The sequence below is a fragment of the Chiloscyllium plagiosum genome, unplaced genomic scaffold, assembly GCF_037043375.1.
Source record: "Chiloscyllium plagiosum isolate Xiang-an unplaced genomic scaffold, Cpla_swu_hap1 HiC_scaffold_35, whole genome shotgun sequence".
NCBI classification, from domain to species: Eukaryota; Metazoa; Chordata; class Chondrichthyes; order Orectolobiformes; family Hemiscylliidae; genus Chiloscyllium; species Chiloscyllium plagiosum.
In genome coordinates, this window is record NW_028270173.1 from 60959473 (window position 1) to 61079821 (window position 120349).

The 120349-nt window shown below is 43.2% G+C and overlaps 4 protein-coding genes across 4 annotated transcripts; 2 read left to right on the top strand and 2 right to left on the bottom strand.

Moving 5' to 3' along the window:
- Positions 1–30516: 30516 nt before the first annotated feature.
- LOC122541643 (uncharacterized) lies at positions 30517–35274 on the bottom strand. The gene is made up of 3 exons (XM_087978774.1): positions 35031–35274; positions 34600–34937; positions 30517–32014 (listed from the first exon to the last, which is right to left on the bottom strand). The coding sequence occupies exon 3, from the start codon at positions 31562–31564 to the stop codon at positions 30719–30721; it is 846 nt and encodes a 281-aa protein (XP_087834900.1). The 5' UTR covers positions 31565–32014; positions 34600–34937; positions 35031–35274; the 3' UTR covers positions 30517–30718.
- An 18546-nt stretch (positions 35275–53820) lies between these two features.
- LOC122541613 (uncharacterized) lies at positions 53821–71687 on the bottom strand. The gene is made up of 3 exons (XM_087978749.1): positions 71602–71687; positions 70865–70914; positions 53821–58312 (listed from the first exon to the last, which is right to left on the bottom strand). The coding sequence occupies exon 3, from the start codon at positions 57834–57836 to the stop codon at positions 56781–56783; it is 1056 nt and encodes a 351-aa protein (XP_087834875.1). The 5' UTR covers positions 57837–58312; positions 70865–70914; positions 71602–71687; the 3' UTR covers positions 53821–56780.
- On the top strand, positions 65900–89768 carry LOC122541615 (uncharacterized). The gene is made up of 2 exons (XM_087978752.1): positions 65900–66002; positions 87011–89768. Exon 2 carries the CDS (start codon positions 87460–87462, stop codon positions 88477–88479), a length of 1020 nt encoding a protein of 339 aa, XP_087834878.1. The 5' UTR covers positions 65900–66002; positions 87011–87459; the 3' UTR covers positions 88480–89768.
- Positions 89769–97954: 8186 nt separating this feature from the next.
- On the top strand, positions 97955–102827 carry LOC148141036 (uncharacterized). The gene is made up of 2 exons (XM_087978758.1): positions 97955–97985; positions 99553–102827. Exon 2 carries the CDS (start codon positions 99985–99987, stop codon positions 100939–100941), a length of 957 nt encoding a protein of 318 aa, XP_087834884.1. The 5' UTR covers positions 97955–97985; positions 99553–99984; the 3' UTR covers positions 100942–102827.
- Positions 102828–120349: the final 17522 nt, after the last annotated feature.

A 120349-nucleotide genomic window follows, 5' to 3' on the forward strand; every position in this document is an offset into this window, starting at 1 on the left:
GCGGCAGAAGGGTGAGCAGCAACGTCTCCTCGAAGCATGGTTGAAGGCAGCCGAGAAGACCCTCATTGGCCAAGCTACAGAGATTAACGGCGCTGCGGTCTGCATTCAACTCCGTGCTCACACAGACAGCAAAGAAGGAGCTTACTTTTGCAAAGCAAAGGTTTTATGAGGATGGTGACAAGCCAGGCGTATCTTGCCAGGAAAAGGAATGCCCCTCAAACCATCATGGTGATTAGGGAAGGGTTTTGTAGGCTAACATGTGACTCCAAAAAAAAGTTAATGTGGCATTCCAAAGATTTTACTCTGAGTTATACCAATCTGAGGGTTGTGAGGACGGGCAGGCCAAAATGGAGACCTTTTTCAAGGATCTGGAGCTCTTGGGCGTGACCCCCAAACACGAATCTTTTCTCAATGCCCCCGGATCAGAGCAAGAGGTGCAGGAGGCTGCGAAACAGTTTCAGAGTGGAAAGGTGCCTGGTCCTGATGGACTTCTAGAAGGAATTTATCTACATATTGTCAGGCCCAATGCTCAACATATTCAATGACTCGTACAGCCATGACTGTCTCCCACCATCTCTGAGAGAGGCCAATATTTTGCTTATTCTTAAAGAAGGGAAGATCCCTGAGGACTGTGTTTCATACAGGACCATTTCACGCTTAAAAGTGGGCTTTAAAATCCTCTCTAAAACTTTTGTGTTAAGGCTGGAGACTGTGTTACCTTCTATTGTTAAAGACAACCAGACGGGCTTCATAAAAGTCTGCAGATCCTCCAATAATGCTAGGAAGCTGCCTAATGTAATTTAAGTGTGTCAACAACAGTCTATACAGGGATTGGTGATTTCTCTAGATACAGAGAAGGTATTTGACTGAGTTGAGTGGCCGTACCATTTTTTTATACTCTGGAGCGGTTTGGCTTGGGCGAAGTATTTATAAAATGGGTTCTCTACAGTGACCCTCTTGCTGTGGTCATCACCAATGGGATGCGATCAAGCAATTTTAATATTTTTAGGGGCAGCTGGTCAGGCTGTCCGTTTTTGCCACTGCTTTTTACATTGGTGGTTGAACCATTGGCGGAGGCTATTTGTGGGGATCCCAAAATATCAGCTCCAGAAGTGGGGTCAAAATTACATAAGATTTCGTTGTACGTGGACGATGTCCTTTTTTTTGTCAAATCCAGCAGCTTCAGTGCCTTGCCTGATACAATGCATCAGTGCATTTGGCGTCTTTTCAGGGTACAAGATTAATCTTGCAAAATCAGAGGCTATGCCTGTGGGTGGTCTTACAAAGGTGTTAGGTCTTGAGGGCGAATATCGATTCCTATTTAAGTGGTCACAGGGGTGTTTTATGTATTTGAGCATAATCATTACTCCAGTTCTGGATCGGTTGTTCAAAGCCAATTTTGTTCAATTATTTGACAAAATCAAACAAAATCTTCAAAGATGAGAGGCGCTTCTGGTCTTGTGGTTGGGTTGGATAGCGCTTATTAAGATAAATATTCTCCCCTGTTTGTTGTACTTAATACGGATGCACCCTCTGATTTTCGATAAGCAAACATTCAGGAGACTGAACAGCTGATTCAGCTCTTTTATTTGGCATCGTAAGTGGTTCCTTATTAAATTAGCTAAACTGCAATTGCCTTACAGATTGTGGGAAGTGGATCTCCCAGAGATTAATCACTATCAGCTAAGCTCGCTTTTATCTTACATGAGTGATTGGGCTTGTGGGGAGCCTCTTTCAATATAGTTAGATATTGAAACCTCTCAGGCAGGACGCCCCCTTACTAGCTTGCTGTTTTTGGACAAAATGAGTTCAGTTAGGGAATATTGCCACAACCCAATAGTTATCAATACTGTTAAAGCATGGAGGGCAATTCGGCAGAGGAAAGACAATCTTAGACCTATAGTGGGTATGCTACATTTTCAACCGGAGATGTGAATTCAGGATTCAAACATTGGGCAGCTATGGATGTGTTTTGAATGGGCAATTTATTTCAGGGAGACACAATGATGTCCTTTGATCAGTTAGTGTAGAAATATGAGCTATCTAACAGGGACCTCTTTCGTTTTTTTTCAAGTTAGGGATTTTATTCAAAAAAAGACTGCACTTTTGACTGATCCCTATAAACCTGACAGAGACAGGAGGGTGCTCAGTGCTAAGGGTACACTTTCTGTCAGCACTTTATATCATCAATTGGGGTGTGCCCCCTCAGATGCGTTTGATCGACGCTGCAAGGTGTGGGAGAGAGAGCTAGGCGTTGAGGTCTCCTCAAAAGCATGGGAAGATATTTGGGAAAACGCAAGAAAGATGTCATTTTGCAATAGGACCCATGCTTTACAGTTGAAGGTTCTCCACAGGGTTCACTTGGCTCCAGATTGTTTGTCAAAATTTAGACTCGGGGTATCTTCAACATCCTGAAGAAGGGCTTATGCCCGAAACATCGATTCTCCTGTTCCCTGGATGCTGCCTGACCTGCTGCGCTTTTCCAGCAACACATTTTCAGCTCAGTATCTTCAACATGTCCCTAGTGCAAGGTTTGTACGAGCACTCTTACTCATTCTCTCTGGTCCTGTGGTAGACTTCAAACATACTGGAGCGCGGTGACGGGTGCAATGGAGATGATTTTGGATGTAAGGGTGGAGAAGGACCTGAGCGCTCTTCTTCTTGGCCTGCCCAGTGTGTTCCCTGCAGATGCGCATAAGAAAAAAATTTGTCAACTTCCTCACTTTCTGAGCAAGAAAGAATATCTTATTATGTTGCGTATCTGAAAATCCCCCGGCCCTGTCTGGTTGGTGAAAGATTATGATGGAGCATACCCCTTTGCACTTTCTCATAAGTATGTTCACCACAAAACTGAGAATTGCTAAAAGACATGGTGGCCCTTTTTGGAGTACCTGGACACAGATTTATCTGCCAGACTAACAAGGGTTTTTTTATAAACGTAATGATTGTGCTTTACGAGTCCAGTATTCAGGGAGGAGGAACTGCGAACGTATGAGTCTTTTGTTTGACATTGAAAAGTTAAAAGATCCTCCATAAATAACTGACAGACCAGTCATGGCTAGGATCTTCGGCATACTTGTCTGTTAACCATCATGTACATTCATATTTTCACTTAAATCGCATGACCCCTCACTCTGTGTCACAATCTCTGTGACTCCTCACTGATTGTTTTTGAAAATGCAAACAGCCGACATCCATGATCACATCACAACTAACAGCCACCGCCTTTACAATGAGAATCATGACAACACGATCATTGCAAGGTCAGAGACAACACGACAAAATGACGCAATCTGTGCACTTCTGCAGGAGACACGTCCAGAGAGGACAGAAAGTCAAGTGCTCTGGGAAACTCAATCCATATCTTCCCACCGCAGGGAGAGATAGTGGACAGAGTTGAATCATTCAGCAGAGTTAGAACGTATTCAAGAGCAGAGTGACCAATGAAGTATATTATTCATTTCTTTTCTCTTTCAGTAGAGAAGATCTTTGCTGAGACGGAAGATAAGTCTTAAACCATTCAGATAAATGAAGAGGCGATCTTGACATTGGAAGACAGTGAGTGAGAGGCAGCAATACACACAATCTTTGAGTTGCAAGAGACTTATTAAAGGAAGTTTGATGTCAGCAGGAAAGTGCTGTGGAATTTTGTGGAGACTCTACTTGGAGGACTGATTCCATGCTGTGTTGATCATTCCTTTGCAGTTCACCAGATATTCCTCAATGCAGTCTATACCATCCTTTCCATCCAGTTAGTGAGTGAAGTGGCCAGCCTGGAACAGTATCAAGAGCGCTTAGGGATTGTGAAGAACTGATGGATCCTGATGAACAAGGCCAGTTCCAGAAGTGTTATCAGATGATGGAGCTGATTTGCCAGAGCCTGCCGCATGGTCAACTGGACGACCTGCTGCTCGTGGTCTGTGACAGCTTATCTGACCAACCTCTCAGCTATGCCTGGCTCACTTGCTCATAGAAAACTTCTTCATATGATAGAGACGGCAACTTCAGAGTCGGGATTCAGACATCCTTCATGTGCTGGGGTTCATTTGGAGTTAATCTCTCACCAGGAGGTGAAACGGTGGGTTCTATGGGGGGATAACCACTTTGACCCCACAGATCTTGACAGCAGCTGTCCCAGCTACTGCTGGGACCGTTCACCCCCCAACCTCCCGAAACAAACGTGTGGAGAGCAGTAACTGAGGATACAGCCTGTGTGGTGAGTACTATCAAACATCTTGTGCACTCACTCCAGAGAATAACCTGCCCCATCAGTGGGGGCATGTACGCGGCCAATGTCTCATGGCCTGTATTAAATTCTCACTCAGGAATGGCAGATATGGCGACAACATTGTTCCCACAGATTTTCAGTGGCCTACTTGTACCTCTCACCAGTGGAGTGAGTTTCTCCCTGCCCAAAGGTTTGGGTATTGAATCACAGCGGAGAGGTTTCACAGCTACGTTGGCCGTTCACTGAAGGAAAAGTGTGTGAGGTCACTTGAGGCCCTGTTTGATCAGGTTGGTCAAAGTGACATCTGTGACAAAACAGTGATGGTATGAGGTTGGCAACAACTTGTAGGAATTGTATTTGATCAGGGGGTTTTGCTGACCAGAACAATGATCGCATCTGTCAGCAATGATGTGTGTGACACTGATCATCGACAAGCTTGCCAAATCGTTTGGCTCAGCGACTGTCAGACAGTTCCTGGGATCGTCTTCTTTGGAAACTCCTGAAAGCTGTGTGTGTTTCACAGTTGGGTCTCAGAGACACTGTGATTAACAGCTTGATTTGTGCTGGTACAACTCTTCGCCTGTTAACCTTTAGGAAACAATAATTTTGGAGTAAGACGATGCTGGTGAAGTAAGACAGATGTACAGGGAAATAAAGAGAACACCGATGCATTCACACTGTAGTGTTGTCTTACCTGCGAAAAATATTCTTCAGCAGAAACAATCAAGCCCTTTTTAAACTCAATCTTCACTAGGATTCAGCCAATCTTTGAGGCAGGTTTAAGCAAGTCTCAGTGGAAGCTTTCCAAATGTTGGGAATATTGGCCAAATCTGGGGAGTGGGGTGACTTCCAGAAACAAATGTAAGCTTACATCATATGCTTGCTGTTGCATTTGGGCACTAAGAGTGAGAAAATCATCCAATGTTGCAGAACAACACTGCAGATGATCTTCTCATTCACTGGATCTACAAAGGCGAGCTCCTTAAATGAAAGGCTTCTAGAGGAGCCAAGCTGGAGAACGTGCAAACTCCACACAGACAGTCGCCCGAGGCTGGAATTGAACCCAGGTCCCTGGCGCTGTGAGGCAGCAGTGCTAACCAGTGAGTCACCGTGCCACCCTGTGAGCTACCATGCCACCCTGACACCAACTGATCTGCTCCAGAACCTCACCTTCAAACCACAACAGATCTCCTGAATATCAACGTTCATGTAACACCAACAGATCTTCTCACCTTCATCTCATGTCTATTAGATCCTTAACTTTGTAACAGTATCTGATCTCTGTCAGATCATTGTCTTTCTAACGTCAAGTGATCTCCCTAGATCCTTAATTTTGGATTTGCATAGATCTTGTCTAGATCGTGAACATTCTATCAACAATTGATCTCCTCCAGATCCTCACTTTTGTAACAGAAAATGATCCAAAAAGATACATCTTTTCACTGGGTGATCTCATTCAAAGCCTCCAGTTCATAAAGGCAATGGCCACTTCTCCCAGTTATATTTGTACATATTGTAAATAAATAATTTTATTTGTAAATAAATATTCTGCCTCACTATAAAAGATACTGTGGCAATATTGTTGGACCTGCAAATGTCACAAAATTGCACTGGGAGTGGAGAATGCTGAACCATCAGAGATCACCTCTTCCCAAACAGCAGATGGAGAAGGTAAGGCTCAGGATCTTCACTCACCTTCTGGGAGTGATTTCATAAAGGCTGACAAAAGTGACATTAGCACAAAGCAAGGATTGGCAGATAGTCATTACGTTGTTTTTTCCTACTACAAAGAGATAGTAAGAAAAAGTAAAAGTTGTGTTTTATTTTAAATATATTCTTAAAATCTACATTTTTTTTACTTGACATATGAAGAATATTTTAACCGATGGTACACTGGGGAGCTCAGTTTCATTGGTTGTGTGGCTTGCAGGACGGGAGGAACCATAGATGCTTCTGCCAGTCTGGATGACCACATGTACAGGAAACAGCACAGGTTTGATCAGCTTAAGAACAGGGTTTCAGAGGTTAAGCATCGACACAAAAGGATCCACTAAGCTGAGAGTTATGTAGACAGTATGTTTTTGGACCTGGTCATCTGGCAGTTTAAGGACATGTTTCTGACCGACAGGGACCACCGGTCAGAAAAAGGGAGGTAGTCAGAGATCCAGAAAAGCCTCAGAGTGCATCTTGCTCAAGAACAGATTTTCTGTGTTGGAAAACAGTGAGAGCGACGGGTCCTCTAGCAAGTGCTGCTGTACAAAGTGGAGAGCAGAAAGAGAGGGAGAATAATAGTGGTGGGAAACCCAGGCATGAGGGGGACTCACAGGTATGCCTGCAGACTGGACTTCCAGAGGTCAGGTTCAATGATACCGCTGCAGAGCACTCTGAAGGGGGAGGGTGAACAGTCAGAGGTGGTTCACATTGGCACCAACAACATCGGTAGGAAGAGGGAAAAGATGCTGCAACAAGAATTTACAGAGCTATGAAGCAGATTATAAAAGCAGAACCCCAAAGGCTGTAACCGCTGGATTTCGTCAGTATCATCTGCTCGTGATTCCAGGAACAGGCAGACAGAAGATGAATTTGCTGATGTAGAGGGAGACCTTTAGATTTCTAGATCACTGGGTCTATTCCTTGGGAAAATAGGTCCTATACAAGTCTGATGGTTTGCACCTGAACTACAATGGTGCCGTCATCTTTCTGAGGTGATTTGCTCGTGCAATTTTGGTGACTAATTTGTAAGCAGAATGGGATAGCAGAGGCACAAGTAGGGTATGATATGCAGAGCACAAGTCTTTTCAAAACTCCAAAGGACTCGGTCAGTCGTGAAACAATATGAATATAGTTAGGTTAAGGCACAAGGGATCATGGCAAGTCTGGACGGGATTTATTTTAATGCAAGGAGTCTTGCAAGGAAGTGGATGGGTTGATAGTTTTGATTAGCACATGGGATGTGACATGGTTGGAAGGAGTGGCAGACTGGCAACAGTATTCCATGGTATAGAAGCTTCAAGCTAGAAGGCAGTGTGTAAAAGAGGTAGTGTTCAAGGGTTCAATTATTGCTATCGAGAGGATGACACCTAAAAGAAGGCCCCTCAGATTAGCTCATGTAGATAGAATTTAAAAACAAAAATGGGGCATTCATATTGCTGGGTGGGATGCTCTTTGGAGGATCAGTGTAGAGGGCCGAATGGCCTGCTTCCACACTGTAGGGATTCTATGACTTCACAACAACCTCGCTACCTGGCCAGCCGCAAGCCACCTACCATTTTAGCCATCTCACCCAACTGGCACCTGCTTTAGTTACCACCCTACACTCCTGCAACCGTGCTGACCTGTCCCCTCATCCACTTACCACTCCACCAGATTATCATCCACAACTTTTCCTCATTGACACTGCCAACACTCCAACTTAGCTTAGTTATCTATTCAGTTTACCATCTGACTCATTCATTAACTTATGCATTTGCCAGCTTTCACACTGGGCTTTTACCTCACAGCAGCTAGTTTTGTAAACTGAGGGTGAGTTGTCTGCACTGGTTCTCTTCACTGTGTTGATTCGTTTCTTGAGGGAGTTCTTCTGGATGCTGCACCACAAGGTACTCTAGTGGGGTGGTTGTAGTTCTTTTTTACTTTCAGGGCCTACATTTTCATTCATCCTTGTGCCAACTCCTTTACAGTCACATGGTAATATTATATCTATATTTGTGTTGAAGTATAAGTTCCTTGGATTCATGTAAGCACAGAAGAATTAATTAATGTCCTCAGGAAACACAACATTCATGGACAGCATTAAAATCCTAATACCTCAATATTTGAATTTTCACAAAACAAAAGATGCCACTCAACAACAAAATTCTTTTTCAAAATAACTGGCACACACAAAACGTCATCACCCAAAGCATGCCTTATACAGACAGATGTGTTTCCACTGCATTTGCACGAATGTAGAATGGTTTAACCAAGCAGTTACTATCCTTTCTACGACATCACAAACCTCAACCCGGATTTAATACCACGTTTGACACAACATTCATTACAAGAGTGTCCTCTACATTTTTCCCACAGCTCCTGAACACATGTGGCCTTTAGCTTGAGTTCTACATTTATTTACATGTAATTCATTATCTCAGCCATTTTAAATTTTCACACTTCCTAGTGTTCGTTTACTGACATGTTTGAAACTGTTCTCTCTTTGCAGCCTTCCTGACTCTCTTCCCTGCCCATGCAGCCTCTCTTTTTCCAAACATGCTTTGCATCCTCCAACTTTGCCATTCCTCTTGCAGCCTTCCTTTCTCTCCTTCTTATCCCAATATCAGTCTTCTTCATTCCCTCTTGCTCCCAGCACTCTTTGCAGCCTCCTCTCTGTCACCTTCCAATCACTTCCCCTCCCTCCCTCAACACAATTGCAATCTCATTCACCCTCCCGACACAATTGCATTCTCATTCTCCCCTCTTCACATCTCTTCAGCTTCCATGTCACTACACCCCAACACCCTTGCAGCTCTCCAATCTCACTCCTCACACCCTTGCAATTTCCCTGTCTCATCCTTGGTCCCTTTGAGCCTTCCTGGATCTCCACAACATACTGATCAGTCAAGACACTGTGGGATATCCCTCTTAATACTGAGAAAAACAGCAGCCAACTCTCATTTTTGGCCTTCACCACACAGCATCCCAAGTCCTCAGCTGGCCCTTCAAGCTGTCTTGCCGCACCTCCCTTCCCCAACTAACACTACCACTCTTCCAGCTTGTGGCTTGCTTCTCTCAGGCCTAAATGCTCTCCCAGCCCCCCAACTCTTCTGGTCCCTGGTCATGTCTCCACCTTGTTCCTGCTTCCAACTGTTTTTGTACCACTGGCTCCTGGCTTCCCAACTGCAAAGGCTCTTAAATGGAAACAGCTTTTGAGATTCCTCGGGAACAAAGTCTGCAGCATATCTGCTCAATCAATCGATATATTACAGTTTCAAGACATTATCTGACAAAGCTGCACGGCACAAATTAATTCCCAGATTTACAGGAGCAAAGACCCTTATGCATGGAACATCAACGGATGCTTTATAATGTCTTATGAGGGCTATTGCAATCAATGCTGAGGTATATTCAAACTATATTCCAGTCTATCAAAACATATGGGATGACTTCTTTCTCCCAAAGTGTTGTTTCTATCAATTATTGGTTTTGTAATTAATACTGATCACATTTCATTCTCCAAATCACTTTGACATTAGACATCATTTCATTGCCCTGATTGGTTACTTGGTCAAATCACTCTGATTGGATAATTGGATTCCAGGGAAGTGCTCATGTAACGTCAGTTTGAAGATCTTTTTGTGCACACAGCGGATTAATGAGGGTCAAAAGAAATCACTGACCTGACCAAAGTGAATCAGTTCATAAAATCAGTTCAGAGAAAACAATCACTGTGAAGAGGAAGAGGAAATATTTGTGAGAGAATTAGGGGAAATGGGATGGCAGTGATTTTTGTACATACAAAAACTCCTGGCTACCTTCTGCCAGCATCAATGTGCGTAGCATCAAATCGGCTGCGCGATGTGTTTCTACGATGGCCTTCCTGGCCAACGTCAAAGCCGACGTCCTGTTCCTGCAGGAGTGTGGGATACCGCACCTCAGCAGCTACAGGAGATGGTCGAGCTTATGGGCCCATGGGCCGTCAGTTTGGTCGGGGGGCAACGATAGCCGCGCCTCCGGCCTGGGTATCCTGTTGAGAGGAGGCAACTTCACCATCTCCGAGGTTAAGGAGGTGGTGGGCGGGCGCCTCCTCGTCGCCGACATCACGTACAGGAATGCTCCCCTGAGTCTGATTAATGTGTAAGCCCCAGTGGGTAAGAGTGAACGGTTGGCCGTCCTGCAGCAGCTTCCACTGTTGCTGGCTACGTCCAGGCCGGTCATTCTGGCCGGCGACTTCAACTGTATCATTGATGCAGATGGACGATCCGGCGGGGGGGACAGTAAACTGGACACCACGTCCAGAGCCCTGATGGACGCGGTAAAAGATGCCAAGCTGCATGACGTCTTCAGCGCCCCTGCTGACGGAGCGCAGCGTAGATACACCTGGTCACGGGCAGACGGGTCTATCCGCTCAAGGATAGATTACCTGTTTGTGCCCCGAACGCTCTCGGTCAGATCCACCGACGTCATGCCGACCACTGCCTCCTGCTGGCTGACTGTCACCTACAGGACGAGCAGCGGGCTGGTAAGGGAACGTGGAAGCTGAACACCAAGCTGTTGACCCCGGGAAACATTGAGGAGCTCAAGAGGGACTACGCAGGTTGGAGAGCCGTGAAGCCACTCTTTGAGTCCCCAGCGGACTGGTGGGAAACAGTAAAAGGGAACATCAAGAGGTTCTTCATCCTCAAAGGTGTTCAGGAGGCGAGAGAGAGGCGGGGAAAACTGTCCCAGCTCCAGGAAAGTATGCAGAACCTGCTCCTGCTGTAGACGATGGGGGTGGATGTCACGGAGGACCTCAAGGAGGTGAAGGGCCAGCAAGCCTCGCTCTTTGCTTCGGAGGCCTCCAAGATAATCTTCCGGTCCAGGGTCCGCTCGGTGGAGCAGGACGAGAGGTGCTCACGTTTCTTCTTCCAGAAGGTGCACAAAGAGAGCTCTGTGCTCAGCAGCCTGAAGGAAGAAGATGGCTCGCTAACGTCATCTCAGGCTGACGTCAGGAGGATCAGTAAATCCTTCTACGCCAGTCTGTATGACGCGAAGCCGACCGACAGCACGGCCTCCCAGTCGTTTCTGTCCTCTATCACGGAGGTCTTAGACGACAGAACACGGGAGAGGCTGGACCAGCCGCTATCTCTGGACGAGCTGACCAAGGCCCTCGAGTCCTTCGAAAAGAATAAAACTCCCAGAAGCGACGGCTTACCGGTCGAGCTCTATTCCGCTCTGTGGGAGTTGATTGGCCAGGACCTGCTGGAGGTGTATGTCAGTATGCTTCGGGCAGCTACCATGAGTGAATCCATGAGGAAAGGCATCATCACCCTAGTCTACAAGCGGAAGGGGGAGAGGGAGGAACTCAAAAATTGGAGACCAATCTCACTGTTGAATGCAGATTACAAAATTCTGTCAAAGGTAATCGCCAACCGGGTCAGGTCTGCTCTAGGGTCGGTGATTCACCCTGACCAAACCTGTGCTGTGCCGGGCAGGAAGATCGCTGAGAGTCTCGCACTCCTCAGGGATACGATCGCCTACGTGCAGGACAGGGGGTTGGACACCTGCCTTATCAGCCTGGACCAGGAGAAAGCCTTTGACAGGATATCACACACGTATATGAGAGATGTTCTCTCCAAAATGGGCTTTGGGGAGAGAATCTGCAATTGGATCAGACTGCTCTACACCAACATTGTCAGTGCAGTCTCAATCAACGGGTGGGAATCAGATAGCTTCCCAGTCAGATCTGGAGTCAGGCAGGGCTGCCCCCTCTCTCCTGCCTTGTTTGTGTGCTGCATAGAGCCATTTGCAGAGTCCATCAGGAAGGATGCGAGCCTGAGAGGGGTGACTCTTCCTGGCAGCGGGGGCCTGCTGGTTAAGGCCTACCCGTACATGGATGACGTCGCCGTTTTCTGCTCTGATCCGCTGTCCGTGTGCAGACTCATGTGCATTTATGACCAGTTCGAACGGGCCTTGGGGGCCAAGGTAAACCGAGGCAAGAGCGAGGCCATGCTCTTCGGGAACTGGGCCGACCAATCCTCCATCCCCTTCACAGTCAGGACAGACCACTTGAAGGTGCTGGGTATTTGGTTCGGAGTGGCTGGGGCGTGCGCCAAGTCTTGGGAGGAGCGTATCAGCAAAGTAAGGCAGAAACTGGGCAGATGGAAGCTACGGTCTCTCTCCATCATGGGAAAAAACCTGGTCATCAGGTGTGAGGCACTGTCATTGCTATTATACGTGGCACATGTCTGGCCTATTCCCAGAACCTGTGCCGCTGCAGTCACCCGGGCCATCTTCCAGTTTATATGGAGGTCAAAGATGGACCGGGTCCGAAGGGACTCACTGTATAAAGATCTGGGCAACGGAGGAAAAAATACACCCAATGCCACCCTCACCCTGATGGCCACCTTTGTGTGTGGCTGCATCAAGCTGTGCGTGGATCCCCGGTATGCAAACACCAAGTGTCACTACGTACTGAGGTTCTACCTGTCCCCGGTATTGCGAAGGATGGGCCTGGCCTCGCTGCCGCGGAACGCTCCGAGTAGTTGGACCGTTCCGTATCACCTGTCTTTCGTGGAGAAATTTATGAAGAAAAACACCTTTGACCACAAGTCCATTAGAAAGTGGTCAGCACGTAGTGTCCTTGAGACCCTTCGGGAAAAGGAGAGGGCGGATCCTATCGAGCTGTTCCCTGAGCAGACTGTCAAAGCCATTTGGCAGAATGCCTCATCGCCAGAACTTTCCAACAAGCACCAAGACATGGCTTGGCTGATGGCGAGAAGGGCTCTGCCCGTGAGATCCTTTATGCACGGCCGGACTCTCAGCCGCACCGCACGCTGCCCTCGAAGCGGCTTCAGGGGGGACGAGACTGTCACACACCTCCTTCTGGAATGTGCCTATGCAGAGGAAGTCTGGAGAGGAATGCAGTGGTGTTTGTCGAGGTTCGTCCCGAGCAGCGTCGTGACGCGGGACTCCGTGCTCTACGGTCTGTTCCCCGGGACGCACACCGAGACGAACATCAACTGTGCCTGGAGGATCATCAACTCGGCGAAGGACGCTCTCTGGGCGGTCCGAAACCTGCTGATCTTCCAGCTGAAGGAGTTGACCCCGACTGAGTGTTGCAGACTGGCACATTCCATGGTCCAGGACTACGTGTTGAGGGACGCGCTGAAGCTTGGGGCAGTTGCCACCAAGGCGCGGTGGGGAAAGACCACTGTGTAAAGTCTGCCTGCCTAACGAAGAACAGGGGGCCCATGCAGTCATTTGGGCTCTGCTGACGCCTCAGCTAATCATATGGGCATATGATTGAAAAATGTACAGACCTGTATAAAAATGATAAATTCTGATCTCTGTATGTACATGTTTACATATGTACGGCATGACCAACTGTACAGACCATCAAATTATTTTATGAATAAAGTATATTTTTGAAATAAAAAAAAACCTTCTCCCCAGCCCCACCCCTCCTCCCATTTATCTCTCCACCCTGGAGGCTCCCTGTCTTCATTTCTGATGAAGAGCTTTTGCCTGAAACGTCAATTTTCCTTCTCCTCGGATGCTGCCTGACCTGCTGTGCTTTTCCAGCACCACTCTGATCTCTAGGCCTCACTTTTGCTATACAATTTTGTGGCCTGTCTTCAGGATGGGACTTACGACAGGGTGATCTGTAGGTGTCTTGAGAGTTAATTGGGAACCAAGATCACAGCCTCTTAGCCCTCGAGTCCATCCCAAATTTTCTCCCAATTGGTTGCCTGGAGGGTCTGCACTAAAATCGTCCTTGGGATCTGGAGATTCCAGCTCTATCCCCACAGAATTGTTTCCGATTGTGATGTCAGGGCGCGGGGCGGGGCTTCTCCTTTCAGGCTGCGTCCATTCTTGGAGTTAAAAATCACACAACACCAGGTTATAGTCCAACAGGTTTAATTGGAAGCATTAGCTTTCAGAGCGCCGCTCCTTCATCAGGTGGTTGTGGAGTACACAATTGTAAGACAGAATTTATAGCAAAAGTTTACAGTGTGATGTAACTGAAATAATACATTGAAAAATACCTTGATTGTTTGTTAAGTTTCTCATCTGTTGGAATGACCATGATAGTTTCAGTCAGACACACACAAACACACACACACACTCTCTCACAGACACTCACAAACTGCCACCAAACACAAAAATCCACATGCACACATACATACGTTTGCAGGGTGAATTTATACTTGCAGAGTTACATTGTACTTTGCTCAAAAACTGCATGAATCCACGTAAGACTCCGTCAACTCACCTTTTAGATTAGAATCAGTCTAAACATTATGACACAGACAGGGAACACAGGGGGCTAACACCGTCAACATCTCAAAATCTTATCTGCGCTGACACCAATTCTTATAGTTAAGCTGAGACTGTAACTTTTAAAAAAGTTTTGTGATTTACATATGAAAGAAGTGAAACTATCATGGTCATTCTAACAGATGAGAGAGTTAACAAACAATCAAGGTATTTTTCAATGTATAATTTCAGTTACATCACACTGTTAACTTTTGCTATAAATTCTGTCTTACAATTGTGTACTCCATAACGACCTGATGAAGGAGCGGCACTCCAAAAGCTAGTGCTTCCAATTAAACCTGTTGGACTATAACCTGGTGTTGTGTGATTTTTAACTTTGTACACCCCAGTCCAACACCGGCCTCTCCAATCCATTCTCGGAGGATCCTCAGGACTGGAGAAGAGAGGGAAGTGGGAAGGGGAAAACAAAGAGAAACGTTTCAAATACACGCCAGTCTTGACTGAGAGGGAGGGAGCCCAATGTAGGTCAGTAAATATCAGGGGCATTTATAATTTCTAGTTCATGGGAAGCATGATGTTTCCCTGAGAAACAAAGATTTGCATTATGTATAAAGTTTTACAATCTCAGGGCATCAAAAAACAGTTCACAATGAATGGAGGCAGTGGGGATTAGAGTTTGCTGCATGTTAAGATATGGGAGACAGAGTTTGGCTGATTTTATCTAAAAAGATCTGTGGGTTCTCAAAGGACTAATCCTAGCAGCTTTAGACCTTTACCTCAAATGGACAAAGCCTACGGTTTGGGGTTTAGAAAATCCCAGGAATGGAAACAGCTTCTGATTTTTCTCCCATGTAAATCTGCTAGTCAAATCAATCCCACAATCCACTTCTTGCAAATGGATCATTGGTCATGATCACGTTGCAGTTTGTGGGAGCTTGCTGTACACAGATTGGCTGTTGTTGTTATAACAGGGACCAAATTTCAAAAAGGGCTCCATTCATTGTGAACTGTTTTTTGATGCCCTGAGATTGTAAAACTTTATACATAATGCAAATCTTTGTTTCTCGGGGAAACATCATGCTTCCCATGAATTAGAAATTATAAACCCATTGATAAGTAAAATAGAAAGTCCAGAGGCACAATGGGTATTGTCTCTGCCTGTGAGTCAGAAGGTCTGGGTTCAAGTCCCAATCCTGGTTAAACAAGTTATAGCTACCTGTAAATCCTTCCAATAGGCCTGCTTTAAGTAATAAGAATAGGGAAATCTCCTGATTGGTCATGCTTGATGCAGAGTAGTGTTCCTCAAGCTCTATCCTCTAATGACAGGCTGATTCCCTGTTCCATGAATCTTAGCCATGGAGTGGACATCAGCAAATGCCTTGACTCATACACTACTAGAAGTGAGGAGGGAACAGGGTATCCCAGCTCAGTGACATTGACCAATATATTGTGTACAGGACTCTTACTGTAGGATCCAGAATGTTTCTGTGAATAGGAACATACTGGGCTGACAAGTAATAGAATTTTGGTCAAGTTGATAAACATATTACCCTTTGTAAATCTATTTTTACAACATGGACACAGTTGGCTGAACCAAAGTAGCCTTTCTATCTCATATTCGCAAAACAGTAAAGTTAAAACCTTCAAAGACCCTCAAAATTGACACCAATGATTCCTACAAAGATGTTTGAATAACCAATCTCAGATTCTGCAAATAATAAATTCAAGACACTGGATTGTGTCTTTAACAAAAGACTTAGCAATTTATTAATAACATAGTAACTTCAGAAGAGTAAAGGTAAACAACAAAGTAATCTAATTGCTTTGTGCTATAAACCCCAAAAAACTTTGTTTTCCAGGCCAATTCACACAAAAGACAGACATAAGAAACACAGTTAAGGGATAAATAAAAGAAAATAACAAAGCTGGCCAGATTACTTAAGTGGGTTTCAAGACGCGTTGTTCCACAGGCATAGATGATGGTTTCTTGACTGGCATCTTCAGAAAACCAATCAGGGTTACATTTATAGTTCATCCAGATAAAGAAAGCAATTCCTAGTATTTGGTTTTCTATTCTCTGAGCTTCCAAGAGCTGCTCATGGTGGGTCGGGCAGGGATCTTTTAAATCTTCATGTTGTAGTATCAACAATTACTAGGCTGTTTTCCTTTTCACAGAATTCACAGTTCAAAGACCAGGTGCAACTCTGGCCTGTCCCTGACAGATTGACCGTCTCCTCCATGAGATCTCACTTACCATTTTACATTACCATTGGGATGACATGGTGGCTCGGTGTTTAGCACTGCTGCCTCACAGTGCCATGGACCTGCGTTCGATTCCAGCCTCGGTGACTGTCTGTGTGGAGTTTGCACATTCTCCATGTTTGTGTGGGTTTTCTCCCACAATCCAAAGATGTGCAGATTAGGTGAATTGGCAATGCTAAATAGCCCATAGTGTTAGGTGCATTAGTCAGGGGTAAGTATGGGGAATGGGTCTGGGTGGGTTACTTTTTGGAGGGTCGGTGTGGACTTGTTGGGCCGAAGGGCCTATTTCCTTAATGCAGGGAATCTAATCTTCTATCTGCTTGAGCGTAAGGTTTTTTCCAAACCTGCTAGAACTAATTCCCAGGAACTGATGTCCTTAATAGCCTACTACTTCTAATGTTTTAACATAATGTTCTTCCTCAGTGATGAATCATCTGCAGAGCCTTTTGATTAGGAGCATCCAGGTCTGGCCTCATGAGTAAACAAAAGCTTGTTTGGTCTGTTTATATTTTAACACAAGCAGTTATCCACATTTCAAAAGTCATCTTTAGCTCACATTCCCAGCTCCAAACCAAAATTGATAAAAGAATAACATCTAACAAAATGAAAAATAAGTGACAGCTCTAATGCTATACAGAATGTCATTGAAATAGACATAAATAACTCAATATCCAGCTGACACCAAACATTGAAATTAATCTTGGATGAGGGTAAGATGAACATATGACACAGTTATTACATCGAGGTGTGATGTGCTGAGGGACCTCAGGTCTCTAGAAACTTAAGGCCCACTCACCATTCTGTAATGAACCACATTTTTTTCATTTTGGAATGTAATCTGAAATGGAATTTGGGACTAGTTTACACATGAATACCTGGAGAGCTTTGCAACTTGGAAAATTAATGTAAAACTTTAGCTGTGAAGGGCAAGTTTTGAAGTATAAAGGGGCTTACTTCAAGACAGAATAGCACGAAGAGTACACAAAAACCTTCATAACAATACAAATCTCTTTTGTTTTGCAGAAAGTTATAGTTAAGATGGTGGAAGGTCCTAGGGTGATTTGAAAAAAATGGTAAGTATCCAGATCCCAGCACACAGACATAACTCGCCGTTCACAGTCCACAGGATAATCAGTTCCCAATGCACACACACCTGAACAACAGCAAATCAGTAATAATCTTCAGACACTCTGCACCTCCCAGATGATTACTCCTCACCTTATATTCAGAAATGAGCCATCAACAAATCTTAGCCTGTAAATTGGAAGGGAAAGTGAGATCTTGACAAAGATATTTGTATCCTCTTTAGCCATAGATGGGTTCCCAGAAGACTGGAGAATAGCCAGTACTTGCATCTACCTGACAATGTGGAAAATTTCTCAGGTATGACCTGCATAGGTGGACTGTAGCAGTTCAAGAACGCAGCTCACCACAATCTTCTCGAGGGCAACTAGGGACAGGCAATAAATGCCATATCCCATAACTAGCTAGTGACAGCCATATCCCATAACTGAATAATAATTTAAAAATGGCCGTGAGCCTTACATCACTGGTTGGGAAATTATTAGAGAAGATTCTTAGGGAAAGGATTTACTTGCATTTGGAGAAGATGGCCTTATTAGAGACAATCAGCAATGGTTTTAGGAAGGAGAGGTATTGTCTCCTCTTTGTGAGTAAGTGATGAAGGTGATTGATGAGATTAATGCAGTGGATGTTGGCTACATGGATCTTAGCATGGACTTAACAAGGTAGGCTGGTCCAGAAGATTAAATCACATGGAATCCATGGTGAATTGGCAAGTTGTTTACAGCACTGGCTTAGCCATAGGAATAAAGGATAGCTATAGTAGAATGTTTTTCTGACTGGAGGTCTATGACCAGTGGTGTTCTGCAGGGATCAGTGCTGGAATCTCTGTTGTTTGTAATATATAAAAACGATTTGGATGAAAATGTTGGCTGTCTGATTAATTAGTTTGCAGATGACACAAAATGGTGGACAGTGGGGAAGGATATCAAAAGATGCAAAAGTCATAGAGATATACAGCACAGAAACAGACCCTTCGGTCCAACCGATCCATGCTGATCAGATATCCCAACACAATCTAGTCCCATCTGGGAACAGATTAGCTGGATTGTTGGGGAGGGAAATGACAGATGGAGTTTAATCCAGACACGTGTGAGGTGATGCATTTTGGGAGGTCAAATGCAAGAAGAAAGTATACTGTAAATGGCTGGATCCTGTGCAGGATTGAAATGCAGAGGAATCTTAGGTCCAAATCCAGAACTCCCCAAAAGTGGCAGCACAAGTAGATAATCCGTTAAAAAAAAAGCTTGCCTTCATTAGTTGGGGCATTAAATATAAAATTGGCAAGTCATGTTGCAAGTGTATAAGATTTTGGTCAGGCCAGTTTGGAGTATTGTGCACTGTTGTGGTTGCCGCATGATAAGGCTTTGGAAAGGGTGCAGGAGAGATTTTCCAGAGTGTTGCCTGGACTGGAGTGTATTACCCATGAGGAGAGATTGGACAAACTTGGATTATTTTCACTAGAGTGACAGAGGTGGAGAAGTGACCTGATAGAAGTAAATACAATTATGAGGGCATGGATAGGATGGATAGTCAGAGTCTTTTTTTCAGGGTCGAGATGTCAAATACTATGTTTGGCATAGGTTTAAGATGAAAGGAGGAAAGTTCAAAGGTATGCGAGATAACGGTGGTAGGTGCCTTCAACTGCTGCTGGGAAGGGGTGGGGGGAGCAGTGGGAAGTTGCCAGAAGCAGATAGGATAGCAAAGTTTCAGAAGCATTTCAACAGGATGATGAATATATGGCTGACGTACAGGCAGATGGGATTAGTTTAGATTTGTATCATGGTTGGCACAGACATGGTGGGTCAAATGGTCTGATAAGACCATAAGACATAGGAGTGGAAGTAAGGCCATTTGGCCCATCGAGTCCACTCCGCCATTCAATCATGGCTGATGGGCATTTCAACTCCACTTACCCGCATTCTCCCCGTAGTTCCTGTGCTGTACTATGTAAATGCTTTCAAACATACTAAATATCCTGGGGACTGACCCGGTCTAGACCTTGTTTCAGTGCTATTGTTCAGTATGCAGTACACCAGGATGATTGTAGCCATTCTCTCCTGCAGAACACTGTGATCCACCTCCAGGTGTAGGTAATAACTGAGACAGTTCTTTAACATCCCACTTAAAAGAGTGGGACATTAAAGAGACATGAGCATCAACAAACAAGATCTCCTCCTCAGTGTGTGCTGCATGAAATGGTGACATCAGTCATGGCAAGAAAGAATGGATCTGGTCCCTAAACAGCTTCCTCACCTTCTCTGAATATGAGTGTGGTGTCTGAGTTCCTGACAGTGAAATTATTATGGGATGATCCGGCATGACAGTGTTCAGTGTGTGAGTGTTCACATGGAGTATTCTCAGACCGTTATCACACACATGAAGGAAGGCAATTTATTTCTGTTCAAGGAGCCCTGTGAGTCTCCCTGGATAACCTTCAATACTATCACTCACTCCCAGCACTTTGGGGAAGAAACTCTTCCATAAAACTTAAGCAAGCTCTGCTATTGCTCATTTATTGTTGCCTTAAATTTAAGAAAGTTGTTGATGCTAGCTGTTGGAAACTGGGATCCCTGAAAAAATGATTTTTCCTCGTATTTACTGTGCAACATGAGATTTCATTTAACAGCTATTACAGCAGAAATTAACCTTCCAAAATTTAAGCATGAAAAAACAAAAGGGCAGTATTAAGTGAAACACTGACGTCACTGAACTATGGCTAACCATTTATCTGAGAGCAATAATACCCTGTTATCAGTGCCCACAATTTTGGGGGGAGCAGTGATTCCATAAAGCTCCAGCATGATCTGTAACAGCTTTCAGCATTGTCTTAAATTTTACGAAATCATTTATGCGACAGAGCAATTAACTGTCCTCCTGCCTTCAGTATAATAAAGATAAAAAGTGCAGCATTTTAAACCATATTATAAATTTAAAAACAAAGCAGAAACTCTTTGCAATATTATCGAGATAATGCCACTTAGGATGATCTGAAACTACTTTATGTAACATGGACAGGAGAAATAGTCAAATGAAATAAACTATTACTTTGTGATTTGCTAAAATAATTGCTGTCCACACCATGTAGACTGGAGTTATGAATACAACTTGAAGAGCAGCCTCAAAAAGTGCAATTGGCAGAAACTCATTATTCCCATCTGGGTTCTGGTAATTTCTGTGGCTAGGACCAGCTTCATGGCTGATGTTTAATAAACCAGCATTAAAGATCACAAAAGTTCAATTTTCAATTGACATAACTGACATTTAAAAAAATCCTGATATCATCAATTACACTGATAAAATTATATTAATTGGTATAAACTGTTTGCTTGTGGCAGTTGCTTATTTGTCAAAGGTGTTTTACTCTAAAAACAGCCACTCATGCAAAATTTTGAAAATTTTAAGAAACACTATTAAAATTGTGTGAAATGGACAAAAGCAGTTTTGTTTAAGGGTGACACATTATGATCTGATTGGCTTCATGATCAATGCAGTGTGTACACATTTACTGGATCATTTCATCATTAATATTTCAGCATCTTTGTGTTTCAAGAAAATGGTGGTATAGCTCAGTGGGAAAATGAAGAATCTTCTTGCTGATTAGAATTAGGTTATTAATTGTCTAGGATATTTACAGCATTCCTTTGTCTGAAAATTAGACTAAATTCAGGTAAAGACCCAAATCCTTTCACACTTAGCATTAATTCCTCTCTGTAATGATAAGGCCAAGGATAGTCTACAGGTCATTTAATTAGTCTTCAAATGCACTGACTCTATAGATACAACTAAATGATCAATCATTTGAGACTCTTCTTTGCTCATCCTTTCTGTGTCACTGAGAGAAACACCGCTTCCCACCTGATGCTAATGTCTATCTGAACGTGAGTAGCCGGTTCCAATGTGTGTGTGAAAACAACTTGACGAGGCCAAATGGCCAGATAATTGTGATAAGGAAGCATCATGATTCATGGGAACGAAATTTGTTTATTTTTCAGGCAACATCTGTAGACAGCATTGAGAATAAGGAGTGAACATCTGGCAACTTACTTTTAAATAACTAATGGGTTATGATAAGTCCTATCGCTTGAGATCCAAGCCCATATTGTGTTCTCTAGTTCCCATTTCTGTGTTTACCCATGCTGATATCCCCAGTTTGTCAAAGCTTTCACCCCTACATTTGCTTTTGAAATTCTTGGTCTGTACAGCTCCCTCCTCCCCACCACCAATTAAGTATTACACTAGGTTTTGCCCTGAAATACTCTCTGCACTCTGGAATTTCCAACTATCTAGCCATTGATTTTGATTCATCCAGCTGCTAATATACTAAATGGTTCCTCCCTGCACCATCATTGGTGTCCTTCTCCTCACTGAAATTGTTACCATCTTTTAACGTTGTTGCTTCCCTTGATAAAGCTCACTGCCTTCAGCCTCTTAAATGTAAGACAGCTTCAGGTTTGACTGTCTCTAACAGACAACTGAGTTTTTGGTCCGTTGCTAAAATATGACTGGATTGTGTCAAGCAGTGATCACTAAAACTGTTCAAATTGTTCCATGATTATTCAGGCATGTGAAAATGCCATCCAGCTTTACCTCTTTCAAAAAAAATCTGAACAGGAATAGGTGAGTCAGCCCTTCAAACCTGCTCCCCCATTCAGTATGATTAGGGCTGACCATCCAACTCAGTACTCTGTTCCCACTTTCTCGCCCATACCCTTTTATCCCTTTAGCCCTAATAACTATATACCTAATTCTTTGAAAACATTCAATGTTTTGGCCTTCACCGCTTCCTGTTGTAGAGAATTCCATAGACTCACCACTTTCTGGGTGAAGAAATTTCCCCCCCGTCTTAGTCCTAAATAGCCCATCCTGTATTCTTAGACTGTGAGCCCTATCCTGGATTCTTGGGTGATAGGGAACATCCTTCCAGTGTTTATCCTGTCTAGTCTTGTTCAACATTTATAGCAACAGCATTCCCCCACCCCACCACCCACCGCCACCTCTGGAGGAGCTGGTGGTCTTTTTGTTGCAATAATTGAGGCCATCTGCTGTTTCCCTCTCATCCCCCTTACCATGTGAACCTCCTTTGAGGTTAATCTTACCTCAGCCCTCAGTTTGTATTATTCTTAAGTTTTTCATCACCTTTTCGATCTTGGATAGGAGTTGGGACATCACATTGCAGCTGTATGTGACATGGTAAGGCCATTTGTAAAATACTGCATACAATTCTGGACACCTTTCCATAGGAACAATGTTGTTAAACCTGTAAGGGTTCAGAAAGATTTACAACAATGTTACTGGGATTGGAGAGGCTGAATAGGCTGGGGTTGTTTTCCCTGGAGTATCGGAGGCTGAGGGGTGACCTTAAAGAGATTTGTAAAATCATGAGGGACATGGATAGAGTGAATAATCCAAGGTCATTTTTCAAGGGTGGGTGAGTCCAAAACTAGAGGGCATAGGTTTAAGGTGAGAGGGAAAAGATTTAAACAGGATCTGAAGGGTAACATTTTCACACAGCGGGTGGTACTTGTCTCAAACGAGCTGCCAGAGGAAGTGATGGAGGTGGGTATGATTTCAACATTTAAGAGGCATTTGGATGGATATATGAATAGAAAGGGTTTGGAGGGATATGGGCCAGGTGCTGGCAGGTGGGACTAGATTGGGTTGGGATATCTGGTCGGCATGGACGGGTTGGACCGAAGGGTCAGTTTCCATGCTGTACATCTCTATGTCTCTATGACATCTGGATGGGAATATGAATAGGAAACAGTTTAGAGGAAAATAGGCCTGATGCTGGCACATGGGATTAGATCAGTTTAGAATATCTGTTTGGCACAGTCAGGTTGGACCAAAGCATCTGTTTACATGCTGCATGACTCCATGATTATGACTGTATGACTGATAAAAACAGAGATGTGAAAATTTCATCGGGACAGTTCGCACCATCACTCCTGTACTGACATTCTCCAAACCCGTCACCTTCACCATCTAGAAGGACAAGGGCAGCAGAAATATGGGAATAGCACCGCCTGTAAATTCCCTTTCAAACCACACACCATCCTGACATGGAACTTTGTCATTGCTCCCTCACTGCCACTGGGAAAGTAACAAGGAATCCCTCTCTGAAAGCACAGGGTGCGTCTCCACATCCAAGGTAAATTTAACAATCATTTACTGAGTAATTTAATCATATCCTGCCTCCCATTTTATGAAGTCAGAGAGAAAATGAAAATTGCAGCAGTTAAAGAAGGCAGTTCATCACCACCTCCTCCAGGAAATTGGGCAGGACAATAATTGTTTGCTTAGCAAACCTTGCCCATATCCCATGAATGAATCAAGAAAAACTTTCCCAAGACATCGTTCAAATCAGGATGAAGACAAAGATTTCTGTCAGTGCTATCAGCAATTTAAAGGGCTAGTGACAAGTGAGGATTAATTCACACTCTCTACACTACTTTTGTTAAGTATATTTACTGTGAATAAATTAACAGCTAATAATTAATAATCTACTTTACTTCACAGCTCCTAATTGTTTTCGTCATTTCACTGCATGCAGTAGATCAGCTCAGTGAGAACTGTAAAGATTGTAAGTTAGGGTACAAAGTTAAATTGATTTCAGTGACAAGCACGCCAAAATTTTAATTAGCTCAACAATTCCTACACAATACTGAGAGAGTGCCGCACTGTTGGAAGAATCATGTTTCAGTTGAGTTAAAGCAGAGTCCTGTTTGTTTTCTCAGGAAGATGTGTAAGATCCATGAACACTACATTGTAGAACAGATGGGTGTTACCTCAGATGTCCTGGCCAATATTGCTCCAACATTCAATGTCACAAAAACAGATTATCTGGTTGTGATCACATTACAGTTTTGCAGGGGTTTGTACACACATTGGCTACCACATTGCCTTGCCACAACAAGCAATTGTCCAAAAAGTACCTCAAAGAATGTAAAATGTTTCGGGATGCCATAACTTAATGCAAGTTGATACATAAATATGTAAATCTTATTCAAGGAAACATTATATTTGCTGAGAGCTGGAAATAATAAGCGCACCAGACACTCAGTCCACAGCGACATTGATCAATGTATTGTGTACAGAACTGTAGGGCCCTGAGTCTTTTGGTGAAAACGAACACATCTTTCTAACTCCCTCACCATACTCAGGATTTTAGTCCTCTCAGAATAAAAAGTACAAACATCTTCACCTGAAGAGGATCTGTCTATAATTCACATCAACCAAAGCAGGGTCTGATTCTACCCCATATCCACTCCTGAGAGCTGGCTCACATTACTGGACTGGCTCTAATGCAACGAGGAGTACGTTGGCTTCCAAGAGATCAATTGTGTTAGAGGATTCTGTAGTCAGAGGTACAGACAGACAGTTCCGTGGCCAGCAGAGAAAAAGCATGGTTCCAGGATCAAGGATATCTCAGAGAGGGTGCAGAATGTTCTCACGGGGGAGAGGGGCCAGCAAGAGGTCATTGTCCACATTGGAACCAACAACAGGAAGAGATAAGGTCGAAACTCTGAAGGAAGATTACAGAGAGTTAGGCAGAAATTTAAAAAGGGGGTTCTCAAGGGTAGTAATATCTGGATTACTCCCAGTGCTACGAGCTAGTGAGGGCAGGAATAGGAGGATAGAGCAGATGAATGCATGGCTGAGGTGCTGGTGTATGGGAGGAGGATTCACATTTTTGGATCATTGGAACCTCTTTTGGGATAGGAGTGACCTGTACAAGAAGGACGGATGGCACCTAAATTGGAAGCGGACTAACATACTGGCAGGGAAATTTGCTAGAACTGCTTGGGAGGATTTAAACTAGTAAGGTGGGGGGTGGGACCCAGGGAGATAATGAGGAAAGAGATCAATCTGAGACAGGTACAGTTGAGAACAGAAGTGAGTCAAACAGTCAGGGCAGGCAGGGACAAGATAGGACTAATAAATTAAACTGCATTTATTTCAATGCAAGGGGCCTAACAGGGAAGGCAGATGAGCTCAGGGCATGGTTAGGAACATGGGACTGGGATATCATAGCAATTATGGAAACATGGCTCAGGGATGGGCAGGACTGGCAGCTTAATGTTCCAGGATACAAATGCAACAGGCAGGATAGAAAGGGAGGCAAGAGAGGAGGGGGAGTGGTGTTTTTGATAAGGGATAGCATTACAGCTGTGCTGAGGGAGGACATTCCCGGAAATACATCCAGGGAAGTTATTTGGTTGGAATTGAGAAATAAGAAAGAGATGATCACCTTATTGGGATTGTATTATAGACCCCCTAATAGTCAGAGGGAAATTAAGAAACAAACTTGTAAGGAGATCTCAGCTATCTGTAAGAATAATAGGGTAGTTATGGTTGGAGATTTTAACTTTCCAAAGACTGACTGGGACTGCCATAGTGTTAAAGGTTTAGATGGAGAGGAATTTCTTAAATGCGTACAAGACAACTTTCTGATTCAATATGTAGATGTACTTACGAGAGAAGGTGCAAAACTTAACCTACTCTTGGGAAATAAGGCAGGGCAGGTGACTGAGGTGTCAGTGGGGGAGCACTTTGGGGCCAGCGACCATAATTCTATTCGTTTTAAAATAGTGATGGAAAAAGATAGACCAGATCTAAAAGTTGAAGTTTAAATTGGAGAAAGGCCAATTTTGAAGGTATTAGGCAAGAACTTTTGAAAGCTGATTGGAGGCAGATGTTCGCAGGTAAAGGGACGGCTGGAAAATGAGATAACAAGAATCCAGAGAAAGTATATTCCTGTCAGGGTGAAAGGAAAGGCTGGTAGGTATAGGGAATGCTGGATGACTAAAGAAATTGAGGGTTTGGTTAAGAAAAAGAAGGAAGCATATGTCAGGTATAGACAGAATAGACTAAGTGAATCCTTAGAAGAATATAAAGGAAGTAAGAGTATACTTAAGAGGGAAATCAGGAGGGCAAAAAGGGGACATGAAATAGTTTTGGCAAATACAATTAAGGAGAGTCCAAAGGGTTTTTACAAATACATTAAGGACAAAAGGGTAATTAGGGAGAGAATAGGGCCCATCAAAGATCAGCAAGGCGGCCCTGTGTGGAACCACAGAAAATGGGGGAGATACTAAATGAATATTTTGCATCGGTATTTACTGTGGAAAAGGATATGGAAGATAGAGACTGTAGGGAAATAGATGGTGACATCTTGCAAAATGTCCATATTACAGAAGAGCAAGTGCTGGATGTCTTGAAACGGTTAAAGGTGGATAAATCCCCAGGACCTGATCAGGTGTAACCGAGAACTCTGTGGGAAGCCAGAGAAGTGATTGCTGGGCCTCTTGCTGAGGTATTTGTATCATCGATAGTCACAGGTGAGGTGCCGGAAGACTAGAGGTTGGCAAATGTGGTGCTACTGTTTAAGAAGGGCGGTAAGGACAAGCCAGGGAACTATTGACCGGTGAGCCTGACCTCAGTGGTGGGCAAGTTGTTGGAGGGAATCCTGTGGGACAGGATGTACATGTATTTGGAAAGGCAAGGACTGATTAGGGATAGTCAACATGGCTTTGTGCGTGGGAAATCATGTCTCACAAACTTGATTGAGTTTTTTGAAGAAGTAACAAAGAAGACTAATGAGGGCTGAGCAGTAGATGTGATCTATATGGACTTCAGTAAGGCGTTCAACAAGGTTCCCCATGGGAGACTGATTAGCAAGGTTAGATCTCATGGAATACAGGGAGAACTAGCCATTTGGATACAGAACTGGCTCAAAGGTAGAAGACAGAGGTGGTGGAGGGTTGTTTTTCAGACTGGAGGCCTATGAGCAATGGAGTGCCACAAGGATCGGTGCTGGGCCTTCTGCTTTTTGTCATTTACATAAATGATTTGGATGCGAGCATAAGAAGCACAGTTAGTAAGTTTGCAGATGACACCAAAATTGTGGTGGAGGCTGGTACAATTGCAACATTTAAGAGGCATTTGGATGGGTATATGAATAGGAAGGGTTTGGAGGGAAATGGGCCAGGTGCTGGCAGGTGGGACTAGATTGGGTTGGGATATCTGGTCGGCATGGACAGCGAAGAGGGTTACCTCAGATTACAACAGGATCTGGACCAGATGAGCCAATGGGCTGAGAAGTGGCAGATGGAATTTAATTCAGATAAATGCGAGGTGCTGCATTTTGGGAAAGAAAATCATAGTAGGACTTATACACTTAATGGTAAGGTCCTAGAGTGTTGCTGAACAAAGAGACCTTGGAGTGCAGGCTCATAGCTCCTTGAAAGTGGAGTTGCAGGTAGATAGGATAGTGAAGAAGGCATTTGGTATGCTTTCCTTTATTGGTCATAGTATTGAATACAGGAGTTGGGAGGTCATGTTGCGGCTGTACAGGACATTGGTTAGGCCAATGTTGAAATATTGCATGCAATTCTGGTCTCCTTCCTATCGGAAAGATGTTGTGAAACTTGAAAGGGTTCAGAAAAGATTTACAAGGATGTTGCCAGGATTGGAGGAATTAAGCTATAGGGTGAGGTTGAACAGGCTGGGGCTGTTTTCCCTGGAGTGTCGGGGGCTGAGGGGTGACCTTATAGAGGTTTACAAAATTATGAGGGGCATGGATAGGATAAATAGACAAAAGGTTTAGGGTGACAGGAGAAAGATATAAAAGAGACCCAAGGGGCAACTTTTTCATGCAGAGGGTGGTATGTGTATGGAATGAGCTGCCAGAGGATGTGGTGGAGGCTGGTACAATTGCAATATTTAAGAGGCATTTGGATTGGTATATGAATAGGAAGGGTTTGGAGGGAAATGGGACGAGTACTGGCAAGTGGGACTAGATTGGGTTGGGAAATCTGGTCGGCATGCACAGGTTGGACTGAAGGGTCTGTTTCCGTGCTGTACATCTCTATGACTCTACTAAGACATACATATACTCACAGCAGGTGACACCCTCTTAGAATACTACAGATAGAATTTTGTTTTAAAACCCTGTACTTTAATCTGGCCCCCAGTTCCAATGGTCTGAAATAACACCGAACTTTAGTGAGACAGGGTAACACGAGGACTAACTTGGTGAATGTGACTTCCTGGAAGAAAGAAAATCAGTCCTCACTGATGGGCAAAACGACCCAAAGTCACAACTCAAGGAGGCAGCATTTCAACAGCTCGAGGTTGACACCCAAACTTAAATCTGGAAGACAAAGGACATGTGGTGGAAGAGAAAGCCGAAGAGATCCAGCAACAGGCTGATCTTCATAACTAAATTTGAAGTCACCAAGGCCACCTACAGACTGAGGTCAAATGAACAAAACCCCTTTCATTCACAGGATAATGTTTCTCTTCTGAAGAATGACAAACATCCGTTAATGCTGGACAGAACATTCTGAACAACCTGTCAACCATGAATCCACAGGGGCAGTTGACAGCCTCCAGTCTATCCCCTAATGTCCTGTGTAGAATCCATGAACAAGGCACCATTGATGGGAGAGCTGCCACAACAGATAAGAAACAATAAATTCTGCAGCCTCAGTGGGTTTCAAACTCAAGGCTCCCACACTTAGCCTGCAGATTTGGGAAAAAAAGAAATACAGCCCATACATCAGGAATGTGAGAATTGTAACTATTTTCATGAAAGAAGAAAAATCACATTTGAGAAAACCATTGACATATTTCCCTCTTGCCCACAGCAGGGAAAATCCTGACACACATTCTTCTGAACCACCTGTGGCTGAGGAAATACTCCCGGAGACTCAGTGACCTCACCTCTTATATAGAATCCCTACAGTGTGGAAACAGACCCTTCAGCCCAACAAGTCCACACTGACCTTGTGAAGAGAAACCTACCCAGACCCCTACCCTACTACTCTACATTTTACCCCTACAAATGCACCTAACCTACACATCCCTGAACACTATGGGCAATTTAGCATGGCCAATCCACGTGACCTGCACATCTTCGATTTGTGGGAGGAAACCCATGCAGACATGGGGAGAACATGTGCAAACTCAACACAAACAGTCACCCAAGGGTGGAACTGAACCCGGGTCCCTGGCGCTGAGGCAGTAGCGCGAGCCATTAAGCCACTGCCCTGTGTCACCTCCTTGTCTTTCCTTCTCCATCTCGGTGTTAATCTTGATCACACTGAAATATTTTGGGATGTTTTACATATTAAAGGCTCTTGTATAACTGCAAGTTGCTGTTATGGAATTGATATCTTATTTCCCATCCTGCATGAAGGCATGCTATAAATGCAAGCTGTTATTCTCTCATATTTCCTGCAATTCTCAAGGTGCTGATCTGGAGAACAGACTGTTGACATTGACTGGCTTCTTGTGCTCTGTTCAAATGGCCGTTCAGCATGTGGACATCAACAGAGTGAATGTTGTGATACAATGGAGATTGTCAGAGCCGAGACACATCCTGCCCTCCCTTGACTTCCCAGCTGGGCTCTCTGATGAGGAATGGGATTCCTGTCTGATTCTCCTGCTCCATAGACCAGAGACACTGAGGCTAATTGAAGTACCTCCATTACTACCCCAGGAAATGGTTCCTCCCCTGGGTCCTTATGCTGGTCAATCAGAAGCTGAAGCCTTTCTAACCACTGAGTATCTGATTGTCTTCTTGAACAGAGTGAGAGTCAGTGAGTGACTTGGACCTAACGCTGCACTGAAAGGATGATGAATTGATACAGGAGCTTCAATGCATACTGATGTCTTCTTTTGGTAATGTTTGAAAATTGGATCAAGGGTCAAATTGGCTTTTTGAAACACTAGGACGAATGGAGGGAGAGGTTTGTGACAGACCCTGCTGAGATAGACAGTGATTTGGAATGACAGCTCCCGCTGTGTGAGCAAGAGAGGGGAAACAACACAGACAGCTCTCAGTGCAATAGAAGCAGGTGACCGTGGTTCACATCCACGTGGAGATGCTAAGAGAGCAGGAGAAGGCACAACAACTGTGACACATGGCACAATGGAATGGTTTATCTCCTGTGTGGATATTACTGATGTTTCAGGAGATCCGAAACTGTGTGAAGACTTTATTACAGAACTCACATTAATTGGCAATCTCTCCTGTGTGAGTGCATTCATGTTCCAGTAGAAATACTGACTATTTGACAGCTTTGATATATACTCTTACACCCGGATGCTTTTTCTCCTGCGGGAATGCCATGATGTTCAGCAGGATTGAAGATTCAGAGAGAACATCAGAGCAAACCTCCCAGTTCAAGTGTGGATCCTCTGATGGGCCAGGAGTGTTGACAAGTGTCTGTAGGTTTTGGCACACAGCTCACATGTGAATGGTTTCTCCCCTGTGTGAGTGCGTTGGTGGTTACGGAGGGTTGATGACCTTGAAAATGATTTATTGCACAGATGACAGGTGAATGGTTTCTCCCCTGTATGGATACGTCGGTGTTGCATGAGTGTCGATGGCTGTGTGAAGGCTCGAGCACACACTTCACATTTAAAAGGCTTCTCCCCTGTGTGAATTCTCTGGTGCATCAGGAGATGTGAGTATTGAGTGAAAGCCATCTCACAAACCTCACACCTGAAGTGTTTCTCTCCTGTGTGAATCCTGTGATGCATCAGAAGCCTGGTAGATGTCGGGAAAGTTTTACCACAAACCTCACACTTGAAGGGTTTCTCCCCTGTGTGGATTGTCTGATGGCGCAGGAGGTTTGATGACTGTGTGAAGGCTTTGTCACATACTTCACATGTGAACAGCTTCTCCCTGTTATGAGTACGTTGGTGAGCACGAAGGGTTGATAAATCAGAGAAAGATTTGATACACACCTCACATGTGAATGGTTTCTCTCCTGTATGAATGTACTTGTGCATGAGGAAGGTTGATGACCGTGAGAATGATTTGTTGCACACTTCACATTTAAATGGTTTCTCCCCAGTGTGAATCCGTCGGTGATTTACGAGTGTTGATGAGTGTGCAAAAGCTTGGTCACAAATCTCGCATTTGAATGGTTTCTCCCCAGTATGAATGCGTTGGTGACTCACCAGCCTCGATAAGTGTATAAAAGCTCGGTCACAAAATTCACACTCAAATCGTTTTCCTTCCATGTTGCTGCTCAGCTCATGGACAACTGAAGTGTGTTAGGATACATCATGAATCTGTGGAATACTCCCAATTCTTGAACAGTCTCTCACCTACAGGAAAGAATTACTCGTTCAAGAAGCTTGCTGAATGATTGAAGCTCTCACCACATTTGGAGCCACTCATTTTTCTCCAGCCTCACCCTGATCGACACCCACAGCTGAACCTTCAAGAAGGTTGGTTCTGATGGAAAGCTCCACACCACTGACCAGTTTCAGGTCTGATGATATGTCAAAGCTCCTCTGATCTGACTGATTTCCAGATGATGGTTTCAATGTTAGAACTCCTCTGTGTTGAGCAATGCTGTAAAGGGATTGGATGTTTTCCCACAGTTGTACAATTGTTCTTTCGATGATGGTCAGAATCTGTGCTGTCTATCGTCTCTGTATTCTCTGGTTTAGTACAGTGCAATCCTTCTGTAAAACAGGAAAAGGAAATGTGATTTCCTCCAACTTTAATTTGCTCCTCCTCATGAACTGAAGGGGCTGACTCCTCAGTTAGGGATTGTTCCACAGTAAATGCCAGTCAGCCATTCGCCTCTGTGGAGAGGAATCAGATACAGGTCCTTTCTTTTTCCTCACTTGACCATCATACACCCTCTGTTTCCAACAAGGACACTGGATGAAGACCAGGAGCAGACAGTGCAGTGACTTTCTTTCCTCTGCCCAACCCTCATTTTCACAGGCACCATGACAGCAATGGAGAGTATGAGCTCACTGAAAGTAATATAACTGAAACTTGTCAATCTGGAAAGATCCGAAGCTCCTCAATCATCATCCTAGGTATGCTTCCTCCTGAGGTGTTAGGAAAAGTCCCTTCAAACACACAAGTTCTCCCTTTCAAGCAGGTGGAGGCCAAGTGTGCTTTATTGGTCTTTGTAATACTATAAATTTAAAACAACCGCCATGAAGGTTACTCCGAGATCATACAATTCTGCCTGACAACAGGCCACATGGTCTGGTTACCATGTGGACAGATTGAAACTTCCTGAGCAAGATGCAAAGTTATCACACCTGAAAACAAGGACAACAGCAGCAGGGACTAACTGAACAGACTTTCAGTCTCTGAGATTACAGACAGAGAGTGAGACAGATTATAGACAGGCCTCGAGGACTGCAGCCAGTGTGATCAGAAGGGAGGAGAAGGTGTTCTTCTGTGGACTGCCAAGCAGAATGTGACAGGGAACACAGTCTCGCATTAACATGGCACATTAATGTGACTATCTTAAAACTCTGGAAAATTTGTCCTGGTGAGGCAGAGGAAGATTGGCAATTGGTTCAGTGCTTCTCTGTAAAACTCAGAGTAACAGCTTCTGATGATCATTGAAAGTTATGATTCAGTGAATTAGGTAAAGTGCATCTCTTGAAAGATGGATTTGAATTTGGACTCAGTTCCTTCAAAAACTGAGATTCTGGAGAACGCAGAATCTAAATTATAACCATGATATATTTAGTTCTGTTAAATTAAAGAGAGACATTTCTTCTGCAATTCAGTGTGCTCAGGGGAGATGATGGCCTTGTGGTATTATCACTGGACTGTTAATCCAAAGGCCTAGGTAATGTTCTGGGAACCTGAGTTCAAACACCACCACAGCAAATGGTGCAATTTGAATTCAATGTTTAGAAAAACTGGAATTAAATGTCTAATGATGACCATGAATTGATTATCAGAAAAATCCATCTGGTTCACTAATGCTCTTTAGGGCAGGAAACTGCCATTCTTACCTGGTCAGGTTGCAGACCAACAGCGATGTGGTTGACTCTTAACTACCCTCTGATTGGACAATAAGTGCTGCCTATCCAGTGATGCTCTCATCCTATGCATGAATAAATAAATGGTTGCTGACTTGGTGTATTTTAGACAATGTCGAGAGTGTGGTGCTGCAAAAGCAAAGCAGGTCAGGCAGTATCCAAGGAGCAGTAGATATTTGCTTTCTTTTCAAATCCCTCAAGGTCACATCCCACCCAAATATTTCTGGGGCATAAGCCCTTCATCAGGAATGAGACTTATGGGCCGGAGGGGTTAAGAGATAAATGTGAGGAGGGGTGGGGCTGTGGGGAAGGTAGCTGAGAATGCCATAGGCAGATGAAGGTGGGGGAGAGGTGATAGGTAGGAGAGTATGATGGACAGGTCAAAAGGGAGCGGTGCCGAGTTGGAAGGTTGGGACTGGGATAAAGTGGTGGGAGAGGAAATGGGGAAACTGGTGAAATCCACATTAATTCCATGAGGTTGCAGTGCCCCAAGGCGGAAGATGAGGCATTCTTCCTTTAGGCATCAGGTGGTTAGGGTTTGGCGATGGCAAGTCCTCACTTTCTCGTAGTTTAGGTAATGTTTTTTTGCTTTGTTGGAGTAAAATATTGAAAACTTGAAATCTTGTCATGCAATTCCTTTAAATTGCTCACCAAGACTTCAAATCTCTTTTCAAAAGTCAACAGTCTGTAAGGGATGATATCAATATGTCACTGACAAAACATTTAGCGTTACAGTGCATCGAAACAGACCCTTTGGTCCAAAACGTTCATGCCGACCATGTTCACAAACCAAACTAGTCCCACCTGCATGCACTTGGCCCATTTCCATCCAAATCTTTCACATTCATGAAGTTATTCAAATGTCTTTTAAACATTGTAATTGTACTTGCATCTACCACTTCCTCTGGAAGTTTATTCCACACACAAATCACTCTGTATAAAATAGTTGTCTCTGTCTTTTTTAAATCTTTCTCCTCTCACCTTAAAATCATGCCCCATGCTTTTAACCTCCCTTACCTTAGGTAAAGGGCCTTTACCACCTTATCTATGCCTCTCATGATTTTATAAACCTCAATAAAGGTAACCCTTCAATCTTCAACATTAAAAAATTCCCAGCCTATTTTTAAAACCCAAACCCTCCATTCCCAGCAACAGCCTGGTAAATATTTTCTGAAGCCTCTCCAGTTTAATAATATTCTTCCTATAACAGGATGACCAGATTGGATACAGTACACCAGAAAAGGCCTTACCAACAGCCTAGGAGAAAGTCAGGACTGCAGATGCTGGAGATCAGAGTCGAGAGTGTGGTGCTGGAAAAGCACAGCAGGTCAGACAGCATCCAAGGAGCAGGAGAATTGACGTTTCAGGCATAAGCCCTTCATTAGGAATCATACACCATCACAATGTTAGTGGGAGATTGCTCTGCACACACTGTCTGCCACTTTCTGACATTATGGCATCATCCACAATTCATAAAGTACTTCATTTGCTGGCGAGCACTTTGGAACATCTGGTGGTTATGAAATCTGTATATAAATGTAAGGCTTATCTTTCCTGGGAGAGTTAGAGAGATAGGGTGGGATGTGACCTTGAGGGATTTGAAAAGAAAGCAAATATCAACATCTCAATTCAAACACACAAGTGACCATTTACCATCCACAAGATAATAAACAGCACCTACCACACGCATAAAACTCAACAACAGGAAACGAGTAAGGATCCTCAGACACTCTTCACTTCCCAGATAATTACACCTCACCCTCTCATTCAGGAATGAGTCACCAACAAAACTCAGCCTGGAAATCAGAGGGAAATGCTTCCAATAAACACACTCAATATCCAACACACAGCTCCAGTCACACAGTTCAGCACAAAGCACCGAGTAAACAGCTCTCTCAGCTGGATCTTCTCACACAGCATAAGGGACATTTCCACCCCTGACTGCCCACAGCATAGTCAGATTGCCTGAAGATTGGTGTGGATATTATGGGATACAATTTGTATAAAAGCTGCTCCTTCGCTCACCATCTCCTCACTTGGTTTTCAGTCCCTATAGGAAGTGAACCAGCTCTGGAAGAGGAAGAGGAGACAATGGGCAGAATGGGTGGGCTCTCCGATTGATGTCTCTCACAGTCAGTCCAAATATTTCTGGGGCAACAGGAGTTTCCTGAAACTTGGGAAACTGACCGGGGATATGGAGGTGACTTTGAGCAGCAGATCAGGCGGGGTTTAAATTTGTCATTGTCCCATCTAAATACTGCTTGACAGAGATTTCTAGTATGAGAATAACATTCTTCATCCTCAGAGACTTTCATGCTGACAACATCAATGTGGGATGTGCAGCATCGAATGTGTTTGACAGCAGATCGGAAGAGAAAGACATTAAGCACCGAAGACAGTGATGCTGTGCACTGGCAGGATCAGCACATGCACAGGAGGGAGGGGCACCGGACATTGAAAAATCACTCTCACGCGAATTTGAAGGGACAGCAATGGGAATGGAATAAACTTTTCACACTACCATCACACCCCCCTCCCCCTCCCATCAAAATTCACAGAGAAGCTACAGCAGTGGTTAGTTACAATCACGCTCCATGTAAACAGACCCTGGTGTGTAGGTTTAACCTGGGTCACTCACACCTAGATCAGGATCAAGACTTATGTACCTCAGATATTCAGATTGTGGGATATAGGTGAATTAATGTTATTTCTGCAATTATAAGTTCTGATACAGAGTAAATGAATTCACATTAATTTGTGATTGTTTCGGCCGAGAGCTGAATTAACAAGAATGAGGAAATATATAATCAGCTAAAAATGGTATGTTAGCATGAGACGTGATTACAGAACAATGGTAGATGTATGGGTGAACAGATAAGACAGTAGGAAAAACATCTGTTTTCCCAGTTGTACGGGGACAAACCCTAATTAAAGAGGTTATGGAGGTCAAAGTGGCCTCCGGAGAGAAATAAATGCTGATAAAGAAAGGATATGCCTAACAATGACCTGCAGTGGAATAACGTCAAACAACCTTATGGGAGCCAGAGATAGGCATTTGTCACGGACAAGGCCGGATAAACAGAAGTTGTGGGATCAGTCTTAGGGAAATGAGTGACGTAAGCTCAACTAGTATAAATTCTGAAAGTTGATTAAATATGATGTGTATTTTGTTTAATGCCATATTTGGCATTAGACATTGCACCCTCTTGCAAGTGTAACCAATAAATGACACTACTGATTCAGATATTTGTCTCGGACTGCAATTATTTAGTGAGTGAGCTTTGTTTCTCACAATATGTTCCTGTATTCCTGACTTTAATGTTATCAGACACTAGATTTAGGAGCAGAAGCTGGGCCAAACGGAAAGAGGCCTCTCGACCCAATGTATCCAGTGGTGACAGGGTGCACTGCAGCGCCCTCTCGCTGATACATAACTGCAATTTCCAGATGTTAAATGGTTGTTCTGAAGTATGCTTGTATTTAACCAAGTGGGATTTAGAATGTTTAGGTTTTTGATGTGGGGATCCTCTATTATTACTGAGCCTATGGGTTTAACTTCGTCCTGAAGTCTACACACTTTTCCCCTTCGATTTCTGTTCTCCTGACACCAGGGACTTTCCCATCTTTCACAGTCAAACTCCTTGAGTGTGAGGTTTACGATAAAACTTTTGTGACACCTTTGAGCCTCCAGATACACCAGATAATTCACATTGGAGAGAAACTCTTCCAATGTGAGGTTTGTGAAATGGCGTTTATTCAAATCTCTGATCTCCAAGGCAACAGATAATTTACAGAGGAGAGAAATGCTTTGATATTCAGGTTTATGGCGAAGCCTGCACACAGTTATCTACCCATGTGGATCACTAATTTATTCATATGAGGCAGAAGCAATTCCCATGTGAGGTGTGTGACAGATCCACCTTGAGGTCATCATACCTTCTGAGATATGAGAGAATTCACGAAGGGGAATATGCCTCAGATGTGGTGTTTCTGAAAAGGCTTTCACACAAACCTCTGATCTCCTAAAACACCAGCGACTGTGTATTCGTGAGAAAACATTCAGGTGAGACATGTGATTGGTCTTTCACACAAACAGCGCACCTCCTGGTCCATCAAACCACTCAAACAAGGGGAGAAACTGTTCGGGTGTATGTTCCTCAATAATGGCTTCAGACAGATGTTAGATCTCCTGGAACATTAGTGTTATGAACCAGACCAAACCACGTCAAAATATGTTAAGACGAAAGTATAGATCCTAATATTTTCTTATCTTAAAGGTAAATGTAAGGCATTGCATTCCAGATGCAATTTAATTGGTCAAACTACTCTATGTTAAGCAAAACAAGCTTCATTTTTATATTACAGTTAAAATGCAGACAGAATAAAAACAAAAGAATTGACTTAACACAGAGTAGAGATGATGTTGTCATCCCCATACTGAAGTTCCACAAGTGAGGTCAGTGTCATTTTCATCTTGGATTTTAATAGGTTGAGGTTGAAAATTTTTTTGATCATCCTTCAGAGAATGTCAACATCACCCAGAAGCTAGTTCTTGACAAAATGAAGAATGTTGGAGATGCAGATGTAGAAAAGGGTCGGGGTGATAACAGGTCCCTGGTTGACTCCGGCTTTGACCTCAAGGATTCTGTCGTATTACCATCAGTGAGGACCACTGCTGACATCTTGTATGGAGGAGACGGAAGATGTTGATGAATTTCTCTAGACAGGGTCTTCCACAGCACTTCTCAAATGACTGAGCCAAAAGCTTTGGTCAGATTGATGAAGGCTGTTTGGAGTGGTTGGCATTTTCTTGGCGTTTTTGTTGAAGTTGTTCAGCAGTTCAAATCATGTCCACAGCTCCACAGATGGTTCAAAAGCCACACTGGCTTTCCAGAAGGATTTCTTCAGAGACCGTGAGAAGGTGCCGAGTGAGGATTGGCAATGAGGGGGTGTGGAGTGATTCTTCAGTAATTCCCACAGTTCACTTTGTCTCCTTTCTTGAGGATGGTGGTGATTGCAGCATCTGTGAGATCAGCAGGAATTTTTCCTTTGTCCCTGATATTTCAGGAATAGTTGATGGAGATGATAGGTAAGGTTTACTTCTCCAAATTTTAAAATCTCCACTGGAATCCCATCCATTCCTGCAGTTTTTCCTTTCTCTCTTGTCTAATGGTGGCTTCGGCTAAACTAGATGGGAGTGCAAGATCATTTTTGATAGGGAGTTGGAGGATGTCCTCAAACACATCCTCGTCAATGACTGCATTGTGGTTTAAGGGTTCTTTGAAGTGTTCTCTCCATCAAAAGCTGATATTTTTTCTGTCCCTCAAAAGGGTCCCATCCTGACTATGTTCCGAGGCCAAGGCTGTTGGTGATGTATTGTATTGGTGGCAACAAGTTGCAGCTCCTGAGGTTTGTCAGTTCACCATCGGCTCTTGTCTTTGCTAGTTCTTCTTTGCATCTTCACTTTTGTTGTTTGATGAGTTCTCCTCTTCAGCTTGCTGGTGATGTTATTTTGTCAGGTACATTGAGCTTTCGTCTCTTATTGATGAGATCTTAAATGATGCGGTCAATCTTGTTGAACAAGTCTTGGTGTTTCCTGGTCTTATAACCAATAGTTTCATTATAGCATGATATGACGACTATTTTCAGTCTTACTAGATTTTCTACACTCCATTATAATAAATTCTTTGGAGATTTTAGTAAAGACAGTGTTGGACATTCACTTGCCTGTTTGGCTCTTGATGTCACTGAATGTTGAACTTTCTTCTGAACTTTTTCTTCATCTTCAGCTGTTTCTACTGATGGACATTGAGGAGCAGATGAGCCGGTGGTCTGTCCAGCAGTCATCTGCACTGATTATCAATTTGGTAATGAGGACATCCCTTTGGTGTTGGAAACAAATGATGACGTAGTTGATAACGTGTCACTGCTTTGATCATGGATTTCTCCAAGCATTCTTGAACTTGTCTTTATGGCAGAAAAGTGAGCTGGTGATGACAAGCTGGTATGCAGGAGAATCCTGGTGGAATTGCAATTCCTAAATCCTTCATTTCTGATAGTTTCGTTCCAGATTTTGGAGTGCTTTCCAACCCTGGCATTAAAGTCCACATCTGCTCTGGTTAATACGTACAGTCATGAGCCAACAACAAAACTCAGCATGTAAATCAGAAAGGGACTAATTCCAAAAATACATTCAATATGGAACATGCAACTCCAGTAAAACAGTTCAGCACAAAGCACTGAGTAAACAACTCTCTCAGCTGGATCTTCTCACACAGCATAAGGGCCATTTCCACCCCTGACTGCCCACAGGATAGTCAGACTGTCTGAAAATTAGTGTGGATATTATGGGATGTACAAAAGCTGCTCTTTCACTCACCACCTGCTCACTAGGTTTTCAGTGTCCATCTGAAGTAAATTAACTTTGGAAGAGGAAGAGGAGACAATGGGCAGAGTGGGTGGGTTCTCTGATTTGCATCTCTCACAGTCAATTCAAATATTTCTGGAGCAATTTGAGTTTCCTGAAGCTTGGGAAACTGAGCAGTGAAATAAAGGTGACTTTGAGCAACAAATCAGGTGGGGATTTAAAGTTGTCATTGTCCTCTCTGAATTAAAACCTGACTTATTGTAGTTGCTATCTCAGTTCCCTTGATAAATGTTTGACAGAGATTTCTAGTGTTGGAACAGAATTCTTCATCCTTGGAGGCTTTCAAACTGACAACATCCTTCCTCAGCTCATCTACTGCTGAAACCCTTAACCCTAAATTGGAAGGCTCTAGATTCAACCATACAATGTTCTCCTGGATGTTGTCACATTGTGTGCTGTAAATCTGAGTTCGTCCAAACTCTACTGTCCAAGCTAAAGTCAAAACCCGTTCACCACTCATGCTTCTGCTTGCTGATCTACATTTACTCAAACAACACATCAATTTTTCTCTTTCTTGTTTTCAGATCTTTCCATGGCTTTTCCGTGAGTAAGCTAACAAAGACTGTGACATGTCTTATGTCCCCAGTGGTTCGCTGTCCCCCCAAAGTAAAATTGAGTGTAAACGTCAAATATATTAAGAACTTTGTCTTGCCAGTATGAATTTGGAATCTGAGCAATTACAATTCTGAAGCCATTTCAGCATTGGTTGTTAGTTGCAGATGTAGGACACTTTATTCCAGCAACTGTTGCATTTGGATTTTAACCATCTTATGTTGATTACATTAAAGCTAAAGGTAGACAAATCTCCTGGCCCTGATGGAATGCATCCCTGGCACTAAAAGAGATTGGGGCAAATGGCAAATGCACTCGTGGAAATTTTCCAAAATTCGCTGCACTCTAGGGAAGTTCCAGCAGATGGGAAAACAGCAAATGTGAGGTCACTACTTTGACAAAAGATGGGGAAATTACAAGCTGGTTACCTTAACATCTGTAGTGTGGAAGTTACTTGAATCTACTGTCAAGGAGGAAATAGCAAGACATCTAGATAGAAATTGTCCCACTGGGCAGGCGCAGCATGGGTTCATGAAAGGCAGGTCATGCTTAACTAATCTACTGGAATTCGGGGCGGCACGATGGCTGAGTGGTTAGCATTGCTGCCTTACCATGCCAAGGACCTGGGTTTGAGTCCCACCTCGGGCAATTGTCTGAGTGGAGTTTGCACATTCTCCCTGTGTCTGCGTGGGTTTCCTCCGGGTGCCCCGGTTTCCTCCCACAATCCAAACATGTGCAGGTTAGATGAATTGGCCATGTTAAATTGCCCATAATGTTAGGTGTGTTAGTCAGGGGTAGATTATAGGGTGGGGGAATGGGTCTGGGTGGGTTGCTCTTCGGAGAGTCAGTGTGGATTTGTTGGGCCGAAGGGCCTGTTTCCGTACTGTGAGGAATCTAATCTTTGGTTGTGCCTTTCTCTGCTATCTCTATAGCAATCTGGCTTTTATTAGAAATGTCGTTCAATGACTAAAGATTTCCCTGGAAGGCCTTAGCTTCTTCCAAAGATTTAGCTTCGATTTGACAGTTTTGCCCAGTGCTGTGGCTGAAATCTGAATCTGAGATGTGCATTCAGAGTGAATGCAATGCGTCTAATTTCCCAGGATAAACCAGAACACTTCAATCAGCTACGGTGGAGCAATATTTTCCTTCGCTTCTGGCACTCCTTGTCTACTGCATTTTCTTCAAACAATTTTGGAAAACAAGAGAAGAAATTTTAAAATTACCATTGAATTTATATTTCTCTTGAGTGTTTTTGAATTTAAACACACATTCTAGCAGTAAAACTGGTCTTCACCATCACAATTCAAGCTCATAGTAAATTAATGGCACAGTTTACATTGCATCCAACTGTTGATACCCTAAGGCATATCAATATTAAGAAGGAGAATGTTTTGGGTGTTTTGAAAAACATTAAGGTAGATAATTCCCCATGGCCTGATGGGATCTATCCCAGGATGCTGAAAGTGGTCTAGCAAGAGATTGCTGAGGCCTTTACATAGAGTCATAGAGATGTACAGCATGGAAATAGACCCTTCGGTCCAACCCGTCCATGGCCGACCAGATATCCCAACACAATCTAGTCCCACCTGCCAGCACCCGGCACATATCCCTCCAAACCCTTCCTATTCATATACCCATCCAAATGCCTCTTAAATGTTGCAGAGATCTTTTGTTTCCCCTTTGGCCACAAACGAAGTCTCAGAAAACTGATAAATACCCGATGTTACTGCTTTGTGCAAGAAGGGCAACGGGGAATAATCCAGGAAATTAAAGGCCTGTGAGCCTTACATTTCTGGGAAGGATATTGTTGGAGAAGATTCTGAGGAACAGGATTTACATTTGGAGAAAAATGGACTTATGGAATATTTCAGCATAGCTTTATGCAAGGGAGGTCTTGTCTCACAAATTTGATTGAGTTTTTTGAGCAAGTGGTTGATGACGGTAAGACAGTGGATGCTATTTACATGGACTTTGGGGGCAAAGCCTTCGATAAGGTATGGTAAGCTGATCCAGAAAGTCAAAATGCATAGAATCCATGGTGAGTTGGCAAGTTGTTTACAAAATTGGCTGAGCCATAGAAATAAATAGTAGTGCAATAGAGGTCTATGACCAGTTGTGTTCTGTGGGGACCTCTGTTGTTTGTAACATATAAGACTGATTTGAATGAAAATGTTGGTGATCTAATTAGTAAGTTTGCAGATGACACAAAATGGTGGAGCTGTGGCCAGTGAGAAAGGATATCATAAATGTAGCAGGACATAGATCAGCTGGAAAGTTGGGCAGACAAATGACAGATGGAGTTTAATCTGGAAAAGTGTGAGAGTCGAATGTAAGAGGGAAGTATACTGTAAACGTTGGACCCTTCGGTGCATTGATATATGGACAAATCTTGGGGTTCAAGTCTATAGCTGCCTGAAAGTGGCAACGCAAGTGGATAGGCCATAAAAAAAGCATACGGCATGCTTGCCTTCATCAGTCGGGGCATTGAATATAAAAGTTGGCAAGTCATGTTGCAACTGTGCAAGATTTTGGTCAGGTCACATTTGGAGTATTGCGCACAGTTGTGGTTGCAGCATGAAAGGCAGTATGTGAAGGCTTCAGAAAGGGTGCAGAACAGGATTTTCGTGGTGTTGCCTGGATTGGAGTGCATTAGCTATAAGGACAGGATGGAAAAACATGGATTGTTTTCGCAAGAGTGTTGGAGGCTGAAGGGTGACCTGATAGAAGTAAATACAATTATGAGGAGCATGGATAGAGTGGATAGTCGGAGTCTCTATTCCAGGGTGGCGATGTCAAATACTATGTTTAGGTTTAAGATATGAGGGGAAAAGTTTAAATGAGATGTGCGAGGAAAGTTTTTGAAGCATAGTAGGAGAAGATATTGTGGAATAAGATAGCAAAGTTTAAGAAGCATTTGGACAGATACAAGAACAGGAAGAGAATACCAGGATAAGGGCCATGTGCAGGCAGATGGGTTTAGTTCAGAATTGCATCATGTTCAGCAAAGACATGGTGGGCCACAGTCTACTCTTGTGCTGTACTGTTCTATGATACTAAGACTATGTTTTCCATTTACCTTACGGTGCCTGGGAAGATGGCATGCTCTGGGTGAGGGAAAGAAAGCAGCCACACTGTTTGCTCCTGGTCACTATCCAGTGTCTCTACTGGGAACTGAGTGTAACAGTCAAGTGAGGAAAAAAAGAGAGCTTTTGTATCTCATGTCCCACATAGGAGAACAGCAGACTAGTATTCACTGTGGAACAGTCTCTAACTGAGGTGGTGATGAGATGGTCACTCCACTCATAATCCAGAGGCCCAGGATAATGCTCTGGGGATAGAGTTGAAATCCCACAATGCTAAGAACTAACATTTAAATTCAAATATCAAACCTGGGGTAATGCCATATCCTGAATGGCACCGTACTACATAGGAGAATACAGAGAGGACAGGCACTGTAGATAAATTCAATCCATCAGTCAGAGACCAACTGCACAACTGTGGGAAGTCATCCAGTCCCTTCACAACATTGCTCAATATAGAGAAGGTTGGGCAATGAAACCATCATCTAGAAATTGATTGGGTCACAGGAGCTTTGACATACCATCAGACCTCAAAGTGGTCAGTGTTGTGCAGGCTTCCATGAGAATCAACCTTTCTAAAGGTTGGGCTGTGGGTGATCGGCCAGAGTGAGGCTGGGAAGAAGTGTGAGTGGCTCCAAGTGTGTTGGGTGTTTCAATCATCCATTGAGCCTCATGAACCACTAACTCATTCCTACAAGCTAGTTGAGTGTGAGAATTGGCCCACAGATCTGTGAAGTCTCAAGACAAATGTGTTGTACAACTGTAGAAACAAGGACAGCTTCATGGAAAGGAAGCCCTTCAAATGTGAGGCGTGTGACAGAGCTTTTGCAAAGTCAGTGATGCTGTGAATCATCACACAGGGAACAAGCCATTCAAATGCAAGGTGTGCAACAAGGGCTGTTCACAGCTGTTGGGTCTTGTAGATAACCAGCCCATTCATACAGGAAAAAAAAACATTCACATGCAAGATGTGCAACAAATCATTCTCAGAGTCATCAACCCTCCTCATGCACCAATGCATTCACACAGGGGAGAAACCATTCACCTGTGAGGTGTGTGACAAAGTACTCTCAGTGTCATCAAATCTCCATGTACACAAACAAATTCACACAGAGAAGCAACCACTTACATGTGAACTGTGTATCAAATCATTCTCAAACTTATCTCACCTCCTCAGACACCAACATATTCATACAGAGGAGAAGCCATTCATATGTGAGGTCTGTGACAAATCATTCTCACAGTCAGATCACCTCCACACACACTAATGTATTCACACAAGCGGAGAAACCATTCATATGAGATGCATAACAGATCATTCTCACAGTCATTAATCCTCCATGTACACCAGCTTATTCACTGCGATATATGTATCAAATCATTCTTTGATTCATCGACTCTCTGCAGACACCATTGTATTCACACAGGGAGAAACCATTTAAGTGTGAGGCGTGTGGCATATCATTCTTGAGGTCGTGCAGTCTCTTTCAGAGGATTCACACAGAGAAGAAACCATTCAAGTGCGAAGTGTGTAACAAATCATTCTCTTCGAACCTCTGCAGACATGAACACTCACACAGGGAAAAAACTGGTGTGTGTGACAAATCGTTCTCTCAGCTAGAAAGCCTCCGCAGAGACAAATGCATCCACGCAGGTGAGAAACCATTGAAGGGTTTAAATTAGCTAAGCGTTAAAGCTTTAGTCACATTGTTCGTAATAAGCAAAGTGAGTGGAAATCACAGATGTACAAAGAATGAATGATTGAGATATTCAATCAAATTTACTAACGTACGAACCACACTATTAGTAGGACAGCTAGCCTTGGGTGGAGTACAAACAATACCAATGAAAGGGATGACAAAGATAATGTGAGACAATTAGACAGTGAAGTATGCTGTAACCTCTATCAGACTCAAAAGTGTATTGTAAACCACCAGAGTGAGCTTTACAGTTCACAGGGTGGTTGACTCTTCATAAGTACACATGAAATAAATGACCGTAATCTGACTTCCTGAGTCCTCTTACCAATTTGATGAGTTGTCTGGTATCACCATTCACATGCAAGGTGTGCAACAAATCATTTGAGGCTCTGAAGCCTCCTCCTGCATCAGATGATCCACACAGAGGAATAATCCTTCATGTGAGATTTGTAATGAACCTTTCATGATGTCTCAACCATCTGAAAATCCACAAGATTTACACAGAGACTCTTTAGGTCCAGATGTTTGTTCCAGTCAATGTATAGTCAACACATCTCCTGACCCATCAATGCATTCAGTCAGGAAAGGATCCTTATCACTAATAAAACCTTGACCCAATTGTTGGACCTCATGGAACATTGGTGAACCCACACAGGCTCATCCAGCCAGGCTGTTACAATCTGTTTCAGTGTGTGAACCTGTGCACAGTCTCACTGTGGAGGATGTTCAGTGGGACTGGGACACAGAACAAGAAGCAGCTTTCACTCCCATCAAACAACTAGTGATGACATCACCAGTGCTGAGGGATTATGATGTAACAATGGAGTGACCCTGCAGTGTGATGTCAGTGAAACAGGACTTGGGGTAATCCCCAGGCAGTGAGGACAACCCGCTGTGTTTGTATCCAGAGTGTTTACTCAAACTGAACAATGTACACAGATGGAGAAAGAAACTCCAGATATTGTCTTTGCTACTGAGAATTTCAACAGCACATGGTTGGGAGAAACAAAATGACAGTGGGCATCTAACCACAATCCATTGTAAAATATCTTCAATCTACTGCAGTGCAGTTACTGAAGATGGGACTGAATTTGCAGAGATAGTGCAGCAATTGCCATGACAACAACATTTCCCAGTGATACCACTTCAGGACCTGGCAGAAGCAAGAGAAACAGTGAATAAAACAAGCATATATTTGATCCTGAACATTTTAAAGATTATCTGCTGTGTAGAGACAGATAATATTGGAAACCTCTGGAAGAATAAATAGTTTTGTTCACGAGTGATAATCTGGACTCTCGTATGTTGGGTAACTTAACAATGGATAGTGCATACAAATATTATTTTTAGAAACAGGAAAATGAATTTTTGGGTAAATACCTTTATTGTTATGAAGATGTGGTTGTACTGTACCTTTAAGAGAGTAAAAGCTAGCAGTGACAGCACCAAGTTTTCTCAATAAGACACAATGTAATATGTGCTCCAGCTACTGGGGTAGCTGGTTGCCTGGAAACGACAAAACAGATTCGAATTACGTCAGTCAGTTTAAAGTATACCCCAAAAAATACCAAATTACAATCAAGTTTGAATTGAATATATTGATAACCTTAAAAGCCAATGACACAATCCTATGCTTTGGGGTATATGACTGGGGAAACTTGAACGGTTGGGAGGAGAACTGCTACCAGACCAACATATATAGACTGCTAGTCAGAACTTTCTGAGAGGTACCTGTCTAGAGAAGGAGTTTGCACAGAGAAAAACCTCAACACCAACCTGGAGAGCCAATCTACTGACGAAGATAAAGAGAAGATTCGACAACTGGCTGGTTTTAAAATTTGAATTTTTCTGTAAGTCTTAATTTTATCGGACTAGTATTGTAGAAGGGAAGGTAAAAGATAGGTTAGAGGAAGGAATTGTAAAGCATTGTTAGTTAAGTATTCTCTGTTATATTTTAAGAAATAAAGTTGTTAATTTTTACTTCAAAAGTTCTTGGCTACTTGAATTTTTACAGATTCCTGCACGGGATAAAATTTTTCTGTGTTGCTGGTGTTAAATTAAGCAGGAGGGTTTACCTAACACTTTGGGGGCTCGGGTCGATGATTTGAACTGGTTAGATATATTTGAATAGATTTGGGGATATGAAAAATCCCAGCAGATTTAAACACTTGCAGGTTAGTGTCCTAGATCTTTAAATAAATCACAGGTGAGACAATATTTTTAATTGCAGTGACTTGTGGTCGAGTAAATTAAAAGTGAGAGAAATGGCTCTTAAAATTGCTAAAGAGGTTCTGGGATTTGAAGATGATTCTCAACTTTGCCAAGAAAGTTTAGAAGGAAAGAAAAAAGGCCATACGTTTAGAATTATCAAATAAATTATATTTGGGTTTAACCAAGGACAAAAGTAAAGCTAAAATTGTCAGAGAACTACTCAAACAATTAGGGATGTCAGAGAAACAGACAAGTAAAGTAGAGGTAGAAAAACTTCAATTACAATTAAGGAAAATGGAGTTAGAAGATAAACAAAGGGAGAGAGAAAGGGAAAGAGAGAGAAGAGAGTGGGAGAGAGGAAGAAGAGAGAGAGAGAGAGAGAAGGTTCATAGCTGAGCAAAAAGAGACAGAGAAGAAAGATAGAGAGAAAGAGAACTTGAGAAGTTGCGACTTAGTCAGCAAAGTCAAGTTAACAGAATGGAAATTAAAAGAGAAGGTAGTGGTATATATATAAATATGTCAAAAAAAAGCCACACTTTGAAGTGAGTGAAACCTTCTTTATTTCATCTGAAAAATTGGCTCAGCGGATGAAGTGGTCCAAGGATTTATGGGTAATGCTAGTTCAGACTAAACTGGTAGGCAGAGCTAATGAGGTATTTGCCGCACTGTCAGATTAGGTGTCAAGAGATTATGAAGAGGTGCAACAAGCTATTTTAAGTGCTAATGAGTTGGTACCAGAAGCATATAGACAGCGGTTCAGAAACACAAAGAAGGAACCAGGTCAGGCTTATGTTGAGTTTGAAAGAATTAAACATAGTCACTTTGATCAATGGTTGCATGCGATGAAAATAGATGGGACATTTGAGGCTCTAAGATTTGTTCTGCTGGAGGAGTTTAAAAACTCACTTCCAGAGATGGTAAGAATTCATGTGAAGGAACAGTAAGTTCAGGAACAGAGAAAGGCAGCAGAATTAGCAGATGAGTACATGCTGGTGCATAAGACAAGCTTCTGGCCAGAATTCCATCCTGTGAGGGATAGAAGTTGGGAGAAGGAGAGATCCTACACTACGAAACCAAGAGTAGAGAACACTGGTAAGAATTTAACACAGGATAAAAAAGAAGCTGAGGGTAGAAAGGAGGTGAAAGGCCTCAGGCGTTTCCACTGTGGTAAAGTGCAACATGTAAAATCACTGTGCTGGTCATTAAAGAAAGGCACTGTGGGAAAAGATGTGATAAAAGAAGCTAAGCCAGTGGCATTAGTGAAGGTAGTAAAGGAGACCCCAAGAAGAGCCGAGGAACTGCAAAAGAGTGCACAGCCTAGGCAGGGGCTGGGTATGGAGTTAGTACCTCATCTCTATAAAGAATTCACCTCTGTGGGTAAAGTTTACTCAGAAAGAACAGGGGGAGAAGGACAAGAAGTTATAATTTTGAGATACAGGATCCAACCAGTTGCTGATAGTAAGGAGTGAGCAATATGCTCTCTTTTTTTGATCTGTTACCCAAGAGTGTGGTAATTTATGGGATAGATGGACAGACATTTGGCATTCCCGTATGTAAGGTCAGGTTGGAGTGCCAACTTAAAGACTGGGGAAGTTACAGTTGGAGTGATTGACAGTGTGTCAGTTCAATGAATTCAGTTTGTTCTTGAGAACGATTTGGCAGGAGCCAAGGTGGGAGTGACACCCCTTGTTGTGGAGAAGACCAAGAAACTGAGGAGTTAAAACAGAAATATCCTGGTATTTTCCCAGACTGTGTGGTAACCAGATCCCATTATCATAAGTCACAGCACCAAGCAAAAAGTAAAGAGAAAGATGAAAGAGTTGAGGTTCAGTTAGCAGATATCCTATTTGACGTAATGGTGCAGGAAAAACCTGAACAGGCCAAGGGTCAGACAGAAGTGTTTAGTCCTGAAAAACTAAGAGACTTGCGACAACAAGACAATGAAAGATATATATCTGGATGCGTACTCTGAAAAGGAGGCATGGAATATTCTGGAGGGTTATTATCTGAAAGGTAGAATCCTAACATGGAAATGGAGACCACAGCAGGTTAGTGCAGAGGAGAACTGCCACAGACTAACAGATGTAGATTGCTAGTCAGAACTTTCTGAGAGGTACCTGTCTAGAGAAGGAGTTTGCACAGAGAAAAACCTCAATACTGACTGGAGAATCAATCTACTGATGAAGATAAAGAGAGGATTCCACCACTGGCTGATTTTAAAATTTGGATTTTTCTGTTAGTCTTAATTGGGAGTTTTATCAGACTAGTATTGTAGAAGGGAAGGTAAGATAGGTTAGAGGAAGGAATTGTAAAACATTGTTAGTTAAGTATTCTCTGTTATACTTTAAGAAATAAAATTGTTAATTTTTACTTTAAAAAGTTCTTGGCCACTCAAATTTTTATAGATTCCTGCACGGGATAAATCTTTTCTGTGTTGCTGGTTTTAAAATAAACGGGAGTGTTTACCCCATGTCGTAACATTACACACTGTTATTAGTGACCTCTGATATCATCATTTATAAACACAGGTTTGATGCAACCCACCACACGGAACACTGTTTCTGGAGCAACATGAGTTTCCTGAAGGTTGGGAAACTGACTGGTGAAAAGGAGACGACATTAAGCAGCAAATCAGAAGGAGATTTAAACTTGTCATTATCCCATGTGAATAAAACTTCACTTATTGAAGCTGCTGTTTCAGTTCCTTTGATAAACACCTGACAGAGATTTATAGTGTGGGAATAATATTCTTCATCCTCAGAGGCTTTCAAAGTAACATCAGTATAGAATGAGTATCCTTGGATATGTTTGATGGCAGATCAGGAGAGGAAGATTTATAGCATCCAAGAGAGTGATGACGGGCAATAGTGCGATCAGGACATGCTCAGGAGGGAGGGTCACAGGATGAAGGGGCACTGGAGGGAGGAAAAAAGAAGAATGTGGGAGAGTAGATTGACTTTCAGTCCAAGCAGTGATTTTGGGTTTCATTCTGCAAGATGTGGAATGATTCTGAGCTCCAAAGGAGTGATTCTTCACACCTTATGAAATCTCCTCATTGGCCTATCATTTTCCACCTTATCTAACAAGACTAATCCCAGACTCTGCCCCTCATCTCCCAAGTAATCCATGTTCTTTTCCAGTATCTAGGAAGTAAAAGCATATTGAAGGAATTTAGAGATGGGGCAGTAGTTTAGAAGGACAGGAGGCAAGGCATTTGTTCTTTTTTTAGGGCAGGATGATAACAGTAGATTAAAAATGAATGAGGGGCAATATTTGAAGACAGAACCGTGAACATTGCTAACATGGAGTTTAGGAGGGGAAGTTTTGTGATCAGTATGTTGGTGAGAATAGGGTTGTGGGAACAGGGGTTTGGTCTCATGGATGAGTTCGGAAAGGGCATGGGGGAGGTCGGGGAGAAATTAGAGAAAGATGAAAGTTCAGGCTGAGGGTAGAATTAATGGATGCTTGTTTCAGGCAGACATGTGGGAGACAGGGAAGTGACAGAGGCAGTTTATGGGAGTCTTTCAATCTTACTTCCCTGAGCAGAGAAGTCAATAATCAGGGAGTATAGATTTAAAGTATTGATGGGAGGATTATGGGGAACGGAGGATAATTTTTTTCACCCAGAGGCTTTTTAGATAGTGGGTGGGTGTTCTGGAGTGTAGGATTTAGCATGTTTGGCTTTCTTGCTTGATGTGGAGGTCCTTTATCAGCACCCAGTCTGTCCGTTCCTCGCTTTGGAATCTACCTACTTTTCTCCATCAGTTTCACATCTCCTGACATCAGGGTATTGACCATCTTTCATAGCTCCAGAAAACCAGGCACAAAGACAACTCTGACACCTGTGGTTCTAAACTAGTTACAGCTTTAAATCAAATCAAACATTCAGGCTGCCTGCTTACAGTGGGGAAAGTATTCTGTACATAACTTTGGGACTTAATCCATTAGAAACTGAATGGAATACATCAGAAACATTAATCCACAACTGACAATAACAGTTAGCACTCTCATCTGAATCAGAAAGTTGTGGGTTCAAGTCTTACTCCAGAGACTTGAGCACTGAGGCTGACAATCCAAAGTGGTATTGAGGGAATGCTGTACTGTCAGAGGTAGTATCTTTCAGATGGGTTATTGAACAGCCCTGCCTTCTTTCTTAGCTAAATTTGAAAAGTAAATCTGGAGGAATGCAGTGGACATATTGCTGATGGATTTTCGCAAACTCTCTTACATAGGACTGATACACAAAAGGACTTTCTGCAGTACTGGAGCAAGATAACAACAACTGGTCTGTCTGATTCTGTTCAACTGAGAAAGCTTTGTTCCTTGTTAAGATTTAGTTTGTGGGATGACAGCAGCACTGGCAAAGTCAACATTTGTTGCTCATCCCTATTTGTCTTTGAAAAGATGGTCATGAGTCACCCTCTTGACTCTCTACAATTCAAACTGCTGCAATAAAACCCCTGCTGCTATCATTTGTAACAAGGCTGAACTGACACAATTGATCTGGTGCTGGGTCACTTCAAAAATGGAGATCTTTCGAGAGAAGTGGCCGTCAAGGTCTGAAAAGTTAAAAAATATATTCCAAAGTCCCTATGTCAACATATATAGTTGGCTGATATTTCATGGATTGATAAGAGTTTGGTTTTGGCAAAATTCAAGGGCAGTACTGAGAAAGTCTGTAGCCTTAAAACCTGTCTTTAAACATTTAGACTAAAATGTAATGCCAAATTACAGAACACATTTGCTGCACACTAGAAAATAGACAGAACAGGCCGGAAGGCTCAGAAAAAGGGGGTGAAGATAAAAACATCTAGGCTCACCAAGTGATAACAGGATGCTCTAAGGCAATTAAGAACATTTGCCTTAACATCAGTGAATCTGTGTGAACAGGACACCAAGTGATAACATTCATGGCCGTTCCCTTGTGAAATTAATGAAAGTGTTAGATTCAGACCCTGAAATGAAACTCGGTACTATCAAAAGCCTTGTAATTGATGGTTAGGTCCTGTCAATTATAATGGATTCTTACTTCCCTTGCAAGTGGGGCAGACACAGAGAGAAAAACATCTTTACTGTTGCAAGTCCCTGACTTGAGAGTTCAAAAGGACATTAGAGAGAGAACCATTTTAGTGATGAGTCTGCTGAAGCCAGTAGAAAATTAACTCAGTGCTTACCTGCTATGGATTGAATTTAATTGCATTTTTGAAACTTTATGATGATATTGAGTAGCCATTACTGGTTATTAAATACAAACTCTGTAAAAGGTTAAAAATCACACAACACCAGGTTATCGTCCAACAGGTTTAATTGGAAGCATACTAGCTTTCGGAGCAACGCTCCTTGGTCGCTCCGAAAGCTAGTGTGCTTCCAATTAAACCTGTTGGATTATAACCTGGTGTTGTGATTTTTAACTTTGTACATCCCAGTCCAACAACCGGCATCTCCAAATCATTCTGTAAAAGGTAATATTGATGAAGCTTTAACTTACTTGGTGTTCTTTCAGACCACTCTACAGACCGCCCCACTATCAATTCTAACTAATCAGATCTTATGTCTCATTTGAATTTGAATCACAACCCTCAAAAGAAAGCATGTTTAATTCAAGACTAATGTATCAGTTTAAATGCATCCTTACAGTAACATCTCAGCCTCAGGTACAGAACAATTCAGTGCTTAAAAAGCAGGAGTCTGCTCCTAGCTTAGAAATTATTCTAGGCCTAACATTGAAGAGATTCTAGCACAATGTGTCAGGAAGCCATTTTATGGTCAAAAGTTTGCCCTCCTTGCTAAGAAGCCATTTTGTAAAAAAATTGTATCTGACATGTGAGCTGTGCAAGGTTACCTTATGAACTCTCCAATTAGCTCAGACTGGTACCTCTTTATGATCGGAGTTTATCTCGCTTGCGGGTGCCAAACTCGGCTGGGCACATTTTTCCCTGATGAATGGCTTAGGGCCCTTAGGAGTGATCAGTCAAGCATACACAGTCCTGTCAATTAACCTTTCTTCCTTACGAATTATTATCTTTCACTGTTATCTGTCTAATTAAGAACATGCAATATTTTCATAAACGTTTGTACAAAGGAAGCCACTTTGTAGCAGTACATCGTAGTAGCCTGCTGGGGCACTGGAAGAGCTGGTAACCTACTCTCCCAGGTTATTAGAACCTAGTTAGTTTAGCTTTAGGTATCAGTGTTATGTTGTAACAATTATGCTAATAGTAAATTAAACTAAACTGCCTGTAAAAGGTTTTTTTATTCCACACTACCAAAGAGTACGATCTCCGGGACGAACCAAGAGAAAGGCTTACGAGGGATTCCCTGGGTTGTCTCAGATCTCAACTTTAACAGTACCAGTTTCCTCTCACAGAGAATTGAAGAGTGTTACAATCCCAGACCAGACCATTAAATCCATGTTACAATCAGTAACTTTTGTTTGAAAGTGGTCAAAATATAAGGTGTGCGGCATGTATCAATAGAATAAAGACATCATGATGCTTTAGATTTGAATAAACAACAATAAACTTTACTTCACATTATCAGAGCAATAACACAAACAACACAAGGTACAACTTATATTCAAACATGCGAAGCTAACATTGTAAATGGTTATTATTAACTCCACAGCACATATCACACAGCAAGTAGAACCAAGTATGATGCCAGAGATTTCTCAGTAATCTCCTGTTCCACACACAGATGTTTGTGACAAGGTGGGTCATCAACTCTCATTAATTTTCACAAGGAGTCACAATTCTTCACTTTTGCCGATCTGTCTTTGATGCTCCTTCGCAAGAATTACTCAGTCATGTACTGCTTCAATGACTGCTCCAGTTCAGTTTGATCACTCTTTCTTCCTGCATCTACACTTCCTTGGACCTCAAAACTGCACTCCTATATCCACAGGCTTACTTTAGCTTTGCACCAAGAGCTAACTTCACCAAGCTAAGCTCTAATCCTGTCGAGTTGCAACAAGCAAATATTCCTTGTGAGTTCTTCAAATGGTCACATTCTCAGCTGGACTGAATTCTTAGCAACTCAGATTCTTCTGAGGCAACATAGTTCCCAGATAACAAACAGGGCCCTGACTCAACATTTAGATGTTATCCAATTCTCTGAACCTCTTTCTGAGTTTTAACAACATAGAGTCCATCCAACTGGTCTGGACTCTTTACTGGGAGCCTGCACAGAACCTTTCTAATTCAGCTGTCTTCCCAGCAGTACGGCTAACAGCAGCATGGAGTCTGCTTCTGTTTGTCTTGTAAATTCACTGTAACTCTGGAATTGCTCTTAACGGTGATTGAATGAAAACAATGCAAGAAGCCACAACTGTAATGCTGTGCAAAATTGAATGTAGTTACCTTACAACTCTTGGCACTGAGTGTCCTCTGAATATTACAATTCATAGATTGCTGGCTTCTCCTGTACAAATGGATACAACAGAAAATTGGATTTCATCACAAAGGATTGACAGGGGTTTGTAAATTTGTTGTAGAGTGGGCTGCAAAACTGTGGTCATCTGAGAACTGTGGATCACATACATATGTGATGGTCAGTTTAGTTTTGGCATAGAGGGGATGGAGGTAAATGGGTTTCACAGAGAGATGATAGTTAATGTGGTTCTGTTCGCCGAGCTGGGAATTTGTGTTGCGGACGTTTCATTCCCTGTCTAGGTGACATCCTCAGTGCTTGGAAGCCTCCTGTGAAGCGCTTCTGTGATCTTTCCTCCGGCATTTGTAGTGGTTTGAATCTGCCGCTTCCAATTGTCAGTTCCAGCTGTCCACTGCAGTGGTCGGTGTTTTGGGTCCAGATCGATGTGCTTATTGATTGAATCTGTGGATGAGTGCCATGCCTCTAGGAATTCCTTGGCTGTTCTCTGTTTGGCTTGTCCTATAATAATAGTGTTGTCCCAGTCGAATTCATGTTGCTTGTCATCTGCGTGTGTGGTTACTAAGGATAGCTGGTCGTGTCGTTTCGTGGCTAGTTGGTGTTCATGGATGCGGATCGTTAGCTGTCTTCCTGTTTGTCCTGTGTAGTGTTTTGTGCAGTCCATGCATGGGATTTTGTATACTACATTGGTTTTGCTCATGCTGGGTATTGGGTCCTTCGTTCTGGTGAGTTGTTGTCTGAGAGTGGCTGTTGATTTGTGTGCTGTTATGAGTCCTAGTGGTCGCAGCAGTCTGGCTGTCAGTTCGGAAATGCTCTTGATGTATGGTAGTGTGGCTAGTCCTTTGGGTTGCGGCATGTCCTCATTCCGTGTCTTCTCACAGACTTTGAAGATGATAGTTAAAACTGACCAGAGGGCAATTGATCTTTGAGGAGGTAATGGTCACTGTCAGGTTGACTATAAATAGAGTGGGGGCTATCACACAACCATGTTTGACATAGGTCTGGATTTTGCAGGTTTTGTTTCAGATCTCCCATTCAAGACAATCATATCACCATGAAGCTTGCAGGATTGTGTTGAAGTTCCTTGGACTTCAAAATCAACGGACTACAATCCACAGAGCCCCTTGATTTACTCTGTCAAGTGCTTTGTTCACAATGAGATATATAATGAAGAATTTCTGTTGCTGTTCTCAATATCCTTCTTGGATTTGTCTGGCAACAAAGATCATGTCAGAGGTGGGCAAACTAACCCAAGGTCACAACTCAAGAAGGCAGCCCATGAGATCTAATACTATGCTGATCATCATCATCATCATTATATGAAGGTTTTCAAGTTACCAGGGCCAAGGTCCTGACTAAGGTCAAATGTTCAAAATCCCGGATGGTGGTTCTTTTTTTTTTTACGAAATTATGGACAGCATTTTGAACAAATTCTCAACTATAAATTCACAGGACAACTGAAACTCTCCAGTCAATCCCCTAGTGCCCTGTGGTAGAATCCTTGGGTGAGTCACCAATGAGACAGCAGCAACAAGCAAATAAAAAGATGAGAAACAACAAAACCTGTGGCCCCAGTGGTCTAAATGCTCAGGCCTTCAAAACTGGAAGGCTTTTGCAAAATTTAGACTTATCATGCAGATTTGGGAAGCAAATTAACTTTGCCTGACTTTGTGAATGTGATAATCATAAATATTTTCAAAAAGGAAGATAAACTTTGCCACATAAACTATTGAGGTATTTTCCTCTTGTTCATAGAAGGGAAAATCCGGACACACTCTCCAGTGGAAGAGTCTCTCCAGTCTCAATTGTTTGTTAGTGTAGGAGGCTCCTTTACCTGGTGAAGGGCTTTGTCTCACACTGACCAGTTGCTCCCTTGTGTCAATATAATGGAGCATGCATTAAATTCAAGAATGATTTGTCACCCATTTGTCAAACATGTTCATGGTTTCTCCTCTGCGTAAATGTGCTGGCCTATCAGGAGATTGAAGGAGTGAATTAAAACCTTCTCACAAATTAAAGCCCTTAAATGAGTTCTCCCCCGTGAATTCTCCAGTAAAACAAAAGGCTGTGACATGTCACGAAAGCTTTGCTGAAACTTCACACTCCAAGACTTTCTCTCCATTATGGATCTTCTGATGGATGATTAGGTTTGATAAGCGTGTGAAAGCTTTGTTACAAACCTCACATTGGAAGCGTTTCTCCCCAGTGTGAATCCTCTGGTGCCTCTGGAAAGTGGAGGATTGGGTGAAGGCCTTCTCACAAACCTCACACCTGAATGGTTTCTCACCTGTGTGAATCCTCTGGTGTCTCCTGAGTTTTGATAACTCAGAAAATGATTTGTTGCACACCTCACAGGTGAATGGTTTCTCGCCTGTGTGAATTCGTCGGTGGGTACGGAGAGTCGATGAATCCGAGAACGATTTGTCACACACCTCACATGTGTAAGGTTTCTCCCCTGTGTGAATGTATTGGTGTTCAAGGAGGTGTGTTGGCCGTGAGAATGATTTGTTACACAATCCACACGTGTATGGTTTCTCTCCTGTGTGACTGCGTTGATGGTCAAGCAGGGTCGATGACCGTGAAAAAGACTGGTTGCACACAGCACACGTGAATGGTTTCTCACCAGTGTGAATGCGTTGGTGTACACGGAGGTGTGAAGACTGAGAGAATGATTTGTCACACACCTCACAGATGAATGGTTTCTCTCCTGTGTGACTGCGTTGGTGTGTGTGGAGGTTTGGCAACTGTGAGAATGACTTGTCACATATCGTGCATGTGAATGGTTTCTCCCCTGTGTGAGTACGTTGGTGTAGACGGAGAGCTGATGACTTGGAGAAGGCTTTGTCACATACCTCACACGTAAATGGCTTCTCTCCTGTGTGAATGGGTTGATGCATGAGAAGGCTCCATGACTTAGAAAAGGATTTATTGCACACGTCACACTTGAACGGCTTCTCCCCTGTGTGAATACGTCGGTGATTTACTAGTGTTGATGAGTGTGCAAAGGCTCGGTCACAGACTTCACACTTGAAGGATTTTTCTCCAGTGTGAACTCTCTGGTGTATTTGAAGGGTGTACAGTTTCACAAAAGTTTTATCACAAATTTGACACTTGAATGGTTTCTCTTCCATGTGCCAGTCGTGTTGACAGTATTTTTCACAAATGCACCAAATGTGAGGAGAATGTGAATAGCTGTAGAGCCCTCCTCACACACTTCACACTTGAACAGTCGCTCTCCTATAGAAATGAGTCAGTGGTTCATGAGGCTTGATGAATGATTGAAACTCTCACCACACTTGGAGCCACTCACACGTCTTCCCAGCCTCACCCTGACCGATCACCCACTGCCGAACCTTCAGAAAGATTGGTTCTGATGGAAGGCTCCACACCACTGATCAGTTTCAGAACTGGTGAGATGTCAAAGCTCCCCTGACCAGACTGATTTCCAGATGATGTTTTCACTGCCTAACCTTCTCCGTGTTGAGCAATGCTGCAAAGGGACTGGATGTCCTCCCACAGTTTTGTTGTTGTTCCTTGAGTGATGGTCAGGATCTTTCTGCGATGTCTATCCTCTCTGTATTCTCTGGTGTAGTATGGTGCAATCCTTCTGTAAAACAGGAAAACGAAACATGATTTCCTCCAACTCCCTCTCTTTCTTTGCTGAAGGGGCTGACTCCTCAGTTCCAGACTGTTCCACAGTGAGTGCCAGTCTGCTATTCCCCTGTGTGGGTATTCCGATACAAATCCTTTCTTTTTCCTCACTTGAGATGGTCACACACCCTCTGTTTCCAGATAACATAGCTACTACCTTTTCCCCCTTCTTTGCATATGCCATAAGAACAATGGAAAAAAGACAGCCAGGCACAGTGTAATGCAAGCTCAAGTTACTATGAGCTCATGTCCTGCTGGGAAAGAGCAGTTTTACACTGAGAATATGCTTTTAATATGAAAACACTCAAGAGAAATATTAATTCAATGGAGATTTAGACATTTTTCTCCTTATTCTTCAAATATATTTGAAGAAAAAACACTCAGCAGGAAGTACTAGAAGCTAAAGAAAATATTGTTTCACTGTAGCTGATTGAAAGGTTCGAGTTAATCATGGGAAATTAGATACACTGCACTTGTTCAGACTGCGCATCCCAAATTCAGCGATCATTAATAGTACTGGGCAAAAGTATCACATCCAAGCTCAGGCTTTTGGGAAAGGCCAAGGCCTTCAGACCAAATCTTTATAAAGGGGAGTTTAAAAGATATTTCAATAAGTGCGTCTTCAAGTCTGGCAACTAAATTACTATGGTGCTGAATTAACAATGCAGAGATTGAGAGTTCAAATCTAACTATGGAAAGTTACATCCGTAGAATTATTAAGAGAAACAGGCCATTCAACCCAATTGGTCCATGCTGGTGTTTATGCTTCCCATTAACCTCCTCTCACCCAATCAACAGATCCTTTAGGTCCTTTCTTCCTCATGTGCTTATCCAATTTCCCCTTAAAGGCATCTCAGCTCTTCACGTCAACCACTCCATGTTGTGAAGGGAGATTTAATCAATTTGTCATTTCCAGAATACAACGAAAATAAAAACATGAAAACATTCAGCTTGTACTAAAACCTTAATATTGCCCTTTGGAGAAGGTTACCTGTTGCTACTCCCTGGTCTGGTCCGCATGTGACTCCAGTCCCAAACAACATGGTCAACTTAGAACTGCCTTTGAAAGTGACTGAACAAACAATCTCTGCAAGTCTAATCATAAGAAATCTCACTCAGTGATTAGCAAAGGCCTTTTCCCTAGGGTAGGGGAGTTCAAAACGAGGGGGCATATTTTTAAGGTGAAAGGAGAAAGATTTAAAAAGGACCTGAAGGGCAACCTGGTTTGTATGTGGAATGAATCACCAGATGAATTGGTAGATGCAGGTACAGTCACAACATTTAAAAGACATTTGGATAGGTACATAAATAGAGGGAAATGGGCTGACTGAAGGCGAATCAGACTAGTTTAGCTTGAAAAACTCGGTTGGCATGGATAAGTTGGATTGAACAGTCTGTTTCCTTACTGTACAGCTTTACTACCTCTCAAAGCAATCTGATAACATAGTGGTTTGAAAATTCTCTTCTTTGTTTTCAAATTAATCCAGGGATTCGCTCCTCCCTGTCTCTGTAATCTCCTCCAGCCCTCCAACCCTTTGACATCTCTGCATTTCTCCCATTCTATCTCATGAACACCTTCCATCTGAATTGCACCACCACTGGTGGCTGCTACTTCAGCTGCCAAGACTCCAAGCTCTGGAATTCCTTCTCTAAACATCTCCACTTCGTCTTCCTCCTTTAATTCCTGATGAAGGGCTTATGCCCAAAACATCGATTCTCCTGCTCCTTGGATGCTGCCTGACATTCACTGTTTTTTCAGCGCCACACTCTCAACTCTGATCTCCAGCACCTCCAGTCCTCACTTTCTCCTTCCTCCTTTAAGACCCTCCTTTAAAAAAAACCTCACCATAATGTCTGGATATTTTCGCATTTGACTCAGTGTCAGTGATTGGTTGAATCCTCGATATTATAGTTAGAACAATCGTGTCTTATGAAATTCTCCTGCCCTAACTGAACACCAGCCACTTCCTGCGTTGTACACAATGACAAATGACAGCAAAAACCAGCATTTATATAGCATTTTCAACATAGTCCAATGGCCCAAAGTGATTTCCTGAAGTGTCAATAATATGTGATCCTGAAGCATGAGGTAATCTCAGCATAAAATTTGGTTAAAGTGGTAGATTTTAAGGATTGCCTTATTGGAGGGGGCAGAGAAGGACAGAAACAGAGATATTTAGGGAGGGAATTCCAGAGTTTAGAAAGTGGGCAGCCGAACACTCAGCCATGAATGATAGAACGATTAAAATCATAAATCCTCAAAAAATCAAAATTCGAGAGTATGGAGATCCTAGAGGGGCACAAGTCCATGGTGGTTGTCAATCTTTTCTCTTTATAGGGTTGTCGGCTCATGCCCCATCCCAGATCTTGAGCATGGAGGCTAACACACCAGTATTGTAGTGAGGGAATGCTGCATTGTCGGAGATAAAATCTTTCAGCTATGATCTTAATCCATAGCACCTTCTGCACTCGCTAATGTCATGCAAAAGATCCCCTGGAAGTGTCTTAAGGAAAAGCAGGAGAGTCATACTTGGTGTCCTGGTGAATTCATCAATTAACACCATGAAGAAACAGATTCTCTGGTCACATTGCTGCTTGTGGGTGCTTGTTGTTCACACGTTGATGCTGGAAAAGCAACAGCCAGTGTCCACATTTGAGAGGAAGTTAACAGGATGCAATGCACTTTGGGAAAACAAAGGTCATTTAAAGTTCTATGCAAAAACACATTTTTGTTTTCTGAGGTAGTTACAAAGATAGAATGTTGAGAAGCTTCAAAGTAATTTGAAAAGACAGGCAATATCCAGATCCCAACACACAGAACAGACCATTCACACTGCACAGGATAATAATTAGCTTCCAAAACACAAAAAGAACACAACAACAGGAATTCAGTAGAAATTCTCAGACACTCTGCTCCTCCGAGATAATTATACCTCACCCTTTCATATTCAGCAATGAGCCATCAACAACACTCAGCCTGGAAATCAGAGGGAAATGCTTCCAATAAACACACAATATCCAACACACAGCTCCAGTCAAACAGTTCAGCACAAAGCACTGAGTAAACAGCTCTCTCAGCTGGATCTTCTCACACAGCATAAGGGACATTTCCACCCCTGACTGCCCACAGGATAGTCAGACTGCCTGAAGATTGGTGTGGATATTATGGGATACAATTTGTATAAAAGCTGCTCCTTCACTCACCATCTCCTCACTTGGTTTTCAGTCCCTATAGGAAGTGAACCAGCTCTGGAAGAGGAAGCGGAGACAATGGGCAGAGTGGGTGGGCTCTCTGATTGACGTCTCTCACAGTCAATCCAAATATTTCTGGGGCAACGCGAGTTTCCTGAAATTTGGGAAACTGACCGAGAAATGGAGGTGACTTTGAGCAGTAGATTAGGTGAGGATTTAAACTTGTCATTGTCTCATCTAAATAAAACATTCGTACTGGCAGCCGCTCTCTCAGTCCTGGTCAATGTTTGATAGAGATTTCTAGTGTGGAAATAGTAGTCTTGATATTAAACAGAAAACATTGAAAATCGGAACTGGAGCAGGCCATTCAGCCCCTCGAGCCAGCGCCACAATTCAATTTGAACACAGCTTAGCATCCAACTCAGTCTCCTAATTTCGCCTTTCCCTCTTATCCTTTCATCCATTTAGCTCTAAAAGCAACGTCTAACATATTCTTCAAAAATTCCATGTTTTAGCCTCTAACCCATGTTTGGGTGAAAACATTTCTCTTCATCTCAGTCCTCAATGACTACCCCCCCTCCTTTACTGTAGACTGTGACCTCTGGTTCTGGATTCCATTGTCAGCGAGAACATCATTCCTGTGTTTAATCTGTCTAGTCCTGTTCAAATTTTATAGATTTCTCCTAACTGATCCAATCTCTCTTCATACATCAATCTTGCCATCCAGGAATCAGTCTGGAAAGCATGTATTTCCTCCATAGCTGGAATATCATTCTTCAGGTAACAAGATCAAAAATGCATATAGCTGTGGTCTCACCAAATCTCCATACAATTGCGACAAGACATCCCTTCTCCTTTACTCAAATCCTTTCATTATGAAGGTCAATATACCATTTGCCTTCTTCACCACCTGCTGCACCTGCATACTTATTTTAAATGACTGACGTACAAGAACACCCAGGTCTCATTGCACGTTACCCTTTCCAAATCTGTTATCAGTCAGTAATAAACTGCCCTCCTTTTTTGTTACTGAAATGGATAACTTCATATTTATTCACATTTATAATTCATTGTCATATTTGCACACTCGCTCAACTTGTCCAAATCAAAATGAAATCATCTCTGTATCTTTCTCACAGTTCACCATCCCACCCAGCTTTCTTCATCTGTAAACTTGGAAATATTGCATTTATTTCTATTCTATACTGGGCAGTTACTAGATTCCAGTTAGAACTAAAGAACATACAAAACTTGTTGTGTGCTGCAACCCAGTATGATGGCTTTATTCTGAAGCTCTGCATACTATAAACCCGAAATAAGTCAAAGTACTTGCTCTGATGAAGAGCCACTGGACTTGAAACATTAACTCTGCTTTCTTCTCACAGATGTAGCCAGATCTGCTCAGTTTCTCCAGCAATTTATGTTTTTGTTAACAAGTCTGCAACTTGACTGATGACTCACAAATGCTCATCTCTTACAGAGGCAACGTCCCAACATAATATACATTAACTATAATATTTAAAATCCCTATCCTTTACTTTCAAACCTTTCCTTAAATAAATCATAGAACTTTCATAGTTCCAGATATAACATACATACATATATATATATATATATATATAGACACACACACACAAAGAGCAAAACTAATTACAAGGCTGAGGTATATGTTTCCATTAGATACAACAAACAGGCGATGCTATCTAATAAGACAGAACCTATATGGCAGACACCTATATGTTGCTTTGAGCCACCTATCTTCATACTTTCGGTGCAGGATTCCCCTTTGCTGTACCGGGAACCTCAAGTGAAGAGGGAAGGACAGACATTTTCTTCTACAGGGGCAAAATCCTCATTGACTATGTTGGATTGATCTGGGATCAGTGTGCTATCTTCATGAAATAAGACAGAGCCCTCTTCTTGAGCCACTGTGGATGATGGGTGGTTCCAACACCTAACGATTGGTCAGCATGCCTTCACCATACAATCTCATCCCAGGTCTGAACATCCCAGGATCCATCTATGCCAGGGCCTGTGGCAAGTACTCACTTGCCAACCATGTTGTACTTCTGGGTCAGTACTTGGTCACCAATGAAAAGAGCACCTATTGGAGCCTTTCCCTTTGGGACACCTGGGCTCACTGGTTCTTCTTGACAATCTCATGCATTTCATAAGGTAGCAACAGGTTGCATGTGGATCGTAACTTCTTCCCAAATAGGTTTTATGTGGAGGAATCTGGGTGTTGCCTTGTGGTGTGTTTCAGTACACGGCCAGGAAATTGTTTACTCAATGAACTAGTAACCCCACCCCCTGTGATGCTTTCAACGAGTTCTCTGACGATTGCACAAATACTTTCACAAGAAAACGTTGAGGAATGATAGAGCACCAAATTAATGTGTCGAATGCCATAATCAGTAAATTCCTGCACAAGGACCATTGTCACAAACAACCTGATCAGGATTATTGAATCTGATTAACATGTCATCCAGTTGGTCAGGTTTGCAGAAGTGGATTTCATTACTGTCACTTCTGGCTGCTCAGAATGAGGATCAACTACCACTAGCAGCATTTGACCCTTAGGCAGGCTGGTAAAATCAATATTGACACATTACCATGGCATTTTAAGCCATTCCCAGAGGTGTAACGGCGATAATGGGCAGTGTAGCTGATTTTTGTGCAAGCTTAGCACAACTAAGGGGCGGCACGGTGGCTCAGTGGTTAGCACTACTGCCTCACAGCGCCAGGGTCCCAAGTTCGATTCCAGCCTCAGGCAGCTGTCTGTGTGGAGTTTGCACATTCTCGTGTATGCACCAATTCCATAAAATGATTTCACATGCCACTTGCAAGGCATTCAACCTAATGTTGAAATGAATCAAGACGTCTGATCTCTGGAGTACTTATTTGATAGTGAGATGTCAGTCAGGGTTCCATTTCCAAGATTGACCTGTGCGTAGAAGCTTGTGTTATGACTTCAAAAGCATGAAATCTTTGAAAGAATTTTCATAATAATTCACAAGGCCCAGGAAAGACCTTAGTTGGGACACCTTAGTCGGCTGAGGAGCTCCATTGATTGCCTCCATTATCACTGGTGCCTTGTGAAGCTCTTTGCTGGTGTTGATGTGCCCTAATTATTCAATCGAGTTCTGGAAGAAGTCCCACTTTTCTTTTGTTTAAACGTGTAACCAGTGTTCTTGCAGACATTTTAGGGTCTCCTCCAGACTTCTAAAGTGCTGTTCCAGTGATCAAGGTATCATCAAGGTAGATTTATATCCTTTTCAGTCCACTTAGGATTTGATCCACAGGCCTCTAAAATTAGGCTGGAGCTGATGTGACCTCAAAGAGGAGCCTTTTATAGCAAAACAAATCCTGATGAGTGAGTATAGTCAGAAAGTGTTGGGGTTCAGCAGCTACCCATATCTGCAAGATGGCCTGTGAAAGATCCACCTTTGTGAATTTTTGCACCCCTCCTGGGCAACTGAACAGATCTTCAATCAAGGGCAATAGGTATTTAGCTGCACATTGTGATACAATCAGGGTTGCCAAGTCACTGGTTTGAGATCACTGCTGTCTACCAACCTCATCAGATCTGCCTTTACTTGCAGACAGTTGGGTTCTGGATCAGTGTGAGCCTTCAAACTTTTTGGTGCTCCATCTGTGCCCTGAGGGTGATGCTCATTGGCAGATATCTCAGAGTTTGGTTGTAAAATGTTTCAGGAGCAATTGAAACTGGCCCTCTCATTCCCACCCATCGTTATTTTGATGCTGTGTCCATCCAATCTAAGCACAACCCAAAATATATGCATTTCACCTTGGAGGGGCATGGAGTGGCAATATTTCCAGCATCCCCTATTTTTTTTGAATGGAGCAAGCATCCCCTTTTTTATAGAACCTCAGATACACCTTTTTTTAAAAAATTTTTTAAAACCCCCACGCTACTGCCTAACTGCGGTAAAACATCCCCTTTTTATCTGTCAGCCAGGGGTCCCTGATTGGGGCTGTTAATTTGGTCAAATCAGGAACTCATATTCTAAGAGGTCCACCTGGCTGACCTCATTACGATCTCTACATCCCTGCTTCTGTGAGTCCAAGGCCACAGGCCGGTGCTTTTTCTTGGAGAGTCTCCTAGACTGTTTTAGCACAGAGTCAGGTTGCTCCAACTCGGGCACTGTTTAACGCATAGGAGGTCACCTCTTGCACCTAGAACACCTTGATAGAATTTTACTCTCTTTTTCCAACAGGAACAATAGACATCCGTCATGTTTATCTGCAATTCCAAGGACTCATCGACACCTGACGGAGAGGGTGAACCCACTGGTTCTGATCGCCTTTCTGGTTGTTCCAACGGGCAGGCCATGTTTTGCTCCTGCACCGTTTGCAAATTTGTGGCATTCATATGGTCCAAGTGGGACCTTCAGACCTACACGAACTTTATACGTCACTGGTTCTGACCTTGGGTAAGAAGCATGATCAACCTATGTGAGGCCATTTCTGTGATTCTTATACCAAACTTTGTGTCCTGTATCTAACTACCTCTCTCTCTCACTTGGTGAAGTCCAGTATCTAGTATTGGCATTCATGATGTCGTTTCACCCTCCCTCTTAGGTCCAGGAAGATCAGACTTAGCCTCATGCAGAGTCTTCTATTCAGTAGCAACTCTGATGGTGTAGGTGGGGTGCTCCTATAATCAAACAGGAACTTGGACAGTTTGATATAGAGTCATAGAGATGTACAGCATGGAAACAGACCCTTCGATATCTAGTAAGGCTGAAGGCAGGCTGTTTCTTCAAGCCTGCCTTCAAAGTTTGGACTGGGCAATTAGATGATGGATGATATGGAGCTGTCCTTATATACTGAATATCATTCGGCTTTAGGAAATATCCAAGTTCCCAGCTGGTAAATTGTAGTCCATTATCTGTGACCAATACTTTCAGGAGTTAGTGTATTGAAAACGATGCGCACAGTTTTCTATTATCATCCCTGAATTTGACGAATGGATCCTATGCACTATCCACTTCTTTGAGTGGGGTCTACAGTAAGTAAAAACATTGAACCCATGAAAGAACCGGATAGACAGATAGTTCTATAACAAAATGGTTGTGGTTCTTGTGCAACCCATGTTATAGAAAAATCGAGTTTTAGAAACAATGCTTAAAGTGTTCGATGTAATTACATTACAATCAACACATGTTTAAAAGTTCACGCTTCAGAAGCAGTGTCCCCGATTTGTCAATCGCGTTGGAGTGAATTTGCATTAACAAAACATATTTTGTAGCAAAATGAACTGTACAACAGAGTCCAAGGTTTATCAGGCTATTTCCATGGGTGTGGGGGAGTTGCTGGCAGTAATCTTTTGTCCTTGTTGGCACTCTGGGCACAGCCCCACCAATGCAGCTTTGTCTGGATCCAAACCTGGTCACCAGACATAACCTCTTGCCAACATCTTCATTTTGGAGACCATTGGATGGGCCTGGTGGGAGTTCAGCCAGGATTTGGCAGAAACTTATGCTCAGGGCAATGACTCTTGTTCCCCATAACAATATGCTGTCCTCCACTGTGAGCTGGTCTCTCCGAGTTCAAAAAATGTTCAATTCTAGTTGTATTGGCCCTTTGGTTTCCACCAGTCGCTGCCAGTTGTTTCAGTTTTGAAAGGACTGGATCGTTCTGAGTCCAAAGTGTGATATTGTCAGCTGTGACTGGGACCACGTCCGGAAGATTTAATAGCATGACAGACTCTTCCATTGGGCGTACCACCAGTGTTGTATCTGCTACTGGCAGGCTACTACTCAGCCGCCCAGATGATATGAATAGAATAGAATAGAATCCCTACAGTGTGGAAACAGGCCATTTGATCCAACAAGTCCACACCAACCTTCTGAAGAGTATCCCATCCAGACCCATTCCCCAACCCTATTACTCTATATTTTTCCCATGACTAATGTACCTAACCTACACATCCCTGAACACTATGGGCAATTTAGCGTGGCCAATTCACCTAACCTGCACATCTTCAGACTGTGAGGAAATTGAAGCACCTGGAAGAAACCCACGCAGACACGGGGAGAATATGCAAACTCCACACAGATAGTTGCCTGTGGCTGGAATCAAACCCAGGTTCTTGGAGCTGTGAGGCAGTAGTGCTAACCACTGAGCCACCGTTCCACCCTAACTTTGAGTTCTAACTTCTAATTTTCAGCACTTAGTATTAGAGCCCACTACTGAATGCAGCCTAAAGCTTTGGGTGGCACTGCCATGTCCCCTTTAAGCAGACTAAGTATGGCTTGTGGTCTGTGATTATCACAAATTTTCATCCATAAATGCACTGGTGGAACTTCTTGACTCCAAACATGACCACCACTGCTTCTTTCTCTTTCTGAGCATATTTACACTCCGCATTAGCCAAAGTCTTGGATGCAAATGCTGTTTGTTGTTTCTCTCCATTAGGCCGCCGATGAGCTAATACCATTCTGATGCCATACGGGGAGGCATCTCATGTTAATACCAGATCTTTCTTGGGATCATAGTGTCCAAACCCTTTGAGAATAACAACTGTTTCTTGTCTGTGCAACAACTTCCAAGGCTGACCCTTTTTTTAAAAAAAGGAGTTGGTGCAAAGGTGCCAGCATGGAGACCGGTTTACGTATGAACTTTCCATAATAATTGACCAACATAAGAATTGACCTAAGCCCCTGTACCGATGTGGGAGCTGGGCATCTTTGATCGCCCTCATTTTATCTTCTAATGGGTGTAACTTGGCCTTGACAACTCTCTCGTCCAAGTAGGTCATTTGAGGGATGTGGAGCACAGTTTTCCCGTGTTAGGCATAGGCCCTCCTTGGAAAAACACCATCGGAATACCCAGCAACTCATATGCTCCATTTGCCTCATTTTCCAGAGATAAAGCCAGATGTCATGTCTGTTTAAAGGCCAGTTGAGCTTCAGCTAATAGGTATTTTTGCAATGGTTACATCATTAATTGCATATTAATGACAGTCTCTAAGTATTCCATTAAGGGTTAAACCAAAGTTACAGGCTTCTGTCAACTGCCTTAACCTAGTCAAAATTCCAATCCGAATTCTCCCGGTCCTCAAATTGCTGAGTAAAAATAATAGCTTCTTAGAATTAGAGGAAACTTGGGGTCATGATATTCCTTGACAATATCCGTCAATTCTTGAAAGAATTTAGCATCTGGTGCCTCAGGGAAAGTTGGGCTCCTAATAACCGAAAAAAACTGCAGCCCCACAGGCTTTCAGGAGAATTACTAATTGATTTGTGTCAGCTACAATGTCATTTGCCTGGAAAAAATAACACATTCTTTCCACATATTGGGCCCAGTTCTTCACAACAGGGTTGAACAAGGCATGATGTAAGAAATGCTTACATCAACAGACCGCCGTCCATAATGTTATGAGACAATGAAAATCCTCAACACTGAGTATTGAGCCCCACAAGGCTCAATACTCAGCCCCCTACTATACCCCTTATACACACACGACTGTGTGGCCAAATTCCACGCCAACTCCATTTACAGGCTTGATGGCAAAGCCACTGTTTTGGGTTAAAATGAACAACAGCGAGACAGAGTACAAGAATGAGATATGCAGTGCTGAACAGCATGGTGTAAAGACAACAATCTCTCCATCAACACCAGCAAAACGAAGAAGCTGGCCATTGACTTTAGGAAGAAATGGTGCTGAGGTGGAGATGGTCAAGAGCATCAATTCCTTGGAGTCACAAATACCAATAATCTGTCCTAGTCCACCCATGTTGACAATATGGTCAAGAAATCACATGTCCATAAAAATTCTTACCAATTTTATAGCTGCAACTGAGAAAGCATTCTTTTTGGGTGCATCACAGCATGGCATGGCAAATGCTCCTCCCAAGACCAAAAGAAACTATAGACAATTGTGAACACAGACCAGTCCATTACGCAAATGAGCCTCATCTATACTTCCTGCTGCACCAAGAAAGCAACCAACATGATCGAAGACCCTTCCCGCCCCAGTAATATTCTCGTCAACCCTCTTCCGTCAGGCAGAAGATATAAAAGTTTGCGTACACGTATGAACAGATTCAATAACAGCTTCTTCCCTGCTGTTATCAGACTTCTGAATGGACCTCTTTAATGTTAATATTGATCTCTCCCGTTGAAAGATCACTTTCTTGACAGCTGGTCCATTGTATCCTGCATTCTATTCTGTTGCCCTGATGCACTTGTGTAGTACCATATGCCTGCAAAGCACATAAGCCAACACTTTTCACTGTACCTTGGTACTCATGACAGTTATCAATCAAAGCAAATCAACTCAAAGGTGACTGTTACGAACAAGTTTCTTCATGATCACACTTTTCCCTCATTGCATTGAAATAACCCGTCACTAAGTCACTCTTTATTTATACATGAATAGTTCTTGACTTCACTTCTGCCTAAGTCCAAGTCAGTTATCAGAGTGGCAATATCTCTGACCCTCCAGTTTTATTCAGGGCTCCCTGATTGGGGCTGTTAACAGCCCCAATCAGGGAACTCATATTCTGGGAGGTCCAGCTGGTTGATCTTATTACAATCACTGCAGAATCAGAATTCCTTTTTTTAATCTTCTCTGTCACAATGATCAATCCCTCCCACGTTGCCAGTCATTCTGTGCTTGGCAGTTACCTGCCTCCAGCCAGGACTTAAGAACATACGAACTTTGCTGCAACCCAAAGCTTTATTCAAAAGCTATGCCTCTCTCTAAGAATCCGAAACAAGTCTGAACAAGTTTATAACCTGACTGATGATTCACCAGTGCTCACATGATTCACCTCAAAATGGGATGCTGCACAAACAGAATATACATCAACTACAGTGCATAACAGTTCCAAGATCAAAATCATTAATCTGTGTTATGAATTGCTGGCGCCAAACACAGACAATGATGGTAGTCACTGGCTACCATTTGGAAATGACCTGTTTATTCCTATTCTTTGTTTTTTGTACTTGCAACCGGTTCTATATCTATGTCAGTACACCACCAACAATTCCATACAGTTTAACTTAACATGCTAATCATTTATGTGGGGATCATATTGAAACCCTTCTGAAAGTTCAATTCAACGAGATCTTCTGGCTTCTCCTCATCAACTTGAACCTGTTCTGAGTTTAATATCTTCACAGTTATTGGGGCCCATCAGTAGCTGTGAAAATGGCTCCGCCAAATTCTCCATTGTACAACACCATGAATGCTGATTGAGGTGGTGGAGTGGGAGCAGAGATTGTTAAATATTACCCTCTCATTCATGTTGCGAGTAATCCTTTTAGAATTGATTAGCAAACTTACCATCTGAGGAACTCCAAATGTGACAGTATTACGGATTCTGAGGAACTAACCTAAAAACAAAAGACAAAACCAATTACCGATATTGAAAATATCAGAATCTGGATCTTTCTCAACAATAGTTCCCCATGAGCTGTGTAAGAGTATGTATACCCTCCACATGTCTGAAATGCACTCTTTGCCATTCTCTGTATCTGGAGACCAAACCAATCAGGAATTCAGCTCAGAGCCCAAATTCACCTTGCTGTTGAAATTACTGAGAAAGTCAAAATGGCATGGGCTTAGGGTGACGGGAGAAAGATTCAAAAGGGACCTAAGGGGCAATTATTTCACACAATGAGCTGCCAGAGGAAGTGGTGGAGGCTGGTACCATTACGACATTTAAAAGGCACCTGGATGGGTATATGAATAGGAAGGGTTTGGAGGGATATGGGCCAAGTGCTGCCAAATGGGATTAGATTAATTTAGGATATCTGGTTAGCATGGACAAGTTGGACTGAAGGATTTCTTGCCGTGCTGTCCACCTCTATGACACATTGACCATAAAACCTCAACAACAAATTGTTGGTTGCAGTGACCAATAACAAGGGGATGTAATCTATCTGATGGGACAACAATAGACGTTCGACACTCCACAGTGACCATTAGAGCGGGTTTCACACAAAGTAACTCAACATTTCAATTCCTTGTGAAAACCCAACATCTCCAGAAATATGTCAGAAATTGCAACGAAAACTCACGTTTGGTGAGACAATGTTGGGGAGATTTTTACTGGCAGTGCCTTCCTGTGTTTGATGGAGGGAGGGACAGGTCACCTCCTCAAATATGACTGAATTACAGCCCCAAGCCCAGAAAGCTCCCCCTTCACTGAGGTTGTTTAAACCCCCCACCGGGACTCAGCTCAATTCATCCAAACCGCTCACAATCCCGCTCCGAACTACATTACCCATGCTGCATGCCGGCATTGCGCATGCGCAACGAGAGACAATTGTATAGAATCGCGGAGAGCTGGCCCGCGGTGACTGACGGGAGTTGCAGTTCTGACCCGCGCGTCGGCGGTTGGACGCCCAGCTTTTAGGAGTTCGATTCTGAGCGCGCGAGCCGGAGTGTCTGTCACGTGCGCAGTGCCGCAGTTGGAAGTGCGCCCCTGTAAATGGCGGCCTCTGCCGGCCCCCGGCGGCGGGAGCCAGGATCGCAGTTTCTTTCCCTTCGAGCCCGTTACCCTAAATATTTTATCAGCCCAAATCCTCTCTTTCCTCCTCCTTCCCTCCTCACGAGAATCTCCCTTCAGCTCCTCATCATCATCGTCTTCCTTCCCAGAGTATCAGGGATATCACAGATATGAATCGATGGTGACCTGAGGGGGAAAAGAAAACTTTCCATGCAGGGAGGACTGAGGATTTCCGCCTGAGAGACTGTTGGCGGCAGGTTCATTGAGATTCAAAAGACGGGACATGAGCCACATGGATACCAACTGAATTGGAAACCTGTGTGGGAATCGAGGAGAAGCGACTCAATAAATTTTGCTAAATTCCGTGGTGCTTTTTAGAAATGCAGTTTCTGTTCACCTCAATCTAAAAGGGATTTCAAGAAAAAAAGTGGTGGGTCGTGGGAGAAAGCTGGCAAATGGCAAAAGGTGAATTGCTTCTGCAGAAGGCTACGACTGGTCAACTGGAGTTGGCAATGGCCAAGTGGTATTATCACCAGGCAGATGGTGGAGTTTGAATTCAATAGCCTGGAAATAAGAATTTAATGGTGACATAAAACCATTGCTGATTTCAAGAAAAAATCCTCTGGTTCACTAATATCCTTTAGGGAAGGTAATCGGCCATCCTTACCTGGTGTGGTCTTCATGTAACTCTAGACCCACAGCAATGTGGAACTGCCCCCTGGGCAATTTAGAATGAGCAATAAATGCTGGTCCAGCCAGTGACATCTACATCCCATGAATGAAACAAAAAAAATCCCCTTTTTTGTGCTACCTTGATTTACTTTGAAGCACAAGGGAAACACAATGAGGATAAGAAGGGGGAACGATGATGACAAGGAGAAGGATGACCTTGGTGAGTAGGGAAAGCGATGGCCTCGAGGGTGGGATGCGGCTGGCAGTCTTGCAACAATGGCACTACCATTGACAGGGACACATCTCTTCAATCCATATCTTCTGCAATTTCTTCAGAGTGGAATTCCACAGACCTGTAGAACCCTCTGCTGCAGAAAATGACTGAGGCCAAAACATTGAACATTTTCAAGAAAGAGTTTGATGCGTGGTTCTTCGGATGACAAAGAAGAAAGGATCTTGGGAGTAAAAGGGAATAGGGTAATGAATTGGATGATCAGCCATCATCATTTTGACTCTTCCTTCTATTTTCTATGAAAAATGCCATTCTCACATGAAAAATATGTGTCAAACGTTTACCAGGAAAACTGAGACAACAGCAGTATTAAGTGAGGCTTTATTCAGATGGGACAATGACAAGTTTAATCGCCACCTGATCTGCTGCTCAATGTCACCCCCATATCACTGGTCAGTTTCCTAAGCTTCGAGAAAGTCATAGAGTCATAGGGATGTACAGCATGGAAACAGACCCTTTGGTCCAACCTGTCCACACCGACCAGATATCCCAACCCAATCTAGTCCCATCTGCCAGCACCTGGCCCATATCCCTCCAAAATCTTCCTATTCATATACCCATCCAAATGCCTCTTAAATGTTGCAATTGTACCAACCTCCACCACATCCTCTGGCAGTTCATTCCATACACGTACCAGAATCAAGGGTGGAAATATCCCCTGTGTTCTGTGAGAAGATCCAGCTGAGAGACTTGTTTACGGGTGGTGCTTTGTGCTAAACTATTTGACTGGAACTGTGTGTTGGATATTGAGTGTGTTTGTTGGAAACATTTCCCTTCTGATTTACAGGCTGAGTTTTGTTGATGGCTCATTTCTGAAGATGAGAATGTGAGGTGTAATTATTTGGGAGATGCAGTGTCTGAGGATTCTTACTGATTGTCTGTTGTTCAGTTCTGTTTGTGTGTGTGTGAGAAAGTTGGGAGTTGGTTATTATCCTGTGGACTGTGAATGGTCAGTTCAGTCTATGAATTGGAATCTGGATGTTACCTCTCTACTCAAATTCCTCCAAGACCTTCCACAACCCCAATCTCTTTAATCTCCTCAGAAAATAAAAGTGCATTCATGTAGAACCTCATTGACCTTTGTTGTCCCAAAGTGCAGCCAATTATGTTCTTTTCAAATGTAGTCACGGTGGCTCAGCGGTTAGCACTGCTGCCTCACACTGCCAGGAACCTGGTTCAATTCCCACCTCGGGCAACTGTCTGTGTGGAGTTTGCACATTCTCCTCGTGTCTGCATGGGTTTCCTCTGGGTGCTCCGGTTTCGTCCCACAGTCCAAAGACATATAGGTTTCTTTGAAGAGTTGGTGTGGACTTGTTGGGTCAAAGGGTTTGTTTCCACACTGTAGGGAATCTAATCTAATATAGTCACTATTGTAGGAAATGTAGCAGCCAATGAGTGCCCAGGAAGCTTGCACAAATAGCAATGAGGTAATGACCAGAGAATATGATTGTTCTTGTGTTGTTGACTGAGGGCTTAATGGTCACCAGGGATAACACCCCTGTTCTTCAAAATACTGTCAGTGCATCTTTTACATGGTATTAGAGAGTGCAGAAGGGGTTTTGGTTTAAGATTCCGTCTGAAAGACAGCATCTCTGACAGTGCAGCCCTCCCTCACTTTAACACTGTAGTGTCAGTCTCAGTGCTCAAGACCTGGAGTGGGACTTGAACACAAAACCCGCTAAAAAATAAAGATTGTCAATGACCATGGCCCTACATGGCCATCACTCTAGGATCTCTACACTCCTTAAATTTTGATCTCTTGAGGTTTTTTTATTCACCTGTGGGACGAAGACATTGCTGACTGGCCTACATTTTATTGCCTGTCCCTAGTTCCCTTGAGAAAGTGGTGGTGTGCTGCCTTCTTGGATGGCTGCAGTCCACATACTGTGTGTTGACCCACAGTGCCTGAGAATTCCAGAACGTTAGCCCATCGACAGTGAAGGAACAGCAATATATTTCCAAGTCAGGATGGTGAGTACTTTGGAGGTGAACTTGCATGTGGGTGCTGTTCTCATGTATCTTCTGCCCTTGTCCTTCACAATGGAAGTGGTTGTGGGTTTGAATGCTGTTGTCTAATGTTGGTGAATTTCTGCAGTATACACAGTTACTACTGAGAGTCGGTGGAGGAGGGAGTGGATGCTTGTGGATATAGTGCCAAACAAGCGGGCTGCTTTGTGCTGGATGGTGTCAAGCTTCTTGAGTGTTATTGAAGCTGCGCCAATCCAGGCAAGTGTGGGGTATTCCTAGGATGTTGATACTGGGGAATTCAGTGAGTGCAACACCATTGAATGTCAAGGGGCAGTGGTTACATTGTTTCTTTTTGAGGATGGTCATTGCCTGTTATTTGTGTGGTTCGAAAATTACTTGTCATTTGTCAGCCCAAGCCTGGATGTTATCCAGATCTTGTTACATTTGAACATGGACTGCTTCAGTATTTGAGGTTGGATACAACCTTCCTATTGGTTGTAGGACAGGTGCTGAACGTTGTGTAATCATTGGCAAATATCCCCACTTCTGACCTTGTGACAGAGGGAAAGTCATTGATGAAGCGGCTGAAGATGTTTGGGCCTAGGACACTACCCTGAGGAACTCCTGCGGAGATGTCCTGGAGCTGAAATGACTGATCTCCAACAACCACGACCATCTTCCTATGTGCCAGGAGGCTCCTCCCTGGGGTGGCCCCAGCAAAACTGGAATCAATGGGTATCAGGGAGCAAACTGTCCATTGATTCGAGTCATACCTGGCACATGTTGGAGGTCAGTCATCTCAGCTCCAGGACATGTCTGCGGGAGTTCCTCATGGTAGTGTCCTAGCCCCAACCATCTTCAGCTGCTTCATCATGACCGCAGCAGGTACACATGGGACGCGGCCAACGTTGTCTATCTCATACGCTGCGGGCAAAGGATGCCCTGAGGCTTGGTATATTGGCGAGACCAAGCAGACGCTATGACAATGGATGAATGGATACCGAGCAACAATCGCCAGACAGGGGTGTTCCCTTTCAGTTGGGGGACACTTCAGTGGTTAGGGACATTCGGCCTCAGATCTTCAGGTGACCATCCTCCAAGGCAGACTTTGGGATATGCAACAAGCAGAGTGGCTGAGCAGAGGCTGATAGCCAAGTTTGGTACCCAACTGGGATCTTGGGTTCATGTCACATGACAGGTGACCCCACTGCACTATACACTCTTTCACGCACACACACACACACAAGCACACATACAGACACGAACTCTTACATACTCTCACACTCACACAGGCCCTGTGTCATATACATGCTCTCTCTCATACACACCCTCTCACACTCACACACACTTCACCAAGCATGCACACACGCAAACACACACTCTGTCACATGCACTCACACCTACATGCACACACTCACACACTCTCTCTCTCATGCACACACACACGCACATAAGTCTATGGTGGGGCTGTTTTCCTTGGAGCGTCGGAGGCTGAGGGGTGACTTTATAGAGGTTTATAAAATCATGAGGGGCATGGATAGGATAAATAGACAAATCTCTTCCCTGGAGTGGGGGAGTCCAGAACTAAAGAGCATAGGTTTGGGTGAGAGGGGAAAGATACAGATTAGATTAGATTAGATTTCCTACAGTGTGGAAATAGGCCCTTTGGCCCAACAAGTCCACACTGACTCTCAGAAGAATAACCCACCCAGACCCATTCCCTCTGTCTAATGCACCTAACACTATGGGCAATTTAGCATGGCCAATTCACCCGACCTGCACATCTCTGGAAAGCACAACTTTTTCACACAAAGGTGGTGTGTGTATGGAATGAGCTGCCAGAGGAAGTGGTGGGTGTTAGTACAATTGCAACACTTAAAAGGCATCTGGATGGATATATGAATAGGAAGGGTTTGGAGGGAAATAGGCCAGGTGTGGCAGGTGGCACTAGATTGGGTTGGGATATCTGGTTGGCATGGACGAGTTGGACCGAAGAGTCAGTTTCGTGCTGTACATCTCTCTGACTCTATGACTTGCCCGCCTTGGTCACTCAGATACTCCTATAGCACTGTCCTTAATGTAATTGGATGCTGTTTTTGCCAGCAGAACACAAGCAAATGGGAGAGAGGGTCCTCCAGACACAGTGCAGATAGTGAGGGAGGGTGTCTTTGCTAAGTTGGCTCTTATTGTCAGTGTCACCACTAGGCCGACATGTCAACAAAAAATAATAAAGCATTAGAAAAATTATTCAAGGTTCTTCTTAGAGAATGAAACAAATCTTGGAAGAATGTAAGGTGAATATCATACTGTTATTATATAGATGGGCTGAGGAAACTCAGGGCTGTAGAGACTCACCCCAACATGTTCTCTGCTTCATTCTGATTGGTTTACTTACAAAGATACACATTGGGGATGAGATGGTGAGGTCACAAAGGGGTAATGAAGACAAACAGCTCGCAAAAGGGTGGGAAAGGGAGAGGGAGCTTTCCAAAAGGGTGGGAAAGGGAGAGGGAGCTTTCCAAAAGGGTGGGAAAGGGAGAGGGAGCTTTCCAAAAGGATGGGAAAGGGAGAGGGAGCTTTCCAAAAGGATGGGAAAGGGAGATGGTGGTTTGTAAAAGGTTAGAGAACAAAGAGGGAGGTTGTAAATGTATCAGAAGGTGAGAGGTAGGCTGCAAAAGGATGGGGAAGGGAGATGGTGGCTTGTAAAAGGTTGCAGAAAGAAGAGGGAGGCTGTAAATGTTTCAGAAAGTGAGAGGTAGGCTGCAAAAGGATGGAAGAAGGAAATGAAAGCTGCAAACAGATTAGACAGGGAGAGGGAAGCTTGTAAAAGGATGTGATAGGGAGGCTGAAAGTGTGGGCAAGAGAAAAGTGAAATAGGTGCTGCAAGGCCAGGAAGAGAGAGGGGATCTGCAAAGGTGGAAAAGGGAGAGGGCGGCAACAATGGGAGGCAATGGGGAGCTGCAAGGGCACGGAAGAGAAAGGAAAACTGCAGAGATACCATCCAACACTGTAGACGGCCTTGCACTCCAAGCACTGGTTCAAGAAGGTAGTTCACCACTCTACTTTCCAGGGCAATTAATGAATAATTAACACTGGCCAAGCCAGTACTACCCACAGCCCATAAAATGTTGTGTATTTTATATTATCGGCTGTATGATGAAAATACAGACAGCTGGAACTCCTGCAGGTATCCTGATTTTGTTCAAGCTAACAAAATCGAAGCTGATATAATTGTCCCAACACTCTTGAGTATAAAAGGGGGCAAAAGCATTTAACCTTCTGAGGAGTCTGGGACATCCAGAGAAGTCAGGTTCCAAAACCTATGAAGAAATTGTCTGAATGCTATGAAACCATTTTTCAGCAAAACCATCAATGATTACTGAAAGGTTCAGATTAACAAACACAACCAGCATCATGGTGAAACTACCTCCCCGTTCATAGCAACTTTCAAGAAGTTAGTGGAATTTTGTGAAGTCAGAGACAATTTAAATGATGTTATCGGAAACAGACTGGTGTTTACTACTAAGATATGAAGCAATCCAGAAGAGACGACCGATATAAAGGAAAATAAACTTAAAGGTAGCAATAGAAATTGCAGCCAAGGAAACTCAACTGCTCAGCTCGAGCATGAGAATTCACAAAATGGCGCTGAGAGACTTGCACCAGCACAAACTCAAAATAGCCATCAGTGTGGAAAAACAGTGATATGGCAGCAAATTGCTGGTATTAAGAAGCTTTATGCAGGAAATTGGGGCAAAAAAGGCACATTGAATTAGCGTGTTTGAGGAAGAGACATGAACAACATTCAATAAAAGTACAGGAACTGAAGAGTAGGAAGAAAATCCACACAGTACAAAAAGGGCATGAAAAAGGCCTAGGCATTTAAACTGAAGAGGAGCTATTACTAAACATACTGGCTGTTATTGGCAATACCAATCAATACTGGCTCTTTCCCTTACAAAATGGTAAAATCAAACAGAAATATCAAAGGAAAGTGGTGTCTTGATGGCTTCACAATTTTAAAAAAAGTATATAATTTTTGGAATAAGGGATTAACTGAGAAACAACTGGAATAAGTGAAAGTCAGGCCCAAAATAATAAAGGAATACAAGTAAGCAAAATGGGTTAGGGGAAGTACAGTCAACGTAAGGAAAGTTAGTTTATTGTTACATTAGCACAACAATTTTCTTTAGGAAAGAGAGTTACTCAGAAACTTAAAAGCAGTCATGGCAGCAGAGCTCACATACATGATATGCTCCTGCTGTGCTATGTGGCAAAATCTGGACGTGTCCTTGGTGAACCCGTGTGCAAGATGTGCGAACCACATTTCGGAGCTGGAGCGGTGGATGAATTCATTGTGGAACATCAGTGAAGCTGAGAAAGTCGTGGGTAGCACGTCCACTGATGTGGTCACAACACAGGTGCAGATTGAACATGCAATAAGGGCATGGGTCACCAAGACGCTGAGTAAGAGTCATAGAGATGTACAGCACGGAAACATACTCTTTGGTCCAACCCTTCCATGCCGACTAGTTATCCCAACCCAATCTAGTCCCACTTGCCAGCACCCGAAGGCAGGTAGTGCAAATTCTTCTGTGGCCATCCCCCTTTCTAATAGATTATACTGTATTGAGTATTGTTGGGGTAGATCACTCTATAGGTGAGCAACAGTGGCAGCCATTTTCATGTCACCATGTCTCCTGCAGAAGAGGGGAGAATAAGGAATGGCAGGGTTATAGTAGGGGACTCATTCATAAAGGAAACAGACAGACGTTTCTTTGGCCTCAAAATAGACTCCAGGATGGTATGGTTGCCTCCCTGATACCAGGATCAGCCATGTCACTGAACAGTTGAAGGGCATTCTGAACGGGGCGCAGAGATAAAGATTGTGACAGGTATTGGTGCCAACCACATAGGTAGGAAAAGGGATGGGGTCCTGGAGCTTGGAAGATTAAAGAACAGGACCAAAAAGCTAGTAATCTGTGGATTACAGCCAGTGCCACTTGCAAGTGAGTATAGGAATAGGAGGTTAGTCCAGATGAATATGTAGCTAGAATGATGGTGCAGGAAGAAGGGTTTTAGATTTCTGGGACATTGGGGCCATTTTGGGGGGCAGTGGGACCTGTACAAGATGAGCGAGTTGCATCTGAACTGGAATGGGACCAGCGTCCTTGGAGATAGGTTTGTTAGTTTTGTTAGGGAGGGTTTAAACTAAATTGACAGGGGGATGAGAATGTTCAGCGGGGGAATAGAAATTAGAAATGAGAAATGACAGCAAGTGAGTCAGTAAGGCAGAGATATTACAGGTCAGTAAAGGCACAAGGGAGCATGGCAAGGTTAGATGGTATTAATTTTAATGCTAAGAATCTGACAAATAAGCCAGATGATTTGCAAGGACAAATTAAAACATGGACGCATGATGTCATTGCTGTCACTGAGACATGGTTAAGTGAGTTTTTTTGGTTGGAATGGACTGGGAGAAGATACTGTCAAGTAAATCTGCCTCAGAACAGTGGGAGTCATTCAAAAAGGCAATACAGGGAGGGCCAAGACTTATCAGTAGAGAGAAATGATGGGACCATCAAATCTGTGAACCCTGGATATTAAAGGATAGACATCATTAAATTAAGAGAAAAATGGAAGCTTATGGAAGATACCAAAGGCTCAAAACAGCAGGTGATCAGAGGTGCAAAAGGGAACTTAAAATAATGGAAGTGAATGTTTAAAGAAAAGTTTAAAAGATATTTTAATCAGTGTATCTCTTTTAAGCGTGGCTGAATTGCTGTGGAGATTATAGGGACAGGGAGGAGTGCGGCCATTTCTAAACAAGAAAAATTTTAAAGTTGAGATATTGTTTGACCAGGAGGCAATGTAGATGAATGAGCACAGAGCTGTTTGGGAAACAGGTCTTGGTCACAGACAAAAACAGAGTTTTGGAGGAGCTCAGGTTTGCAATGTAAGATGTGGTAGCAGCCAGAGAAGCACTGGAACAGTCGAATCAAGAGGCTTCAAGGATAATAATGGTTTTCTTATTGCTGCTTTGGACGCTGTATATTTTGATCTGCTGTCAAACACATCCCATACTGATGTTATCAGTTTGAAACTCTTTGAGGGTGAAGAATGTTGTTCCCACACGAGAAATCTCTGTCAAAACATCCAAGGGAACTGTGACAGCAGCTGCAATAAGTGAGGTTTTATTCAGATGGGACAGTGACAAGTTTAAATCTCAACCTGATCTGCTGCTCAAAGTCACCTCCATTTCCCCGGTCAGTTTCCCAAGTTTCTGGAAACTCATGTTGCTCCAGAAATATTTGGATTGACTGTGAGAGACGTCAATCAGAGAGCCCACCCACTCTGCCCATTGTCTCCTCTTCCTCTTCCAGAGCTGGTTCACTTCCTATAGGGACTGAAAACCAAGTGAGGAGATGGTGAGTGAAGGAGCAGCTTTTATACAAATTGTATCCCATAATATCCACACCAATCTTCAGGCAGTCTCACTATCCTGTGGGCAGTCAGGAAATGTCCCTTATGCTGTGTGAGAAGATCCAGCTGAGAGAGCTGTTTACTCGGTGCTTTGTGCTGAACTAGCACAGCAGTTCAGGCAGCATCCAAGGAGCAGAAAAATCGACGTTTCGGGCAAAAGCCCTTCATCAGGAATAGAGGCAGAGAGCCTGAAGTGTGGAGAGATAAATGAGAGGAGGGTGGGGGTGGGGAGAAAGTAGCCTAGAGTACAATGGGTGAGTGGGGGAGGGGATGGAGGTGATAGGTCAGAGAGGAGGGTGGAGTGGACAGGTGGAAAGGAAGATAGACAGATAGGACAGGTCATGAGGGCGGTGCTGAGCTGGAAGTTTGGAGCTGGGGTGATGTGGGGGAAGGGGAAATGAGGAAACCGGTGAAATCCATATTGATGCCCTGGGGTTGAAGTGTTCCAAGGTGGAAGATGAGGCGTTCTTCCTCCAGGTGTCGGGTGGTGAGGGAACAGTGGCAGAGGAGGCCCAGGACCTGCATGTCCTCTGCAGAGTGGGAGGGGGAGTTGAAATGTTGGGCCACAGGGCAGTGGGATTGATTGGTGCGGGTGTCCCGGAGATGTTCCCTAAAGCGCTCTACTAGGAAGCATCCATTCTCCCCAGTGTAGAGGAGACCGCATCAGGAGCAACGGATACAATAAATGATATTGGTGGACGTGCTGAGAACATGCAGGTCCTGGGCCTCCTCCACCGCTGCTCCATCACCACCCGACGCCTGGAGGAAGAACGCCTCATCTTCCGCCTCGGAACACTTCAACCCCATGGCATCAATGTGAATTTCACAGTTTCCTCATTTCCCCTTCCCCCACCTCACCCCAGCTCCAAACTTCCAGCTCAGCACTGCCCTCATGACCTGTCCTACTTGCCTATCTTCCTTTCCACCTATCCACTCCACCCTCCCCTCTGACTTATCACCTCCATCCTGATCCAGATTCACCTATTGTACTCTTTGCTACCTTCCCTCACCCTCCTCTCTTTCCTATCACCTCCATCCACACCCCCATTCACCTACTGTACTCTATGCTACTTTGTCCCCACCCACCCTCACCCCCCCTCTCATTTATCTCTCCACTCTGCAGGCACCCTGCCTCTATTCCTGGTGAAGGACTTTTGCCCAAAACATTAATTTTCCTGCTCCTCGGATGCTACCTGACCTGCTGTGCTTTTCCAGCACCACTCTAATCTAGACTCTGGTTTCCAGTATCTGCAGTCCTTGTTTTTACCTACATTGTGCTGAACTGTTTGACTGGAGCTGTGTGTTGGATATTGAGTGTGTTTATTGGAAGCATTTCCCTCTGACTTCCATAGAGCCATAGAGATGTACAGCACAGAAAAAGACCCTCCGTTCCAACCTGTCCATGCTGACCAGATATCCCAACCCAAGTTGGTCCCACCTGCCAGCAACCGGCTCATGTTCCTCCAAACCCTTCCTATTCATATACCCATCCAGATACCTTTTAAATGTTGTAATTGTATGAGCCTCTACCACTTCCTCTGGCATTTCGTTCCATACACGTACCACCCTCTGTGTGAAAAAGTTACTCCTTAGGTCTCTTTTATATCTTTCCCCTCTCACCCTAAACCTATGCCCTCTAGTTCTGGACTCCCCCACCTCAGGGAAAAGACTTTGTCTATTTATCCCATCCATGCCCCTCATGATTTTATAAACCTCGATAGGGTCACCCCTCAGTCTCCGACGCTCCAGGAAACACAGCCCCAGCCTATTCAACCTCTCCTATCGTTCAAATCCTTCAAGCCTGGCAACATCCTTGTAAATCCTTTCTGAACCCTTTCGGGTTCCACAACATCTTTCCGATCGGGAGGAGACCAGAATTGCACACATTATTCCAACAGTGGCCGAACCAATGTCCTGTACAGCCTCAACATGACCTCCCAATTCCTGTACTCAGTACTCTGACCGATAAAGGAAAGCATACCAAATGCCCTCTTCACTGTCCTATCTACCTGTGACTCCACTTTCAAGGAGCCATGAACCTGCACTCCAAGGCCTCTTTGTTCAGCAACACTCCCTAGGACCTTACTGTTAAGTGTACAAGTCCTGCTAAGATCTGCTTTCCCAATATGCAGCATCTCACATTTATCTAAATTAAACTCCATCTGCCGCTTCTCAGTCCATTGGCCCATCTGATCAAGATCCCGTTGTAATCTGAAATAACCTTTGCTCTCCACTGCATCTCTAATTTTGGTGTCATCTGCAAACTTACTAACCATACCTCTTAGCTCACATCCAAATCATTTGTATAAATGATGAAACGTAGTGGACCCAGCACCGATCCTTGTGGCACTCCACTGGTCACAGGCCTCCAGTCTGAAAAACAACCCTCCACCACCACCCTCTGTCTTCTACCTTTCAGCTAGTTTTGTATCCAAAAGGCTAGTTCTCCCTGTATTCCATGAGTCCTAACCTTGCTAACTAGTATCCCATGGGGAACCTTGCCGAACGCATTTCTGAAGTCCATATAGATCACATCTATTGCTCTGCCCTCATCAATCCTCTTTGTTACTTCTTCAAAAAACTCAATCAAGTTTGTGAGACATGATTTCCCACACACAAAGCTATGCTCACCAACCTTAATCAGTCTTTGCCTTTCCGAATACATGTACATCCTGTCCCTCAGGATTCCCTCCAACAATGTGCCCACCACTGACGTCAGGCTCACTGTTCGATAGTTCCCTGGCTTGTCTTTGCCACCTTTCTTCAACAGTGACACCACGTTAGTCAACCTCTAGTCTTCTGGCATCTCACCAGTGACTATCGATGATACCAATATCTCAGTAAGAGGCCCAGGACACACGTCCCTAGCTTCCCACAGAGTTCTAGGTACACCTGATCAGGTCCTGGGGTTTTATGCACGTTTATGCATTTCAAGACATCTAGCACTATTTTTCAAGATGTCACCATCTATTTCCCTACATTCTATATCTTCCATGTCCTTTTCAACAGTAAATACTGATGCAAAGTACTCGTTTCGTATCTTGCCCATCTCCTGTGGTTTCACACAAAGACCGCCTTCCTGATCTTTGAGAGGCCCTATTCTCTCCTTAGTTACCCTTTTATCCTGAATGTATTTATAAAAACCCTTTGGATTCTCCTTAACTGTCTTTGTCAAAGCTATCTCATGTCCCCTTTTTGCCCTTCTGATCTCTCTCTTAAGTATACTCCTACTGCCTTTAAACTCTTCTGAGGATTCACTCCTTTTCCATTACTATTTTAATACTATTAGAATTATGATCGCTGGCCTCAGAGTGTTCCCGCACTGACACCTCAGTCACGTGCCCTGCCTTATTTCCCAAGAGTAGGTCAAAGTTTGCACCTTCTCTAGTAGGTGCATCGGCATATTGAATCAGAAAATTGTCTTGTGCCCACTTTACACATTCCTCTCCATCTAAACCCTTAACACTGTGGCAGTCCCAGTCTATGTCTGGAAAGGTAAAATCCACTACCACAACCGCCATATTATTCTTACAGGTAACGGAGATCCTCCTTACAAATTTGTTTCTCAATTTCCCTCTGACTATTAGGACATCTATAATATAATCCCAATAAGGTGATCATCCCTTTCTTATTTCTCAGTTCCATCCAAATAACTTCCCTGGATGTATTTCCAGGAATATCCTCCCACAGTACAACTGTAATGCTATCCCTTACCAGATTGAGCTTTTTTCGCTGGCTCATTCCTGAATATGAGAAGTTGAGGTATCATTATCTGGGAGGTGCAGATTCTACTTCGGATTCTTATTGATGTCTGATTGTTGAGATCTGTGTGCGTGTGTTGGGAGCTGGTGGTTTATTCAGTTGGCTGGATAGTTCATTTGCAATGCAGAATAATATCCACCAACTTGGATTCAATTCCCACATCAGCCGAGGTTACCATAAAGGATCCTTCTCAACACGCCCCATCTGAGGCACAGTGACGCTTGGACTAAACCATCACCAGTTTTCTCTCTCTCTCTGTAATGAGAAAGTAGCCAATGGTACAGTCGGACTGTGGTGACTTTTAAGTTTATTATCCAGTGAATGATCAGATCTTGCTGTGTTTTGGGCTTCTGGAAATTTCCTGTCTTCTCAAATCCCTATATGTCCACCCATCACCCAGCTCCGTCACCTCCTCAGAAAAGAACATAAAGACTTGCATTTAAATTAAAAAAAAAACTTCAAGTACCCTCATGTTACATGTCAATCCCTTTGTTACCACCATGAGCACTCCTGTTTGTCTCTTGCTCTGGGCAGTATCATTTGGTCAGCATCTTGCTCAGCAAATCCCAACCTGTCTCCATGGTAACCAGACATTTGGTCTCTTGCCAGGCAGTTAAGCAGCTTTTTTTTTCTATTTGGTCATGGGCTGTGGGCATTGCAGGCTAGACCAGCATCAAATATCCATCTCAAATTGTTCAGAAGGCAGTGAAGTGTCAACCCTATTTTTGGGAGTCTGGATTCACAGGTCGTCCAGACTGGGTCAGAGGCAGATACCCTTTCATGAAGGATCCTAATCGACAGTTGTAACGTGGTCACCATTGTGAGAGCTTTTTTATTCTATATTCTTATAGGATCAAATGTAACCATTTGTCATGTGGGATTTAAAACCAGTCTGGGCTTCTGGCTTAGCGACTCAGCTCTGAGAAACTGTCTTTTCCAGTATATTCTATTTGCTTTTAAATGATAAATACAAATTAAACACAATTATCTAACAAATCACATTGATGACACACTCCTGAATTGAACCTTCTTGACAGTGGGGGAGAATTGAACACTAGGTTCAAATCTGGACTGTTCCCAGTCGTGTTCTTGACCTGTCTGTCTGCTGATTTAATGATAATCATGGAATGAGGGCTGCACCGGGCTGTGGGATTGTGGTGGGAATACAAACCTGCTGCTGCTGATGGCTCACTGCACCCCGTGGACCTTGGGGATTTGGGATCTGTCCTTAGTCTCTATCCATTGTCATGATAAAGATGGTGAATTACTTGTTCATAAGTCGGGAGGGGTCTCGTAGTTTTCCTTGAACTTGTTTGGTCTGAAACCCTGACAATCCATGGAGTCAATATTGAGGACTTCACCACCTACCAGTGGGATGGGTCATTCCTATGAGTGATGATGGTGGAGTCTGAGATGGTTCCTAATTAATACGATTCAGTGTTTCTTAAAGTTTGCTCAGCCATTTCAGAGGGCAATATAGAGTCAATCGTGTTGTGCGGGCCTGGATACACATGTAGACACAACTGGGAAGTTGCAGCAGGTTCCCTTTCTCTAAGGACAACATTTATGTTTTTAGGAATACGTCAAATTGTCTGTCCTGGTCACCATCCAGTGTCCCTACAGGAAACAGAGTGTATGACAGTCAAGTGAGGAAAAAGAAAGAACTTGTATCTGATTTCCCCACACAGGGAATAGCAGACTGCCACTCACTGTGGAACAGTCTCTAACCGAGAAGTCAGCCCCCTCAGCAAAGAGGGAAAGAGAATTGTTGGAAATCATGTTTCCTTTCCTTGTTTTACAGGAGGATTATACTGTACTACACCACAGTTCCTGACCATCACCCAAGGAACAACTGCACAACTGTGGGAAGACATCTCGTCCCTTCACAGCATTGCTCAACACAAAGAAGGTTGGACAGTGAAACCATCATCTGGAAATTGGTCAGGTCAGGGAGCTTTGATGCATTATCAGATCTGAAACTGGTCAGTGGTGGGGAACCTTCCATCAGAACCAGCCTTTCTGAAGGTTCGGCTGTGGGTGAGCGATCAGAGTGAGGCTGGGAAGAAGTGTGTGTGCTCCAAGTGTGGTGAGAGCTTCAGTCATTCATCGAGCCTCATGAACCCCTGACTCATTCCTACAGGGGAGAGGCTGTTCAAGTGTTGAGTTGTGTGATGAGGGCTCCACAGGCCTGTAAGGTCCCTGACATGTACGATTTATCTGCAGTATAATTGATAATAGAAGGACAGCTACATGGAAGTAAAACCCTTCAAATGTGAGGTGTGCGGTAAAGCATTTGCGATATCGACAACCCTCCTGAGACACCAGATGATTCACACAGGGGAGAAACCATTCAAATGTGAAGTTTGTGAGAAGGCTTTCACTCACTCCTCCCATCTCGTGAGGCACCAGAGAATTCACACAGGACAGAAGCCATTCACATGTGATGTGTGTGAGAAATCATTCTCAATCTTATCCAACCTCCGAGTACACCAACGCATTCACACCGGGGAGAAACCGTTTGCATGTGAAATGTGTAACAAATCATTCTCATACTTATCGAGCCTTATAAGGCATAAACGCATTCACACAGGGGAGAAACCATTCCTCTGTCAGGAGTGTGACAAATCATTCTCATACTTATCGCACCTCCGGAGACACCAATGCATTCACACGGGAGACAAATCATTCACATGCGAGATGTGTAACAAATCATTCTCACAGTCCGACAGCCTTCTCAAACACCAACGCACTCACACAGGGGAGAAACCATTCTCATGTGATGTGTGTGAGAAATCATTCTCACAGCCAGCACACCTCCGTGGACACCAACGTATTCACACAGGGCAAAAACCATTCATGTGCGAGGTGTGTGAAAAGTCATTTTCGGATGCATCAACCCTTCGCCGACACCAGCGTATTCACACAGGGGAGAAACCGTTTATGTGCAACGTGTGTGATAAATCATTCTTGACATCATCAAATCTCCGTGTTCACCAACGCTTTCACACAAGGGAGAAACCGTTCAGGTGTGAGGTGTGCAATAAATCATTCTCATGGTCATCAAACCTCTTGGTCCATCAGAGGATTCACACAGGCGAGAAACCGTTCAAATGTGAGCTGTGCAACAAATCATTCTTGTCATCATCAGATCTTCATATGCACCAACGTATTCATACAGGAGAGAAACCATTTAACTGTGAGGTGTGTGACAAATCATTCTCGAGATCATCAAGCCTCCTGCTCCATCAGAAAATCCACAAACAGGAGTGACCTTACATGTTAAAGTTGCAAAATAGACTTGGTACATCCTCAAATCTCCTGGGACCCCACTTGATTCACAGGCGAACTGAGGAATAATTTCTTTCCCCAGAAGGTGCAACGGTGAAATTAACTCGAAGGAATAACCACTCCACATTTAAATTGGGATTGTAACAGGTTGTCTAGTAAGACTACATTCGAGGTAAAATAAGCTACCATTTAAAGAACCTTGAAGAAGACCACAAGGCCATTTATTCTGGACAGCTTTCAGAAATTGAACAAACTCATTTCTTGGGAGTTTGAGAACCTGACTGGACACTTTTCAGTCGATCAGTCAAGGGACCGTGAATGAAGCCTCAGACGACACAATAAGTGTGTATCAATCCAGTTGAACAATTTGACTTGATCCCTGAACTCCTCTGACCTCCCGATAGAACTGTAAATAACAATAAGGTAACAAGCTGTATGAAGCCACCACATCTGTATGTGCTTCAAATTCCTTGGAAATGAGCATTCCAGAGAACTTTCTGATAAAATCGAAACTGACCTGATCTAATAACCCATTGGAACCAGCTTCCTATTTTAATGCACTGATCATGAACCAAGATATGAGATTATTACAGTATGTGAGATGATACAGATTTGGGGAGGTGTTTGTGGTGACCATGGTTACGCATCTGATTGCAGCGGACAGCTGGAACTGACAACCGGAAGCGGCAGGTACAAAACACTATAAATGCCGGAGGAAACATCACAGAAGCGCTTCACAGGAGACTCCCAAGCACTGAGGATGTCACCTAGACAGGGGATGAAACGTCTGCAACACAAATTTCCAGCTCGGCGAACAGAACCACAACAACGAGCACCCGAGCTACAAATCTTCTCCCAAACTCTGATTTTTTTTGTTAGTTTTATGAACCAGGTATTTAGCACTAAGAGTGGTCATAGTAGCGGATGGTAGAAGTAGCAGAGAGCAATAAGAGCAGAAACAGACAGCAGCAGAAACAGACAGCAGTAAAAGCGGCCAGCAATATCAGCACTGCACAGTACAGGGTACAGAACTGCTCAAAACCTGATTGGATGAACTCAAACAGGACAATGAGGCTAAAGGGATAGCAAGAACCAAAGCAACAATGTTTCTGAAGCAACAATACAAGGTTTAACAATGAGGTTACAACTCAGATGTTCCAGGAACATGTTTGTGAGTTTGATCCTCGTTTAACTCAGAAGGGGAGCAGAGGACTCACATTTGTTAGTTGATGAATGTCACAATAAATAATTAAAAAGAGGAATTGTGAGCAGTGTCCATTTTTTCCCCACAGACAGTTGGGCGTATAAGATGGAGGTATGGGTTCATCTATCTACAGTTTGGAAAAACTTCTGCACATTTATAGTGGCTGATCATACACTGACAGAAAAGGTATGGCACATGTTAGATACAGTGTCACACTCAATCAAAACTGTCTCTGGAGTGTTTGATTAACCTGGGTGACTCACATCTAGCTCAGGATCAATCCTTACCTGCCTCACTCTCTTGGATACTCCTGTATTATTGACCTTAATGTCATTGGTTGGGAGCAGAACCCAGGCAAATGAGATGGGTGGGGGGTCCTCCAGACACAGTATATAAAGTGGTGGGACAATGTCCTGGCTAAGTTTGATTTTATCATTATTGCATTGCAGTTCATTGGAGCTTGCTATGTACCAAGTTTCCTGCAGAACAGAAAGTGATGACCTTTCTTTGGCTTTGAAATGCTTTCTGACTTGCTGTGTTTGTAAAAGAAATGCAACTCCTTCCCTCTTAAGGAGACATACTGCTTCCTGTGAACTGAAATTATAACCCCATTGATGGAGAAATTATCCCAATCACAGTAACACTGACCTATGTATTATGTGCGGGATTCTTACTAGAGGATCCTGAGTGTTTCAGTGAGGAGGAACACAATGCATCAGCTAAATCATGGTTAGTATGGCTGAGTTGAATTAAATTGTAAATCTATACAGATGTTTTGTAAAACAGCAGAGAACACAATATTCAGCTGATTTCAAACTCTGAATTAACCAAAATCACAAAGCATTTGAAGAATGATTCAAAATCCTCCCCAGGGTATGAAACAAACCTTGCAAGCGCGTAAGGTGAATATATCACACTGTTATTACATCGAGGTATGATGGACACATTCTCTGTTCCATTCCGATTGGTTCACTTGCCAGGGCACAGACGAGGGATGAGACTGAGGTCACAAAGGGGCAATCAAGATGAATGGCTTGCAAAAGTGTTGGAAAGGGAGAATGCAAAAGCATGGAGAAAGGAGACAGGGGAAAGGGAGGCTAGAAAAGGGTGTGACAGGGAGAATGAAGTTTGGACCAGGGAGGCTTCAAAATGGTGGGACAGGGAAAGTGAGACTTGCAAGAGAGTGTGGAAGGGAGAGACTGCAGAAGAATGGGGAAGGCTCATAATACATGAGGCACATAATACATGAGGTTCCATGTGAAAGGGAGAGGAAGATTGCAAAAGGATGAGGAGGGAGAAGGAGGTTGTTGAAGGGTGGGGCATGGGAGTGGAGGCTGCAAAAGGTTGGGGGGGTGTTGCACAGGATGGAAAAGGGAGACAGAGTCTGCAAATAGATGGGGAAGGGTGAGTGAGGTTGCAAATTGGTGGAGAAAAGGAAAGTGAGGCTGCAAGTACAGGGAAGGAAAGGGGTGAGTGGGTGCTGCAAGGCCAGAAAGAGAGCGGGGTGCTACAAAGGCAGAGAAGGGAAAAGGGCACTGTAAAAGAGTCATCCAGCATTGTGGATGCCCCTATATTCTAAGCATAGCAACAGTTCAAGAAGGTGGTTCACAACCACATTCTCCAGGGTGATATGGGTGGATAATAAATCCTGGCCTAGTCAACAATACCCACGTTCCATTAAAGGGATACTTCTCGAGCAGCGAACTGTATGCAGGGGTGGATGTTATTGCTATCCTCTGACACATATTAAATTGTCTATCAGCAATCCAACTTACATGGGAATGCTGATGGGCTCTCTAGATTGCCTTTTCCAAATAAGTCAACTCCAACAGTCCGGAATGTAGACTTTTTCCATTTTGATCAATTGGAGAACAGTCCAATAATGAAGGACAAGTTAAGTACACCAGAGATGATCCATTGCTATCAAAGTGGTGGACATGGTCCTTGTTGGCAAGATCTCAGGAACTACGCCAGAACTGAAGCCATTTGTCACACGAAAGCTCGAACTATCCGTACAAGCAAGATGTCTACTAGGGCGAATGACAGTCATCATTCCAACAACGCTAAGGAAATGTGTTAAATCAACTACACGAAGGTAATTGTAGCATTGTCAGATGAAGGAGATAGCCAGAACCTATTTTTTAGTGGTCAGGGTTCAACTCTGAAATTTAGAGGAGGTGGGAATATGTGCAGTCACATAGTGCTCACAACCTACCTCCATTAGTGCCATTGCGCTCATGGGAATGGCCAGAAAGACTATGGCAAAGAATCCATATTGACTACTCTGGACCTTTTGAAGGGCTAATGTCTGTCATTGTCATTAGGGAGAGATGCATAAAGTGTTAACTATAGGCTGATGAACCTAAAATCTATTGTTGGAAAATAATTGGAATCAATTATTAAGGAAGTGATAGCAGAACATTTAGAAAATCATAATTCAATCAAGCAGAGTCAGCATAGCTTCAGAAACAGATCACGTGTGAATTGCTTTATTGAGGTTTCCAAGGAAGTCTCAACCAGAGTGGATAGAGGGGAACCAGTGGATGTGTTGTATTTGGATTTCCAGAAGGTGTTTGAACCAGGTACCTCACAAAAGGTTAAGTCACAAAGTATGAACGCATAGAGTTGGAGGTAGTATATTGGCAAGGATGGAGTGCTGGCTTATGGACCTGAAACAGTGAGTGAGGATAAGGGGTTAGTTCTCAGGTTGGCAACCTGTGACTAGTGGGGTTCAACAGGAATCGGTGCTGGGACCAGAACTGTTGACAATACATATTATTGACATTGAGGAAAGAAGTGAATGTACTGTAGCTAAATTTGCAGATGACAAAAAAAGATGGGATAGCAGGCTGTGAGAGGGATATAGTTTGCACAGAGACATGTTAAATACAAGGGCAAAAGGTTGGCAAACAGGGTATAATATGGGAAATTGTGAAGTTGTTAATTTTGGAAGGGAGAAATTTAAATAGAGAAAAATTGCTGAAAGCTGCAACACAAAGAGTCTTGGGGTACTTGTGCACAAAACACAGAAAGTTAGCACACAGATGCAGCTGGTAATCAGGAAGTTAAGGAATACTGGCCCTTAGTATAAGAGTTGGAAAGTCTTACTGGAACTAGATAAGGCGCTAGTGAGACCACTTTGGAGTACTGTGAACAGTTTTGGTCCCATTATTACAGAAAGATATAATTTCATTGGAAGGACTTCAGAGAAGGTTCATGAGGATGACCCCTGATATTGAGGGAATGTCTTAAGAGCAAAGGCTAAACAGATTGGGACTCTATTTACTGGGGTTTAGAAGACTGACAGGTGATTTCATTGAAACATATAGGGAAAAAAAACCTGAAAGAAATACAGATGCTGGAAATCAGAAACAAAAACAAAAATTGCAGACCTCAGCAAGTCTAGAAGCATCAGTGAAGAGAAATCAGAGATAATGTTTCGGGTCCAGTGAGTCTTCATCAGAACAGAACAGGGGCTTGACAGGATAAATGCTGAAAGGATGTTTCCTGTCATGAGAGAGGCTAGGACCAGAGGGCAAAGTCTCAGAATAAAGGGGCACAAATTTAAGGAATTTCTTTTCTCAGAGGGTTGGTGAGTCTTTAGAACTCCTTGCCACAGAGAGCTGTGGGGGAGCAGAGTCCTTGTGTATATTTAAGGCTAAGATAGATACAGTTGAGGAATAAAGGGAAAACATAGGAAAGTGAATATAAGGAATGTTGGATCGAGCATGATCCTATTAAATGGTGGAAAGGACTCGACGGGCTGAATGGTCTACTCCTGTTTCTACTTCTTATGCTTTTATGGCCTTATACACAAATGAAGTGGCTTTAAAGTTCCCATGATGAGGATGGTATCTTCAGAGAAAGTTATTGAAAGATTTGGGGAGATCTTCTTGTGAGGTTTGGTTATCTGGAACAATGTGTTAGTGATCATGATCTACAGTTTGTATCATAAGAGTGAGGACTGTCTAAAGTAGAAATTAATTGAACATATCTGATCAGTTCCTGATCATCCAGCCACAAATGATTTGGCAAAAACGTTTGATCAATGAGTTCGAGAACAAGGATCAGTTTTCAAAAGACTAAGCCAATTTTTGTTAACAAGCCAGAACGAAATCGTCTGAACAACTCCAAGTTTTCCAGTATTTTTAATGGTGAAACATCACTTGTGCTTGATATTTGATGCACAGAAAGCCCCATAACAAAAAAAAAGTGTTGAAGGGAAACAGCAGAATCAGGTTTTCCAATGAGAGAACAAAGCCAAATGCCGCATTTTCCAGAAAGGTCAAGACGTGTTGGTGAGAAATTACAATATTAGCGAGGACGTGGGTACAAGCCATCACAGCTGCACAGACTGGAGCAGTTTCCTACACCTTACAGATGAGAGGTGGTGTAGTAAGGAGAAAACATGTAGATCAACCCTTGGCAACCAGAACGAATGTGCCAGGGACACCATTAATTAAACATCGATAAATAACTATGTCAATGGGAGTACTGCATGTACCTGAGGATAGAACAGTAACAGGATCAACTGAGGGAGACAGTAATTTAGTATAGGGGGATCGGACAAATTGTGCAACCCTTCAAACATTCAGTTTCTCAGAAGAAGATAACACAAGATGTTCCCAGTACACCTAAAAGATCTGAGGTTAAATCAATAAGAAAAATCAACAGAAGTGTGGTGACAGCCACACAGGAATTGATGTTCTCTGGATTGCTTTATTGTTATATATATGGTTGTAAAAATTCTGAATATTTTCTGATGTAAAAGGAGAGAGGTATGGTGAATTTGTGTAAAAATGGTGGACAGTCATTTTAAGAGTCCAATCACATAACTTATTGATGACATCATTGGCGATTTTGAAAGAACAAACGGTTTCCGTAAGCTTGCCGCCTGTTGAGTGAATACTTCCATGATTAAACTCCTGATATTTCACGCTTCAGCCCCTTGGTTTTTGGAACTTAATGGAAAAGAATGCTCCGCTAACCAGCATTCAGAAAACATGAGATCACTGAGGTAATGAATTAGATTGCAAATGGAAGTGGAATCTCTGGCTTAAAGCTGTATTTATTCAGAAGCTAAATGAGAAAATTGTAGTGGATTTTATTGTCATGAATACTCTGTCAACTGCTTAATTTAGTTTTGAGATGAAGATTTGAGATACAGTAAAATAAGTCATAACTGCATGGTGCATGTATATGTGATGGAAACATATTAATTGCAACCTCAACAGTCAAAAGAACATGTGTTTAGGATGCTTTTATTTATATGTAGAAGTATGTATTAATTATCTTGAAAAAACTTTGTTCTTAACCTGTTTTACTAACTTAAATTCTGTGTCATTGATCAGGTTTTCCTTGTTTGTGGTAGATTTAAGTTTTGAGAGTATGACTATGATTAAGGACATTGACAATACCTTTTAATTCTGCTGCCATATGAGTCTGAATACCTGATATGTCAATATCAAGTCTGAAGGTATCATCGCTATGTGACTGCCTCACCTCATGACGTTGGTTAGAGAAGATGAAAAAGTAGCCCCTGAAAAACTGAAGCATTCCAAGGAAGAGTCATATTGGATTCAAAACATGAACTGTTTCACTCTCTACAAATAAGACAAAATTTGCTATGTTTCTTCTGCACTTTGTGTTTTTATTTCAGATCTCCAGCAACCACAATATTTTGTTTTGATTACATCAAAAATAATTTGTTGTACATCTTGCAAATGGATGTTCTTTTCCCTTGCATAGGTATGTGTCTGCAGAGGTATGATGAATGTGAGACTGGTTTCACTCACAATTTGACAATGAATGGTTTCTCCCCTTTATGAAAGTGCTGGTTGTTGGGGAGAGGTGATGACATTGAGAATAATCTATCACACCCCTCAAACATGAATGATTTCTCCCTCGTACAGATGCGCTAGTATTTGTAAATGCTTGATATGGTTGAAAATGATATTGTCATGAATCTCACATCAATGATTTCTCCCTGGAGCATCCTCTGAGGCAGGAGGAGGTTCCATGAACTTGAGAATGTTCAGTCAGACGTATCGCAAGGTGAATAAATCTTTATGATTATGTGGATGAACATGGAGCTTCACAGAATAAGGGAATGATTTGTTACACACCTCACATGTACATGTTTCTTCCCTGTGTGAGTGCATTGGTGTCTGCAAAGCTCCAATAATTGGGAGGATGGATTGTCACACATCTCACAGGTGAACAGTTTCTCCCCATCTGAATGTGGTGTGTGTGGAGGTTCTCAGATTGCAAGGAAGATTTGTTACACATTTCACATGTGCAGGGTTTCTCCTTTGTGTGAGTGCACTGGTGTGTGTGAAGATTTGATTACCATGAGAATGATCTGTTCCATAAATGTAAATGGCGCTGATCATTTGGCCCCGCCATTTTGGCTCTAAACTGTTTTGGCGCTCATTACTTTGGCACTGAGCTGTTTTGGCGCCAATTCAGAATTTTAAAAAAGTCATGTTTGGTTCAAGAAGAGAGGCTGACTAACGACCCGATGTAATTTTCTCAACTAGCAAGAGTTGATAGTCAAAGCTGTAATGACCCGCTGGAGATTCAATTCTCGTTTTGTAATCATTTTCTCTTTTAACAATTGTTAATAGTCATCTACTGCCTTGATGATACTTAAGCCCTTCTGTCTTCACATTGGAAAGCTGTAATACAATTTTCTTTTCATACCAGAAATGGCTGAAAACATTCTAAGCAAGAGAAACAAACCAAATCTTTCCACACAATGGTTATCTATATGTATTTGATAAATGTAGCAAAATGTAGAACTTCATTTCTATAATGAATAGGTTAAAAATAATGAATAAAAGAGAAGGAGATTTATTTCTTACAATGCAATAAAAACAAATTTCTTACAGGCTCTACAAGACTTTTTTTTAATTCTGAATTACTTAGTAATTTATCTTCATCTATTTAATCTGCCACCCCTTATCCCAAAATTATGACTCCTCATTCTAGTTTGCTCCACATGAGGACACATCCTGTCTATGTCCATTTTGTCAACTTTCTTTAGCATCTTCTATACCTCAGTTAGATCTCCTCATTCTTTCGAATTCCAAAGTGTATAGGCCAGAATTGCTCAATCTCTCTTCATTAAACAAACCCCCTCATCTCTGGAATCAATCGAGTGAACCCTCTCTGAACTGCTTCCAATATAAGGCAAAAGTGAGGACTGCAGATGCTGGAAACCCGAGTTTAGATCAGAATGGTGCTGGAAAGTCACAGCAGGTCAGGCAGCATCCTAGGAGCAAGAAAATCGACGTTTCGGGCAAAAGCCCCTTATCAGCCTGATGAAGGGCTTTTGTCCAAAACTGGATCAGTGGTGCTGGAAGAGCACAGCAGTTCAGGCAGCATCCAAGGAGCAGCGAAATCGACTTTTCGGGCAAAAGCCCTTCATCAGGAATAAAGGCACAGAGCCCGTCGATTCTCCTTCTCCTCGGACCCTGCGTGACCTGCTGTGCTTTTCCAGCGCCACACTCTCTGCTTCCAATACAACTACATTCTTCCTGAAGGGGTCTATGATTGTTTGCAATACTCCAGGTGCAGTCTCACTCAAGCCTTGTACAGTTAGTTACTTCCCAACTTTTATGCTCTCTTCCTTTAGCAATACAGAGCGACCCCCGAATCCATGGGTCCAGTTTCCGTGGTTTCAGTTATCTGTGAACATATTACAGGGAACTTTCCAGAACCAGGGAGCTACCGGGAAAGGTATATTTCCCCTTTAAATGAATGGGTTTGGACCTACCCATCGTTTCCGGCTTCCGCGGTAGGTCTTGGAATGTATCCCCACGGAAATGGGGGGGGGGGGGGGGGGAACTACGGTAAATGTCAACATTCTCGTTGTTTTTCTTATTATCTGCTGTACTTGCAGAGTAGTTTGCTGTGCTTCATGCGTGGGGACCCCAGATCCCTTTGCACCAAAGCACTCTAAAGTTTCTCTCCATTTAGATAATAAGTTACCATTCTGTTTCCGAGCAAAATACATGACGTCACACTTAACCATCTGATACAATGTCAAATTTTTGCCCATTCATCTAACCTATCCAGATCCATTTGTGCCTGATCTGCTGCTCAAAGTCATTTCCATTTCACAGGTTAGTTTCGTGAGCTTCAGAAAACATGTTGCTCCAGAAATATTTGGATTGACTGTGGGAGACGTCAATCAGAGAGCCCACCCACTCTGCCCATGCTTTCCTCTTCCTTTTCAAGAGTTGCTTCACTTCCTTTAGGGAACTGATTAGCCAGCGAGATGGTGAGTGAAGAAGTACATTTTATACAAATTGTATCCCATAATATCCACACCAACCTTCAGGCAGTCTGACTATCCTGTGGGCAGTCAGGGGTGGAAATGTCCCTTATGCTGTGTGAGAAGATCCAGCTGAGAGAGCAGTTTGCTCGGTGCTTTGTGCTGAACTGTGTGACTGGAGCTGTGTGTTAGATATTGAGTGTGTTTATTGGAAGCATTTCCCTCGGATTTCCAGGCTGAGTTTGTTGTTGGCTCATTGCTGAATATGAGAGATGTAATTGTTTTGGAGGTGCACAATGAGATGATACTTATTGATTTCCTGTTATTCAGTTCTATGTGTGTTTTGGGAGTTGGTTATTATCCCATGGACTGGTAACTGGTGAATTATTTGTTAATGACAATGAGAAGAGAACATTGGCTCTCTGATTGACATCTCTCACAGCAAATACAAATATTTTGGAGCATTTCAGTTCCCTGCAGGTTGTGAAACTGACCATGTGGAGATTCAATCTTTCATTGTCCCATTAATAAATTCTAAATGTTGATCAATCACCCATTTGTCCTCTAAAGTCCAGGGAATATAATTCTGGTTTGTTTCATTTCTCCTCATAATTTTAACCTTTGCAGTCCAGAAATGCTTTTAGTAAATTTGCACTTCACCCTCTCCAAGGCCATTATCGCCTTCCTATGTTTCAGTGTCCAGAACTGCTCCCAGTATTTTAGATGTGTTCAAACCAGAGCTTTGTATCAGTGAAACATTATTTTTACCACCCTTGTACACTTTTTCTCGAGATATAAAGACCAACATTGTGTCTGCCTTTAGATTATTTCTGTCCCTGTTCATGTTATTTTCATGATGTACAAGGGTCTCCAATTCTTTTAACATCCTCTGCGTGATGGAATACCCTCCATTTGGCTGGATGTGCACAGCTCCAACAACAAAGCTCAACACCTCCCAGGATTAAGCAGTCCAGTTGACTGGCATCCCATTCTTCACCTTGAATGTTCAGTCCTTTCAACACTGTCACTCTCTGGCAGCAGTGTGCTCCATTTTCAAGATGCACTGTAGTAACTCACCAAGACGCCTTCAAAAGTATTGTCCAAACCTCTAGTACCTGAGAATGACAAGGAACAGCAAAGGGTAGGTTGCTATGTGGAGTTGAGGCCAGAATCGGATCAACCAAAATCTTATTGAATGGCTTACTCCTGCTCCTGGTTCTTGTTTGTAAATCCAAGAAACACCACCACCAGCCTGTTCCCCTCAAAACCACACAGCATCCTGTTTTGGAACTATTATCACCATTGCTTCATGGTCTCCAGGTCAAAATCATGTGAAGCTCCCTTCCTAACAGTGCTTTAGATGGCCCTACATTCGCATTTACAGCAGTGATTCAGTAACATGATTTAGCACCTTATTCTGCAGGGCAGTTAGGGATGGACAACAAATACTGATCTCATCAGTGACACTCTCATTCTGTGAAGAAATTAATAAAAAGTGACTGAGGAGTGAGCATCTTCAGCAAAGAAGGAGACAGAATTGGAGGAAATCATGTTTATTTTCCCTGTTTTACAGAAGGATTGCACTCTACCAAAGCAGAGAGTACAGAGAAAATAGACACTGCAAATAGATTCTGACCATCATCCAGGAACAACTGCACAACTCTGGAAAGACACCAAGTCCCTTCACAGCATTGGTCAACACAGAGAAGGTTGGGCAGTGAATCCATCAAGTGGAAATTGGTTGGGTCAGAGGAGCTTTGACATCTCATCAGATCTGAAACTGGTCAGTGGGTGTGGAGCATTCCATCAGAACTAACCTTTCTGAAGGTTCGGCTGTGGATAATCAGTCAGGGTGAGGCTGGGAAGAAGTGTGAGTGGCTCCAAGTGTGGTGAGAGCTTTGATCATTCATCGAGCCTCATGAACCAGTGACTCAGTCATCAAGGGAAGAGGCTGTTAAAGTGTGAGGTCAAGTGTTATCCAGACTTCACACAGAAATCAAAGCTCATGAATCTCCAACGCACTCACACTGAGGAGAAATCCTTCAAGTGCAAGGTTTGCAACAAAGCATTCTGCAACTCATCGAAACTCCTGCGCCATCAGAGGATTCACACGGGAGAGAAACCATTCACATGTGAGGTGTGTGATAAATCATTCTCTGTATCCTCACACCTCCGTGTGCATCAACGCATCCACACAGGGGAGAAACCTTTCAGATGCAAGGTGTGCGACAGATTATTCTCACGGTCAGAGAATCTCCGAACACATGAACGCGTCCACACAGGGGAGAAACCATTCACGTGTGATGTGTGTGAGAAATCATTCTCACAATCAGGACAGCTCCGCACACACCAACGTATCCACACAGGAGAGAAACCATTCACTTGCAAAGAGTGTGATAAATCATTTTCAGATTCATCGTCACTCCGTAGACATGAGCGCATTCACACAGGGGAGAAACCATTCACTTGTGAAGTGTGCAGTAAGTCCTTCTCATCATCCTCAACCCTCCACACACACCAAAGTATTCACACTGGGGAGAAACCATTCATGTGTGTTAAATGTTTCAAATCATTCTCGGATTTGTCATACCTCCGCAGACACAAACGCATTCACATAGGAGAGAAACCATTCACTTGTGAGGTATGCAATGAATCGTTCTCATCAGCATCGACCCTCCGCACACATCACCACATTCACATGGGGGAGAAACCATTCACTTGTGAGGTGTGTGACAAATCATTCTCTCAGTCAGGGATTCTCCGGGTCCACCAACACCTCCACATGGGAGAGAAACCATTCCTATGCCAGGTGTGTGATAAATCATTCTCGCAGTCAGAAAGCCTTCACAGACACCAATGTATCCGCACAGGAGAGAATCCATATACATGCGAGGTGTGCAAGAAATCATTCTCGAGGTCCTGGAACCTCCTGCTCCATCAGAAGATCCACACAGTGAAGTAACCCTTTAATCGTGAGGTTTGTGATGAAGCTTTTGTGAAATCTTTGACCATGGGGATCCCACATCGTTTACATGGGAATCACATATTTATGATACTTGTTCAGTGGCTATGACAAAACTTTCACCCAGTCAGTCTATTTCCTGGTCCATCAACACATCAAAGCAGTGAGGAATAAGCAGTTGTGTTTGTACCCAGAGCATTGACAAAAACTTAGCAATGCTATACACAGATTGAGAGCCTCGATATTGTCTTTGCTTGTGAACATTTCAATCAGTATGTGTTTGGGAGCGAGAGAGTGGTGGTGATGTCTGATCACAAGCAAATTCAAAGCATCTTTCCTAAACGACTTCTGTTTGTTCCAAATGTTTGTAAAGAATGTTATTTAATTTGGAGAGATATCACTGAAGTGAAGCACAAACAAAGGAAGCAGATGTACATCAGTGACATGCTCTATGGAGTTGTACTCTCTTTGGAGAAAGTTGATGCTGGTACATAGTGTGAAATATTGCAAGATTCAACAAGAAGCAACAGCATAGCATACTCTGGAAATCATCAACCAAGCAGAGATGTTGGAAAAGATCTTTCAGTCTCCATATCATCGGAAATAATTTATAAACCCAAATGGTGCACTGGAACCCTTGAACATTCCAACATACTGACCCCATTGGAATAGCCTGGGACACTTCAAGTTCCAAAAGGCAATATCCTGGCTCTCAGGGATCCTCTGAAAAAAACTGACTTGAATTTGTATCAGAGTTTGAACAGTTGTAACGTACTTACCTGAATAGTTGTATGGCAATTATCAGCTGCAACCCCAAATCTATTTCCCGCCCTGCTGACAATATCCCTGACTGATCCCATCACACTGACTCTTCCCCAGCACACTACATCATACCTGCACTGATCGTCCCGACTCTGTGTGGATTTCTACACTAATTCTCTTTGCTCTCTCTCTTCAAATATGACAGGTGCTTGTGATAAAAAGAAGTCCTGAAATCGTCAGCCAAGCATTTGAAAGAGCTGTTCATAACTTATGACAGCCCATGGATGAAGCTGGGAGTAGACCTCTGTGCTCTCACTGGAACATTTATGATAGATGACAATGAATGGTAAAATAAAGTAAGATTTAAAAAAAAACAGCAAGAGCATTAAAAGGAATTGTCAGAATATAAAGGGTTAAAGCAGTGTATGGAAAATTCCGGTAATACACGTGTAATTACAGATGTCAAAGGACAGAAAATAAAGAATGACCATTCCTCTGCTTGAGAAACTGCTGAGGCCTGTCTAATAGCTGAGAAATGAGTTTACCAGTAATGAAGAGACTGGAGGTGGTGAGGCTGTGACACTGAGATCAGGGAGGTCAGGATCAGGCAATTGGAACTCCCAAAGTTAAAGTGTGGCTTGCACATAGTTTTGAGAGAGAACTCAAAAACCAGTCAACGAACCTTCACTGGATCTCCAAGACATTTGACGAGGGTAACTGTCAGGTCAAATTCCTTAATTTAGAGACCAGGGGGCTTGCACCAATCAGGACATTACATGCCATTTAGTGATAGCTGATTAGAAAGTTAGGCATTTAACCTGCAGTGTATTACTATTAGGAAAATATATTAACTTTCTTCTGTTTTCAAGAAGCATTTGTTTAGCTTTGAATAAGTATACCCTGCTTAAATATAGTAAAGCTGTATTTTGTTTAAAGCTGATGGAACTCTGAAAAGCCAAGTTTAAACATTAGAGTAACAGCGAACATGCACCAAGGCTCGTGACTGGTGGGTTGTCTGCACTAAATGGGGCGTGTAAGTGCATTTTATGTAAAAAAACAACTATTTACAACTCAGAGCCTTTGAACTGTTCATCCATGCATGTGATTAAACCACTTATATCTTACACTCTGACTGCTTAGTGTTGATTCTGTTATTTAACACCGTCTACTTGGCCTTTCAATTGGTGTCATGACAAAATCTAAAGAATGCAGAAGACTGAAAGGGTACCTGGACAAGTTGCTGTGAGTATTATTCTGTTCCTTCACAATTAGGCTCAGTCCCAGGAAGCATCAGGCACCCATTCAAGAATGAAAGTTTGGACAAGAGTATAAGAGCGCACTGCTGCCTCACGGCACCAGGGACCTGGGTTCAATTCCAGCCCCGGGTAATTGTCTGTGTGGAGTCTGCACATTCTCCCCATGTCTGTGTGGGTTTCCTCCCACGATCCAAAGATGTGCAGGTTAGGTGAATTAGCCATGCTAAATTGTCATTGTGTTTAGGGATGTGTAGATTAGGTGCATTAATCAGGGTTAAATGTAGAGTAATGGGGAATGGGTTTGGTTGGGATACTCTTCTGAGGATTGTTGTAGACTTGTTGGGCCAAAAGGGCCTGTTTCCACACTGTAGGGATGCTATGATTCTAAGGGGTGATGGATATACGTTGAGGTGAAACAGCTGTATTATTATGATTGTTGTTGTAACAATACAGTTGGTATCAGTCTCAAGTAACAAGTTCAGGCTTGGGAGAAACCAAGATAAGAACCAAGCCACTGACTAAAAATAACCCTGACAAGCCTGTCCAGATGGCCAAGAATAGAAAACTTGAATGTAGACCAGAAGGGTTGCTTGACACTGAAGTGATAAAAGCACGAAACTGGTAGAAAAATGATTAAGGAAATCTGGAATCCAATTGAAATTCCTGTGCAACAGCCTACATGGTGGGACAAAGAGAAGAATATAAAAAAAGAGTGGAAGCAGACAATTCAGCTCCTGAAAACTTTTGCACCATTTAATACGATCATGGCATATCTCATCTTGGCCTCACCTCTACTTTCCTACCCACACTGTCCATCTCCATTAAATTTACTCAATGTTCTGGTGTCGTGAAGTCCACTGATTCACAACCCTTTGAATCTCTGTCATCTCTGTTTTAGATCTGTCAACTGTTATTCTAAGATGATGATCTCTTGTTCCAGATTGCCCCACATGAGGACATGTCCTTTCTACATCTATTTTGTCAATTGCCTTTAGCATCTTGTATACCTCAATTACACCTCCTGTCATTCTTTTAAACTCCAATGCATAAAAGACTGAATTGCTCAGTCTCTTTGATAAGACATCTCTGGAATCAATCACCTGAGCCTCCTCTGAGCTGCCTCCAACACAATAATCACCCTTCTCGAGACTAAAATTACACACAGTACTCCAGTTGCAGCAACACTTGACGACTTCTATACTTCCTTTAGCAAAAACTTTAGGGGAGTTGGGGAGTGAAGACCTAGTGGTATTAATGCTAGACTATGAATCCATAAACTCAGTTAATATTCCGGAGTCTTCAGTCTGAATCCTGCTACGGCAGATAGTGGAATTTGAATTCAATTTAAAAATTCTGGAATTAAGAACCTAGTGATGACTATGAAACCATAGTCAATTGTTGGAAAAACACATGGTTCTGAATGTCTTTCAGGAAAAGAATTCTGCCGTTCTTACCTGGTCTAGCCTACATGTGACACCAGACCCACAACAATGTGATTGACTCTCAACTGCCCTAGCAAGCCACTCAGTTGTATCAATTTCTGTGAAATCTTAAAGAAATGAAGCTGGATGGATCACCTGGCATCAACCTAAGCACCAGAAAAGACTCTGGCAGAAACTGCCCTGTCGACCCTGCAAAGTCCCCTATATTAACATCTGGGCCAAGTACCAAACTTCAGTGAGCTGTCACACAGACTAGTCAAGCAAGAGTTTGACATAGTCATACCTCGCAGACAATTTTGCTTACCCCACTATCATCATCCTTAGATCTGTCCTGTCCCACCAGCAGGACAGGCCTAGCAGAGGTGGCAGCACAGTGATGTACAGTCGAGAGGGAGTTGTCCTGGGAGTCATCAACATTGACTCCGGACTCCATAAAGTCTCATGGCTTCAGGTCAAATGGGCAAGGAAACCTGCTGAGTACTATGTACTGTCTCCGTCCACTGATGAATCAGTACTTCTCCATGATAAACACTTGGATGAAGCACTGAGAGTGACAAGGGCACAAAATGTACTCTGGGTGAGAAATTTCAATATCCTCCACCAAGGGTGGATCAGCAGCAGCACGACTGATCGAGCTGGTCAGGTGCTTAAGGACATAGCTGCTAGACTGGGTCTGCACAGTCCTTGTGGAGACAAAGTCCCACCTTCACATTGAGAATGTAGTAACTCAGGACTAGGCATCCAGTCCAATCAAGGTTCACTGATGATTGCACAATGTTCAGCATCATTCGTGACTTCTCAGATACTGAAGCAGTCCATGTATAAATGCAACAGCACAAGGACAGCAGGTACATGGCGACACCACCACTTACATGTTCTCCTTCAACCTACTCACCACCCTAACTTGGAAATGTTATCACAGTTGCTTCAGTGTTGTTGGGTCAAAATCTGGAATTCCTCCCAAGGACATTGTAGGTCAACCCACAGTATTTAAATGACAGCAGTTCAAAAAGGCAGCTCACCACAACTTTCTCATGGGCAATTAGGGATGTACAATAAATACCAGCCAGCCATCAAAGCCTACATCCAACAAGTGAACAAAAAAAGGAGCCATTTTTTTTGATCCTTGGATATTAATCATGGCGTCCTTGTGGTGATCAAAGGTTCTTCTGTTCAACAATATCAAAGGTTTCTTTGGTCAATTGTATTTCTGTTTTTTTTAATCATCAGCAATTGCACAATATGCCACTGACAGCATTTTCCCTCCATAAGGATAAAATGTGCTCACGCCAAATTTGTAGATGACACTAAAATAGGGGAAAGTAAGTTGGAATGAAGAAATACAAAATTCATAAATGAGCATGGATAGGTAGGATGAATGGGCCAAAATTTGGCAGATGAAGTTTAATGTGAATAAATTGTGGTTATCTATTTTAAGTGGAGAAATAAAAAGGCATTCTATTATCGAAATAGTGAGAAACTTCAGAACGCTTCAGTTCTGAGGGATCTGGGTGTTCTTGTGTATGAATCGCAGAAAACTAGAATGCAGATACAGCAAGAAATAAAGAAGGCAAATGAGTTTTTGGCATTTTTAACATTCATTTGTGGGATGTGGGCATCGCTGGCAGACCGGTATTTATTGCCTGTCATTAGTTGTCTTGAGAAAATGGCAGTGAGCTGCCTTCTTGAACTAGTGTTATCCACCTGCTGTGGATTGACTGTCAGTACCATTAGGAAGGGAATTCCAGGATTTTGACCCAGCGACAATGAAGGAACAGTGATATATTTACCAGTCAGAATGGTGAGTGGCTTGGAGGGAAACTTGCAGATAGTGCCTGATAAAGAAGCAGCGCTTTGAAAACTAGTGCCTCCAAATAAACCTGTTGGATGGACTATAAGCTGGTGTTGTGTGATTTTTAACTTGGTACTCTACAATGAACAACACAGTAAAACACAGTGAAAAGCTTCAATGCAGCACCATTTTGAATAGTTTAACAATTAAAAATATAGAGCTAAAAGGGAATTCATCCTTGTTCTGCCACCTCCACCATGAGTCCTGAGCCCTGAGCTGGCAGACTGATGACATCTGTGCTGCCACTCCTCCGCTGCCTGCATCAGAGTCGCCACTCTTCAGGTGTCACCTCTTCATCACTGGGCCCATCAGGCCACTAACGCTGGCTTCCATGCTGCATCCACACTTGCCCTGCAGAAGCCTCTGGCTCCACTGCCGCTTCGCTGATAATCAATATTCTGTAAATTTTTTGGACGAAAGAATCTAAACAATCATCGTATGTTACACCGTAAACTTGAAAAAGAGAAAATCATTTCAGAATTCAACTCCAGGAATTTTCAGCAGAAGAACAACACTGTGCAAGAATCGAACCCTGGACAGATGCTGTTGGTTGAAATCGTAGCCAAATTCCACCATTAATCGGGCAACAGCCAACTTGGGTTGTGAAGCTTAACTTGCTTACCTGAGGGGTCTTATTTTGGTTGCTACACGCAATAAAGTTAAAATCATTGTTCCAATATTTGATTGTGTGATTTCTTAATAATTAGCCAATTTAAAAGTAGCGTGTGGTAATTTACACACAACATTGTGATACATTGATTCATGATAACTTTGCAAAGGCTTAATCACAACCCTCACACTTGAAGGGTTTCATTTCCATGATATTGCCCTTGTCTTAATAGTGGATTTAAAATGATGCAACAATTCTGTTAGATTATGAGTTTGTACAACTGTCCTCACACATCTCACACTTGAACAGCCTCTCACCTGTAGGAATGAGGCAGTGGTTCATGAGCCTCAATGAATGACTGAAGCTCGCACCACACTTTGAGCCACTCACACCACTTCTTACTGGGGAGAAAGCATGTCAGTGCAAGACTGACAGGTCTGTTCTCTGCGCTGGGGGAGTCCAGAACTAGAGGGCACAAGTTTAGGGTGAGAGGGAAAGATTTGAAAGGGACCTAAGGGGCAACTTTTCAATTACAACATTTAGATGGCATCTGGATGAGTATATGAATAGGAAGGGTTTAGAGGGAAAAGGGCCAAGTGCTGGAAAATGGGACTAGATTAATTAAAGATATCTGGTTGGCATGGACAAGTTGGACCGAAGGGTCTGTTTCCATGCTGTATATCTCTGTGACTCTAAATAACAAAGAGGATTGATGAGGGCAGAGTGGTGTACGTGATCTATATGGATTTCAGTAAGGCTTTTGACAAGGTTCCTCGTGAGAGACTAGTTAGCAAGGTAAGATCACACTGGATACAGGGAGAACTAGCCATTTAGATACAGAACTGCCTTGAAGGTAGAAGACAGAGGGTGGTGTTGTAGGGTTGCTTTTTGGACTGGAGTCCTGTGCCCAGTGATGTGCCGCAAGGATCGGTGCTGGGGTCCACTACATTTTGTTATTTATATAAACGATTTGGATGTGAACATAGGAGGTATTATTTAGTAAGTTTACAGATGACACCAATGGACAATGAAGAAGGCTCCCTCAGATTACAACAGGATCTTGATCAGATGGGCCAATGGGCTGAGAAGTGGCAGATGGAATTTAACTTAGATAAAAATGAGGTGATGCATTTTGGAAAGGCAAGTGAGGGCAGGACGTATATACTGAATGGTAAAGTCTGAGGGAGTGTTGCTGAACAAAGAGACCTTGGAGTGCAGGTTCATAGTTCCTTGAAAGTGGAGTCACAGGTAGACAGGATAGTGAAGAACACATTTGGTATGCTTGCCTTCATTCATCAGAGCTTTGAGTATAAGAGTTGGGAGGTCATGTTGCAGCTGTACAGGACATTAATTAGGCCACTTTTATAATACTGCATGCAATTCTGGTCTCTCTGCTCTTGGAAGGATGTTGTAAAATTTGAAAGGATTTAGAAAAGTGTTAGAAGGATATTGACAGGGTTGGAGGATTTGAGGTACAGGGACAGGCTGAATAGGCTGGGTCTGTTTCCATATAGTGTGGAGGCTGAGGGATGACCTTATAGAGATTTATAAAATTATGAGGGGCACAGACAGGTTGAATAGCCAAGTTCTTTTCCCTATGGTGGGGAGTCTGAAACTAGGTATAGGATTAAGGTGAGAGGGAAAAGACTTAAAAGGGATCTAACGGGCAACTTTTACATGCGGAGGGTGGTGTGTGTATGGAATGAGCTGCAGAGGAAGTGGGGTGCAGGCTGGTACAACAACAATATTTAGAAGGCATCCGGATGGGTATATGAATAGGAAGGGTTTAGAGGGATATGGACCAAGTGCCAGCAAATGGGACTAGATTAGTTTAGGATATCTGGTCAGCATGGATGAGTTGGACTAGAGGGTCTGTTTCCATGCTGTACAACCCTGACTCTATAATTGATGTGTTTATATTTGTATGAAGCAAGGTTGGAATTTGAATAATGAGCAGCTGATGTGACCAAATGAGTGCTATAAGATGTTTCCCTGCCCCTTTCGAAATTCACTTCAGTTTAACTGAGTTGGAGCCCTCCTTACATCACTTCAATAACATTATTGTTAACCTGTACACAGTCTCCAGTAATTAATTATTAGAAGTCGCATACTTGTTACACATTACAATTCTTCCAAGTTTTGCGTCATCTCCAAACTGAATTGAATTGTAACTTGGACACCAAGATCCAGCTCATTAATATATCAGGAAAAGCAAGAGTCCCAATATCAGTCCCTGGTGAACATGCTACCAACCTTCCTCCAGCTTGAAACCGTTACTCTCTGTTTTCTATCACTTAGTCAATTCTGTTCCTGTGTTGCTACTGACCCTTTGACACCAAGACCGATAACTTTCCTCATAAATTTGTCCCATGTACAAAATAACCAAAAAAGTTAAATCCTAATTGACAAAAATGCTCCTGTACATTTTTGTCAAAGTTTTTCATATTGAGACAGTAATACTTCCAAAAGAAGAAGAGATGTCAGCATTTATTAAAATCTTGTGAAAACCCAACACAGAGTCATAGAGATGTACAAGCATGGAAACAGACCCTTCAGTCCAATCTGTCCAGGCCGACCAGATATCCCAACCCAATCTAGTCCCACCTGCCAACACCTGGCCCATATCCCTCCAAATCCTTCCTATTCATATACCCATCCAAATGCCTCTTAAATGTTGCAATTGTATCAGCATCCACCACATCCTCTGGCAGCACATTCCATCCACGTACCACACTCTGTGTGAAACAGTTGCCCCTTAGGTTTCTTTTATATCTTTCACCTCTCACCCTAAACCTGTGTCCTCTAGTTCCGGACTCCCTGAGCCCAGGGAAAAGACTTTGCCTATTTATCCTATCCATGCCCCTCATAATTTTGTAAACCTCTATAAGGTCACCCCTCAGCCTCCGACGCGGCAGGGAAAACAGCCCCAGCCTGTTAAGCCTCTCCCTATAGCTCAAATCCTCCAACCCTGGCAACATCCCTGTAAATCTTTTCTGAACCCTTTCAAGTTTCACAACATCCTTCCGATAGGAAGGAGACCAGAATTGCACACAATATTCCAACAGTGGCCTAACCAAATGTCCTGTACAGCCGCAACATGACCTCCCAACTCCTGTACTCAGTACTCTGACCAATAAAGGAAAACATACCAAACGCCTTCTTCACTATCCTATCTACCTGCGACTCCACTTTCAAGGAGCTATGAACCTGCACTCCAAGATCTCTTTGTTCAGCAACACTCCCCAGGACCTTACCATCAAGTGTACAAGTCCTGTTAAGATTTGCTTTCCCAAAATGCAGCACCTTGCATTTATCTGAATTAAACACCATCTGCCATTTCTCAGCCCATTGGCCCAGATCCTGTTGTAATCTGAGGTAAACCTCTTCACTGTCCACTCCACCTCTAATTTTGGTGTCATCTCTTATGCTCGCATCCAAATCATTTATGTAAATGACAAAAAGTAGAGGGCCCAGCACCGATCCTTGTGGCACTCCACTGGTCACAGGCCTCGTCTGAAAACAACCCTCCACCACCTCTGTCTTCTACCTTTGAGCCAGTTCTGTATCCAAATGGCTAGTTCTCCCTGTATTCCATGAGATCTAACCTTGCTAATCAGTCTCCCATGGGGAACCTTGTCGAACGCCTTACTGAAGTCCATATAGATCACATCTACTGCTCTGCCCTCATCAATCTTCTTTGTTACTTCTTCAAAAAACTCAATCAAGTTTGTGAGACATGATTTCCCACACACAAAGCCATGTTGACTATCCCTAATCAGTCTTTGCCTTTCCAAATACATGTACATCCTGTCCCACAAGATTCCCTTCAACAACTTACCTACCATTGAGGTCAGGTTCACCGGTCTATAGTTCCCTGGCTTGTCTTTAATGCCCTTCTTAAACAGTGGCACCACGTTTGCCAACCTTTAGTCTTCCGGCACCTCACCTGTGACTATCGATGATACAAATATCTCAGCAAGAGGCCCAGCAATCACTTCTCTAGCTTCCCACAGAGATCTTGGGTACACCTGATCAGGTTCTGGGGATTTATCCACCTTTAACCGTTTCAAGACATCCAGCACTTCCTCCTCTGTAATCCGGACATTTTGCAAGATGTCACCATCTATTTCCCTACAGTCTATATCTTCCATATCCTTTTCCACTGTAAATACTGATATTCATTTAGTATCTCCCCCATTTTCTGTGGCTTCACACAAAGGCCGCCTTGTTGATCTTTGAGGGGCCCTATTCTCTCCCTAGTTATCCTTTTGTCCTTAATATATTTGTAAAAACCCTTTGGATTCTCCTTAATTTGTATTTGCCAAACCTATCTCATGTCCCCTTTTTGCCCTCCTGATTTCCCTCTTAAGTATACTCCTACCTCCTTTATACTCTTCTAAGGATTCACTCGATCACTGTCTCTACCTGAAATATGCTTCCTTCTTTTTCTGAACCAAACCCTCAATTTCTTTAGTCTTCCAGCATTCCCTATACCTACCAACCTTCCCTTTCACCCTGACAGGAATATACTTGCTCTGGATTCTTGTTATCTCATTTCTGAAGGCTTCCCATTTTCCAGCCATCCCTTTACCTGCGAACGTCTGCCTCCAATCAGCTTTTGAAAGTTCTTTCCCAATACCGTCAAAATTGGCCTTTCTCCAACATCTCCAGAAATATCTCAGACATTTCAGCAAAAACTCACATTTGGGAAGAAAATGTTGGAGAGATTTTCTCTGGAAGTGACTGAATTTGTGGCCCCAAACTCAGAAGACCCCCCCTTCACTGAGGTTGTTTAAAACTGCCATGGGAAATCAATATGTAGAGGGCCCTACTTGGGATGGTGCTACATTGGACCTCCTCTTAGGAAACAAGGTCGGGCAAATGACTGAAGTGTCAGTTGGAGATCACTTTGGGTCCTGTGACCATAACTCTCGTAGCTTTAACATAGTTATGAATAAAGATAGGACAAGTCCACAGGTTAATTTGCTAAACTGGAGCAAGGCAAATTTCGTGGCTGTTAAGCAGGATCTAGCAGAGGTCAATTGGGTGAGTGTGCTTGAGGAAAAGGAAACTTTTAAAAGTGTGATAACAAGAGTCCAGGGACAGTGTGTCTCTGTTAAGGTGAAGGGAAAAGTTAGCACATTTCGGGATCTCCTGGCTGACAAGGGATATTGAGGCTCTCGTCAGAGAAAAAAAGGCATACATTGCATTTAAGCTATCAGTGTCAAAAGGTGTGGTGTTGGAAAAGCACAGCAGACCAGACAGCATCCAAGGAGTAGGAGAGTCAATGCATTCACGATGAAGAGCTGATATCTGAAACAACTACTCTTCCGCTGTTCGGATGTTGCCTGACCTGCTGTGCTTTTCCATCACCACACTTTTTGACTCTGACTCTCCTTATTTTCTCCTTAAACTATCTGGCTGAAGTGAATCTTTAGATGACTATAAAATGTGTAGGAGCAAACTTAAGAGGGAAATTAGAAGAGCAAAAAGAGGGTATGAGATGGATCTGGCAGATAAGGCTAAAGGTAATTCCAAGAGGTTCTACAGTTATATTAAGAATAAAAGGGTGGCTAGGGACAGAATAGGTTCCCTTAAAGATCAGCATGGACATCTATGTGTGGAGCCACAGGAGATGGGGGAGATTTTTGATGAATATTTTTCTTCAGTATTCACTGAGAAGATAATCATGGATGCTGAAAAAAGAAGAGAAACTAATTGGACTGTATACATATTACCAGAGAGGAAATGTTTGCAACCTTAAAGTGGATAAATCCCCTGGGCCTGATCATGTCCACCCTTGGACATTGCAGGAGGGGAGGGAAGAAATTGCAGAGGTTCTTGCAGAGATTTTTGCTTCATCTTTAGCCACTGATGAAGTTCCAGAAGACTAGAGGGTGCCTAATGTTGTTCCATTGTTTAAGAAAGATAGCAAATTAAAACCAGGGAACTACAGGCCAATGAGCCTTACATCAGTTTTGGCAAGTTGTTGGAGAGGATACTGAAGAACAGTATTAGTCAACATTTGGGTGCTCAAGGTCTTATTGGGGATAGTCAGCATGGATTTGTGTGCAGGAAGTCATGTCTGACAAATCTTTTAGAGTTTTTCAAAAAGGTAACCAAGAGGATAGATGATGGTTGGGCAGTGGACATTGTCCATATAGACTTTCATAAGGCCTATGACAAGGTCCCGCACAGCAGGCTAGTCATGAAGGTTAAGTCGCATGGAATACAGGGACACCTAATTAATTAGATTCAAAATCGGCTCGATGGTAGGAAGGAGAGGGTGATGGTTGAAAATTGTTTCTCAGACTGGAGGCCTGTGACTAGTAGTGTTTCACAGGGTTGTTGCTGTGATCTTTGTTATTTGTTATTTACAGAAATGATCTGAATGTGAATGTACAGGGCATGATTAGTAAGTTTATGCGGATGATACAAAATTAGGAGGTGTTGTTAATAGCGATGAAGATTATCAAGATTTACAGAGGGATTTTGATCAGATGGGGAAGTGGGCCAAGGATTGGCCAATACAATGCAGTACAAATTAGTGTGAGGTGTTGCACTTTGGAAAGTCAAACCAAGGTAGGTCTTATACTTGAAAGTGGCTTCACAGGTAGTAAAGAAACCATTTAGCATGCTGGTCTTCATTGATTGAGGCCTTCAGTATAGGAGTTGGTATACTACGTTACAGTTATACAAGTCATTGATGAGACTGCACTTGGAGTATTGTGTACAGTTTTGGTCATCCTATTATAGGAAAGACATAGTTAAGCTGGGAAGAGTGCAAAGAAAAAATTACAAGGACATTGCCAGGACTGGTAGGCCTGAGTTACAGGGAGAGGTTGTCTGGGATAGGGCTTGAAATGTAGGAGAATGAGGGGTGACCTTATTGAATTGTATAAAATCAGGATGGGCACAGAGAGGATGAATGCAGAAAATCTTTTTCCCAGGGATGGGGGAATGGAAAACTAGAGGGCATTGGTTTAAGATGAAAGGTAACCAATTTAAGAAGGATCTAAGGGACAACTTCTTCATAGAGAGAGTGGGTCATATATGGAATGGACTGCCAGAGAAAGTGATTCAAAGAGGTACAAGAGTAACATTTGGATAGGTACATGCATGGGAAGGATTTAGTGGGATATGGACCAAATGCAGGCAATTGGAACTACCTGAATGGGCACCATGGTCAGCATCTATCGTTTTGGGACTGGAGGTCTGTTTCCATCTTTTCTGACCTTATAACTCAGCTCAATTCACCCAGGCTCCTCACAATCCTGTTCCGAACTACATTACCCGTGCTGCATACGTGGACTCTGCGCCTGCGCAGCAAAGGTGCGGCTAATTTACGCGGGAGCCTGAGGTGCCTGACGGGAGTTGTAGGGGCGCAGCGACGGTTGGCCAACGTTCTTCAGCATTCCTGAAGAAGGGCCTGTGCCCGAAACGTCGAATCTCCTGTTCCCTGGATGCTGCCTAACCTGCTGTGCTGTTCCAGCAATAAAGTTTCAACGTTCGGGAAATCAGAGTCCACCAACGCGAGCGGCGGTCACGTGGGTGCTGCCGGAATTGGAGGTACGCCCCTGTCAGTGACCTCCCCTGGCGGCGAGAACCGGTATTGCGCCAGAACTCGTCCTCCAATCGTCAGTTTCCAGCTCCATTGATTCAATGTCCTTCTTCTTCCCGATTTGGAGATGCGGTGTTGGACTGGGGTGTACAACGTTAAAAATCACACAGGTTATAGTCCAACAGGTTGAATTGGAAGCACACTAGCTTTCGGAGCATCGCTCCTTCATCAGGTGATCGTGGAGGGCTCGATCCTAACAGAATTTATATGTTAAGCCTTTCATTTGTTAGAATACAGTGATAGTTTCACTTCTTTCATGTGTAAATCACAAATTGCATTCTCGGATTAGCTGTTAACAATGGTTCTGGATTAGTGGTGCTGGAAGAGCACAGCAGTTCAGGCAGCATCCAAGGAGCAGCGAAATCGACGTTTCGGGCAAAAGCCCTTCATCAGGAATAGAGGCAGAGTGCCTGAAGTGTGGAGAGATAAATGAGAGGAGGGTGGGGGTGGGGAGAATGTAGCATAGAGTACAATGGGTGAATGGGGGAGGGGATGAAGGTGATAGGTCAGGGAGGAGAGGGTGGAGTGGACAGGTGGAAAAGGAGATAGGCAGGTAGGACAAGTCATGGGGACAGTGCTGAGCTAGAAGTTTGGAACTAGGGTGAGATGGGGAAAGGGGAAATGAGGAAACTGTTGAAGTCCACATTGATGCCCTGGGGTTGAAGTGTTCCGAGGCGGAAGAAAGGATAGCAAGACAATATGTTGAAGGTGTTGGCCCCCTGTGTTCTCTGTCTATGCCATGATGTTTAGATTGATTCTAATCTAAAAAGTGAGATAACGGAGTTTTACATAATTTCATGCAGTTTTTAGCTCAGAGTTCTACATGAATGCATGCAGTTTTTGAGCAAAGTACAATGTAACCCTGAAAGTACAAATTCACACCTCAAAATATATGAGTGCATGTGGGTTTTTGTGTGTGTGTGTGTGTCTGGGTTGGGGATTGTGAGTGTGAGAAAGTGTATGTGTGTGTGTAGTGAGTGCAGAGTGTCTTAAGTCTGTGAGGGGATGCATGTGTGAGTGTGTGTGTCTGTAAGGGTGTATGTGGGTGTCTGTGTGCACGTATGTGTGTCCATGTGTATAGAAGTGCCTGTGTGTGTGCGAGGGTGTGTGTGTAGGACTGTCTGTGTGTGTGTATAGTGCAATGGTGGTCATCTGTAATGTGACATGAACCCAAGGTCCTGGTTGAGGCCCTCCCTATGGGTACCGAACTTAGCTATCAGCCTCTGCTCAGCCACTTTTCTCTGCTGCCTGTCCCAAAGTCCACCTTGGAGGATGGTCACCCGAAGGTCCGAGGCCGAATGTCCTGGATCACTGAAGTGTTCCCCAACTGGGAGGGAACCCTCCTGTTTGTTGATTGTTATATGGTGCCCATTCATCCGTTGTCATAGCCTTTGCTCGGTTTCCCCAATGTACCATGCCTCCGGGCATCCTTGCCTGCAACGTATAAGATAGACAACTGATGAAAGGCTTAACAGACATTCAATTTTTCAATGTCTAATTTCAGTTACATCACACTGTAAATTTTTGCGATAAATTCTCTGTGTTAGGATTGAGCCCTCCACTACCACCTGATGAAGGAGCGTTGCTCCGAAAGCTAGTGTGCTTCCAATTAAACCTGTTGGACTATAACCTGGTGTCGTGTGATTTTTAACCTTCTTCTTCCCCACCTCATTATATCCCCCTTGTGCTTCGGAGCTGTTACGGCAAACAATGTGTTGCCAGCCACTGGTGGTCCCCATTAGCAGCTGAACTTTAACAATTTCTTTTTCTGTCCTACTGTTGCTCCGTCTCTGGGCTCCATCTCCATCTATCGTTTACTCCTTCCCTCTTCCCCCAATCCCAGTTTCAGCACATATACCGGACTTTAACTATAATCAGTTTTGAAGAAAGGTCACTGGACCCTAAACGTTAACTCTGCTATCTCGCCACAGAGGCTGTCAAACGTGCTGAATTTCCCCGGCAATTTTCTTTCTTGATACTCTGGGAAGGAAGATGGTGAGGATGAAGAGGATCTGAAGGGAGACTATAGTGAGCAGGGAAGGAGGAGGAAAGAGGGGTTTTGGGCTGAAGGAATGTTCGGGGGGAATGGGCTCGAGGGGGAGGAGGATGCGATACTGGCTCCCACCACCAGGGGCCGCCGTTTACAGGGGCGCACCTCCAATTGCGGCACCGTGCGCGCGCGCTCAGATTCGAACTCCCAAAAGCTGGGCGCCCAACTGCCGTCGCGCGGGTCAGAACTACAAATCCCGTCAGACACCGCGGGTCGTCTCGCCCCTAATTCTATACGTGGGTCCCACGTATACCATGGGTAATGTAGTTCGGAGCGGGATTGTGAGCGGTTTGGATGAATTGAGCTGAGACCCTGTGGGGGGTTTTTAAACGACCTCAGAGAAGGGGGAAGCTTTCTGGGCTCGGGGCTGCAATTCAGTCATGTTTGAGGAGATGGCCTGTCCCTGCCTCGGCTGATCATACCTGCTTTTTCGAACCTGTAGATAGTTTGAACAAAGCCAAAGTCTTTAATGTATTCGCCGTCAGTATAAAGTCATCCTGTTGATGTATGTCAGCGGAGCCGGGGCTGGAGCTGGAGCTGGAGGAGAGGGACCTGCAGCCTGGGGAAAGAGAGACATACTGAAGCCAGAAAGGGTGAGTGTGCACGCGGAGATCTGGAGTGGGGGAAGCAACCAGCGGACCAGAAATCTGGAGAAAGAACACGTAGAAGCCAGAAATCAAATTTCTTCTTCACTTCAACAGGTAATCTGCTGGGCAGAGGTCATAGAGATGTACAGCATGGAAACAGACCCTTCGGTCCAACCCGTCCATGCCAACCTGATACCCCAACCCAATCTAGTCCCACCTGCCAGCACCCGGCCCATATCCTTCCAAACTCTTCCTATTCATATACCCATCCAAATGCCTGTTAGATGTTGCAATTGTACCAGCCTCCACCACTTCCTCTGGTAGCTCATTCCATACATGCACCACCCTCTGTGTGAAAAGTTGTCCCCTGGGTGCCTTTTATACGTTTCCCCCCTCACCCTAAACTTATGCCCTCTAGTTCTGGACACCCCCACCCCAGGGAAAAGACTTTATCTATTTATCCTATCCATGCCCCTCACCAGGTTATAGTCTAACAGGTTTAATTGGAAGCAGTAGCTTTTGGAGCGCTGCTTCTTCATCAGGTGACAACCACCTGATGAAGGAGCAGTGCTCTGAAAGCTAGTGCTTCCAATTAAATCTGTTGGACTATAACCTGGTGTTGTGATTTTGAACTTTGTACACCCCAGTCCAACGCTGGCATCTCCAAATTATGCCCCTCATGATTTTGCAAACCTCTATAAGGTCACCCCTCAGTCTTTGACACTCCAGGGAAAACAGCCCCAGGCTGTTCAGCCTTTTCCCATAGCTCAAATTCTCCAACTGTGGCAACATCCTTGTAAATCTTTTCTGAACCCTTTCAAGTTTCACAACATCTTTCCGATAGGAAGGAGACCAGAATTGCATGCAATATTCCAGCAGAGACCTAACTAATGTCCTGTATAGCCACAACATGACCTCCCAACTCTTGTACTCAATACTCTGACCAATAAAGGAAAACATACCAAATGCCGCCTTCACTATCCTATCTACCTGCGACTCCACTTTCAAGGAGCTATGAACCTGCACTCCAAGGACTCTTTGTTCAGCAACAATCCCTAGGACCTTACCATTAAGTGTATAAATCCTGCTAAGATTTGCTTTTCCAAAATGCAGCATGTTGCATTTATCTGAATTAAACTCCATCTGCCACTTCTCAGCCCATTGGCCCATCTGATCAAGATCCTGTTGTAATCTGAGGTAACCTTCTTCGCTCCCCGCTCCACCTCCAATTTTGGTGTCATCTGGAAACTTACTAACTATACCTCTTATGCTCACATCCAAATCATTTATATAAATGAAGAAAAGAAGTGGACCCAGCACCGATCCTTGTGGCACCCCACTGGTCACAGGTTTCCAGTCTGAAAAATAAACCTTCACCACCATCCTCTGTCTTCTACCTCTCAGCCAGTTCTGTATCCAAATGGTTAGTTCTCCCTGTATTCCATGAGATCTAACCTTGCTAACCAGTCTCCCATGGGTACCTTGTCAAAAGGAGAAAGTGAGGTCTGCAGATGCTGGAGATCAGAGCTGAAAATGTGTTGCTGGAAAAGCGCAGCAGGTCAGGCAGCATCCAGGGAACAGGAGAATCGACGTTTCGGGCATAAGCCCGAAAGAGTTCCCACAGAGTTCTAGGCTACACCTGATCAGGTCCTGGGGATTTATCCATCTTTATGCCTTTTAAAATATCCAGCATTTCCTCCTCTGTAATATGGACATTTTTCAAGATGTCACCATCTAGTTCCCTAGATCTGTATCTTCCATGTCCTTTTCCACTATAAAATGCTGATGCAAAATACTCATTTAGTATCTCCCCCATTTTCTGTAGCTCCTCTGATCTTTGAATCTCTCCCTAGTTTATCCTTTTGTTCTTAAATGTATTTGTAAAAACTCTTCGGATTCTCCTTAACTCTATTTGCCAAAACTACCTCATGTACCGTTTTTGCCCTCCTGATTTCCCTCTTAAGTATACTCCTACTGCCTTTATACTTTTCTAAGGATTCACTCGATCTAGCCTGTCTATACCTGACATATGCTTCCTTCTTTCTCTTAACCAAACCCTCAATTTCTTTAGTCATCCAGCATTCCCTATACCTACCAGCCTTGCCTTTCACCCTAACAGGAATATACTTTCTCTGGACTCTGGTTATCTAATTCCTGAAGAAGGGCTTATGCCCGAAACGTCGATTCTCCTGTTCCCTGGATGCTGCCTGACCTGCTGCGCTTTTCCAGCAACACATTTTCAGCTACCTTGTCAAAAGTCTTACTGAAGTCCATATAGATCATATCTACCACTCTGCTCTCATCAATCCTCTTTGTTACTTCTTCAAAGAACTCATTCAAGTTTGTGAGACATGATTTCCCACGCATAAAGCCATGTTGACTATTCCTAGTCAGTCCTTGCCTTTCCAAATACATCTACATCCTGTCCCTCAGGATTCCCTCCAATAGCTTGCCCACCATGTCAGACTCACTGGTCGATCATTCCCTGGCTTGTCCTCACCGCCCTTCTTAAACAGTGGCACCAGTTAGCCAACCTCCAGTCTTCCGGCACCTCACCTGTGACTATCAATGCTACAAACATTTCAGTTAGAGGCCCAGCAATAACTTACCTAGCCTCCCACAGAGTTCTAGGCTACACCTGATCAGGTCCTGGGGATTTATCCATCTTTATGCCTTTTAAGACATCCAGCATTTCCTCCTCTGTAATATGGACATTTTTCAAGATGTCACCATCTAGTTCCCTAGATCTGTATCTTCCATGTCCTTTTCCACTACAAAATGCTGATGCAAAATACTCATTTAGTATCTTCCCCATTTTCTGTAGCTCCTCTGATCTTTGAATCTCTCCCTAGTTTACCCTTTTGTCCTTAAATGTATTTGTAAAAACTCTTCGGATTCTCCTTAACTCTATTTGCCAAAACTACCTCATGTACCCTTTTTGCCCTCCTGATTTCCCTCTTAAGTATACTCCTACTGCCTTTATACTTTTCTAAGGATTCACTCGATCTATCCTGTCTATACCTGACATATACTTCCTTCTTTCTCTGAACCAAACCCTCAATTTCTTTAGTCATCCAGCATTCCCTATACCTACCAGCCTTGCCTTTCACCCTAACAGGAATATACTTTCTCTGGACTCTGGTTATCTAATTTCTGAAGGCTTCCCATTTTCCAGCCGTCCATTCACTTGCAAATATCTGTACCCAATCAGCTTTTGAAAGTTCTTGC

What these genes read in the sequence shown, in the direction of transcription:
- LOC122541613 (XM_087978749.1), bottom strand. Translation starts at nt 57,836, where the DNA reads ATGGAAGAGAAACCATTCAAGTGTCAAATTTGTGATAAAACTTTTGTG.
- LOC122541643 (XM_087978774.1), bottom strand. Translation starts at nt 31,564, where the DNA reads ATGGAAGGAAAACGATTTGAGTGTGAATTTTGTGACCGAGCTTTTATA.
- LOC122541615 (XM_087978752.1), top strand. Translation starts at nt 87,460, where the DNA reads ATGGAAGTAAAACCCTTCAAATGTGAGGTGTGCGGTAAAGCATTTGCG.
- LOC148141036 (XM_087978758.1), top strand. Translation starts at nt 99,985, where the DNA reads ATGAATCTCCAACGCACTCACACTGAGGAGAAATCCTTCAAGTGCAAG.